General features: G+C 40.6%; 2 long non-coding RNA genes across 3 annotated transcripts; both read right to left on the bottom strand.

The window, feature by feature from the left end:
- Positions 1-54,134: 54,134 nt before the first annotated feature.
- Positions 54,135-123,714, bottom strand: LOC143746943 (uncharacterized). Of its 2 annotated transcripts, XR_013206636.1 has the most exons (6): positions 123,556-123,714; positions 88,632-88,781; positions 78,422-78,484; positions 73,130-73,166; positions 69,446-69,561; positions 54,135-54,418 (listed from the first exon to the last, which is right to left on the bottom strand). It is a non-coding gene; the product is annotated as an uncharacterized LOC143746943 (long non-coding RNA). The 2 variants fall into 2 exon arrangements; XR_013206635.1 differs by lacking the exons at positions 54,135-54,418; positions 69,446-69,561; positions 88,632-88,781 and adding an exon at positions 72,754-72,781.
- LOC143746942 (uncharacterized) lies at positions 70,992-72,750 on the bottom strand. Its single transcript, XR_013206634.1, has 2 exons — positions 72,507-72,750; positions 70,992-72,415 (listed from the first exon to the last, which is right to left on the bottom strand). It is a non-coding gene; the product is annotated as an uncharacterized LOC143746942 (long non-coding RNA).
- Positions 123,715-144,179: the final 20,465 nt, after the last annotated feature.

Here is a 144,179-nt window from a genome sequence, read left to right as displayed (position 1 = left end):
GGTCGCCTTCTCCACTCAGCCATTGCTGACTTGCCTGAGACTATCAAGCGCAAGAGTGCGGTTCCACTGAAGTTTCTTCAGAGGCTCCTGGGGCATATGGCATCTGCAGCCGTGGTTCGCCGCTCAGATTGCTTCATATGAGACCGCTTCAGCTTTGGCTCCGCGACCGAGTCCCGAGGTGGGCATGGCAACACGGCACCCTCCGAGTACCAGTTACTCCGACCTGCCGTCAGACCTTCACCCCGTGGTCGAACCTCAGTTTTCTACGGGCCGAGTGCCCCTGGAACAAGCTTCGCGGCATGTTGTTGTAACGACAGATGCCTCCTCCACGGGCTGGGGTGCCATGTGCAATGGACGTGCTGCCGCGGGCTCCTGGACAGGACCCCGACGCCTCTGGCACGTCAATTGCCTCGAGTTGCTGGCCGTACGTCTTGCTTTGCGCCGCTTCCGGGCCGTGCTCAAGAACCAACACGTACTAGTCCGTTCAGACTATACCGCCTCTGTAGCGTACATCAACCATCAATGTGGTCTACGCTCCCGCCGTATGTCGCAACTCGCCCGCCACCTCCTCATATGGAGTCAGAAGCATCTGAGGTCGCTTCATGCCATTTATATCCCCGGAGCCCTGAACTGTGCAGCCGACGAGCTCTCACGGCTTCAGCCCCTCCCGGGAGATTGGCGACTCCATCCCCGGTCGGTTCAGCTGATTTGGGACCAGTTCGGGGACGCACAGATAGATCTGTTTGCCTCCCACGACTCGACCCATTGCGCCCAGTTTTATTCCCTGACCGAGGGCACGCTCAGCACGGATGCTCTGGCGCACAGTTGGCCGCAGGGCCGCAAGTATGCGTTTCCCCCAGTGAGCCTTCTTGCGCAGACCTTGCGCAAGGTCAGGGAGGACGCGGAGCAGGTCATTCTGGTCGCGCCATACTGGCCCGCCCAGACCTGGTTCTCCGAACTAGTACTCCTCGCGACAGCACCTCCCTGGCCGATCCCTCTGAGGAAGAACCTTCTTCCTCAGGGACGGGGCCACCTATGGCACCCTCGTCCCGATCTCTGGAACCTCCACGTGTGGCTCCTTGATGGGACGAGGCAGGTTTGAGTACCCTACCACCAGCGGTGGTGGCTACCATCACTTCCGCTAGGGCGTCGTCCACGTGACACGTCTATGCGTTGAAGTGGAACCTCTTCGTCAGCTGGTGCTCTTCTCACCGAGAAGACCCCCGGAGTTGCTCGATCAGCGTTGTGCCTTCCTTCCTTCAACAGGGGCTGGAGCGAAGGCTGTCTCCCTCCACCCTGAAGGTCTACGTTGCCGCTATTGCCGCACACCATGACCTCATCGAAGGTAAGTCGGTGGGGAAGCACGACCTGGTCATCAGGTTCCTGAGAGGAGCGAGGAGACTAAATACGCCCCCCTCCTCTCGTTCCCTCTTCGGACCTCTCAGTGGTTCTAACTGCCCTGAAGAGTGCTCCATCTGAGCCCCTGCAATCAGTCGAGCTTAAATTCCTGTCTATGAAGACAGCGCTCCTGGTTGCACTGGCCTCCATCAAGAGGGTAGGGGACCTGCACGCATTCTCCGTTGACGAAGCGTGCCTGGAGTCCGGGCCGGCTTACTCTCACGTGATCCTGAGACCCCGGCCTGGATACGTGCCCAAGGTTCCTACCACTCCCTTCCGGGACCAGGTGGTGAACCTGCAAGCGCTGCCCCTGGAGGAGGCAGACCCAGCCTTGCACTGCTCTGTCCAGTACGCGCTCTCCGCGCCTATGTAGACAGGACGCAGTGTTTCAGGACCTCAGACCAGCTCTTTGTCTGTTATGGTGGGAAGCTGAAGGGAAAGGTTCTCTCAAAGCAAAGGTTGTCTCACTGGATAGTGGACGCCATTGCTTTGGCATACCAGCAGCAAGGTCGACCGTGCCCCCTTGGTGTGACTGCCCACTCCACCCGGAGTGTGGCATCCTCTTGGGCTCTAGTGCATGGCGCCTCGCTAACAGACATAGGCAGAGCTGCAGGCTGGGCGACACCTAACACATTCGCCAGATTCTTTAATCTCCGAGTGGAGCCAGTGTCCTCTCGTGTACTCGCTTCAACCAGCTAGTACCGGACCCGCTCAGGTGTCTTCGCTTGCTCGCCATTCCACTCCACGGACTGGATACGTGCGATATTCTCCTCAGGTGAGCTTCCCCGGAAGCCCTGAGCTCCTCCAGCACTCCTGACGTCGGCGCCAGTGTCTATTGCCTGCGTGTCGGCTAGGTGCCTCCCGTGTGCATGGTCCCTCCTCTGAGCGACCCCCACATGTGTATTTCCACTGTAAGCCTCTTTGAGCATGTGTCTTTCCCTTGGCAAGCCACCTTGCCACCCCTGGGGTTGAAATATTCCACCTGCGGCTGGACACCCCAGTGTTCTCCATATGTCTCATTCGGGTCATATGTGTATTCTCTAAGTCCCCCCCCCCCTCTGGGTTGGCAGTAATTGCATATTTCCCCTAAACTTTGGGATATGCTCCCCAGTGTACCTTGGTATTCCTGTGCTAAATAGGAGTCCTTCGTCCGTGCCAGTCTCACGACAGGGATCTCAGATTTACGCAGGGCACTGGAAGACAGCTGAGAAGGTGGCGTGATTAGACTGGTAACCCCATTCGTCGTCATCCGACGTAACTCGGAGTGACAACGAAAGGGAACCCTCGTTCCCTGAGTAGGGAACGGAGACGTTACGTCTTCCTGCCACTTTCCGCTGTACCGCGGGGATCGCCTGAGCTCAGTCTTGGCTCCTCAGCGAAGAAACATATCTGCCTGTTGCCGGCGTCCTCCTTTTATACCCACGAGGTAAGGCGGAGATACGCTATGCAAATTCCGCAGACCCATGGCATTTCTTTGCCATTGGCTCGTTTTGTAATACTCGAAGTCGATAGGTGTTCTAAGCGAAACCCCATTCGTCGTCATCCGACGTAACGTCTCCGTTCCCTACTCAGGGAACGAGGGTTACATACGTAACCGAGACGTTTTCTAGTTTTCTAGCCTGTTGTGTTCTAGCCAGTTGTGACTGGAAAACTCATATTGATTCAAAATTAATCATTTAGTGAACTGGACTACACAATTCATTAAAAAGATCCAACTCAAATGAATGATTCACTCATGAATCGAAGAAAGATAGTCATATAGGTTTGAAATGACATTTCATTAGTTCATTTAATGGGTCAAAGGTAAGTGGACATTTAGATGTCTTGGGCAAACTCTGCATTGGGGTAAGTTTTCAAAAGTGTATCTTTCTATGAATCATAACCTGCATTTATGTTTGCTACAGACAGCATAAATCATGTGATTGCCTTGATTATGTAAACAGGACAGAGGAAAAAAATAGACCGGAGCTCTGCAGCACTGATGAGCAACAGAACCGGAATCAGCTATTGATGACAACCACCATGAGGACGACGATGATGATGAGGACAGAGAGAGAGAGAGAGAGAGAGAGAGAGAGAGAGAGAGAGAGAGAGAGAGAGAGAGAGAGAGAGAGAGAGAGAGAGAGAGGTGTAAATGGTAGGCATTCTTCTAACATACAAATCACTCTTGCATGAATGTGGAAAAAAGAAATATATTATATTCTTATATGCTTACCAATAACAAGGAAATAAGCTGAATTTAATAGCAGCGTTGAGACTTAATGGTGAAACGCCATTCAAAGGTGACCACCAAAAGTAATTACAGACACATTGGAGACCCAGACAAAGTTCCTCTCTCAGTATTCATGAAACTTTAATTGCAAGGAACAACCAGAGCCCAGTCACCCTGGTTTAGATCAAACACAGGTTTACCCACTACACTGCATCCACACATTAGAATACAAGAAATATAATATTATTAAAAATTGCAATTCCTGCAGTAAACCAATGCTTGCAGTGAGAAAAAGAACAGCTACAGCTTTAGGTTTTATGTTTGCTAATCATCTTAATTTCTATTGGTTTTTAAGAATTAACACATATTGTGAAAATACTTTACAGTGTAAAGATGGCCATAGATTGTTAAACAAATGCAAGAATGACAAGACCAGTCACTCTTTATCATGCATAAACACAATGTAATATGTAATTATCATGTTGACATCATCACTGTTTGTATTCCATAGAAGTCAATGGAAGATTTTCAAACTTTAATATTACATTTCTTAAAACAACATTTATAAAGCATTAAAAATTATATATATATAACACATTTAAGTATAATGTACACACAAATATAACAAAAATAGAAAGAAAAAAAAAGGAAATAAAATGTAGGCTAATACTTTAGGCCAAGTACACTTAACTTTTGAAAAAAATAGTGATACAATTATTTGGAACAAATGGCTATTTGTTGTTGTCCTGCATATATTAATTGCAAAGGTGATAACTGTGAGGCAGAGCTGCCTCTAATTCTCCATTAGCGGATGAATTGCAATCTTTTGTGTAAAGCAGAGGACTTTGATCTCTCGTTCTTGATATAACCAAACCGGTTATTAATCTTCTAAGCATTGATTTAAATAGTCTCTACAGTGGTTAAAAACATTTTCTTGCTAATACAATGTCGCATTTTTTTTGCATGTAAATATAGGCAATACTGTTAAGTTCAGTTTTGCCAAGTCCACTTGTCCCAGCCGGAGAAAATAGCATTGGGCTATTTTGATTGGTCATTGGGCAAGATTTATTGCACAGACCTGGCAGTTCCTCAAACTCACTTATTTTGAGTTGTAAACAGCATCACAACATTAAAAAGGGTAACATTTACGGTTTTAGGATTTGTATGAAAAGTTAACACTAGTTTTATTTTTTTACTAGTTTTATTTAATTTGCCTGTTATTAAATTTTATTCTAAAAAGTCAAACATTTATACCACCGTGTCATTTCCATCACATCTGATTGTTTGTATTTGGTTTAATAGGATTCTGCATTTGAATAACTTTTTAAACGTTAAATTGACAAATCACTTGGTGGGAAATTTTACACAATGAAAATATCCAGTTTTTTTCTTAACTGACACTGTGGTCTCATTAGTAGCCAAGTGCATTAACATTTCATTAATAATAATACAAAATTATAGTAGCCACAAGGCTGCTCATGATGGAACGATGTCATAACTGTGGCACAGTCATAATTTGTGTTAAAAAAAAAGACATAAATCAATAAATGGAACCTAAATAAAATCTATGCATAAAATGCATTTGAAAAGTAGAAAATAAATTAAAGCACTATAAAAAGTTTCCAAAATTTACTCTGATCTTCATACAGCAAAAGTAAAACAGCTGAAATCTGTAAATCAACCGTTGCAACATAAAAGTGCATGTGGTTAAAGAAAAACTCAATAATAAAATGGACTATGAAAGTCAAGTTACAAAAGTACAAGCAAACAATTGAGGACAAAACACTGTTCAGAAATCATTCTTGTTTTTCTGCTGTTAGTTAAGAATATCTCCCACCTCCATCAGTGGAAGCTCTGAGGAGCAGAAGACCCTGCAGGTCCAAAGGAACTGTTTTAGTCAGAGAGAGAGCGAGAGAGAGAGAGGCAGTGTATTCCTGGCTCTGTGTGAGGTGTGAGGTGTTAACCAAGTGAGAAGCGCGGGGACTCGCTGGGCGCCTGGCCCGCCTCCACGCACACCCACCACTTCATATCTTCATCTGATGTGTCAATCCCCAGACTGGCCTGGCAGGAGAGAGTGAGGAAAGGGTCACTAGAGATCACAGATGCCACCCTGTTCCTCTCTCCCTCTCTCTGTGTTATTTTTTCTCTAAGTTTGATAAGGATCAAATGGAGTTGAAAAACAAGCACTTTGAGGAGCATTCGGAAACTGAAACTAAACTCTAATGGAGTGGGTGTGCAAGTTAAATAACTCGTTGATGGAACGTGCCACACAGGTACAGTAGCTTGTTATGCTATGAAATTGGCATACACACATTTTTTTTATTTTCCTTCTCAAGGTTTCAGGTCATGTGAGCTTCCACAGTATTAAGAAACAAGCGGCAGTTTTACGCTCTGGCAATACAATAACTTCTATTATGATACCAATTTCAAGAAAACATATAAATAAAATAATTCAACAGAAAAAAAAAATCTTCCCACCAGCAGTCGAACAAATGCGAGCGTTACGAACCAAGACATCTCTCTGTCCTTTAAAGCAATGATATGAATAATAACAGTAATGATTTCTAACGTGGGAGGAGATGGTTAGCACAGTTGCGGAAAATAATGAGTTTTAATGCCAATGCTAATGGGCAAAAAATAGATCCCTTTCTTTCAAAGGAAGAAGAGCGTTTAAGAGCTCTCATCCAGCGCTACCCTTGTGATAATGGCCACACTACCACATGTCTCTGTGTCCTGAAGAGAAAAAAAAAACTGGAAAAAAAAAACTTGTTAGACTTCTTAACGTGCTTTGCGTGTTTTGAATTTGAAGACGCTGTCGTTCTGTTTTTGCCATCTGTTTGGCTCATTATGGTACATATCAATACTAAAATATTTGAAATTGTCATAATTTTAGGAAACCTCCACCACCTGTGCAGGCGTTGAAGTTTGAATGCCGTGTTATTTCCTCACTGTACTTCCACCTTACAACTCTGCCATGTTCCATAATTTTTGCATTTAAATAGATTAACATAATTGGTTTTCTAAACTTGAAAGAAAGAAAGAAAGAAAGAAAGAAAGAAAGAAAGAAAGAAAGAAAGAAAGAAAGAAAGAAAGAAAGAAAGAAAGAAAAAAAGATTCCATCAAAGCTGAAAAATATATCTATCTATCTATCTATCTATCTATCTATCTATCTATCTATCTATCTATCTATCTATCTATCTATGGAAAGCATTTTGACGTCTTCTCGACTGCTCACTGACCTTCATGATCTGGTCATCGAGGACATATGCTAGGTCATCTTTCAGAAGCTGGTGGCTGGAACTTGAACTTGGTACATTGTTTGGTGTCAGAGAGCCCCTCTGGGAGGCTTGTATCAAACACAGCCTTCCTCCTTTATCCACTAAATGGCCTCCTCATATTCTTACTCCTTCGGAAATGCTTCCTCTTAAACACATTATTCGAGCCAGGTTTTATAAATTATGAATCATTTGATACAGGCTAAATAAGAGTTGTAATGTTCATATAGATAAAAATGCAGTTAGATGACTACAGAATTATAGGCTTTAGAAAAGAAGACAACACTTCTTTGTTTTCTGTACGACAATTACAAAAAATGTATTAGTTAAAAAAAAAGTTGATTTATAAGCCATTTTCCTAATGAGGACCAAAAAAGGTAAAAAAAAATAAATAAAACAAATATTGGTATTACTATCTTTGTGTAATGTAGGATACGTAGAACGTAGGGTTTACCATGCAAACACACTCACACACACACACACACACGCATGCTCATGTTGGGTTTCCATGTTTTTTCGAAATTTCCATAGACGTAATGATTTTTATACTGTGAAAACGATACTCGGTTACCAAACGTAACCTCGGTTCTCTCTAGAGAGGGAACGAGTATTGCGTAAGTTTAGCTTACACTACGGGAAAGATTCATCTTCTCGAGATATTGAAGCCAAAATATTATTCTTAATTTTGTATTCATTGTCAACGCAGTGCAGCAGCTAGCAGACCTAGAGCAGGCCATCTCGCGTGATCATTGGCTGCCCTGCGGGCAACTGCTGCAGCCTACCATTGAGCCCGGCGTGACGTCACGCCCAATGAAGGGCGCCCGCGCCTTCATAGCGTCACAGCCCGCCGGAATGGGCGTGGCTTAGTGTATAAAAGTAGGGGCTGTAGGCTGACTTCCCTGTTTTTCGTCGACTGAAGCGAAGTCGCTCGTGGCTTGAGCGTGGCCGGTTACGCAATACTCGTTCCCTCTCTAGAGAGAACCGAGGTTACGTTTAGTAACCGAGTATCGTTCTCTTATGAGAGGTTCTCTCGTATTGCGTAAGTTTAGCTTACGCTACGGGAACACTTCGTCAAGCCAAGCATCCACCATGAGACCCCAAACATTCAGGGGAACCCGATAAGTGAAAAAAAAAAGGTGGCCAGCCACGCGTGCCATCACTTGTACATAAGCAAACATAGGGAATACAGAGCAGCGCGCCGGTCTGCATAGGCACACGGCAGATACCCTACTAGTCCAGCTCAACCAGGAGAGCTGAGTCACGTGAGAGTGATCTGAGCAGGAAGATCTGGGCAGAATACACCTCTCCTTCAAACTGACAAAAGTTTAGCCTGCAAGGCAGGAACTTCTAGGTTATAAAACCTGACAAAGGTAGACAGAGAGCTCCAGCCTGCCGCTACACATATGTCATGGATAGAAATCCCACTGGACCACGCCCACGATGAGGCCACGCCTCTCGTGGAATGAGCCCTGATGCCCAGAGGGCATTGAAGACCTTTTGACGCGTAAGCAGCTGCTATAGCGTCCACTATCCGTCTGGACAGGCTCTGTTTCGAGGAGGCGAGACCCTTGGTGCGCCCACCAAATGAAACAAAAAGCTGTTCTGAACGCCTGAAGGAGGCGGAGCGCATAATGTAAAATCTCAGCGCCCTGACAGGGCAGAGGAGATTCACCTCACTTTCGCTGTCAGATGCTGGCAGAGCTGACAGCAAAATAATTTGCGCTCTGATTGGAGTGCCCATCACTTTAGGAACATAGCCATGTCTAGGTCTGACGATGACTTTAGAGTCATTCGGCCCGAACTCAAGACACGACGCGCTGACAGACAGCGCATTCAGGTCCCCCACACGTTTTACTGACGACAGTGCAGTCAGAAAGACGGTTTTCAGTGATAGATATTTCAACCCCACGGAGTCAAGTGGTTCAAATGGAAAGGCTTTCAGGGCCTCGAGGACCAATGAAAGATCCCACATAGGAACCGACGGGGGGCGCGGCGGGTTCATCCTTCTTGCTCCTCCAAGGAAGCGGATGACCAAATCATGTCTTCCCAGTGACTGGCCGTGCGTCGATTCTCCGAACGCTGCCACGGCCGCCACGTATACTTTGAGCGTGGATGGGGACCTCCCCTTATCCAACAGCTCTTGTAGGAAGGTGAGCAGATGCGCCACCCCGCATGTCCGTGGGTCCAGACCTCTGTCGGTGCACCATCCGAAGAACACCGACCATTTAGACGCGTAGAGACTTCTCGTGGAAGGAGCTCTAGACTGCGTGATCTTGTCATAACTCCTTCTGGCAGGGCAACGAGTACCCGTTGATCAACGACACGTGCAGAGACCAGCGCTCTGGATGGGGATTCCAGATCCTGCCCTCACCGGAATCGGTCACGGAGCTGTAAGTGACAGCCGTGCTAGTTCCGGGAAACAAATCTGATTCTCCCAACGTGGGGCTATGAGGAGCACCGAGTGGCGCGTTTCCCTGATTCTCTTGATCACCTGTGGTAACAGAGAGACCGGAGGGAAAGCATATAGCAGGAGGCTGGGCCAAACCTGGGCCAGCGCGTCCTCGTCCTTCGAGTGGAACGTCGGGCATTGAGCGTTGTCTTTTGACACAAATAGGTCGACTTCCGATCGTTTGGGGGTGCAGGGACCATTCCCCTGGGGGAACATTGTCCCTGGACAGTTTGTCTGGGCCGTCGTTCAAATGGCCAGGCACATGTGCCGCCCTCAGCGAACGCAGGTGCATTTGAGACCAAATAAGGAGGCGTTCTGTCAGATTGCAGAGATTTCTGGATCTGACACCGCCCTGACGGTTTACATAGGATACCACAGATATGTTGTCCGAGCGGACAAGAACATGTTGGTCCTGTATGAACGGGAGGTAGCGCTTCAGCTCGTTCTCGACCGCTATCATTTCCAGACAGTTTATGTGAAAACACTTCTCTTGGTCTGACTACTGGCCGAAGACCGGTCTGCCCTCGAACAGCGCGCCCCAACCCGAGTTGGACGCGTCTGTCGAAATGACTTTCCGATAAGAGATGGTTCCCATCATCACTCCCTGCTGGTACCAGTCGGCTACTCTCCAGGGCTGTAGAGCCGCTATGCAGGTCTGAGTCACCATGAATTTCTGGCCTGCCAGAAACCCAGGTTCGGCGGGACGCACGAGCATTCAACCAGCGTTGGAGCGGGCACATGCTCAGTAGGCCCAGCTGAAGCATCGCTGCAGCTGATGCCATACAGCCCAACATCCTTTGAAATGTTCTCAAAGGGAGAAAGCTGCCCTTCTGGAAAGATGCGGCTAGGTGGCGAACACGGCGCGCGCGCTATGCCGATAAACGAGCCGTCATGGTTACCGAGTCCAGTTCTATTCCTAAAAAGGAAATTGACTGGCTGGGCAGTAATGAGCTCTTGGTCCAGTTGACCGTGAGACCCAAGCTTTCCAGGTGACTGAGAAGCACTGTTCTGTGAGATAGCAGTTCTGTCTCTGACTGTGCCAATATCAGCCAATCGTCCAGATAGTTCATTATTCGCAGCCCCTGACTTCTCAGGGGGGCGAGCGCCGCGTCCATGCACTTCGTAAATGTACGGGGTGCTAGGGACAGGCCGAACGGCAGGACGTGTATTGATATACCTGACCGTCTAAGGCGAATCTCAAAAATTTCCTGTGACGGGGTATTATCTGAATCTGAAAATAGGCATCCTTCAGATCTAGAGAAATAAACCAGTCCCTCGGGCGAACGTGCGCAAGGATTTTCCTGGTCGTAAGCATTTTGAACGGTCTTTTCGCAAGCACTTTGTTCAAATGTCTCAGATCTAGGATAGGTCTGAAGGCTCCGTCCTTCTTGGGTACGAGAAAATATCGGCTGTAAAAACCTGACTCGCTCAGAGAAGGCGGTACCTTTTCTATAGCCCCTTTGCACAGCAGCTTTGCTATTTCTGCGTGAAGTAGGTGTGCTAATTCCGCATTCACTATCGTCACGGTCCGGGTTCGAAAGCGCGGGGGACGGCGAATTAATTGAAGTGTATAGCCCTGCTTTTTTGTGCTCAGCACCCATTCTGAAATCCCTGGGATAGTTTCCCACGCAGCTATGTGAGCCGCTAGGGGGCGAATGGTCTCCGGGTTCAGATCGCCGCCATGTGCAGGCTTGTGAAACTGAACCGGAGCCGAAAGCGCGGCACGCGCGCTCTCGGTTCTGGGCAATGGCTGCTCGCTTTTTTGTTCGTGTAACAGAGCGGGCAGATAGTGGGCACAGACCTGTGGACACATTTCTTACATTCAACACTCGAGCGGCTTTTCTGCGCTTTATGAGAGTGTGCTCTGTGAGTGACACGAGTTTCGAAGTGCTTCTGTGTAGGGGTGGACACTGGGGCGTGGGCACTTTAACTACACTTAAAACACCGACGGCGTGAGCCGGACCAGACATTATACTCTTTTTGAGATTTCTCTGGGTCGCCGTGAAAACGGCGTTTGTGTGCAGGCGAGAGGGTGAACAAACTGGCTCGTTGGCTGCTAAATGAACCACTGCAGTTGCCTGTTTGAAGGGGACTGACAGGGAAATAAACTTTGACGGCGGTCCGGCCACAGCGGGACACGCGCGTCTTTTCTCTCTCTTTGTTAGGAGGGCTTCGCGTGCTCAGACTTCAGCGTGATCTTCTGCCGAGGCCCTCTGGGGGGGGGGGGGGGGGGGGGTACAGCGGTCTGTGACGGCTGTCTGAGTGTGACCTAGGGTGGCCGCCCTGACATCGCTGCGAAGGCTGAGGCTGTGCTGGACGTTGGATGCTGGCTCACACAGGAGGCTGGCTTTGTCTCTCGCGAGAGCGGCCTGTAGCGTAGCTCGAGCGTCGCGGCAGGAAGAGGTTCATGGCCTGCGTGGTCTTCTGTACCTGAGAAAAAAGGTCAACGATCCCGTTCACCGCTGGGCCGAAGAGACCAGTGGGGGAGAGTGGCGCGTTCAGAAAGGTGGCTCGCTCAGTTTCCCTCATATCCGCGAGCGTCAACCAGAGGTGCCTCTCTGTTACAGTCAACGCGGCCATCGCTCGTCCAATGGCTTGAGCTGCGGTTTTAGTGGCGCGGAGAGAGAGATCCGTCGCACTTCTCAGGTCTGTAACAGATGGATCCCGGCCCTTCCCATCCCATTCACGGAGGAGGTCGGCTTGCAGGATCTGTAGCACATCCATGGAGTGGAGAGCAGACATGGCCTAGCCGGAGGCGGCATATGCGCGGCCGACCAAGGCGGACGTGGCTCTGCAGGCTTTTGACGGGAGGGCTGACCGTGACCGCCATCTCGCTGGGGGCGGGCAAAGGTGTGCTGCGACCACCTTTTCCACAGGGGGAATAGCCGTGTACCCTTTCTCGGCGGCGCCATCCACTTGGGAGAGCGACGCGGAGGCCTGGGACTGAAGTCTCGAGGAGAATGGTGCATTCCATGACTTCGTCAGCTCCGAGTGAAGTTCCGGCAGGAATGGAGCGGGCCTGCTTGCTGAAGCTGCACGGCGGCGGCTTTGAAGGAAACAGCCGTCGAGCCTGTTCGGCGCGGGTTCCTTCGGCAGCAACCACTCGAGCCCGAGACGGTCAACAGCCTGCGTCCGCAGGCGCATCAGTTCCGCATCAGCTCCAGCGCGGGTACGGGTGGATTCCTGGATCGATGAGGAGGCGGAGTGAAGCGACCATTCCTCGCTGTCTGATGCCAGGATGGAGCAGCAGTCCCTCGTGGCGTGTCCCTCGGCTTCATCCTCAGATGCGACGGCAGTGAGGCTCGTGAGCAGCAGCTGCGCGCCGGTGAGGAGGGGCAGGGAAGGCGAAAGCGAGGCTTGAGGGAGGTTCTCCGGCGAGCGCGTCTCTGTGGCCACAGGTTCCGTCTGTCTCAGGGACCGGCGCTTCTTCCTGCGCGGTCCCACAGAGGGCGGAGTGACTGCTGCGGTGTTGAAGGCTTCGAGTCGAGCCTGCAGGGTCGATTGCGGAAGCGCTTCACAGAGCTCGCAGCCCCCGGACGCGAGGGCGAGCTCTGCATGTTTCAGGCCCAGGCAGAGAGCGCAGATCAAGTGGCGGTCTCCGGCGCTGAGCGGGGTTCTACATGAGCCGCAGGAAGCGCGAGGCATCTTTAAAAAGACACTCACACAAGTATACGTCACCGGATAGCGTAGCTCGCACGGATGGCTGAAGGTGGCGAAGACGGCCGGCTTCCTCAGCGCTGTCCTAAGCTGGTTGTTCGCTGTTCGACGGCGGCAGTGGCTTCTCTCAGATCCAGCGATGCGAAGAGCTCGCTGAAGAGACGAAAAATCAGGGAAGTCAGCCTACAGCCCCTAATTTTATACGCTAAGCCACGCCCATTCCGGCGGGCTGTGACGCTATGAAGGCGCGGGCGCCCTTCATTGGGCGTGACGTCACGCCGGGCTCACTGGTAGGCTGCAGCAGTTGCCCGCAGGGCAGCCAATATGCATGCAGGATGGTCTGCTCTAGGTCTGCTAGCTGCTGCACTGCGTTGACAATGAATACAAAATTAAGGATAATTTTTTGGCTTCAATATCTCGAGAAGATGAATCTTTCCCGTAGTGTAAGCTAAACTTGCGCAATACGAGAGAACCTCTCGTAAGAGAACTGTTTCTTCTATTCCATAACCATAACCCTAAACAGCCCTCACAAAATACCTTCTGAATTTTTAGATTTTCAAAAAACATCATATAGTATTATTTATAATCTAATTTCCTCAGTGGGACCCCAAAAATGCCCCCTCAAGGTCAAAAATTTCTGATATTATTTTCTTTGTGGGTTTTTGGTCCCTACAACATAGGGTTTACTAGGACCACACACACAGACTCACAATATGTGTAAAAATATGCACAGATGAGCTAATGAGAAATCGTGAGCTTAGAATTATACGGTTCTATCTCCACTTTTGGTCGAAATTGAGTTTTTGACATAATCTTATCCATTAGGTGTTTATTAATGCCTGTGTGGTGTTATTTTTGTAAAAAAAAAATTTTAGTATAGTTATTAATAAAATAAAAAGGTTCCATCTCACAAAAAAGCAGGGATGTAAAAACTTTGATGCTCAATATCTCAGAACTACCCTAAACGGAGATAGAACTGTATAATTCTAAGCTCACGAAATGCTAAAAGTTTAGTTCCAGAAGGAAGGTACAGTAAATGCTAAAAACATAGTTTCAAGGTCAGATCAAGTTAAATGACAGGACACAGATGCTTTGGAAATGGAAAGTGTCGTTTTGAAAACAGCACAACAGCCTGTCCTTCTTCACCTCATTCCTGAGGTGTTACCCCACGGAAAAAGAAATGTCTTTTTCCGCAATGTCCCCCATGTGGTGTCAATCTCCCTTCTGTGTACCACAGTATGCTAATCGCATTCAAGTCATTATTTCATTATAAACAAGGTTTACATTTACAAGATTGGTGCCCAATGCCACCTATTAACCTTCAATATTTTTGTAAATGAGGTATTACGGGATTCTGGTCCCCCTGTGTCCTCATTATACTTCATCATCCAGCTTATAGTTCATCACTTCACATCAGTGCATTGCTTATGCACCTAGAAGAGGTCCAGGGTAGGAAGTTCAGAAGCCTGTGCACCTTGTTGTTTCGCAATCTTAAATATTTATAATTTACTGTAAATATATTGCAATTGTCCCGAAACTGGCAATATTGAACTTTCCATTTCAAGAATTTCAATTTGTCAAATGTCACTTCGACATTCAGAAGAAAAAAAATCTGTACTAGAATATAGCAGTATGAACTATCACGATGAAGTTAAATAATAATGTTTTTTTTTTACACGACTAACATTTTTATTTTTAAAGAGCTACGGTGAGAGAATTGGTTGCAAAGTACAAATATTGTATACAGTCTTTCGATCAATATTAAACCATAAAGCCATATGTGCAATAATTATAGAAGAAACAGAAACTTTTTAAAATTAGTTTCGGAAGTACTTGCTCTTCTAATTATTAAAGTTAAAACAAACCGAACGGTCACAGACCAGCGAGCCATCTGACACCTCTGCGGCTCTTACTTTTCTGATACTTTTGTTCTAAGAAACACTAGATCATCATTTACATTTTTAAATCTGCATTTTTCATATAGATTGCGTCATTTTCTAATTTTAATATCAGTGTTATTTCCCATGACACCTTTTGTCTTATTATACATTATGAATTTCTCTCTCTCCCTCTGCTCTAATCCCTGTGCCTACACCACGCTTATGAGCTGAAATATTTTATCAGGTGGAGGCCGCAGTCAAAGTTATCATTTTAATCTTATTTCAATAAAAAAAATAATCTCTCTTCTCCTGGGTTTGACAGCAGCTAATGGTTTTTGGTTATCGTAAAGGAAACTTTGAAGACTGTGACTGGGGGGGAAAAAAAAAAGCAAAGTGTGTTGTGTATTTCTCCATAGCCTATTCATAAAACATGAGCCAGAAATGATACAGGTAGGATTTCTGAAGTAAACCTCAGTCACGTGAGCATGACTCTGCAACCCGCGAGGCTTTAAAAAGTAGCATAAAACTACGTTCCGGTAGGAACGGTGTCTGTAACATTTCAAGAAAAGAGGACATTGTAGTATATAAACTATGAGTTAAGTATATAAACTAAGCTAGTTGGAGTAAAACAATTTTTAGTTTTTTATTTAAACAAAACATTCCATAATGTTGATTCAACCTTCCTCTTCATACTGTATGTTAATTAAACAATAACCAATAATACTTTATGCAAAATATCTGTAGAATTCCATTATTTATGTTTAATGGAATAAGCTCTGTTGTGAATAACGAAACTCGGTTACTAACGTAACCTCGGTTCTCTCTAGAGAGGGAACGAGTATTGCGTAAGTTTAGCTTACGCTACGGGAAAGATTCATCTTCTCGAGATACTGAAGCCAAAAAATTATCCTTAATTTTGTATACCTTGTCAACGCAGTGCAGCAGCTAGCAGACCTAGAGCAGGCCATCTCGCGTGCTCATTGGCTGCCCTGCGGGCAACTGCTGCAGCCTACCAGTGAGCCCGGCGTGACGTCACGCCCAATGAAGGGCGCCCGCGCCTTTATAGCTTCACAGCCCGCCAGATAGGCGTGGCTTAGCATATAAAATAGGGGCTGTAGGCTGAATTCTCTGGTTTTTCGACGACTGAAGCGAAGTCGCTCGTGGCGCGAGCACGGCCGGTTACGCAATACTCGTTCCCTCTCTAGAGAGAACCGAGGTTACGTTAGTAACCGAGTATCGTTCTCTTACGAGAGGTTCTCTCGTATTGCGTAAGTTTAGCTTACGCTACGGGAACACTTTGTCAACGCCGTGCGCGCCAAGCATCCACATGAGACCCCGAGCTTGAGGGGAACCCCATAAGTGGAAAAAATAAGGTGGCCAGCCACGCGGGCCATCACTTGTACATAAGCACACATAGGGAATACAGAGCAGCGCGCCGGTCTGTATAGTCATATTGCACATACCCTACTTAGTGCAGCTCAACCAGGAGAGCTGAGTCATGAAAGTGATCTGAGCAGGAGATCTGGGCAGAATACACCTCTTTTTCAGACTGACAACAGTTTAGCCTGCAAGGCAGGAACTTCTAGGTTATAAAACCTGACAAAGGTAGACGGGGAGCTCCAGCCCGCCGCTACACATATGTCATGGATAGAAATTCCACTGGACCATGCCCACGACGAGGCCACGCCTCTCGTGGAATGAGCCCTGATGCCCAGAGGGCATTGCAGACCTTTTGACGCGTAAGCAGCTGCTATAGCGTCCACTATCCATCTGGACAGGCTCTGTTTCGAGGAGGCGAGCCCCTTGGCGCGCCCACCAAACGAAACGAAAAGCTGTTCCGAACGCCTGAAGGAGGCGGAGCGCGTAATGTAAAATCTCAGCGCTCTGACAGGGCAGAGGAGATTCACATCATTTTCACTGTCAGATGCTGGGAGAGCTGACAGCGAAATAACTTGCGCTCTGAATGGAGTGCCCATCACTTTAGGGACATAACCATGTCTAGGTCTGAGGATGACTTTAGAGTCATTTGGTCCGAACTCAAGACACGACGCGCTGACAGACAGCGCGTGCAGATCCCCTACACGTTTTACTGACGACAGTGCAGTCAGAAAAACTTTTTTTAGTGATAGATATTTCAACCCCACGGAGTCTAGTGGTTCAAATGGAAAAGCTTTCAGGGCCTCGAGGACCAATGAAAGATCCCACATGGGAACCGACGGCGGGCGCGGCGGATTCATCCTTCTAGCTCCTCTAAGGAAGCGGATGACCAACTCATGTCTTCCCAGTGACTGGCCGTGCGTCGATTCCGCGAACGCTGCCACGGCCGCCATGTATACTTTGAGCGTGAATGGGGACCTTCCCTTATCCAACAGCTCTTGTAGGAAGGTGAGCAGCTGCGCCACCCCGTATGTCCGCGGGTCCAGACCTCTGTCGGTGCACCATCCAGAGAACACCGACCATTTAGACGCGTAGAGCCTTCTCGTGGAAGGGGCTCTAGACTGCGTGATCGTGTTCATCACTCCTTCTGGCAGGGCAACGAGTACCCGTTGATCAACCATGCATGCAGAGACCAGCGCTCTGGATGGGGATGCCAGATCGTGCCGCGAGCCTGAGAGAGGAGATCTGCCCTCACCGGAATCGGCCACGGAGCTGTATGTGACAGCCGTGCCAGTTCCGGGAACCAAGTCTGATTCTCCCAACGCGGGGCTATGAGGAGCACCGAGTGGCGCGTTTCCCTGATCCTCTTGATCACCTGTGGCAACAGAGAGACCGGAGGGAAAGCATATAGCGGGAGGCTGGGCCAAACCTGGGCCAGCGCGTCCTCGTCCTTCGAGAAGAACGTCGGGCATTGAGCGTTGTCTTTTGACGCAAACAACTTTCGACTTCCGCTCTGCCGAATAGGCGCCACAGTTTCTGGACCGTTTGGGGGTGCAGGGACCATTCCCCTGGGGGAACATTGTCCCTGGACAGTTTGTCTGGGCCGTCGTTCAAATGGCCAGGCACATACGCCGCCCTCAGCGAGCGCAGGTTCATCTGTGACCAAATAAGGAGGCGTTCCGTCAGATTGCAGAGATTTCTGGATCTGACACCGCCCTGACGGTTTACATAGGATACCACAGATGTGTTGTCTGAGCGGACAAGAACATGCTGGTCCTGTATGAACGGGAGGAAGCACTTCAGCGCGTTCTCGACCGCTATCATTTCCAGACAGTTTATGTGAAAACCCTTCTCCTGGTCTGACCACTGGCCAAAGGCCGGTCTGCCCTCGAACAGCGCGCCCCAACCCGAGTTGGACGCGTCTGTCGAGATGACATTCCTATAAGAGATGGCTCCCATCATTACTCCCTGCTGGTACCAGTCGGCCACTAACCAGGGCTGCAGAGCTGTTATGCAGGTCTGAGTCACTCTGATTTTCTGGCCGCCAGACACCCAGGCTCGGCGAGGCGCGCGAGCGTTCAACCAGCGTTGGAGTGGGCGCATGCGCAGTAGGCCCAGCTGGAGCACCGCTGCAGCTGATGCCATACAGCCCAACATCCTTTGAAATGTTTTCAAAGGGAGAAAGCTGCCCTTCTGGAAATTGACTGGCTGGGCAATAATGAGCTCTTGGTCCAGTTGACCGTGAGACCCAAGCTTTCCAGATGACTGAGAAGCACTGTTCTGTGAGATAGTAGTTCTGTCTCTGACTGTGCCAATATCAGCCAATTGTCCAGATAGTTCATTATGCGCAGCCCCTGACTTCTCAGGGGGGCGAGCGCCGCGTCCATGCACTTTGTAAATGTACGGGGTGCCAGGGACAGGCCGAACGGCAGGACGGTGTATTGACATGCCTGACCGTCGAAGGCGAATCTCAAAAATTGCCTGTGACGGGGTATTATCTGAATCTGAAAAATAGGCATCCTTCAGATCCACACGTCCCTCGGGCGAACGTGCGCGAGGATTTTCCTGGTCGTAAGCATTTTGAACGGTCTTTTTGCAAGCACTTTGTTCAAATATCTCAGATCTAGGATAGGTCTGAAGGCTCCGTCCTTCTTGGGTACGAGAAAATATCTGCTGTAAAAGCCTGACTCGCTCAGAGAAGGCGGTACCTTTTCTATAGCCCCTTTGCACAGCAGCTTTGCTATTTCTGCGTGAAGTAGGTGTGCTACTTCCGCATTCACTATCGTCGCGGTCCGGGCTTGAAAGCGCGGGGGACGGCGAATGAATTGAAGTGTATAGCCCTGCTTTATTGTGCTCAACACCCATTCTGAAATCCCTGGGATAGTTTCCCACGCAGCTATGTGAGCCGCTAGGGGGCGAATGGCCTCTGGGTTCAGACCGCCGCCATTTGCGGGCTTGTGAAACTGAACCGGAGCCGAGAGCGTGGCGCGCGCGCTCTCGGTTCTGGGCAATGGCCGCTCGCTGACAGCCGAAACCGGCTGACTTATGTGAGATGTCCCGATCATAAGGGATGGGGAACATACTTTTACCACAGTTTGACGCGCGAGCAGCGCTCTGGGCGGAAGAGCTTTCTGTAAGCGTGAGCGCGGCGCACGCGGGCACGAGACTTACAACTGTATCTGACGCCTCGATCATAATAGATGGGGAGCGCTTTATTAACGCCCTGTGTTTTGTGATAACACTTAAACGCGCAGGCGGGGCCCGGGGGGAGGTTTGTGTTAGCAAGCGTGAGCGCTCTCTGCCGGGCACGAGACTTACGTTCATAACCTGCCTCTTTGATCGTGTAACAGAGCGGGCAGATGGTGGGCCCAGACCTGTGGACACATTTCTTACATTCAACACTCGAGCGGCTTTTCTGCGCTTTATGAGAGTGTGCTCTGTGAGTGAGACGGGATTTGGGGTGCTTATGTGTAGGGGTGAACACTGGGGCGTGGGCACATTCACTACACTTAAAACACTGACGGCGTGAGCCGGACCAGACATTATACTCTTTTTGAGATTTCTCGTGGTCGCCGTGAAAACGGCGTTTGTGTGCAGGCGAGAGGGTGAATAAACCGGCTCGTTGGCTGCTAGTTGAACCACTGCAGTAGCCTGTTCGAAGGGGACTGACAGGGAAATGAACTTTGAAGGCGGTCCGGCCGCAGCGGGACACGCGCGTCTTTTCTCTCTCGCTGTTAGGAGGGCTTCGCGTGCTCGGACTTCAGCGTGATTCTTTGCCGAGGCCCTCTGGGGGGCGGCGGTCTGTGACGGCTGTCTGAGCGCGATCTAGGGCGGCCGCCCTGACGTTGCTGCGAAGGCTGAGGCGAGGCCGTGCTGGACGCTGGGTGCTGGTTCGCACAGGAGGCTGGCTTTGACGAGGAGGCGGAGTGAAGCGACCATTCCTCGCTGTCTGATGCCAGGATAGAGCAGCAGTCTCTTGTGACGTGTCCTTCGGACTCATCCTCTGAAGCGATGGCAGTGAGGCTAGCAAGCGGCAGCTGCGCGTTGGTGAGGAGAGGTGGGGAATGCGAGGGCCACAGGTTCCGGCTGTCTCAGGGAACGGCGCTTCTTTCTGCGCGGTCCCACAGGGGGTGGAGTGACTGCTGTGGTGTTGAAAGCTTCGAGTCGAGCCCGCAGGGTCGACAGCGGAAGCTCCTCACAGAGCTCGCAGCCCCCGGACGCGAGGGCGAGCTCTGCGTGTTCCAGGCCCAGGCAGAGAGCGCAGATCAGGTGGCGGTCTCCGGCGCTGAGCGGGGCTTTACACGAGCCACAGGAAGTGCGAGGCATCTTTAAAAAGACGCTCGCTGCTCTTTTAGAATAATAAGCAAAAAAGGATACGTCGCCGGATAGCGTAGCTCGCACGGATGGCTGAAGGTGGCAAAGACGGCCGGCTTCCTCAGCGCTGTCCTAGGCTGGCTGTTCGCTGTTCGCTGTTCGACGGCGGCGGTGGCTTCTCTCAAATCCAGCGATGCGAAGAGCTCGCTGAAGAGTCGAAAAATCAGAGAATTCAGCCTACAGCCCCTATTTTATACGCTAAGCCACGCCTATCTGGCGGGCTGTGATGCTATAAAGGCGCGGGCGCCCTTCATTGGGCGTGACGTCACGCCGGGCTCACTGGTAGGCTGCAGCAGTTGCCCGCAGGGCAGCCAATGAGCACGCGAGATGGCCTGCTCTAGGTCTGCTAGCTGCTGCACTGCGTTGACAAGGGATACAAAATTAAGGATAATTTTTTGGCTTCAGTATCTCGAGAAGATGAATCTTTCCCGTAGCGTAAGCTAAACTTACGCAATACGAGATTTAATTACAAAATGCCTATGAACAGTCAGGTCTCACAAACCGAATGTACACATTACTATTGGTTCACAGTTCATTTAGAATCAGATATGCCAAAAAATGACTTGTGGTTTACAGAGGGATGATGTGTCGCAAAACCAATATATCCCTACTGTATGGTTTGCTGAATAAAGTAAGCCAGAGCTGAATAGTATTTGAAAAATAGTGGGCTGAAAGTACTTCTTCCACAGGGTAGTGATGAAACAATCATGAGTCTTATCATTTTATGAATATACTAGTTGCTGTTTTTTTTATTTTTTATTTGTTTAAAGGCACAATGTGTAATTTCCGCTGCTAGAGATCGCTTATTCAAATCAAAGGTGTAGCTTGATGGTGCGGATTCATGGAAGTTGACGTCTTTACCTCCACAGCCGACGGAAAGGAATCCAATGGACTCAGGCAGAAATCATGTTCATGGATGACCTAATGTATTGAAGTTTGTTACTGTGGTATAAAGCAGGGCGGGCCGAGAGCTGTGGCAGCGGAACGCGGCAGCTGGAGGGAATGCTAATGAGAGAGACCTGTTTAAACCCACTGCGCTTCACTGTAGCTATACGAGCCATATCATTCGCGATGTAGTAACAAATGGCGGCAGTTATTTCTTTCCATCTTCTTGATTCCTTTTTATATTGTGTAGAATTTGTAAATGCTTCTGTTATCAACACCTGCTTTGTGGAGGCACTTGTTGCTGGGCGCTTGTCGGTCTCTCAATTCTTTTCAGCAATGCACTGTTCTTATTCAGTAACATGACCTTGCTCCAAGTGTTGAAACAGATTGGTGGTATTACCTTTGGTCGCTGAAACTGTTTTTCTGTAGTGTTTACATTTGACTTCATTTTGTTCTGTGTCTTCTTTACTAGAGCTAAAATGTGTACAAACAACGGACACTGTAATTTTCTTTGGTATAAGCTGCTCCTGTTTAAGGTTCCAATGTTGGTTTCAATTTCTTTTCAATTAATCGTCCAGCCCTAATGTGCAGTGTCTTGGCCACACGAGCGCTTCAATGTACGCAAGAGATTCAAATATTAGTCAGTTTGTTTTAAGCAATTTTTCTGGTGATTTGTATTCGTCATCATTGTATGCTTCTGAGTGTGTCCTAAAATATGGCGACCAACCACTACCCAGAATGCAATGCGTAATAACGTAGATTCCCATTAACTATATTTCGAGCATTACGAACAGTGAGAAATGGCTGGTACATTACTTGCTCTGCTGGCACGTCTGTTTCTCTTTTTGTGTCCGTCTTCAGTGTATCCCGTCTCCTGCCTGTGTCAACGTTCTGTTTACAGACTTCGTAATATTTCCACACACATGATATTTTGGGAAATGATTGCAATGCAGTTTGTGCGCAAGTCCGAAATAGAAATCTGCCAAAATAAATTGTCTTGAAAATGCACTGGTCGACGGACCATAAATTGGAAACGTATGGTTTTTGCTCCAAACACACAACGGTTCCGAATTATGCCCGGTCGACCAGTTTCTGAAGTGCGCAATCAATGGATACTTAACTATCCTATGAGGATATAGGAGAGGAGTTGTGAATGGCGAACATGCCGAATGTAGTACGTCAATTTCATTCATACTACACACATTCCTACTATATAGGACGTACTGTACTAACGGTCGCAAAGTAAGCTTCAAACCAACTGTAGTACCTACTATATAGTATGCAAATCTTTTGCAAAACTGACAACATCGCTCGCCTCACGCTGTATTCATTGTTGCGTGCAGCGAACATTGGCGCATGCTCTAACGAGATGATATCGGATTAAACTGCTTAAAGACGCATGTAAAGCTTTATCAAAAATCGATAGATTTTAAAATACTGTCGCACATTTTATTTTTCACACTTATAAGAATTGAAGACTAGAGCCCTGATAATCCAATCAGAAAACGTGACAATTCATTAAATCTTTAAAACATCATGAAATATCAAATTTATGCTAAGTAGGCTATGCTAAAATGGCTTTGGGGTCTTGAGGGTTGAATTAATTAAACTATTATTAAATTTAAGAAAGAATTGTGTAATTCTATTTATCGGTTGGTTTGTTTGTTTGTTCGTTTTGTGATGTTCTTTTGTCTTTTTTTCTCTTTTGAATATGTGTTTTCTGTTTATTATTAGCTGACTCTGTGCTTCATCATTCTGCAAAAATTCATATCTGCTGAACATAAGGGAGAGAAACAGTGGGGAATCAATCTTTTGTGCTTGGCCAGATAAACACAAGACACAATCAGAGGGAGGAAAAGAGACAGAAAGGAGAAGGCCTCATCCTGCCGGTGATGGATAGCTAGAGTAAAAGTGTCAGGATGGTATTATGTAAATTAAGGAGGCATCCGAGCATCGCCTTGATGATTATGGGAGAAGTGAATGATGTTTGCGCTCCCCAGGCACTTTGCTGTGCCTTGTTATTTTTTTCTCTCCCTTCAAGCCACCCCTCGGATGCATTCGGCCTGACCCCCTGGACGGAGGGGAGGGGAATCTCCCGGGAACACACTCCAAAAAATCGGAAAAGACATCTGTTTCATTTACTAAACAAATTATCTGCCAGGATTTCTCACCTAATGGGCATGGGGAATGGAGTGCAGACTCCGAACACACATGAAACAGGAAGCAGAAGGGCGGCCCGCTGCTAATGACGCCTGCTCTCCTGACCTCATCCTGGCCTCTTGCCGCCTTTGCTCGGTGTTACATCTACAACTGACAATGATAACCAGGAATTCTTGAATCGTCCGTCTGGGATTTTGAACACAGCGTCTGAAAATGTAAAGGATGTCTTCTCCAAAGGGAATATTGGGATTAATGCTACATTAGTTATAGCAGGGTCATCTTTTTTAAGTATATGAAAAACCAAATATTATGAAGACCTTTACTTTAAGTTTCTCCACTATTTTGTGAAGGTCTTTAATCATTTTTTTCCTTTTCAATGCATGTAACACAAAAGGTATTTTCTTTTCAGCTAGAATTTAATTTTAAACAAAGCGGTAACGTATTACTTTTTCAAATGTTTTTTTATGAACTTTTGCTATATCACTCCAGTTCCAAAGCCCTTTCAGCTGTATTCATCACCATACAACTTTCACATCATGCTACAAGGACATGAAGCTAAATGCATTTTTTTTTTGAAAATGCCAAGTTCTTGAACCGAAATCTTCTACTCTGAAAATACTAAGAATACTACACTATACTATACTATACTACATATATATAGTTTAATTTATACATGCTTAGCTTTATTCAACCACTTTAAGTGCTTTATTGTCTAAAATATGGATTGGCCTACATATCCATATAGCCTACATTACTTTAGACTTATTGTTAATTCAATAGATGATTATGTATGAACTTCACAGTAGAGTAAATTAGCATTTTAAATAATATTCTGGGTTCAATAAAAGCCCAATCACAAATATATATATATATATATATATATATATATATATATATATATATATATATATATATATATTTTTTTTTTTTTTTTTTTTTTTTCTTTAAAAGAAATGTCTTTCCCTTTAATAAAAAAAGAAGCAACAATCTAGATTACAGTGAAGGTTATTTTACATACATGTTAAAATACTCACGGTTTCATACTTGATTTTAGTTTCTGTGTATATATAGAATATCTACCTTTAGCTTAGCTGCAGTGACAATGAAACACCTAAAGCAACAGTAAAAATTATGAAGACATACCTCACATATCAAATAAAACTGATTTTACGTGATTTTTACACAATTCTAACATGCTTTCTGCTTTTAAATTCTCAAAAACCTTACTGTAACTTTATTTATAGATAACAAAGAATGGATGTAAATTGTTTGTGGTAAATTGAAATAATTGTATTGAACATGCAGAATATTCCTCTACGAACATATGAACATATGTGAGCAGCATAATTTAGATTTTTTTCTGGCTTTTTTAATCCCATTAAAATGTTGCTTACTGAAAATTGTTCCCATTTAAGTGTTTCAACATTGAAGTTCAAGAATGACACCAATATCCTGTTGTGTCCTATGATATTATGGCAACATCTGTCAAGTCGCATTCATTCCCCTGTTTTAGTGTATCTGTCAATTTTGGGCTGACATGAGAACAGAGAAAGAAAGAGAAAGAAAGATAGAGAAAGGAAAGACAGAAAGAGAGAGAAAGCTAGAGAAAGGAAAGACAGAAGAGAGAGAGAGAGAGAGAGAGAGAGAGAGAGAGAGAGAGAGAGAGAGAGAGAGAGAGAGAGAGAGAGAGCCTGCACAAGCGTCCGGTCACATCTAGGATTCTAATAACCCTTTCTCCATAACCCAACTCTGCCCTTCCATGTTAACATACTGTGAACTGAGCCCAAGTGACAAAATCAATCCATCACGGCCATGCTGTCGACACAAAGAGGGACAGAGGAGCTAACAGAAATTGATGACATCCCTGCTCGAATTTTACACCGTTTCGGCCACAGTGGCGATTGAAACAGACAAAGATTTATAGTCCGACCCGTGCCGCTGCTACCCTTGATTGCCTCTTTTTTTCCCTGAAAGGCTTTTCTGCATATTTATTCCCAAGCTCATCAGGACCTCAGAGAGGCATTAGAGTGACAATCTTATTCCACCTATGGCATAGCAGCATCTGGGAATTTGCATCTCTCGCTGCATAAAAGACTAATGCTCTCCTGCCCCTCAGTTGCTTCTGTACCGCTTTTATTCGTTAATTATGACTTTTATCCGTCCGTCGTTTGCTCACAGCTCTTATTTGTGTGTCTCACTGTGTAATTTAGAGAATAATTCACACTGGTGAGAGCTGATCTCACTGTCTGTTTAGCTGGCACTGCGAGTGGGATTATAGCCGGCGGGTGCTGGCTCGATTAGTTCTTGTTGCGTTGTTTTTGTTGGTGAGACAAACCTTTCTCATTGGTATTATTGTGTTTGAAAGATGTTTGTGGTGACAACATGTTTGGCTCTTAAATTGCTCCATTTATCTCTGTGTGTGTGTGTGTGTGTGTGTGTGTGTGTGTGTGTGTGTGTGTGTGTGTGTGTGTGTGTGTGTGTGTGTGTGTGTGTGTGTGTGTGTGTGTGTGTGTGTGTGTGTGTGTGTGTGTGTGTGTGTGCGTGTGTTTCTCCGTTTGCAGACCTGCCCTGCGTCATGCATTGAAGGTTTTACGAGTACTTATGGAAAATATAAATTTCATCGATATTACTGGCTAGAAACAAATGCTTCTCATCACAAGCATCATAAAAACGAACACAGCAGTTAGTGAGACAGGAAACTGATTATAATAATTCAAATGTGATGAATAACTTTCATCAAACATCTAGCGCGAGCGTCTCTAGATGGAGGTTCCACATCTCTGAGTATCCATTACAAATGTGCTGTGAAATGGAAGGAAACGGGACCTTGCGCCTCTTTGTGCATACCATAAACATGTATTACGCCAAAAATGTTCATATTAAACACAGAAATGGCTGATGAACTCTACAGACACTGTCAAGAAAATGTAGTACCACCACACTGTCACACACACCGCCCACGAATAGTCCAAAAAATATCAAACCTGTATGGCTGCATCAGAACATTTCAATAATTCAGAATGTTTTCAGAGAACTCTCCATCATATTTTATGACATGAATTGTGATTTATTAAGTATAGTATGTAATTGCTTCTGCTAAACAAGGTGCAGCCTGTGGAAAGTAGAGAACAATTGTATAATAAAACATGAGCTGAGAAGCACTGAGAGAATAAGATGGTTGCTTTCCATAATCTGTACCTTCAGTGTAATTGTATTCCTTAAGATGTTTCTCGATGAACTTGAAATTCCTTTGGAATGTGAATGTGACCGATTTTACCTTATCTTTTGGGTAATGGTCAGTTTCCAAATTCAATATTAGAGCTCACACAGTACACCTTTATGTCAGCAAAGGTAATTCAAAAATCTCTTTACTTCACTTGAATTGGGTTTCAAGAAATCTTCCTTTCTTTTCAACAACTTGCACAGAATAAAACAAAGGTTGCAGAAATGGGCTTTAAAAAAGTCTTATTGGATATGTACCGTAAAATTGGAGTAACATTACTTAAATTTGTACTCACTAACCATTTTTGAAATGCTATTGTGGCCAAACTTGTATTGCTAAATGTAAAAGTAAATAATTTTACAAGTGGACATTGCACAAAAATGCTTAGATGCACCAGTTCTGAAATGAAATCGCTGAATAGGCAAATTGCACATTTTCATTGCCTTAGTGACATCATCATAGCAATAGTCTTCATGCCGTTGGACATTTCCATTTCCAATGTAAGTATCACTTTACCTTCGCTAAATCTCCCCATTAATACTGCCAAAGTGTGACGTATATCGCACAGTTGATTAGGAAAAAAGAAAAGTAGGTTTTATGTAGCTTTGGGTGCCCGACTGAAGAGCCTATTAGACTGCGGTTAGTGATGTTGGCACAGGAGGCCTGCATTGTGCAGATCAAACCATCCCTCCCCCTTTTGACACAGTCTGTTTCCTGAGGAGCCCCTCTCTCCTCTCTCAGCCACTGCTCCCATGTGGGCGCCAGTCAAACACGCTGGCCCCCCATCACAGCATCTGCATCCTGTGCAATTTGTCATTGGCCCGTCTTTGCATTGCCATTGGCTGTTGCCGAGCAACCTGTCTGTCTCACAGACTATTTCCCATGATAAATTAGCTGGGCTGTTACTATGCCAACCAAATTTGTTACTTAATTAAACTGATTCAGATCACAATTGGCTGGAGGGGGTAAAGAATTGGGGCACACTTTGTAGCAGCACAGCCTGCTCTCACACACCGGGGCCACGGAGCCATGGAAAATGACTTTTACAAAGCAGCAAATATGATTTAATGCAGTTAAGAGTGAGTCTGTATGATCACGAGACTTTTCCTGCACAATGAAATATTACAAGAAACAGAATTGCATAGTGCATACCAATATTAAACAATGGAACAATATGTACTTTATATGCAATTATGTAATGGAATGTGTTAGAAGTAATGCATTTGAAGTAAATTACCTTATAAACACACACATACATACACACACACACACACACACACAAATATATTTATATTGATGATATTATTAATATTAATAACATTAACGAAAAAATTATACATCTAAAGTGTTTCATGGATCAAATAAACTGTGCCGTCTAAACCTAAAAAAAAATAATTCTAATGATGCAAACTGATGTAGTGATTTCGATTCAGTCATATTAAACATTTTTTACTTGACTCAAACCAAATAATTTAGATGGTACCACATGCAACACATTTTCTTTTTTAGGTTACTTGACAAAACATTCTTGCTAAATGCCAAATCTCTGAGTCCAAATGCTGTAGTCGATTCTCAGTGCCAATATTCGGGCCTTGCCATCTTGCCTTTTTATTAGTTTATTGAGAAAGAAACGAAACAGCGAAGCAATTTGGTTATGCGTGCAAGAGGGCAGAGGAAAGAATGGAGGCATGTAATCCCCTTAATTTGGAACATCACACCTTCAGCATTTGCCTGTATTGGAAAGGGGCTCTTATCCAATCCCACCTCTGTTTCTGGCTATTCTTATTTCCATACATCCTGACAAAACCATTTTGTCCCATCTGATTGGGTCTATTTGCATCAGACACCTTTTCTGCATATAGATTGATGGGTTTAATCAGTGAATCAGGGAGACCGTTCAAACATCAATCACTGTCACTGCTGTCTTTCTGTCTCTCTGCAGCCAGGCCTTGATTTTCTGCTCAGATTCTTTCGAAACGCACGCAAATGTAACGAAGACCTAAGGAGAAACGATTTGAGAAGAGACCAATAACTTATCGGCGGCTCACGTAGAGGCCTTTTCTCGCTCTTGGTCCGCCGCCCCTCTCGTTCAAGCCCTTCTAGTTTCACGTCAAGGCTAGTTTCACTCGCCGGTTTATGGAGAAAGCAGAGAAGTGAAGTCTCTCCACCTGTCTGCTCATTTGTAAAGAACACCCTATGGGTAACACCTCACCAAATGAAAATACGGAAATAAATCAAATGCTTCCTAAAATACCCTCTCTGATTATCTTCTTGGGGGAAAACAGATTTGCTTTTCCTCTTCAACAGTTAAAACAAATAACTGACATCATTTACCTTTCCGGGGCAGATCTTGAGAAGAATGGACACTAAATGCAGTGATATGACCTTTGAAAATGTAACATAATTAATTTCTTTATTTAAAAAAAGACTGCTGTACAGCAAACTCTTGGGTAATGTCTGCACCACTACAGCACCACCAAACGAAATAGCAGAAAAAAAACAATTGGTTCCAAACAGATTTCCAACTTTATCCTGTATCCTAAAGATTGAACTAACAAAAATCTCAAGTGAAAATAATTATCATTAGATATATATTCCATATAAATTGTTTTTCTAAAATATGAAAGCCTGTTTCTGCCTCAGGGTAAAACATAATGTAAGGTAGGTCTAAATATTTCAGTGTGATTTTATTTCTCCCAATTTGACTAAATATCTTACAATTTGCAAGGTTTCATTCAAGGTTTAATTTCACATTTTTTCTTTTCTTGTAATTGTAACTTTGTATCTCATAATATGACTTTACTTATCAAAGCTGTGACTCATATGCTCAAAGTGTGACTTTATATCTCAGAAAGTGACTTTATTTTTTTAAGCATTCACACTATTATTTTATGATGCACTCTGGTGCACAAACATGTCTTTTTTACATATCTCCACCATTGGTCTGGCATGCAGCCCCTACAACCCCAACACATCGATGCTCGCCCATTCTCTGCCATTGGTCCAATACTCTCCTCATCCTGAATCAGGTCTTTGGAAGCCCTCAAGAGGCTCAGCGGTTGCACATGACTTTGCATCTTCTGCATCGGCTAGTCAACCGGCTCACCTTTGGCTCTTACCGAATTAATCAAACTGCCCTTGGTCCTCTAATTGGATGACAGTCATTCTCCTGCCCTATGTGCCGAAGCTGTGCGTATTCAAGGGGGAATGTGGGGATTCCTCTGTATCTTCATATTCTTCGCACCTTTCACCTCATCTACGTCTCAGTCTTCACCACCCCCCATTCTGAACCCTCATTTTTTATCCATCTCTTGCATTTGAGGTGAAGCTGTATGAAAAAATGACCGGCATCAGGTCATTAGGGCATCTATTTTCCTCACATGTGATTTTTCGTCTGTCTTAAGCACATGCAGGGATGTATGGGGTCTCTAATGTACAGCATGTTGCAGCAGAGCAGTCAAGGAGGTTATGGTGTACACTGCATCCTGGGAGAAGTGTATGAGCGAGAGAGACAACCTGTCTTCCACACTGACGCCTCCTTACCGACAGCCATTTGCATCCCCTTAGAGGTCACACACTTGTCTGTGGAGGACGAATCGAAGACAAGCAGACAGATCACTTTCACTAACATAATCGTGTTTGTTATGGCTGAACGATTGAGACATATGCTTCCAAGATGCAAAATGGGATGCTCGTGTTTTTATGCAGGGCACAATTGACAGAGTCTCTATCAAAATGAAAAAAGACGCTACAGTCTAGGTTTCAGAACGTGGTATACTCTATGTATGTATATCCAGTGGCCCCAAAAGCCCACTGTGCATTAGCACAGACTATGGAACCACTAAATGAGAATTAGCTCTTACCCTTATCGGAAATGTAGAGTGTGTTTCAAGAACTCTGCTGTATAAAGTCAAAGAAAAAAACGTTTTATCTTTGGAAGGATGACATGCTTTTAGAGAGCTCCTCCTGGTCTTGGTTCACCTGGCGGCCTTGGTACAAGACGCAATGTGACAAAAAGTGACTAAACAAATAAATAAAGCAAGCAAACTGATAATGACTTTGTAGTCAGGAGTCAAGTTTATTATTATTTTATTTTTTTTGCATGCGAAGGGTCCTGGGTTCATTGATAAGACAATTTCATTAAAACAAGCAAAACTGACATCCAGATATCTGTCATCAGTAATCTCAATGCACAATTACTTTTTTAGTGATATTTTAATGTTAATATTTTTCCAATACTAACATATATTAACATACCATATATAATGATTTTTGGGTAAACCTTTAAAGCAAATAATTCACAGAAAATGTGTACTGGCCAAATGTAGAAATTTCTGCTATTTAAACATTTTAGACAAAGGTAAAAAATGTCAAATTCTAAAAAATGTCAAATAAAAATCTAACTAGGTACATGCCTGACTGGGCCTGATGTTTCTGTGCCCACGTATAATCTATTTAATCGTATGATTCTATTCTAACTCACCAGGCTCTTTTTTTTAGGTACAGTATGGGTGTTGCTCAACAGAAGGTGGGAATTACATCTGTCACTGTCACTCAGGACAACCACAACTAATTATACTACGGCCTAGTCCTGGCCACAACGAGCCTGGATCATAACCAGACCTCACTGTGCAGCTTAAGACAAGCTACAAATAGGCAAGCACATACAATTATTGCTTATGTTATGGTTGGTGGGAGCAATTCATTTGTTTCATAGAATACAGACATGTTTCTTGACTTTACCACAGATAAAATACACATTACCGGTCTCGGTTCAAAGAACTCAAGTGAAAGCTGTGTAAAACCTGACCACTACATGACCTGAATATGCATTTAGGATTGATGCCACTATTTGGAGGCTTTGTGGAATAAGAACGTGCCTGAAAGATTTTCCCAGTTCAAGGCACTTACAGGCAAACGTGTCATCTGCCGTTGCATTGTGAGATTGAACATCTGAACAGCTTTCAGTGGCTGAAGCAAGGTGAGAGCATTTTTAAGCACAAGATTGGCCACTTGAGCGACCTATAAATGATACACATCTGTAAATGGATGCAGCTCCTTTCCTTTTTATCTATGGGCCAAAATCTGAATAATTGAAAAGAGACACATCATGTGTAAGTGTCTGGAATTTTAAACATTAATAGCACTGCATTCCCTGGACAGCTCCAGCTACATTGAAACCACTAAATTGATATACAGATATACATAAGAGTTCTGCCATTTAGAGCACAAGAAAGCACATCCCAAATTATTTAAATCACCGGAATGTATGTCACTGACCACATTCATCCATGCAAAAAGACCTCCTTGGTTGAAAGAGTGATTACACAACTCATTATAGATCTACACAGTCATCATGCATCTATTTTCCTGAGGAGCACCAGTGGCAGTCATGATACTCGAAGTGAGAGGAACACAAACACATTTTGATTATTTAGTAGTTCTTCACAAAAATGTGATAGTCTAGTCTAGTGATACATATATATTTATATAAATTGAGCCTTAGTGAGCATAAGAGACTTATATATATATATATATAAAGTCTCTTATGCTCACTAAGGCTCAATTTATTTGATCAAAAATACAATAAAATCAGTAATATTGTGAAATAGTAACCCATCTCGGTTCAAGGTAGTTAATCACGGTGACTTTTCCGCTGTTTTCTGGTCTACACAATATATATATATATATATATATATATATATATATATATATATATATATATATATATATATATAATATGAAACGCTAGTATTAATTTTTATATACAAGTAAACATCACAAAAAAATAATAGTAGTGAATATATTTCTTTTCACTTTGAAATGACATTTCTGGATTAAGACATTTTTAACCTTACATGTCAATGTTAAAATAAAGTGGATATTCTCTTATGAAGCAAGAACAGGGCTGGCTAGGAATTCCCTCCAGCTGTTCTCTGGGCATCCTTTAACCTGCAGGGTTTTTATTGATCGGTGTCCAAAGACACAGATTGTCTGTCAAATGTTCACTTAGATTATCACAAGAAAGCCTGACTCATGTACGACCTCAAGCAAGATATTCATTTTTAAGATCGGTGTCCTTTGCTGCCATTAAACTGCACTGGCCAGACACAGTTAACAATGGACTGCTTTATTCGAAACATTGTTTTTATGACAGCCAAGTGTGACTTTTTTTTATTTTTTTTTTACTATGGACACTTGTTTTGGTTAACTGCCAGCCCCTTACTGCCATAACGTATGGATCTCTGACATAACAGTTTGTTGGGTTTTTTTTCCACCTCACACTCTTATCTTTGTGGCCAGGTCTGTCAAAGAGTTTTATTCAGCGTGATCGATATCACACAAGCAGTACTGGTGTTTAACGTCCTCCTGGTGGTTTGAAGCAGGTGTAACTGTGTTACTAAAAGGTGAGCAACCTTAAGGTTTGTCAGGTTCTCTATGCATTTGATGATCACGGCAAAATGCAACAAATGCTTTTATCTGCAAGTGTCAGTTAGATAATAAAAATGCAAAATAAACTGGAATGAAATGCGGCTTGGCACAAACAACCACAAAGAAAGGTTATGCTCAGTTCCTCGTGTGGGGCTGATCGAGGGGCCTATTTAAGAGCCATTATCAGAATTAGCAGAAAAGCCTTTTTAAGACAAGTACAACAAAAACCACTAAATAAACTGCCTCTTCCCTTGTGTTTAGGCATGCTGGAAGGGTTGAGTTGTGGCTAATCGCTCAAGAACGTGGTATCGGCGCTTTGCATAATGTGTTTACCAGTGGTCTATAACAGGAGGCAATAATGCAGTGTTTTCTGCAAGCTTATCATTTGTGGCTTTGTGGCCAAAGGCACATTCAGCCACCAAGAGCATCATGGTCAGAGGAGGTGACGTGGTGCGTTTCCTGATGTTCAACAGTCACTTCCTCTGTTTAGTTAATAATGAAATACTCCTACGTTCATAACGAAATTACCAAGTCAGATAAAGGTTATTTGATTATTAATAAAAGGTTATCTGATGGAAAGCATATAACGCATATCATAGACACACCTTATGAGCATGTCAGACAACATCCTGTTTTCATTTATGCTTCTGTATGGCTTCTTTAAACCATTGTTTAAACAATACTGCACAAACAATAGCAAAAAATCAGCAGTTAATATCTAGTTTCAGACCAATTTCAACCAGTTATTTTGTATATTTTTCTTCTCTACCAATTAAAATAAGTACTCAATGCCTATCAGTCTGTCTAAACATGACAGGATGTTCATCGTGTTTGCATGACAGAGCTAGCAATAATGGCTGACTTCAACAAAATCCTTCCTAGGATGTTAAAGTCTTTAACACCAGAAAAGTCTCCGTGATTAACTACCTTGAACCGAGATTGGTTGCACATTTTGACCGAGGAAGAGTGTCTCACTTAACTGGCCTTTAGAATAAGAAAATGGACATCTCATAAGACTCATTTTAATTTGCATGGATAATGTGGAGGTGATACAATCTGATGCGCTGAGATCTGAATTATATCGTTCAAACCATAGAGTACATACATGGCAGCGGTTCTCGTCAGTTGAGAACCGTGGCACTGAACACGTCTAATGGCAGAGGGCAAATCACGGGCAGGTCTTTCCCATGGCTTTTCAAATGATCAAGAGGAAGGAGGAACATTCTTCATAAAACTTCAGATACAAAAGACAAACTGTCTCTCACATGCCCCCCGAGACTGGAGAACATCATCTCTTGAATATTTCACGGCTGTATCAATGTCAAAGAACATTTCTTGCTGACTCCCTACTGCTCAGCGTTAATGAATATTAAGCGGGACATTTTCCTTTGGGTGAAAGGTCCCTTTATTTATTCTCTTTATTGTTTGAAAGCCATCCCCGATTCCATATTTCAGAGACGCAGTCTTTCCACTCATTTATTTGAGACCTGCAGATCTTTCGTTCAGGCCAACTCGCACAAAATCCTTCATGTGCTGACACTCATGTTACAGCATGAAAGAAGTTACAAACTCAGAAGAAAGGAGAATAGGCAAGTATCTGATTTGTTCATTGATTAATTAATGCCATGAAAAGACTACAAATGCTTACCAGCTACACAGAGCTGTTCAGTCGTGACGTCAATTTGTAGGCCAGCCTGAAAGGTTGACTCGTCTCTGGAATTTCGAATGGCTTTTCAGAATGGCAGTTAGGCCTATGGTTTTCTGAGTAAAATAAGGTGTGGTTAATAATACTAGAAAAGACGTTCACGTGGTGTTGGTTTACAACATGAATTACAGACATACCTGAAACGTAAATTTTTAAAACTTTTAAAATCTCAAGAGTCTCTTGAGATATGCTCACTAATGCTGCATTTATTTGATCAGAAATACAGTATAAACAGCAACATTGAAAAAAATTGACAATTTAAAATGTCCATTTTTCAGTTTGAAATATTTCTATTTGAATATGTGATTTATTCCTGTGATGACAAAGCTGAATTTTCAGCATCCTTAATCCAGTCTACAGTGTAACATGATTTGTCAGAAATCATTCTAATATGCTGATTTGGTGCTCAAAAAACATTTCTTACTACTATAAATGTTGAAAACAGTTGGGCTGCTTAATATTTTTGTGGAAACCAATTTTTTCCAGGATTCTTCATGAATAGAAAGTTCAAAAGAACCGTATATAAATAAATGTAAAGTCTTTACTGTCACTTTTGATCAATCGATTATTTTTTTTATTATTATTATTTAAACTCACTGGGTCTCATTCATGAAACACAAGCAGAACAAATTTTTGTGTAAATCATGTGTAAAGTGGTTCTGGCGTAAATTTTCGGATTCATTAAAATGTTCGTATTTTCCAGTTGGTACACAAGAAATCTACACCTGCTCCCAGCCACGCGTGAATAGTGCGCTTAACACCCGAACGTTTTGCTCATTAATAAGGCTGCATTTTAATTCACCTTAATCGGGTACATTTTTAAACAGCATTTTGAAAAAATATTATATATAGTAATTACATACGTTTTTTCTTATTATGAGAGCCAGTAATAGCATCTGCGATGGTGGTCCTTCTCCAGTTTGAATACTATTTTTCCGAAGTGAACTAATTCGTTTTTTGCTCTCAAGTTTAATGTCGAACCATTTTCTACGCACTTCTGGGAATGTTCGATTAACAGATGAAACTCCATTAACTACATCTGGAATATGCTGCCAAGCTTCCTTTTTTTTTAGGACCCGATAAGCCACTATGTACGCTTGAAAATAAAATGTGGCCTTTTGAATGAACTTCTGATAATAAAACTTCAATTTCTGCATCTGAGAATTTTTTTTTTTTCATTCGCATTCATGTCATAATATGATGCCCATATATAGTTGTCAGTCGGATTTAATGAGCGGGATTTATGGTAATTGAGAATGAACGTGCACGCGCATCCCATTTACGACTGATTGGAATTCATTAACACACACACACATTTCACTATCACATCTGACGTTTACGAAGTATTTGTGAATCAGGAGAAGAGTTTTCGGGAAGGTCTCTTTACGCACAAATCACACGCATATTTACGCGTATATTTACGAATGTTTCATGAATGAGCCCCACTGACCCCAAACTTTTGAGTAGTATTGAATTTAGCAACTTGTTAGCAAACTTTTAAAACTGTCTTTTTTAATTTGAAAAACTTTAGCAATTCGAAAGATAACCCATGCTAAAAAAAACAACCTCCTGATTAAAGTGATGTCATTTCCTGTCAATGGAAATCACTGGAAGATCAAGTGATGAATATATCTTCTATTCATTTTAAACTGATATCATATTGATGGATTTATTACATAATAAATAAATCCCCACACTGAACTGGTCAAATATTAAATAAGTGCTTATCGATTTTCACTGTATTATTCAGGTACTGGATCTCTTGTCTCTTTGGGAATTCATCCACATATTTAAAGCACGAATGTCTCTGGCTGAAATGCTCTAATGATTTCCAGGCCCTGGGAGCTTATGGAATTTAATTTCTTGACACAAATATCAGCATCAGAAAAGGAAATTAAAGTTATCATTACTGTCAGGACATTATCGCAGGCTCACTTAACCTTCCATTCAGTAAAATGAATTATTTATGTTCCTTCTCTTTTATTTGGAGATGGGAGGGTTCGGAATATTTCTGTCTGCTATATGCGAGTTCCTATTAGGAAAAATTTAACTTTCTGAAACATTTAAACTGTCATGTTTAAATAATACTCTACTAAAATTGACAACTGGCACATTAACACAATTGGTATAGTCACTGTAAATGAATGCCAGTATGGAAGGAAAAAATGCGGAGGACAAAAATAATATATTCTGCATCTAAATGTTCAATGTTACATTCTTAAAAGGATAGTTCTCCCAAAAATGAAAATTCTTTCATCATTTACTGACACATGTTTTTGGAAACCTGCACGACTAACTTTCTTCCATGGAGTAAAGGACAAATTTGTTACAGAATGTAAAAAGCCACTCTCTTTTCCATACAATGAAAGTGAATGGTGACCACGGCTGTCAAGGAAAATGAACAAAGAATAACAACAATGAACGACATGAGGGAGATTAAATGATGAAAGAATTGTCCTTTGGGGGTGAATTAATCCTTTAGCTGCATTATATTGGAAAATGTCATGTTTATGAGTGTACATTGGCGTCTTCTAAGTTAAGGGAAGTGTGAGTTTAAGGCTATACATCATTAAAGCCAAATTCTATTCCGTAAACTACACAAAAATTGTTGCCAACAGTGAGAAGCCATTTACTGTGTTTCAGTCATTTTGTCTTTTATTGTACACGCTCTGTTTTCTGACAGGTCTTATTTTCAGTATTGAGGGGTTCAAGCACAGCAATGTGTGATTACAGCATTTGAGTGTCATTCGACATCTGGAGATTCCAGACATCTGTGTGGATGAGTGACTATATTCCTCTCTGCCTCTGCACACTCACACACATATGGTATCTGAGAAGCTTCGAAAACATGTTACACAGCTCCTCTCTGAATCCAATCACACATCTTTACTTTTCCTGAAGAGCTTCCATGAGAATAAGAAGAAATGAGAATAATAACTAGAACCCCAATAATCTCCAATGTGTCAGAAGTTTCAGAATAAATATTTAAAAAAAAGTGTTGAGACTTGCCCACGATACCAAACCTTGCAATCCGAATTATGTATAGATAGAACAATAAATATAACAACAGATAGGATAGATAGAACCACAGAATGATAGAACAATAGAAAGAATTATAACAGATAAAATAACAGAATGATAGACCAATGACAGAAAGATTGTTTATCCTTTTGAACCTTCTTTTGCCAAGATAACAGCTCTGAGTTTTCTCCTATAATGCCTGATGAGCTTGGAGAACACCTGACAAGAGATCAGAGATCATTCCTCCATACCATAGGCTGTAAAAAAAATATGGACGTAGTGTCCGTGATGTCACCCGTAGGTTATTGAAGAGCATTTTTTAAGCCTAAAGTGTCGGAGCAGACCACGCGTCCATTTTTGAAGCCTAAAGTGTCGGAGCCGACCACGTGTCGGAGCCGACCACGCGTCCATTTTTGAAGCCTAAAGTGTCGGAGCCGGCCGCGCATCACTCCCGGAAATCTGAAAATGGGCAAAGAGGCGGGACGTGGGTGGAGCTGAGGAGTCTGGTTGCTGAAACCACGCCTGCCTAGCTCGACGTGATCGAGTTAGCTGAGGCTAAGGAGCTAATGTTACTGGCAGTACCGTCTCAAGGCCCGTGCCAAAGTGTGCGACCTCACAGCGCCTCGTGCTAAAATGACAGCTGACTTGATGATGTAAAGCCAATAGTTAAAGTTCATGATTGTGCCCTCAGAAATACTATAATAGTTAAATGACATATCTAAAAGTGAGATTTTATGTGTGTCGTGATGCTGTATTATTCTGCTAGTTAAAAATGTATTAAAAAGTAACTTACAATATTGATCTGAGCGCGCGTGCGTGTGTGACAGTGCGCATACATGTCAGTCAGCGCCGCATCGGACGTCAAGTTCGTAGAGAATTTTATTCAGTCCATTTTAAATTCCGATTTTGGCTGCCTCTCAAATTGGTCACACCATAAATTTCACCTAAGAAGTTCAAGTAAATGCGCTGGAAATCCGTGCTCATTCAAGGATGTGCATGTATGGCATGGACGGGAGAAAGCACCGACACCTACAGGATTTCATCTGACGGTACATAAGCATATATAATCTATTCCGTGAGAGTAACGGTACCGCAGAACGAGTGCAGTCTCTATAATAGACGTTTTTAAATCTGAAAGCAACAAAATTGTCAGACATCCATCCATTAGTGCATGTTCACAGAGGAAAACAACTGTAAAAACAGCGCTGGTTGTTCTCTCGATACTCGACGACAACGGAATCCAGTGGCGTGGGCGAAGGTATAATGCATGTACCAAATTGTATGAAATAATCCCGAAAAAGCAAAAACACAGCAGAGATGCCAAGTTAAGCAGCTGGAATTAGCTGAGGTGAAGTTATGCTAACAGCAGACAAACGGCTAGTAGTGACAGCAGCCGCAATCCACCTGTCACTCAAGTGGCCACACCCTTACTTATGTACAACTTTAAGGCGTAATATAATTTAAACTGATGATTTAAAAAAAAAATCACCCCCCTCAGAGTTGCCATTAAGGGCAAAATAATAGCTATATAGACCAAAATACATGTTTGTTCCAGGCTGTAAACATAATTTTGTTTCTGCTGTAAAGTTGAGCATTTTAACATGGGGGGTTAATGGAATTGACTCCCTTTTGGAGCCTGTCTCTAAAGGCCAGTCGATGAATTGCAGTTTAAGTCACTTCCGTTTTGGCTTCACAAAAGAGACTGGAAGGCTGCCGCTCGCTCCATACAGAATCTCTCTGGATCCTTCAGATTCACAAGTTCATGTTGGTGCTTCTCCTCTTCAGTTCAACCCACTCGTTTTCTATAGGGTTCAGGTCAGGGGACTGGGATGGCCATGGCAGAAGCTTCATTTTGTGCTCAGTGACACATTTTAGTGTTGATTTTGATGTGTGTTTTTAATAGTTGTGCTGATGGAAGATCCAAGCACGGCCCATTATAAGATTTCTAGCAGAGGCTGCCAGGTTTTGATTTTGTATCTGTTGGTATCTGCTATAATCCATGATACCCTGTATCTGAACAAGATGTCCTAGGCCTCCAGCAAAAAAAAAAAAAAATACCCACATCAATAAAGATCCAGCGGTATATTTAACCGTGGGCATGGGATACTGTTTATCCCTGTTTGCTCCAAACCCATCTGATGGGTTTGCTGCCAAAAAAATTTTTTTAGTTTCATCTGACCATAGAATCCAGTCCCTTTTGAAGTTCCAGTCATGCCTGACAACTGAATATGCTGGAGTTTGTTTGTTTTTGGATGAGAGAGGATGATTTTTCTTGAATCCCCCCGAAACAACATGTGGGGATTTTTAGGCTTTCTGACCCCAAGACTCAACTAATGTCTGCAATTCACCATCTGTGATCCTTGCAGAGTCTTTGGCCACTCAAACTTTGATCCTCGCTGTGCATTAGGACGATATAGACACACATCCTTTTCACAATCTTTTGCTGCCCATCAGAACTATATTCTTGGTTTTACTCATTGAGATGAATGATTAAGGGAATTTGGCTTTTATTTTTCCTCATATTTAAACTCCTGTGAAACAAGAAGTCACAGCTAGACAGTTTCAAGTTCCTTGTCACCCTGGTGTGCTAAAATTGTAAATATTAATGGGAATATACTTCAGAGATATTTTACTCATAAAAATCCTAGGGGAGCCAATAATAGTGGCGAACATGTTTTGGAGAAAAACATTTATTCCATAATGTGACTTTCAAATTATTTTACCTCAATGGAATTTGAGAATTTGTTGAATGAAAGATCAAAAGGATATACAATGCAGATTCATTTTTACAGCCATCTCTGATCATATTTACCAGGGGTGCCAATAATTCTGACACAATTAGATAGACAGACAGACAGACAGATAGACACATAAATAGATAGATAGATAGATAGATAGATAGATAGATAGATAGATAGATAGATAGATAGATAGACAGATAGACAGATAGATAGATAGATAGATAGATAGATAGATAGATAGATAGATAGATAGATAGATAGATAGATAGATAGATAGATAGACAGATAGACAGATAGATAGATAGATAGATAGATAGATAGATAGATAGATAGATAGATAGATAGATAGATAGATAGATAGATAGATAGAAATGACAATAATAGACAGACAGACAAATAATGAATTAACAGAGATATAAAAGCAATAATCAATTAACACTGGCCAAGAGTGAATCATTATATCACATGCAATAACCTGAATGATAGAATAATAAAGAGCAATTTATTTAGAATTAGGCCAGTGTGATTCCAGCAGGAGAAGATGGATGTGTGGAGATAGACAGATCTAATTAGCCTTGTACTAAGTCCCAGAGCTGTTCTCCTTGTCTTCTCTAGCCGGTCTCTACAGTGGCATGGTGCTGCTAATCCATGTCCACTGCTTAATGACTGCAAATCACTGATATCTGCCACTGATGAAATACTGAGAAGATTAATCTCCCATCCCTTTTCACTACAAAACGGATAACCTTGGAAGAATGAAGTACACTGGATTTTTTACCACTAATGTGGCAGGGAATTGATTTTCATAATACTTAATAATGAGCATTTTTTTGTTTATTTTTCATCATTCCACTCATTTGGCCAGCTATTGGTACATTAAGCTCTACTGTGGTGCAAATCGATATGCCATAGAGTTAATGGTCAAAATTATGATGAAAAATTTAAATGCAGATAAGAATAAAATTAATAAAGGAGGAACAAAGTGTGATGGGAGTTCGAGGAAATGCGAGTGAGGCATAGCTGGCAAATTAATCTCAACCTTTAGAAAGGGGGAAAGGCAAGAGGGGCCGCTGAAGGGAGGGTAAATGCCCCTTTGGATGGCTGCCAACTACTGCCATCTTCGAATTTACATCTGTTTACTTTCCATCTTAAACCCACTCATTTCTACACAGCTGAGGTTTGCTGACCCATGCATCCAGCCTCTTGCCTGAAATGAAGACCAGAGAGAGAGGGGGGGGGGGGGACTGGGGCTCGTTGTCACATGTGTAAGTTATCACAAGGGCTGTAACTATTGTTAATGTAACTATAGTTTCAGTTTTAAATGGATAGTTCCAAATGGTTTGTAATGGCAGGTATCCACTGTGACAACCAATATGCCCCAATATTTAATCAATATGTATTTAATAATCTCCACCTTTCTTTTCTCTACTGGATGGACAGAAAGATGACAATTCTGTCATAATTTATGTACTCACAAAATAAATACATTTGATGGAAGTCATTTTTTTGTATTGAAAAAACAACAACTAATGAATAAATGATGACAGAACTTGTATGTGTATGTATATGTAACATATAAACATACAAAGGGGTCAGCTAGTCGGACAAGTTGTCACAATGTGCAATTTATTAGCTAAATATTTGTTGGCCAAAACAATGATTGAATGTTGTACGTTACCTTTCACATGTATGTTGTTGCATGAATTGTTTTGTTACAGTTTTTTTTTACTTAAATCTAGCTGAAAAGCCCATAAGGTGTTTTCTGGCATTGTGACAACATGCTCACTATTTAATCATGACAAACAAGCATGGAATGAAATCCATTCCTAGGCTATAACAGTGAAAAAGTTCAGCTTTTTGTTAACATATGTTTAAAGTTGTTGTTGTTGTTGTTTTTTAAGAAGTTGATCAAAAATAAAACTTACTTTGAGTCATTGTCACTGGAGAAAAAAGTGACAACTAGCCCTGTTCGCCTCTCTATGAAACTGTGGCCTTCTAAGTCTTCATTTTATTCTTTACTTTTATTTAGCTCAACTCATGAATTGCCTTATATATGTTATTGTATTTATCACCCTCATGTATGCTGATAGTTAAATCATGCAACAACAAATCTGCATCAATTTTTAACATAATTAAGCAGCAGAGGCACATTACCACCAGTTTTCACTTCCTTACATTCATATTAGAACCTTGGATAGGGACTGGACACACAAGCTGTCATGAAAGTGTGTTAGACCACAAGGGGGAGGAAAGGGCCGGCTGTTAGCCATCCTTCTCAGTTCCACCAGCGAGAAGGAGGGAAGTCTCACACATGCTTAAACTTTACTGGAAAGACTCCACAGTGATTGGATTAAAACAAATATAGTAAATTCAGACTTTTTAGTTGCATGCAGCCTCTTTTAAACAGCTGGACTGTCCTTCCAAACAATCATTCCAAAACATTTAAACACCATTTATATAATCTACCATAACAAAGCCTTGCCTAAAAACTGGAATAAATTAAAGAATGTAAGTAAGTAAATAAATAAATAAATAAATAAATATTTACTTTATTTATTTACAGTATTCAGGAAAAATTTGGAAGCTGCTGCCTACAGAAAAATAGAAACTACTTCAAAAACAGCTCTTGAATTGTATAATCTGAGACAAAGTGGAAACAACTGTGGAAACAAACTCGAGCTGTCTTAAAAGCGTTCACCTGATACTCTCTTCTGATTATCTGACCCGATAATCCTCTTTATAGTTAACGAGAATTTGTGTTCAAATTTGCATTTGCCTTAAGCAAGGTTACGTTTCCAAATTGCCAAGACTTGTTTGCCAGGTTTTTAAAGTCATTTTTCCCATGGAGATACTGAACACATTGACAACTATTTTAACTTCTCCAGGTCCTCTAGACTTATTTCATCTCCGTAAGCAACTACATCTGTATATCTCGCTCTCAGAGTCAGTATGACCACCAACAGTGGACACAAAAGAGGGACACAAGTCTGTCATACTCCCCTAATGCCATCATTCTCCACAAGATCACAGTCTGATCTCAGATGATTATTCATTAACTAACTCTTCTTTAATTAACTCCTGATTAGGTATTAATATCAGATGTCGGATTGCATGTTAGCAGTCTATGCTTTAAATAAGTGGATTAGCACTAGAGTCTTACAGGTTTTTTTACCCCCTCTATGTCTTTAGTCAAGCTACGGTCTTCTCTCGCCTGGAGTTCTTGACACTTGGCCAGAAGAAATGTTCTGCTAACAAGTTTCTTCTTGTGGTCACAGGCGTAAGCTATGAGGTGTGAGGAGAGCTGTATACTGTATGTTTTAAAATTAATGGAATAAAAAAGGCTAACTTTTGAGGGTCAGATCACAATAATTAGCCTGTTGGGTATTTAGCCATCTAGGAGACATCATATATTTGAGAGTACTGGTGTCTTGCCAAGCTACAAACTATTCATAATTTAAAGGTAAAAAGTGTCGTTTCTGCTTCCCAAGGGAATTGCGGAAAAATACTGACAGGTATCCTGAAAACTCGTCTCATTTGACCAAGGGATTTGTCAAAACATTACAGAATCGTGATTCAATCAATTCTGCGAATATACTACCATTCGAAAGTAAGAATTTTTAATGTTTTTAAAAGAAGTCTCATGTGCTCATCAATGTTGCATTTATTTGGTCAAAATACACTGAAAACAATATTAATGATTTCAAATTCAATTTATTGCTGAATTTTCAGCATCATTACTCCAGTCTTCAGTGTCACATATATATAAATGTGTCTTATTATTATCATCAATGTTGTGCTCAATCGGTGATACATTTTTTTTTCAGGATTAATTGATGAATTGAAAGTAAAAAAAAAAAAAAAATTCTAAAATGTTTTTTTTCTTCCGTATCATTATAAATGCCAGTTTGATCAATTTAAAGCATCCTTGCTAAATAAAAGGAGTTACTTAAAAAAAAAAAGTAAATTAATAAATCTTACTGATCACAAACATTTAAACGGTAGTGTATTTTCTGAAGCAGTTCATTGAAATGAGTCTGAACAAACTGATCTGTTAAAACAAACCGTCCGAATCAAGCAATATATGCAAATTCACAACAGTACTAGAGAAAGACTAATTGAGTCTAATTGAGATGAATTGACATTAAAAACAGTGTTATAATAACAATTAGCTTCTTTTTAGAAAAAAGTTACTGTCACACTTCTGAAAAAACTAATTAGGCTGGTAGCATCACAACTTTCAGTTAGCTACTCCCCAATACTTGTGTAATGTGACCGAACCTCGTGATATAAAAAGGATCATGGAAAAAAAAAAACACAATATATTTTGACATAGACTGATTTGACAAACCATATCCCAGGGAACAGTTACAAACATTATGCATAATTTGATGCAAATAAGTTCCAAAACAGAAGTTCCCTCATCTAAATTTCTTTTTTCGGAGTTCATTAAACTTCATATTAGCCTTTAACTGACAATCATCAGCATATGCTGAAAAGCTGATTTCTGTTACACAAGATATCGTATCTTCGAATTATACCCATACATGCCTGGAAAATGGTGTTTGTACTTTCCGGGGGAATAACCGGAGATAATAATGCCACTCATTTAAGGCCAACCCTGCAAAACCTCGACCAGTACCTGTCTCCCGAGTGTCATAAAGACCCTTTCTTGTTCTGCCTGCATGTCATAACTGGGGTTTGTCATTTGCACACAGCAGTCCTTAATTACAGGCTTTTAAATTGCACTTCAGGACCACAAGCCTGTGAAAAGTTCTGAATTTCCTCTCTAGAGGGCTGACATCAACTGCCGCTAAATGGGTGTAAAGTGACTAAAAAAATTTCGACTCGGCCGACAAATTAGATGTGTCTGCGCCGGCCACAGATGGGTGCCGTTAACCTGTCGGGACAGTGTCACGACATTAACGCACATTGTCTGTGGCTCTCTGTCACCGCTGCACACCTCAAGCGGTCGGCAGCCTTCATTTAAACTAATGTAATTAGGAGCTCTCTTTGTGCTGAGTGGGTTGAGTCACATGACATTCTAACACATTTGCATAATTTTATTCGAAATCTGCATGAGAAAAAGAAAAGAACGCTTTATTCAGTCTCGTTCAGTGTGGGGGGTCAGTTTAAATCATGTTTTAGGGACATAATGAGGGGTCATACTTCATCATACACTAATATTTGGACATAACCAAATCCAAGACATCAAAAAACAATATGTTTTTCCATTCAACAGCTTTAAAACTTTCCTGTCCCCACATACGAAGACCAAAACTACAACACCTGAGCCAAAAGAATAATTTCAGCGGTAGTAGTTCTTCACCCACTGTCATTCTTTGAAAACAGGAGCTCCGACTGTTAGTGAAACATACATGCCTCAAGGTAGCGCAGCAGGAACAGACAATCTGGTGTTTAGCCCTACACACCCATTCACATGAGAAACTAGATATTTTACGGCACAGGATGAAGTGAAATTCTCAACAAATGTACACTGGAGAAGCAATTTGTGCTGAAACCAAACCTTGAGTGTTTGACCCAGATTTTGCAACAGACAAGTTTAAAATGACCCTGTGACACCCAACATCTTATGAAGTTGTTATCAGACGGTGCTTTTGTGTTTGGGATAACACTCTTTTGAAAGTTCCCTTTCAGGTGCATTGCCTTGAAATCTGAAAAAAAAATGTCATGTAAACTCAACAGTATTGCCTCCTCAATACGGGTTGCATAAGACGAGCATAAAATGCTTTGCATAAAATGTTTTGTAGCATTCTAATAGATAAATAATTCAAGCAGTGTTTTTTTTTTAACCTATACAAAATCCTCTCACAAACTTTAGCCATTGCCAGCTTGTCCTTTCCTTCATATCACGCTTGGTTTTGTTTTGCATAAATGTCAAACTTGCTGCTTGAAAGCATTTGCATTGATTTACATTGAGGTTTTTAGCATGGCTATTATAAATCTATCACCCTCAGGACACCCCTACCCTAGCACTCATCCACCTATGACATATTTGTTAAGAGCATTTTGGACGTAGGCCAGGAAAAGCCACTTCAGGATTATCTTAAGGTTTAGCAGAAGTGATGAGTGAATTCCGGCTTGAGTAGACATATCAGACTGCTCACACTTCTCTGCTTTCTTTTTTATTTCCATTTCAACCTTTTTTTTCTCTGGCCCTTAGAATGTTTTTTGCTACAATCTCTTTAACCATTTATTATGTTCTGTAATTGACCTGTTCCGATTTGCTATACCCTTCATGTGTGGTGTAAAATCCTCCATGTTAAAGCAAAATACAAATAATAAACAAACGTAATCGTTTGGCTAAAGTTTATATTGTTGATGCATTTTCAATGACAATAGTCACTAACTGCAACAGAAGGCAATCCATCTTGTCCAGCAGGTTTCTACTCCTGTGCCACATTCACATCGAGGCTCGGTTTTAATCACTCAGCATGGTGCAAACCTACAAAGGTCAAGCCCATTGATTAAGTGGATAAAAGGGTGACTTGTCATCTCTCATACAAGACACATAGATGCTCTATATATTTGGCAAGGGACAGTCATTTACATGGCCAGTCCCATGGGGTTTAGAATAAAAACAAACCTTCTTTAATTTGCTATTATTTTAAACTATGAATAGAACATTTCCAACAACACTTGTAGTCAATGTTCTCCTTAAAATTGTGGGAAAATCACTGTAATGCACACCCTGTTGTGACATTGCTTTTATAAAACAATGGCACCAGTAATATGATAAAATGTGATATTAAAAAGAAAACTATAATTGGAATAAGCAAGTAATGACAAATTTGCACTGCAAAGGTGACACATGCTGCTTAGAGGTGGCATGAATTCATTTACACAACAAAAACTATACTTTGATACTTTCCCTGTAAAAAAATAATAAATAATATATATATATATATATATATATATATATATATATATATATATATATATATATATATGATCAATCATGATTTTACATTGCTTTAACTCATCTAAATAAGGTAAGCAATTATAAACTTTTTTTATAAGTTATACAAGATTCAACACATTTTTAAAGTCAGTTTAATGTAATTTAAGATGAAATTACTTAAATATCTGATTTGATTGTACTTGATTTAAGCAGCAACTTTTTTGGTTGAGGTGGGTCAAAGCAGACTTACTTTGGTCTGGCATTTATCTGGCATTGCATCTTTACACAGACAAGCCTTAACTCAGCCATGTAAAGATTTAAATATTAAATATAATTAAATATTATTAATTATTATATTAAAAATGATAAATAATAATTATAGAATTTTAGTAAATAATAATTAAAATATCAAGGCCTGGTTTAGCCTTAGATTAAGCCAGGATTAGGCCTTAGTTCAATTAGGACATAGGGCCAGATTTACTAAACAGTGCAAATTAGTGTGAGAGCGCAATTCCAAAAAAGCACTGATGGGAGTGGAAAGTTCTGCATGTTATCTACTGATGACGCGCAAATTAAAGAACACAGATGCATCCAGCTCACTTCCATAATGACAAACACAATCTACCAAGAGCAGCGCAAATTAGTTTAAGTCAAGACATGCTTTAAGATGTTTTTTTTGGGTGGTAAATAATGGTGGCTAAATCTCTCCTCCCAAAAAATTTCCCATAAAACTCCTACAAATGCATATGCAATAAGGTCAGCTGCAAAGATAACAGTTCACGCCTTTTCAGTGCTAATGTTTCACTGCGTGTCTTTAGTAAATCCTGTCAATTGTTTTTAAATGCCAAAAGAGGTTTTGTGCTGGCACAAGCTGTTAGTAAATATGTCCCTATAGTAACTTTTATAAACGTCCCTTAGGAAAAAAAAAAAAAAAACATCACTGGTGTGCATCTTGAGATAAAACAATGACTGATATATTTTAAGATATGTCACTGCAAGTTGCTTTCAGTTAAAACAGCTCAAACAAGCATTTTAGTCTGGGACTAGGCTTAATCCTTGTCTGTGAAACCGGGAGTAAAATACCTAATAATAATAATAATAATAATAATAATAATAATAATAATAATAATAATAATAATAATAATAATAATAACAATAATAATAATAATAATAATAATAATAAAGAGTTATGGTATGGTATTTATTATTATTAATATATATATATATATATATTAATAATAATAAATACCATAATAATAAAAAATTATAATTTAAGTTAGAAATACACATTAACACAAATTAAAATTTTGTCTACTGGCAATAAACATGACAACATTTTCATGAAAAAGTTTGCTTCTCGCAAATCTCAAGCAAAACGTCGCCCTTTTATGCAGGTAATGCTTTTATCCACAGAACTTTTGATTTCTTTTCCCTATTAAATCACAATATTACAGACAATGGCCAAAGTCCACATGAATAGCTGGTAAGGCAACTGCATGAAGACAATTCCAAGATAGTGTTTCAGCATTGTCCATCTCTATTTCTGACCCTGAGGCCCAAGCTACTCAGCCCTGTTCTCATCGATTGGTGTCAGTTGGCCATTGCTATGACAACTGAAATGCCCTCTGGGTTACTATGACATCATACCCCCTTTGACCTTGCCCTCACATAAGTCCGTACAATAGAGAGTGTGTTAAAAGGCATTCAACATTCCTTTTTTTTCACGATTGGTGGCACTGACACAGATATTCCTCAATGAGGAGAGAGAGAGAGAGAGAGAGAGAGAGAGAGAGAGAGAGAGAGAGAGAGAGAGAGAGAGAGAGAGAGAGAGAGAGAGAGAGAGCTCTCCATCTCTCTACAACAGCAAACACTTCATGCGTTTCTCTCAGCCCTGGGGACCCATAATAGAAACCCAGAGGCCTATTTAAAATTTCATCTGATCCTATTAATTATTGTGAAAAGTGTGTGTCAAACTCAGGTTGATGGTAGTCAAGCTCTTCTTGCCATTTTGGGAAGATAAGATGTCAGTTATCTCTTTGGGGGGTTAATAGACCAACCACATAATCCTTTCCCTTCTCTGCAGATTTTGTGGTATTTGCATTTGGTAAGCTGATATGGTCATTCACTTGAGAGTGTGACTGCATTCCTAATGAATTTCCACACCGCCTAAACCCAAACGAGAGGACAGGAAGAATCTCCACTCTCATTCATTATCTGTCTTCAGACATCCTCTCACATTTGCTGCCACTTCTTCTGGAGATCTCTTCTGTTCACTTTTTCCTTTCATTCTCATCACTGCATCACAGGACCAGTTGCTTAACTTTGGAGATTAATTAAATGTGTTCAATGCAGTTAAAGACAAAGCATGTTATTTCCGCACCACTAGCGGCACCAAAAAGAATTAAAAAAATAATGTTTGTTGTCAAACAAGTTTCAAACCCTCCACCGCCTGCCACTGTTTGTAGTTCTGCCCAAAACTATTTTTCCTGTGGCTGATTTGGTAGAGCATGCCAAGGATGCGAGTTTGATTCCCATGGTAGATAGTGATAAAAATGAATGCACCAAGTTGCTTTGGATAAAAGTCTCTGTCAAATGCATAAATGTAAATGTTATGTCATTCCCAGTCAGGTACATACGATGGCCGTGCAAAACAGATTTCCGAAAACAAAACAACAAATAAACGCAATGGAAAGACTAAAAAAAGGTGTCCATGAGACCTTCACAGGGCTGATGAGGCTGGCACTTCAGGGATGCGTTGTCGTCATGTCCATGCAATGGTCCTTCATCAGATCTGGATATGGCCTGGATCCGGCGGTCTGCGGTATTTGAATTATAGAAGTCGATAATGTGTTATGTGTATGCTAGGTCAAAGAGATGTGTTTTTAGTCTAGATCTGAACTGACAGACTGTGTCTGCTTCCCGGACAATGTTAGGAAGACTGTTCCAAAGTTGTGGTGCTAAATAGGAAAAAGATCTACCGTCAGCAGTCGATTTTGATATTCTAGGTATTATCAACTGGCCAGAATTTTGAGATCGCAATAGACGTGAAGGACTATAATGCGTTAGAGCTCGCTCAAGTACTGGGGAGCTAAACCATATAGTGCTTTGAAAGTAAGTAAAACGAAATGAACAAGTTAGAAAACACAATACATTCCGAAAGCAAAATAACGAAAACGCAATGACAAATCTGAAAAAAATTAGCAAGTCAGAAAACCCAACGACAAGTCAGACAAGAAGGAACAGTTAGGTATATGTGGCGAATTGAATACTGAGCGCTGATTTGATGAGACATCTGTCAATCAAGACATTCAGAAAGTACAGCAGACTGCGGCAGGAGTGTCGATTTGCGTGTGCATGTGTAAACAGAGCTGTATCGTCAACGATAATAATTGCTTTTTTTTAATGATGTGCGAGGCTATGAGCTGACATTATCGAGTATGTCTCACATTGCAAAAAACAAACAAAAACACTATTAGAATGCAGTAATGCCCCTAAAATTCCAGATATAGGGGCAATGCCCCTGCATGAGCTATTGTCTTATATAATATGGTATAGTTAAGCACATAAGATTGCTGTTTTTTCCACATGTGATATTAATTTAATACAGATCAATACACAAGAAGTTAATATTGTGAATTATAATTAGTCAATAATGTAAGTTTGTTTTCTCTATTTTGCCAACGAAAATAGTTCCAAACTGAGCCAAAGCAAAACAGTTGTACATATAAAAGCAACACATGCGTAGTTCCTGATTGAATCGGCCGTTTTAACGAATCGTTTGAATGATTCATTAAGCCTGTGACTTGCCGCCACCTACCGGCAGTCTTAGTTTCATATTTAAACGATAATGTAATTTAAAAATAATTTAATATACCCAATAATACAAAACATCACTCTCATAGCATTATAAATGCAGTGTAATTCATTGTGTAGGCTAAATTTCTTTTTCTTGCCAATGGAATTTTTTCTTAGATTTTAAATTGGCAGAGGCTATTATTGCTAGACGCTATTCAGTGCAATTAAAAATAAATAAATAAAAGCCTCTCCGAACTGATAAGAGATAGCACAGAGAAAAGAAAGGGATTCGGAAAGAGACTCGAAACTCATTCGTTCGCGTCAAAAGCTAAATCTGCAGTTCTTACTCAACACGCCACTCTCCCACTTTACCCGATCTGGTTCTATTAACATTTTGTCTGACCAAATCAGATGTTACGTGAATTTTTTTTTTCCTCCATAATAATCACACTAAATTAGCTGGATAAATGGACAGCTTTATGCACACGCAAATCAACTCTCCTGCCGCAGTCTGCTGTTCTGCATGTCTTGATTGACAGATGTCTCGTCCAATCAGCGGTCGGTATTCCATTCGCCACATATACCTAACCTAGCGTCGCCGAACAGACTTGTAGGTGAAAGCGGTGCGTCCAGAAGAACAGACCTATCTTTATCCTTAATCTCTGATATATTTAACCATAAATGACGTTCCGTGGCCACCAGGGCTGCAGATTTGGCCGTCTCCTTGGTGGCCCGGAGAGATAAATCTGTCGTGCGACGCAATTCTCGAATTGCATCAGCACTAACTTCCTCACAATCGTCCATGTCCCTCAGCAGGTCAGCCTGGTATGCTTGAAGAATCGACATAGTATGTAAGCATGCCGCGGCCTGACCTGCTGCCGAATACGCTTTACCCACCAACAAAGATGTATTTTTTAAAGGTCTGGTGGGTAACGTCAGGGTTTTCAGAGAAGAAGATGACTCGGGGGAGAGATAGCTCGCTAGCGTGTCTAAAGCACGAGGCATAGTCAAATAACCATAGTGATCAATCCCTTGAATTTTACTATAATTACTACTCTGCGGATTATGCACTCTGAAAGTCGCCGGTTTAATCCACAATCTCGACACCTCTGGGTGGAGATCGGGAAAAAACGGGAGTTCCCGACGAGGAGGTCGTGATCTAGATGGTAGATAATGTTCATCTAAAAGACTCTTTCTAGATTCAATATCAACATCATCGGCTGGCCACTCAATATTCAATTTAGTAACAGCACAACATAAAACCTCCAAAAGCTCCTCATCAGCAAGGGTATGAGCTGGCGAACACTCAATATCCCCCATATCACCCCATATCCCTCAATATCCCCCACGACATCCAGATCCTCAGAACTGGATAGGCGTAATATTGGTGCCTCAGCCTGGGAAGGAGAAGCCGCCGAGCGGGCTCCTTCCTGGGCAAAGACACCGGATCCAGCAGGTAAGGGCTGAGAAAGGGCGGGGCCCGTCTCAAACCCCGCTACTAGATCCATCTGCGAACCCCAAGATGAAAGCCGACGCTGTGCCTCGGCAGGAGCGGGACCCGCACCTCGGGGAGCGCGAACCGAACCGTCCTCCTCAAAGAACGCCCGGCGAGAGCGGAGAGTTTTCATAGACAAACTCATGCAATGCTCACAGTCAGCCCCCTCGAGGACTGACTGGGCATGCTCCACTCCCAAACAAGCAATACACATACGATGTGTGTCCCCACCCGTGATATAACGAGGGCAGGGAACAACACAACGCTTATAACTTTGCTTGCTCGCCATAGTGATATATATATATATATATATATATATATATATATATGTAAGGGGCTTGACAGACAACAATAAATAGACAAGGACAGATATACAGAGAGCACTTGCTGAAGGTACAGAAGCTGTCGCGGTCTGATTTCAGGGGTGCTTTATAGTTTCCTGGTGTATGACGTCACCCATGTCGTAGCGGGCTCCCATTGGACTGATTTTACACGTGCTTCACGACGTAATCACGCAGAGCGTTCCTAACGGCGTCTCAAACGCAGCTCGAGTTCCCTTGAAAGGGAACTTCATTTATTACTACAATACTTTTACATATAAAAAAAAACGTATCTAGATAAATTATGTTAATGCAAAAAACATGAGTAATAATTAAATATTTGAATATACTGACAAATATTTATTTAATGACACCCTACATATACTACAAACATATATGGATTATACTGTACAATTCACTTTATTCAGCAAAGTCACATTGGGCGGCAGTGGCTCAGTGGTTCATGTAGTTTGTCTACAAACCAAAAGATTGGTGGTTCGATCCTCGGTTCCACCTGACCAAGTGTCGAGGTGTCCATGAGCAAGACACCAAACCCCAGCTGCTCCCGACGAGCTGGATGGCGCTTTGCATGGCTGACACCGCCGTCGGTGTATGAATGAGTGGGTGAATGTGAGGCAACATGTGAAGCGCGTTGGTGGCCATTGGGTCTGTGAAAGCGTTATATAAATGCAGTCCATTTACATTAAATTAATTTAAGAGTCTTTTATAATGTCACAAATGATTTAAATTTCAAATGAAATAGAAGGTTATTTTGAAATCTCGATTAATTGAAAAAAAAACAACATCACAGTTTCCACAAAAATATTGAGCAGGACAAGTGTCTTCAGCTTTAATACGTATAGTACACATACATGTACAGTATGGGAAATGTTTTTTTGTAGCATGCAAGATTGCAGCTAGTAACTGCAGGCGTAGTCAGTTGTTAGAACACTTGAGTTCCCAAACATTGTCAAGGATCCCTGATCAAGGGCTTGCTGTGCTTCTAAATAAACAATGACAAAATGATGGCTATTAACCCCAGCTACCTCATTTGCTGCCCAATTGGTTTAAAAAGACTTGCACACCGGCTGGACTAATTCCTGTGGAAAAAAAGAAGTTGAATCTAGTTGAATTTTCTAACAGTCATTTACAAGTACAATGAGAGCAGACACCGAACATTCTATGCCTGTTTTATAAGAATTATTATTGTAAAAACATTTATAACGTGTGTGGACATGCAAATGCAATTGTGTCTTCCAAAATCTAGATTTTTTTCCCCATTCATTTTCTGCCCATTTTAATGGATTGAGAAAAGGAGTTGTGTAAAAATCAGGCAACAGATATTTTGAATGCTGCGATCATTGAGGTAAGAGTATGTTTGCCCTTCAATCAGACGGTGCCAGAACAACAAAAATCAACATCAACAGTCATTTCATTCTCTCTTCTGACATGTTCAAAGCTAAAAGACATTCCTATAATTCAAGGTGAGCCCCTTATGCATATTCATAAGGGCCATTGCCTTGAAGAGGAATGTCAAAACTCACCAGAAGGAGCATGCTTTGTTTTTCCAAGGATAAATGTGTAGTGTTTGTGTTACCACGATGACACTCTACAAAAACTGCTTGTATATCAGTATATGCTGAACCATCCATTCTCTCTCTCTCTCTCTCTCTCTCTCTCTCTCTCTCTCTCTCTCTCTCTCTCTCTCTCTCTCTCTCTCTCTCTCTCTCTCTCTCTCTCTCATGCACAAATAAGTTTTGTAGCTGCTGAATGTACCTGTCAACTATTCATCAACGATTTATTCTGTAGTTCCCTTTCAGTCGATAACGTCAGACGTAGTCGACGGTCGACTGAATTGGGATCTCACTAGAGAGCCTATCCTCTTCGAGTACTATTAAACGAGCCAATGTAATTGGCGTGCGTGATTCGCATCTCACACTCCGCCCCCGCGGCGCGGGTATAAATACGGAAGTGGATGCACGCACTAGTTGCCTTTCGCTTCGGAGCCGATCGTTTGATGTCTCTGAGAGTGCTGTTGTCTACAACGAGCGAGTGTGTCGGTGTTCTTCAGGAAGACTCTCCCAGTGCTGGTGTTCTACAGCGCGAGTGCAGCGGTGATCACGAGCTTTGAGCTCTCAACTGCTGTTTTAACAGCAACAAATTTCTAAATGTTTGTGTGTGTTGATTGCTGGTTAGAGGGCGGAAAAGTGAGTGCTTCAATGTTTCAGTTCTCTGTTCAGTGTTACCGCGGTCATTCCCCTGTGTGCTCCGGCACTGGTGACGGTCCTATTTTCTGAAAGAGCAACACGGGTGCGTTTGCGTCTTTTTCAAGATGTCATTCCGCCCGTGCGTTTCTGGGTGCGGTTGTTCGCTGTCTCTCTCTGATGATCACAACTGTTGTGTCACGTGTATGGGCTTACAGCACGCTGAGACAACTTTTGTTCTCAGCTCGCCGCCCCAGTGCCTTTCTTTCCCGAAATGCATGGAGAGCTTATCAGGTGGTGAACAGCATCTTTCTCTGCCAGAAACTACCTGAATAGCTTTTCCCCCTCATTACCCTTGATGGAGGAACGGTGAAGGGTTGCGAGGTGTCCCTCCATTGGAGCGGTCTGTCGACACAGGTGCACCTGTGTCCGGCGGCCGCTGCCTTTTGGGGGGATCCTCGTCTCCCCCCTAAGGCCTGTGAGTTTTCGTCCGTTCCGACGGGCAGAGCTTACAAAGCCGTGGGCAAGCCGCTTCCTCTTGCGTGCCATGGCGTTGCTGCAGGCTAGGGCACCCATGGCATGCACGAGGGTAATCCAGACCGTGCGCTCATAGGTGAGCACCGCACTGCATCCGACCTCACCCTCCGGGGCATGAGTGTCGTAGCGTGCGTGATCGGTCTGGCGATGTCCACCTAGGTGGTCCAGTAGCGCCTTCGTCAGCTCAGCCTGGTTGGTATGGCGGATGCGGACAAGGTTCGGTTCATGGTTTCCCCAATTTCCCAGGTTGGGCTGGTCGGCGACGCGGTGGAGAACTGCATCCAACAGTTCTCTGCCGCTCAAGCGCAGACGGAGGTCATCCGGCACATCTTGCCCCGGTGGCCAGCTCCTGCCTCCACCCGCCGCCGGTGGCAGCTCCTCCGCCTGCTCGTCGCCGTGGGCGTTCCCCGGCCCCCGCTCCTGCTGGCCCTCCGCAGCAGCCTCCACCCAGGCCTCAGCATGGAGCCGGCCGCAGTAGAGACGCCCAGCCCACTCCAGGCGCTGCCAAGCCAGGTGGCAAGCGACAGCGAAAGCAATCCTGGAGCGGGCCGCCCAGGAATGGATGAGATGCTCTTGGAGTGGCACGATCACTCCCTCCCCCCGGGTGAGAGCCGGGTGGAGCCTTTGTTTGTGTGTGTGTCTGTTCCGCCGCTGGCTCCCAAAAAAAAAAAAAAAAAAAACGGAGCAAGCGGTACCCACACTTCAAAGAGAGAACAATTTAATCTGCTCCTGGGTCCCAAGAGGGCCAGTCTGGTGGGTGTGACCCTGTATAGCCTTACACCCCTCAGCTCCCCCTTGGTCGCCAGCAGGCAGCTTGGTGCGTTCGAGGACCCGGTCATCCGCCTTCTCACGCGCCCCCTGCCGCTTGTGGAGACAGGTAAGTGTTGCACAGCACACTAACACCACTCTCTCTACTTTGCTGCCCCACCTCAGGCTCGGCTACCCCGCTCAAGTCAGTGATAGTCATCACATTAGGCGTTGAGGAGACGTGCTCCTGAAAATTCAGAGATATTCATCACACCGAGTGTTGAGCAGTGCTCCTGACTCACTGCTGTTCCTACAGGACCACTGGGAAAGCATTCCCCGTACATTGGAAGGAAGGGACGCTGCGGAAGCCACATCCAACCCAGAGGGAGGTAACGTGGAGAATACACATATGAACTGGGCGGAAACCGGGCAGTCTAACATATGGAATGTCACTTGGGTGGCTCCAGCCTAAGACGGGGCGAGACACACCGGACAGTGACAGCAGAGAGACTCTGCCGAGGGAAGACACGGGCTCGCCGCAGGGAGCCGTATCGTGGAAGAATACACATATGGGGTCGCCGTAGGGACCGCAACATATGGACCCAGCCTAACACAGGTTCCACACTGCTTACGAGTGGTAGGCCTAACACCAGACGTTCCGCACGTCCGACGTCGGAGGGGTGTGGAGGAACTCAACAGGGTTCAATTCTAAGGGAACTTGAAAAATGGTGTGTACTGACGTCTTTCCGCGGTTGAAACAACATTCATTCTGATGTTCATTCATGTTTTTTTTCGTGTTTTGCTATAAATGAACTAGAACCATGATCGGTTCATTAGCAGCTTTAAAGGGGCATTCGGCAACTATTTCAACTTAATAAAACCGTTTAGAAATCATTTGGATGGTTTAATAACCTGTTCTGGTGGGAATGGTGACTTTCCCCGCTCCCCCCAGCGTTCCCAGGCGGAAAACCAACCTTGCAACATGAGGATTAACGTCCCGGTAAGTTGGAAATAGGAAGTCTCGTGAGAAGCGAGAACGAGCGAGAAACACAGACGCCTTTACGGCTATTCGACATAAACACACACGCCGCCCTCAATGTGTATGATGTATTACCCACCTCGGTAGACATGGCTCCACACGATAAAGTTAGCCGGCTCCGATAACAACAAATGCACATGAGCAGCGGTAGAAAGCGGGAGGAAGGTGCCGCAAGTGAGTTTTTTTACGACATTGTTGTGAAATATACGTCTCACAGCTGTAGGGGGGAGCTTGCTGAGAAAACATGCGACAACAAAAGTGAAAATCAGCAAAGAAATAGCTAGAGTTGCCTAATGCCCCTTTAACTGAGGTGCTACAGCAATCTGCAAGCACGACATGAGACACAAAAATGTATTTAGTGTTTAAATTTCTTTAAAAAATGAAACCTGCTCTGTCCTGTCTGTCAATCAAAACAGGTCTCTCCTTGTCCTCTCTGATGTATTTTTTACTGCGTGAGAACATGATGTGTGGCGTGAGAGCGCCATGGCTTGTCGGGCGTAGCAACAGTCACTAAAGGGGGCGGGTCTTTGCGAGTGGTCAATTGGGGGGTGTTTTTTCATTTGTTGACCGTATCACAGATAGTGACAAAACTACTGTTACTCACTTGTCTGTTAAACAAGTGTTCATCTGTTAAATGATTGTTTTATGGGGTTTTTGGGATTGTGACGGACATCAGTGTGATTCAAATCTATAAATAAAATCAAACACACCCAGATGATTTGAAAGGGTTTAATAACGATAATGCAGTCTTGCCTTTATCTGGGGGTCAAGGCGCTAGGAATTCTGGGAATGATGCTGTAAACTGCCTGCCTATTGTTCTAGTAAGAACGTCCTGGTTGCGTATGCAACCCACCGTTCCCTGAAGGAGGGAACGGAGGACGTAGTCGACGGTCGACTGAATTGGGATCTCGCTAGAGAGCCTATCCTCTTCGAGTACTATTGAACGAGCCAATGTAATTGGCGTGCATGATTCGCATCACACACTCCGCCCCCGCGGCGCGGGTATAGATACGGAAGTGGATGCACGCACTAGTTGCTTTTCGCTGAGGAGCCGAGAGTAACCCGGGGTCAGCGGTGGTCCAGCGGTAGTGGCAAGGGGACTACGTTGCATACGCAACCAGGACGTTCCCTTTCAGTCGATAACGTCAGACGTAGTCGACGGTCGACTGAATTGGGATAACCTTTGAAAACGCCACTAACGCTGCCACCTTCCAGTGCCTAAACCAAAGCCTCCTGATGCCCCCGCAAATTTAAGGTGGGGAAGGACAGGGCTTAGGCCAGGGAAGTCACTGCTGTTCCTACAGGACCACTGGGAAAGCATTCCCCGTACATTGGAAGGAAGGGACGCTGCGGAAGCCACATCCAACCCAGAGGGAGGTAACGTGGAGAATACACAAATGAACTGGGGGGAAACCGGGCAGTCTAACATATGGAATGTCACTGGGGTGGCTCCAGCCTAAGACGGGGGGAGACACACCGGACAGTGACAGCAGAGAGACTCTGCCGAGGGAAGACACGGGCTCGCCGCAGGGAGCCGTATCGTGGAAAAATACACATATGGGGTCGCCGTAGGGACCGCAACATATGGACCCAGCCTAACACAGGTTCCACACTGCTTACGAGTGGTAGGCCTAACACCAGACGTTCCGCACGTCCGACGTCAGAGGGGTGTGGAGGAACTCAACAGGGTTCAATTTTAAGGGAACTCAACTGGAGTAGAAAGGCGCACGTATCCAGTCCATAGGAGGGGAACGGCGCAGCAAGCCGACACTTGAACCGGGCTCACGGTGAAACTGGCTTCATGGGAAGGGAGCCCACGGGAAGCAGCGGTTTGTGTTTCTCGCTCGTTCCGGGACGTTAATCCTCATGTTGCAAGGTTGGTACACACCATTTCAAGTTCACCGATTTTAATCTACTAACTCTCCTGCTTTTTCTGACAAAATGGTCAGAAAAATGTTTTTTCTGATTCGGCAGCTGGCGAATTATGATTTTCAGATCGCCTGTCAATCAAACTCCTGGCGAAGGGTGAACTAAAGACATTTACACCTTGAGGCCACCCATGAAAACAAATTAACCCTACTATTGTTACGTTTTAGTTCTGTTTTGGTTTAATTTTCATTCCGATCCCTGTTCTGGTTTGCGTTATGTTAACTTGTTTGTTTCCATAGTTACTCATGAGTTCTGCACCCGTTTTATTTTCTGTTGATTACTACAGTTCCCTTGGTTCTTCGCCCGGTCTCGTTTAAGTATGATGTGATTGCATTCTATGAGTTTAATTCCTGTATTCCCCTGCATGTTTCCAAGTAAAGACTTTGTTACTAAATCTCGTGTGCTATGCAATTATTGCCTCTATTGCCACACATCCTGAAAACTTTTTTCTGGTCTTATTGTGAAGAATGCTTATTCCAGATGAAAATAATTAATTAAAGAAGGTTCAATAATATTAAACAATTATATTCAATGTATTAGCATTAGTCAGTGTATTAGCTGAATCACAAATTTACAATAAACAACCATTTTTACAGCATGTATTTATCTAGATTCATGTCAATTTATGTTTGTTCATAATGCATTCACTACTGTTCTAAAGTTTGGGGCCTGTAAGACTTTATGTTTCTGAAAGGAGTCTTATGTTCACCAAGGCTGGATTTTTTTGATAAAAAATACAGTGAAAACAGTAATATTGTGAAATAGTATTACAATTTAAAACAACCGATTTCCATTTTCTATTTTAAAATGTACTTTATTCCTATGATGGAAAAGTAGAATTTTCAATCTTCTGTCACATGATTCTCTAGAAATCATTCTAATATGCTGATTTGGTGTTCAAGAAACATTTCCTATTGTTATCAATGTTGAAAACAGTTGTACTCAGTTCATTGTATCCCATATGAAAAGCCATCTCTATTTGTATGTGTACTCATTTTTAGTGGTATAGTTATGCTATGTTGGATTTTGTGTTATGTCACGTGGCTATTTGGAGATATTGGTGAAATTACTACTGTAGTGTCTAATAAGCCCATGAGGGCTGGGCACCATGGTGTTTGACACTTAAATAAACAAATCAATCAATCAATGTACATTATGTTTTCAAAATCTTGATGAAAGTTCAAAAGAACAGCATTTAAAATATAATTTTAAACATTATAAATGTATTTACTGTCACATTTAATCAATTTAAGCATCCTTCCTGAGTAAGAAAAAAATTATCTTACAGACCTCAGATTTTTAAACAGTAGTACAGTGTGTATATATACATAAACAATAACTAATGACTAATTATACAGCTTGAAATGAAAAAATATATATATTAGTATATGTAGAAATGTACATTAACAAGTATTTATTAATGATAAAGTAGTCAATTTTAGTAAAATGTTAGTACTTGTCACAGTCTAAATTCACAATGCACTTTCTCTCAATGAAAGTTTCACTTATAAATATGTCCCATTATTTTGTGTTGCAAAGCAGCATTTCACTTTTCGGATAGTTAAAGTACAATGTAGATTAGCTTAAAAAAAAACACCTTATGAGGTTTAGAGGATCTAGCCCAGCGTGGAATGAGTCCACATGTGTGAAGCATGCCCAGACTGAACCACACCATATTTTCAGCCCCTGTTCAGCAGCTCAACACTCTGTCTGTCTCGACCCTTCCCCCATTCCTCTCTCAGAAAGAATTACAAGCCATTACACACCTGTCTGGACACCGATGAACTTGAACACTAATCCCAGGTCACAGGCTGGGCCCACTCGAGCACCAGGAACTGGCTTTCCGAAGGAACTTCTAACATTCTTCCATAGTATTGACAGAAAGCCAGATGCATTTACACCAGGACATCTCACTTGAGGCTTTTCTGTGATTATGAGAGGACAACACTATTATATAGTTTGTAGGATATTTCAGATAACATCATCTTGTCGATATTAAAATTATATATATATATATATATATATATATATATATATATATATATATAAACTGAACAAAATTATAAACGCAACACTTTTGTTTTTGCCCCCATTTTTCATGAGCTGAACAGAAAACTTGTGATTGTTGAATTTCCCTCTAAAATAGCAAGTCAACTAAGAAAACTATATAAAAGGATCTTCATATAAAGAGTCTTGATTATATCAGCGAGCTCAGAATTTAAATGTACTTTAATGATCTCAGTTCTGAGTTTTCGTCTAAAATTAATTATCCCTGTATTCCTCATATTAATCCTGACATTTACACATCTAAAACTGTCAATATGCTCAGTCTGCTTGAATAAATGGCATGACACTCTTCAACAATTGAGGCTTTAATTGGGGAGAGGTTAATTTTCTCTTTAAACCCTAAAATGAAACCTCTGCCACCAATGTAACCAGATAACATTTCACCCAGAATGTGACTTTCACATCCTCTCTAACTCCTAATTAAAAGTAAACTCCTCCTATATTCTGGAATTGAAATGCTTGCAACTCAGCAAAGCTGCAGAAAACACCCTACATACTGTAGATGACAGACTCCAAACTGTTAACACTTACCTACAGCGGTAACAACACTGGTATTTTTCCCATATAGCTTTATTTCTTTCTTTATTTTTTAACCTGTACAAAAAGAAAAAGATATGGCTATTCAATTAAAGCACGCACTTCACCAGCAAAAAAATGCTCAAGTTGTGTCACAGACAAAGGAAATAATAAAAAACAGAAAAAAGTTGGCACACCAAGGCTCCAAAAATAATCACCTGTTAGTATTAAGGCATGTTGGAATTTTTTTTTTTTTTTTTTATCGTCTGGCTAAGAAACTGCGTGCTCAAAACATTACCTGTGTGAAAGTCCACCAATACATTTTTGGAGCTTTGGTGTGCTGACTTTTTTTCAGTTTTTTTATTTATTTATTCAATTAATGAATTAATTAATCAATCAGTCAGTCAGTCAGTCAGTCAGTCAATCAATCAATAATCAGATGTGTAACGTATTCCATTTGAGGTTGTCAATCGATTAAATATAAATAGTTTTAATTTATTAAATGCTAGATAAATAATCAAATAAATCATAATTAATCACATAGCCCTTAAATGTAACATTTAAAGCAAAACGTGGACATACCAATAAATTATTTTAACTTTTTATTTGTGTAAGTGTTCTAAATATATTTATTTGGTATAAAAGTATATTATATATTGTGCGTAAACATATATATATACACACATACATGCATATATATATATATATATATATATATATATATACACACACATACACATTTGCATGCACATACATACATATTATATATAACATAGCTGTATCATTAGAGTTTTACGTTTCTAAAGTGACAAACAGCTGTTCTTGCTTTGGACTCTAACAATCAGTCTAACAATCATCAATTTGTCAACTCGATACCCAGCTCATCTCTCTTACTTCTGACGTCAGAGGTCATCACAGATATGTCAGTGTTTCATGTCATTTTCTTGACATCCAACCAGCTGTCCAGACTGCAGTACACATTTTTACAAGAGAGGGCATCTTTATGAGAAAACAGCTTCTTTTACCTAATTTCAGAAATAATACTTTTTTAATTATTTTGCAGAGCAGATAAACCCACAAGGTGTTTATAAATTTTTCCTTTGCATAAATAACTGTTACTTGTGTGTAAGCAGAGGCTTATCTACAACTCATGCATGGTATGGAGCCTCTCCTGTCTGAAGAGGTCAAAGGTTATGTTAACTTTGGGAATATCAGGGCTGCCGTCCCCCTCGGGGAAGTAAACTTGACCCACCTCTGACCCCGACAATACGATTGGGCTCTGGAGATCACGGCCGAGCAGTCTGTCTGCTTATCGTCAGCGGTTTAACACTCCCTCCGTCATCATCAATCAGACACAGCCATTTCTCCAACCCCCTAATCAGCACTGTCATCAATAACCACACCACTGATTTACCATTCAGCGAGTGCCACGTCCACTGCACACCTCACATTAATCATAGACATTATGCCAAAGTATTTGGACTGTCAGGGACGTCTTAAATTATTTGATAAAGCTGTAAAAAATAAAGCTCATACTATTTAGTGCGTCATTTTATCCAAAACCGTACATTCTGTTTTAAAAAGCAGCTTTAGACTGAGAGATTAGTTAATCCTCAATTAAATGAAAAGCGCTAGAAATAAATGGCACGGCTATTCATATCTAAGGCTATTAAAAGCACGCAATCCTATTCTATGATTGTTATTCTAGTTCTCTAAACCTTTCATAACAGAGAATATTCCCGTAGAAAATAGATTTTTTTTAAGATATAAAAAAATAGTATGAGAAGTCCCTTCAGCAAGTGGACGGAAGCTGAGGCCTATCCACAGCAGAGCATTTATCAGCCCCCTAAGTGGCTGTAACAAAAGCAATGCTCCCTGGGAGAGAACCTGACAGCAGTTTTCCCCCTTATCGATCGCCACGCTCGCTCTGAGTGCTCCAGTTTATGACAAAAGAGTTCACGACACCACAGTCAGAAAGTCAATACCGTGATAAATACTCTCCTTCTGTTGGTCCCTTGTCCAGCACTTTACCAGGCATTTGCCATGACAGTTATTACTGCTGCAGTAAATCTGTGGCCAGTAGAGAAGAAAAAGAGAAGGAGACTGAGAGAGAAAGGCAGAGAGGGGGAGGTTGGGAATTCCACCACCAAATTTATGAACCCAGGATACTGTTTACTTAATTTAAAGACTCACCACACAAGGTCAGACAGTCAGACAGTCAGATCTGAGGATTTGATGAGATGTGTAAGTCCATAGTTTAAAGGAATAGTTCACCCAAAAACTATTATAAAATATAAAATATAAATTTTATGTTTAGTATATTTCATATTATTAATATAAATGTAATAGTGCACACAATTTGTTTGGACTTTATATCTTAATAATTTATTATTATTATTATTATTATTATTATATCAAAGTCCCACACAAATTGAGTCCAAATCTTCAAAGTCGGTTGTTTTCAATGAATCTGTTGATTCAGCTCACAAATGGGACTGAATTAATTGTTCACGTATCGGATTGATTCCTTCACTCTGGCTCAACCCACTGACTCAATGACTCGGTCGCAACAGTTTTAAAGTGAACAGCTCTCTGGATGGAAAAAATATCCATGAATGATTTAAAATTTGGTTTGTCCCTTGCAGAAAGCGTCAGAAGACTTGGAATATAAAGAAAATCATACAATTTCTGAATGTCCTTTAAGGAACACATCTTTTTGCCTGTGGGTTTCCTGTGTAGACAAATTTATATCTCAACAATATTATTTTCCATCACTTTCAAAGTATCAACTGTTAGCTCCAATTTTAAATTGAAATTAATGAAAATCTTATTCCATTTTCGCTTGATTTTCTTTCATGGAAATGTGACATTTCAGCCTGTTTGCCTTTTAAGGGAATTAATGTAACACTTCATAATACACGTTTATGGTATTAATATTCCCAGGGACACTTGTTTTATTTGAATATTTTATTTTTATTTAGTACATTTTCAGAGAGACAGCTAAGCCCTAATCCAAAATAAATCCGGTTAATGTTAAAATGGCCATGTCCCTCTGCTTGGAATAACATTAATCAATACGGAAGATTATGCCGATGGAAATTAAGTTGTTATGTAAAATGCCCCATTCCTGTACAAGATTAATATATCCTTGCATATTTATACATCTAATATTTTGAAGAAAATCACATTACACTGTGTAACCTCAAAAACGTGCTAAGTGTCTTGCAAGAGAAACGTATAACATGGAGATTACTACAGAGAACATCGCAAGACACTGCTCATATAACGTAAAGTTAAAACCTTCCTGGAGCTATAGAGAGATCATGGAAACAGGGGCTGTCCAGAAATGACAGGTCTGAGATCAAATCCATCCCTGAGGAGCGAACTATCACACTGGATTTATTCCAGCAGGGTGGTGTGTAAATACCTGGAACAGGTTCCTGTCGTGAACACAGACCTTCCAAATACGAACAGCAGTCAAAACAGAACCATGCTGTTAAAGGGAGGGAGAGTATACCGAGGAAAGAACATTTGCTGACTCATTTCTGTAATTTAACAACCAGGTCTAACCAAACAGCATGTGTCTCTCATCAGGGAGTATATTTATTCCTAAACAGGTTTCAATAGTTTACACTGAAACAAAAATTCTGTCATCGTTTACTCATTTACCCTCATGTCGTTCTACAGCTGTTTTTATTTTTTTATTTTTTTTTTATTCGGGGGTTTCATTTGTAGAAAGATGGATTAATGCATTAATGATTAAAAATCACTATAAAAACATTAAAGTGGTCCATACGACTTGTGCACTATACTCTTCTGAAGTCTTCTGAAACCAGTACAATAGCTTCATGTGAGGAACAGACAAAAAAAAAAGAACAGTGAAGAATTTTGCTGTAGATCTGAAAAGAACAGTAAGTCAAATGGACTGCAAAAAATTGCACTTTGAGGCCATTTGACACCTTTAAAAATCAAACACCATAGGTTATTTTGTGTGTCCAAGAAATCAATGGTGTCATATTTGTGAGCTTCAGTGAATAATGATTTAAATTTTGCATTGCAAAACAAAAAAAACAACAACAACAACAACAACAACAACAACAAAAAAAAAAAAAAAATATATATATATATATATATTTTTTTTCAACATTTTACAATCAGTACCATTATAAAGATGTTAGGAAACCAATAAAATTGAGTGAGGTTTTTGTTAAAACAAAAAAAGCAACTAAACGTGTTCAACTTGAAAAATACACTTTGAAACTCATTTGGGGTTTTTCTTTTTGCTGTTGTAACATAAACCACATAAAATTTTGTTAGATTTTCATTTTGTTCAACAGAAACAAGTCTGAAACAACTTCATGGTGAGTAAAGAATGACAGAACTCCTTCAATCACTTATGAAGAAATATATATATATATATATTCAGTGTGTATAGACTGGCTTAATGTACGGTTAGTTTAAGGTGACCTTTGCCTCTAACAATAGGGAGTTATATGATAATGTTCACCACTGATTACATTTTCAAACCCCACAGGGTATGTTCCCTGCTATAATATTTTCATTTAGAGACTATGCTTAGTATCATAAAAACATTCAAAGGTTCAAGTGTAGTGGCTGTATTTTCAGTAAAACTTTGTTAAATTGTCTCATACCAACAGAACACATGCTAATTATTTGAATGTGTTACTTCCGATGCCTGCATGCACTTACAAGCATTTAAAATCCTCGAAACATCCTGAGGAACTTAAGAGAAACTTAAAATCAGCTCTATGCAGCTGTCACATATTAATTCATGGGACGGGCTATGCCACCAATATGTAAGGGAATCTTCTTTGAAGTAAACAAAACAAATGTTTTCCATCTTAAGAACTGATAAATGTACCTAGATCAAAAGAAACCAAGTCTTAAAAAACAAATTCGGCAGTTCAGCAATAGTAACAGCAAATATCCTGTTACGGTTTTGCATGTTGAGCTAACAAATTGGCACTATCTTATTGAAACCAACAGGATTCATATCCTCACTAAACTGCATAGGGCAGCCGAAGGCAGAGTAAATTGCGAGGACCCGCACACTGAGATACATACTAAACTGTTAAGTGATAATGACCAGAGAGAGGGTGAAGAGGTAGATCAGGAGGTACAGCAAGATTAGGCCCAGTGCGGTTGCGCTGTGCCAGAGTGTAGTCATGCGTCACACCGAGGCTGTTGTTCTGCTTAGTCCCTGGAGTGAACAGGACACTCATGGCTCCCTCTGATAACTTGTCTCACCATGCAGATGAGCCAAGACTTCCTCAGCCCACCAGATTTCCACACACGCACACACACACACACACGCGCACACACACACACACGCACACACACACACACACACACACACACACACACACACACACACACACACACACACACACACACACACACGCACACACACAAACTTCTGCTGTAGATGCGTTGATTTATACCTAGTCAATCACGCACGTTGTTTGCATACTAACACAGTCGCAGACTGCACTACAATCCACAGTACCTAACATGCTTCCTACAGCTTCCTCTACCTCAGATAATTTGGTGCAACATATTCTGGGATTATTTTGGTCAAGAACTAGACAATAAAGGGCAGTCTGATATTTAAAGTAACCATTTATGGGCAGATAAAGTAAAAGATACATTTAGATGAAGTGGATTATTCACGGATACAGAGTCGTTGTCAAAACCAGCTCATTCGATTCTGAGTCAAGACTGGGACAAGAAGAGGATCGAGTTCTACTCTAGACAGAGGGTCAAATCTGGTCAAGACAAAGACCAGAAGAGAATTGAGTCAAATGAATCAATGACAAGACCAAGAAAATATATGATCTTGGACTCCAACACGATGACCAAGACAATAAGAAATATCTTGATATCCTTACCCAGCTGAGTCATAAAAACTTAACTCCTTCATTCCTTAATTAATTACTTAAAATCCAGCCAATCACTTTGGAACCTTTTGTTAAATATGCATTAAAAAAAGTTCAAAAATGTTGTGAGGGGTTATTTATACTAGGACACTTCATCCCTTTTTAGTAATACAACAATGAAAAAACAAATGTAAAATGTCTGAGAGGCAATTGAGATTCAGTCACTCAAATCACCACCTGAGATGGTTTGAAACTTCAGGAGATGGTTTGAGATGCATACAAGACACTATGCATAAAGACCACATAAACTTGCCATATGGGGTATAAAGAGTGTCAATAGAAAATGTAACACATGAGGGGTAGAAGACAGATTTATATACCGGTACGTCTCACATAGATGAGCCAGATCTCATGAAAGTGCGTATCAGTTCAATTAATGTTATTTATCATGCTATTTATACGCCTAAAAGAGTTTTTGTATGTATATGATACGCAGTTTCCGCGTGCATATGATACGCACTTTATGGCGTGTAATACGCACGCACCCCCTCCCCCCCTTCCCCTAATCCTACCCAAGGGGATTTCAGAGTATAGCATATACATGCAAAAAAAACATTTTTGGCGTATAAATGGCACGAGAAATAACATTCGTGGTATAGATACGCACTGTCATGAGACTGTGTTGCATAGATATATGTATGTGGCCAAGTGTAAATGGAGAGTGCATACTTGATCAGATAGCAATCCGAACCCTGAGGCTGGGACTGGGTGAGACTACTGTGTCCTTCTGAAACAGTATTGGGTTTGAAAGCCTTTCATTGGGAACATTCTACCAGCTTGTCTCCTTCGTTTAAAAGGATTCATCCTCTTAGAGATTAGGTGACCCTGTGTCACTTATATAATCTGTTGAATTAAGTCTCATAGAGACATTTGCATTAAATTCCACCTGTCATCCTTATGTGCTTCTTGACAGTTTAAGGTCCCAAATTTAGATTCTGTTTCTGCAGCCGTTGACCAATCTCAACGGTCGGACACGTTGTGTTCTAAGCCTAAATTAAATGTTCTCTTTTTTGGAGGACCAGATTGTCTATCATTATTTTTCCAAAGCCCCCTGTATTTAAAAAAAGTGTTACCTGAAGTGTGGAAGTTGAGCTTATCCCACAAGCTGAGGAACGCTTCTCTAATCCTTACCGTCGCTTTTATTCCGCCGCAGAGCCAGAGAGTGCCAGTCCCAGCAGAGCAGACCTTTTCATGTTCCCCTGCCCTCACTGTTCACTCCGTGCCCTCCGCTGGCATTCCACAATCCCCTGGACAAAGAGAGCAGGAAAGCTCCATTGTATTACAGAGCATCTAGGGTTACTTCCTAAGAGAAGTCTTAAGGAAAAGAAATGGTTTGATAAGAGCAAGGTAGTCATCCTCAATCTGTCTTATGCAGAGTCCTGCGCAAAAAGGTGATAAAGCAGGGTTATCAGAACTTTAGCACTAAATCCAGCAATATTTACCCTTTATCACAGCACTTTGGTGGGTTTTAACATTCTTTACATCTGTCCTACCCATTGTGAAATGTTTAACTCTGAGACGAATAATCAGACGTGACAATTACACTAATGCATTTGGTTGACTGTTTCATCCAAAGCAACTTAATGTGCATTCAATGTAGAAATCTTCATTTTGCGGGAATCACACCCATGACCTTGGTGTTGCTACATTGCATAAAAATAAAGGTTTAGTCTTTTTCTACTTGTTTTCCAGTTAAAATATCTAAAAATACTAACAACAAGATACATTTACTCAAGACTGCATTTGATAAGACTTTTTTCTAAATAATGAAACTTTAATACACGTGTATTGTGTCTTATTGCATTGGCAGGTTTTTGTTATAAGCAAGTTAAAAACATGTTTTAAGGATCTCTTTAGATATTAAGTGTAAAACACGGCAAACAAAAAACAATCAAAAACAATTTGTTGAGTGTAGCAACATGCTTGTCGCGTCATCTTGTCATGTGATTCCCGTCTGTCATGTGATCATGCCATGTGTCTTGTCATTGGTTAATTGTCTGATCATTGTTCACATGTGTCCCTTGTCTTGTAATTAGTCTGTGTATTTAAGCCCTAATTTTTGCCCATCTTTGTCAAGTATTCAAAGTTTCCTGTCTATGTTCTTGTTTTGAGTTTCCAGTTTCATGCCTTTGTTTGATTTTTGATCACGTTTTGTTAATAAATTGCATTTGGGTTCTCAACAACTTGCCTCCAGTGCATATAATCAATACAATGCTCTACCAGTTGAACTATCGAAACTATATAAATAATAATAAATAGGTGACTTTATGATTGTCCACATCACCCACAATGGCTCTCCAATGACCCAATGTTTTGGTGTATGAAGAGAAAGGTAGAGTTTTCATATTTAATTAGTTGGGATCTAGCAAATAACCATGTTCTCATTATTTTGGCCAAGAATTACTTATTTGCATTCTTGGTTGAACATCATTCCATCAACAGTCAGCAGTATAAAGTCAGATTACTCTGTGGAACCCTTTCTCTTTAATTACAGTGTGGACAGATTTTTTTCAAAGGTGAAACTATTCCCCTGCTAGGTGTGGCTTCTGTTTATGAGGAGACTGAGCTCTCTTTTGTGTGGCTTTCATGTGGCAATTAAATCTGTCTCCTAACACTGGGTGGCGAGAGGTGCTAAGACAAGCAAACGTCTGAACGAAGAAAAAAAAACACCTTTGGCTGAAGGCTTTAACAAATATAATTAATTACTCCAGACAGGTATGTATTGAAAACATTCTGATCCAACCCTGTGAGCCATTTAGATCAGTGGAAATATTCAAATAAGCTACCGCAAAGACACAAGAAATTAAGCCAAATGTTTCTTAGAAGTTTTTGAATGTAGGAGGAAAGAAAAATGTTTTCATGTTTTGTCTGAGGATGTTTTGAACCACATTTACATGACTGCTGAATATGGGTTTAGGATTCATTAAAGAAAATCTTCAAGGTTTAGTAGGGTTAAGCTCTATCAGCATTTGTGGTGTAACGTCAATTACCACAAAGTTATTTTGATTGGTCGCTCTGTATGAATGAATGTATGTATGTATGTAGGCATCTATGCGTATGTATGTATGCCTTTATTTCTTTTAAAAAGCTAAATTGTGGTTGCTTATATAATGCACTTACAGTATGATTAAAGAAAATAGCACTAATGTTTTAGACGTTTTAAAAGCATAAAAGTGAATTCAAATAGTTAATTGTTTGAGCAGTAAAGCTGTCCTAACCATCCCTCTGGTGAAATAATCTTCTACAGTATATATACCATTACGTCATTTTCTGTGGTATTTGACATTGTGCCACAAATACTGCTGATAGAGCTTTACCAGTATTGAACGCATTCCTTTTTTTAAGCATATTTGTTTGGACTAAAACAGATATATATATATATATATATATATATATATATATATATATATATATATATATATATATATATATATATAACTAAACAGATTTGAACACCCAAGTTTCTTACTCAAATTACCCACACACAGAGATTTCACTCCTCTACCACATTAGCAATTCAATTGTTCTTCTCAGAGGGTTGGGGTGGGGTGGGTGGGGGAATCCTGGAGTCTTCTGACACTTCCCAAATCAATCACGTTGTTTCTACTCTCTCGACAGAGATAAGGTGCAAAGGGAGCAAAAATTCCACACCATTAGGTCACTGTAAGAGAAAGTGTCTAGACGTTTATTTGTGTCTCGTGTCTCTCAGTCTCGCTTTGAAGGCGCGGGGTGGCCCCTCTGTCAGGTGTGTCCTGACGGGAGGAGGCGTGGGGCGTGGGGTGGGGGGTCTGGATCAAGGTGTGGTGCTTGGGCTTTGATGTGGGGCCTGTCATGCTCCGTTGCCTCCTGATGCTTCTTGGCTGCCGTGGTGTCTACAGCCGCAGACCAGGTAAACTTGGGCCTCTTTCCACACACACACACACACACACACACCGCTGTCCTTTTTGTACGCTGTGACACAGGAGGTGCTGAGCTATTGAAGGGGTTACAATGCACGTCTTGTTGCCCAGCCTCCCACATTTCTCCATTCTGTGGTTACTGAGAAGACAGCTATGCAGTAATTTCAGAGGTATTATGCCCCAGGCAATAGGCCCCTGTAAACTTAAAGGGAAAAAGGTGTCTCGGGTAAGAATCAGGCTGAAGGCTGCATGATGAATTTCCATTATGACATTTTATTCTTCGCATCTCTCACCCTCAAATCGAAGTGCGGTTGCTCCACTTGAGACACGTCAACATGTCCGCGTTTTAGAAGCAGGTTAATTTCTTGCCAGTCTTTATTCTATTATGATAACCCAGATGGCAGCTGGAGAACTTAATTCCTCTTATATTTACCAATTATGAGCAGAGCTGTTATGAAAACCAATGTGCTCTGAAGTTACGGTGTCCATTTTCGCCACATTGCTCCGCAACATCATGCATGAGAGAGTGCGATTGCGGTGTGCTGTGGGCGGCCTGGAAGGTGCATGACTGGTGCACACACACACACAAACACACACACACACACACACACACACACACACACACACACACACACACACACACACACACACACACACTGCTAACTTCAAATACTAAACATGAGAATATGATGAAAACTGCAAAAAAAAAACAGAAAAACTGTGTTATGCCATTGTAAGGTAATTAATTCGATTTGTTTTAGGAATGTTTAGGAATTTAAAAAAAATTCCCTAATGCAAGCAAAATCATCTGCCAATAAAAGAGGACAAAAGAGATACATTCAAGTTAAATTTACAGAAAATTCGTTTTAAAGGGATAGCTAACCAAATAAAGAAAATTCTACCCTTCTTTACTCACCCTTTTGTCGCTTCAAACCCTTAGGATTTTCTTTCATCTGTGGAAGACAAAAGAGGAAAATGTGTGAACTGTCTGAAAAAGAGACAGATATTCAAATCAATAATCACTGAAAATCTTGACGTCCACCCTAGCGTTCATAGGAGCAGTAGCACTGTCTGTTTTGTGAACAAATCATTCTTTTCGGGTTCTCAAGTTCAATTCACTGACTCAAAGGTCTGGTAACATCAGTTAGCAATTCACTGAAAGTGAGATTATCAATGAATAACAATTTCTCACACAAAACAGAAGAAAAGTGAGACCACCACAGTGTTCAGAATGTCTCCTCTATATATGTTTGGAACGACGTGAAGGTTAGTAAATGATGACAGAATTGACTATCTTGTAGATTTTACAATAAATTTTATAAAATAAGTGAAAGATACGGATTAGGAGACAAACAACACACCAACACTTCTAATGACAGTACCTCACATTTTACATTGTTATCCTCTTTCCAGAGGTTGAACCTGTGCCCTTTGGCATTCTCATTGTAACAGAGATCATTTCCCATCAAGTAACTAACTTGAGGTTTTTCACCTATAACCTTTATGTCTGCACACCTGAAACTTCAGAATGACAGTGACACTTCCTTTACACTAACCCACCTTCAGAGCTACATGCACAGTCATTTCAAGTTTTGGGTCTTATTTGCATGCAATTGAACTCAAAACTTTTTTGAAAATCATAAGCCACAGATATGCACTTTTCACACACTCCCATGCACTGTGTAACATCACACATTTTGGCAAACAATAGTAAAACATTTCTGGAAAGTCTTTACTTGGAAGCTGCAAAACAACATGTTTGCTGTTCGATTATGGTACTACATCATTAGTAAAATGTAAATCAAGTGTGTTTTTACATCAATGCCTGAGCCCTATAGTGAGAAAATGCTTTTACTTAAAAGCGATTCTCCAATTCAATAAAAAGTTATTGTTTTACTCCGGTTCTTAACATTTGGCTCAACAAAACTCTCATTGACTCTTACTTGTATGTTTAATGTAAAAGCAGCACATTGAATCAACCTGTGGTTAAAGGCTTGTTTTAACCTGTGATTAAAATGATTGTAAAAGCACATACTTATACTGGAGCACACATGCAATTGAGACTGCAATGTATTTATGCATTAGGCTTAATTCACACATCTGAATTTACAACAAGCACTGTGCCAAATTAAATTATTTTGTTGGTAGACTGAACCTACAACTTTTGTGTAACTGAACAATAAGGTGAAATGTTGTGAACCATTTCGTTTTACAGTAAATATTTTGTTTTCAAGAGTGACAAGGGTTAGTTGTCACACGTCTTACTCTGGTGAGTATTTCTCAATGTAGGTATATAAAAAATTATATATTTCTTTTTGAGCATATACTGTACCTAAAGTCTTGGTGACAAAAAATAACTGTTTCATTATTATTAAGGGATATAGGTCACTGGACATATGTTGAAGTTTGATAGCAAAGCATGTTGTTGTCACACCATAAAGGGTAAGTTCTCACAATAGTATCTGGCCAAAATTACAGACAGCCCATTATAGTCATTCCAGCAAGATATAGACAATACAACAGCAAAAATCTGTTTTTGCCCAACACATATTAAATAAGTAATAAATAAGAGTATACAAATAAATATATAAATAAACAAAATGAATAAATAAAAAAAAATAAAAAAAACACATGTGAAACTTGCTCCACCCTGGTATTATTAAAAAAAATAAAAAAGTATTTACTTTAAGATATAGCCTGAGTTGTAGCTAGTCCTGGATTCCTGTGTAACTGTGCAAGTGGGGTTTCTTAAAGTATTCCTGGAGTGTAGTGAACATTAAAGTTTTATATTATGTGTAACAGTTATTAAAATATCCCCAGTGTGTGATATATGAGTGTGTGTATTTTTTTTTATTTTTTTTAGAAGCATGTGTTCCAGTTTTTTATGTGTGCGAGAAACATGTGTTATAGTATTTTTACAGTGCATTTGAGGCGAGTGTGTTAAAGCATTTTCAGTAAAAGTGTGCGTAAAAGTGTTCAGAGAGAGCATTAAAATATTGTGTGTGATGTGGGCGTGTTAAAGTATAATCTCTCTCTCTCGGCTTTGAATGGTTCAACACTTCCTGTCTTACAAGCCCTGCCTCCACACATTGTGTAAATATTATTTTAGCAAAATAATAGGCAGTTAATAAAGTTTAATTGATCTGTGCAGCTCTGCATAAAATCTGCACCAATCAAACAGAGCCTAAAATCTAGACTGCATCTGCTAATGTTGATTTTCTATTTAGTTTTGGTTTAGAATTAATTTATGCTTAAGGATGTGGGGCTTACTCACTTAAAACTGCAATTTCTGCTGTGAAACAACTGTTGAATTACTGACACATATCAGTCAATCACATCCAAATTATACACACCCAAGTAATTCAAATTAAAAAGGTCTACAAGCATCTAGAAATCCAAAAAAAGCTTCATCACTACAGTTGTTGTCTTTGGGTTAAGGATTAAATCCTATGCGATTCCACCAGGTATGAACAATATTTTACGACCACTAACATTTGCAACTTTCATTTTTCGTCTTGTTTTCCCATCTTCCCATCTTTCCAAAAAGATGTCTGTAAGATGAAAGCACTGCTGCCGTCCCTTATCGCTGTCTTTTGGAGCTCACCAAAATATGAATAAAATGTAAGAAAAAAAAAATATGGCAGTTCCACGTTACAGGAGAAATAGCATTTGGGATTATAGTTCTAAGGACAACCCTGACTATTCACACTTGGCATTAGCAAGACAGCCTCAGTACAAGAAGGATATTTTTTATTCCTTCAATTTAACTTTAATTACTCAAATCTCTGTGAGGGCACACAAGAAAAGCCCAGGCATTTGTGTCAAGAAGATTACCAGACTGCCCTGCCAAGTCCGTGCGTCGCTGCATCGTTAGATAGAATTCAAATTCAAATCCGGGCTAAAGACAGTGCAGCTGTCACCCCCCTGGCCTGCAAAGCACCCCTTGGATCAAAAATTAGCTGTCCTCCTCTGCCTGCCTCTCATCTCCTTCCTCTTCCCCCCTAAGGACCCTAATCCCTCTCTCCCCACTGACTGTGACAGTCAAAATAAAGCCATAAAACCCTCCAAATAATTAGTAATCAAAAATAAAAAATGTTTCCCCCTTCATTTTCAGGTCAGGTATAGGAAGAGCCGCCGCATAGGTGTCAAGGGTGCTGATTCCTGTGCCAAAACGATACCGCCTTTTCTTCTTTCCGACTCACGTCTTCACATGCACGTAGATACATTTGTCCACATTGGAGACACATCAATCATGAAACACGCTTACAGTTTTGAGAAGTTACTTATTCGCACCAGGCTTTTAGTATGACAAAATTTAATCGCAGTGGTGGAATGTGCCGATGTTTCAAAGTGACACAGTCGGGAAGTACTTTGGTCTCATCAGGTTGGTGAGAAACCATTCTACAGTAGTGCTCTCTATCTAAAGCACACTTAAAGTTGTGTGAATAGTTGCTCAGTGTTACACGCGCTTCGAGAGGCACACATGCGCACATTTGTACACACACGCAAGGTCTCTCGCTCTCTCCCTCTCTGTCGTGCGCGCGCTACACGGTTTGGAGCTCGCAAGCTCTAGATTCCGGGAGATTTGAACTACTTTGCGGGCATCAGGGAGCCGCTATCAATATGCGGGAGACTCCCAGAAATTCCGGGAGACTTGGGATGTCTGGTGATGGTTAATTTTCTTCTGATTCCTCATCTGATTTCAGCTCAAACATATAGGGTTGTATCATTGCAAGAGCAATCGGCAGCACCCACTACTAATGTAAACAGTTCCGCAGAATCCGCACATGTTCTGTCTAGGGGGTATTAATAATTTATGTATAAGCACTGACGTTAGCCAATCATAACAGTGGGCGTTAACACTGAAATCTAAAAGGGGAAACACCCCCAAAACAGACTGTTTGAATCAGAGGATGGGAAACAGGGTGGGAAAAGGTCTTAAATCACTCAATTTTAAAAGGTTTTTGTCCAAAAAAACTATAGTAATACTATAATTGCACCTAAGGGAACCTGATAAAAAAAAAAAAAAAAAAAAACATGTCATGACCCCTTTATGTTGGAAAAAGTTATTTATTACTGTGGTGGCAAATTTGAATTTTCAGTAGCCCTTACTTCAGTCTTCAGAGTCACATGAAAATCATTATAATTTGCTGATTTAATCCTCAAGAAACATTTCTTCTAATTATCAATGTTGAAAACATTTGTGCTGCTTAATATGCAGGATTATTTGCTGAATAAAAAGTTTACAAGAACAGCATTTATTTGAAATATATATATTTCGTTACATTATAAATGTTATACCTGTCACTTTTTTATCAATTTAATGCATCCTTGCCAAAAATAATTAATTTCTTTCAAAAATAATTGAACACTTCTGTTTAAAAGGGTCAGCATGTATAATAAGCTAAATATTCAATATTGAATACAGAATGTAAAATATTGCAACAATAATTATGCAGAATATTGAATGCAGAATATACGGCTACTTTTGAATAGCTGTCAATAGAGAAAAGTGCTTTTGAGAACCAGATGTTGTAGTTACAGCACCTACCAGCAGGGGCTAACTAAACCACACTAACTAACCAAACCTTGACACCTTGATAAGTGCAAGTCTATTGGGCCAGCAATTGGTCAAAATGTAGAGCTACTACTGAAATACAGTTAAAGTGAATTTATATATACCAAAAATACATAGATTTTCAAAACAACAGTTCGGTTTCAAAACCTAGTAAGCTGCCTTACTACAGACTGCTTACATCTAAGGCAGCATTTTACCCATTCATACAAATCCGTACGACCTCACTCGGGGTCAGGGGTAGGTCATTCGTACGAATTCCTACAAATTGGGCAACTCATAAAATACGTGCGATTGAGCAAAAATCTAATCTAATTGCAAATGTAATTCATTTAAATTAGCCACCTTGTAAAATACATACGAATTGCTGTGAGATTGGATTGGAACTTCATAAGTGACCAATTTGGAATACTCCAAATAGGTAACAAATAGCATTGCACACTGGTATTGCAACTAGCAACTGATTTCTACAGGACTAAAGAGTTTGACAGTAGCATGTTGCTATGCAAACAATATGATACAGAGCACACTCAAATATCAGGCAAAACAATCTATTTTTAATTACACTGAACTATTTCATAGATACTTTTCAGCACTGAATGAAATATAAATATGTACAAATTTTTCCCTCGCCTCGTCCACCATCTTGATTTATTGTGTCACCCATCGTGCCGCGATATATTCTGTGATTTTCTTCTGTAAAAAGGATACAAGCAAACTTAGAACTTAGCTTTTGGGTCACGATACATCTGTCAGCAACTCACTAGGTTTTTGGAACAGAGCACATGCCTAACTCATGACTATTAAGTTCGAGGGATTAGAAGTAAATGGCACTTATTGGCTCTGCTGTCTTATTATTCACTTTCATTAAAATAGCTCAGCATCATGGCCGTAGTTCCTCGCTGCCTTTTAACGCAGGGGCTCTGGAGTCCCCCACCCCAATCAATCAGGTCTGTTTAACCCCATAAGAGGTTCTGCAAAACCAGATTATAGTGCCATGGTTTGGAATGCTATGGGTATCAGCTTGTTTTTTTTTACTGGAAGAGCACCATACATGTGCTATAATTGATTGGCACACTACAATTACAGGAGCCTTGCAAGCTTATGAACGGACCTGGCATTGGGGTTGATGCATTAAAAGTGTCTGGCATAGCCAAGTAAAGCATCTGATTACAATTTCAAAGCAGAGACCTGGCACTGATTAAAATCAACAGTCCAGATGTATAGTCTGAAGCCCCCTATGTGGCAACGCAAAACAGACTAAAGAGAGCAGCACCATGGGATGAAGCTGTGGCACGCCAAGATTATTACAGAGTTTTGCCTGATGAATAGGCATTCCTAAATCAGTCAATCATTTATGAGAATGAGTGAATGTGGGCGGGGCTAAATCTCTCCATTGATGCACTGAGCTTCACAACATACCCTCCAGAAAGTTTATACTACAGATGAAGAAAGTGTGTATTTCAAACATGTATTTCCTAAAGGAGTTTCCCAACTGATTTCTGCCGACTTCTAACAAGCCGCAAAAGCCGGCTTGGTAACCCTGCCCCCTCTTCCTCGTTCCTCTCTTGGCCCCAGGGAGGGAAGGACGATTAATATCTGCCTACCTTGTTACCTAATTCATTATGGAATAGCAGTTAATTTGATTTGATATTATTTTAATAAAATTCAGTAATATATTAGATTGTTTCAGGCTATCAAAATAATTTTCCAATTATTACGGTTACTCAACCAAGTCTCTTTTTTTTCCCTTTACGAACGGCAGTTGGTCTGACTCTGAATATATTAGCTCCAACAACTCCATCCCGTCTGAGGGAAGAAAAACTATATATGCATGATTACACCAGAAATGTTATTACCGGTAATGTGATGCCTGCAGAACTAAGAAAATGGCCTACAGTTGGATGTGTGATTCGCGCAACGTGGAGCCTTAAATGCTTTTGATTTCCGTCCTGTAGGAAGAAGTTAAATATATGTGTTTTATTTATTATTTATGCACAAACAGAATTTCCTTTAAACACATTTACATTTGTAAAACTGAAATATACTTTTCAGTAGTGGGGTAAAAATCTATGTGCACTCTGTCCTCTATCTCATGCAAACTTTCATATAAATTCATATAATTGCATACGAATTTCATATAAAATTATTTTTATTTTAGTGAACCTATGCAGATATTTTACAACAATCCAGTCCCTTGCAATGGATGCTGGAAACCATTATTAAACTATAAACTATTAAAATATTTTCATTTACTGAAATTAAGCTTTAAAAATAATATATTGTATTATACTATTAGATTAAGTCAAATGAAATAGCAGAAAACATAATAAATACATACAAATATATATTATATATGATAATAACTAGCTTATGTCTCAGAAAAGTACAATTTCAAAGTAGCTTCCAAAATATTGATATTTTGAATAATAAACTGATATGTTGATCATTTGACTAAACAATGCGCAGATAATTTAGATGCATAAGTTAATGCACTTGGCTTGAACTTCTATCTTCTCATGCCACATGGGAATCCATGAAAAAGGGATTTTGACCTCAACCAGACCACACATGCCAGGATTTTGTCTTGGATCCTTTGGTACTTGGATCAGAAACAGAACAATGCACAATAAAGTGACTTCTAATTAACACACTCTCATCGGTGAAGGATTGTTGGATTGCATTTATATAAAAAACATTTTTTGCCAGACTGGGGACCAACATTCCCATAGTCCTCTGAGATCTGGATACTAATCATCTAGGGAGGGTCATGATCTGCCTATCGGATTCTCTCGCCTCAAATTCTGACCGAAGGGCTCCCACAAAGCGATGCTCCCCTCTTCCCTAACAATCACACTGCCAATTCGGGAAGCCTCCTGCTGAAGTGAGGGACGCCTGGCAATGAAGAAATTATTTTTTGATGTATTTTGATCATTCTGTTTGGTGCATGTGTGCACAATTTGACTTTTCCAACAAAACTTCACAGATTATTCTTTGGTAAAAGAAGGAAAATGACAGCACTTAATGACTTTTCCTGTCCTATTGCTTAATTTAAAAAAAGTTTCCAAATTAATTTTGAGCATGTTTTTAATTTTTCACTTGGAAGCATTTTGTTAACTTTACATTTGAATACACCAAACAAACTGATGGACCCATGGAAAATTACTTTATGGTAAAACCGTTACTTCATCCTCTGGAAAGAGCTTCTGAATACTAAACACTTTCAAAAGAGTAGTTTACATTTAATGTTGAAATTCTGCTATGATAAATGATGGAAACCAGTTCCTTTCACAAAGACTTGTCCAAATCAGGTCATAAATGCCTCATTGTCACCAGCCATGTTTTTTTTTTGTGAAACTGCCTGGGACAGTTATACATTGATATGTGCTAAATAAAAGTAGCTACAATACAATTAATTGTGCTCTATGTCAGTGATGAATCACAAACGGTGGCCGAAAGAGCTTAAACTCGCTGCAACTGAAGAAAACACATGCAAATAGAAAAACACTCGCAAATTAAGAAAACATCTTCATCCGTTTTGCAACCCATGGGTGCTCCAAATACTCACAACACAACCAAATACAGAAATGCGCTGCAAATAGAACAGAACACAACGGAAATGTTTCCAGGGGACCCCAATAAGTGACGAACCCGGCTGGGACGTGCTTATACCTCAAAGTCTCCTTTTTTATTTTATTTATTTTTTTACTTTTTTAACTTTTTTTTGCAAGAGATTACATGTGTATGGCATATAACTGTATAGCCTACAATATGTTCAATGTCATCCAAATACAAATGAGAAAAGAAGAGTTAACAATGAGCTGGAAAAAAAAAAGATAGAGAAAAAGAACATGAGGGTAAGATGTTAATCTATACATCAGCTACACACATTGTGTCATGATCTGTTTAAATAAGTTTCATAATAAATGTTTGGTAATGCAGGGTCCAAAGATGAGAGAGCAAGTTTTAAAGTTGAGACACTCACACACAGATATATAACGCATATTTTAAAAACTTTTTTATATAAAATGTAGGCTATATTTATTTGCAACAGTTATGTTAACAGCAATAATAAGAAATTTCTGTCGTAAAAACAGCTATTCAGCTGATGGGCACCATGCTGCGTTGTCATGGGAACATCCCAGGTGAAAATAATGAGGAAATTACATTGTCTCTCGTTTCTCCCTTCACCAAGTGCGTCCAAACGGCTACATAATGGCACACAAGTGCTGTGCTCACTCCAAAGTCCCACTTCAAGGGCTCTGCCCCTCGAAGGGAGTAGGGCATAGGGATGCTTACGAGCAGTAAAGTCCCAGCCGGGCTTTTTCTCTCTCTTTTATATATAGTTTTGTTTTGTTTTTTCATATGTGTTGTTTTCTCCATTGTGGTCAACACTGCACGTCTCCCCTGGATATTTGTGCACAACCTAGGCATCAGTTATGACACTCTTTTTACTTTTTCCACACAGCACTTTTTTCCACACACCAGAAATGTTCTTATCAGAATTTTGTTTGTCTTTTTTTTCCTCTGTCATGATAAAAACACAAGTGGCAAGTTCCTAGAAATCCAGTGTTCTTGTATTTATGTGGGTTTCATGCATTTTTGCAAAATATTATGCCATTTTCCAACAAATATAATAGTTAAATAATTAAGTAATTAAATAAATAAAGTAATAAAATAGTCCCCATACACTCTTATAAAACTCATATTAATTACACACTTACACACTCTTATTGTGTGTGTGTGTGTGTGTGTGTGTGTGTGTGTGTGTGTGTGTGTGTGTGTGTGTGTGTGTGTGTGTGTGTGTGTGTGTGTGTGTGTGTGTGTGTGTGTGTGTGTGTGTGTGTGTGTGTGTGTACACTAAGATTATAGGATTATGCCTTACTTTTAAGCAAGTACACCATCAAGACGTTTTTTTTAACTTGAGAAGAAAAAAATCTAAATAAATTGAATTGGAATAGATCTGGAGGGGAAAAAATCTCATTGGTAATATGTTCTTATTTGTATGCCTAATTGTATCATCTTACACATATTTGCTTCAAGTTAAGTGATCTTGTTTTAAAGAGATAGATATTTTTTCCTGGAAAACAAGACAAAAAAAGATTCTAAGATCAGTTGGGTTAAACACAAGCACATTCTCGCACACTTCTGACTCAACACTCACACACATTCATTCACATTTGCATACACAAACATATGCACATACCCACACGCTGACGCACAAGCACTCAAATGCACATGCACAATCAGTCACACGCACACTTTTAATGGAACCAGTACACAAAGAAAAAAAAATGTAACTATCTGAAAACATGACAAACCACCTTTGTCTACATCAGGTAACAATGCAGAGCCATCTAAAACACAAAGCATTAGGAAAACCATGTTTCTTGTTCCTAAGATTCAGCTGAAGTAGAAAATGAAAACCGGAGAATGACAAGCCATGATTTATACCTCCAGAAGCAAAGATAACAGAACAATAGCGGTGGCCCACCAGTAAGTACACAAAGGGGATTGTTGAGGTTTTTTAAGCTTTAAAGCAGGTTGTCACACTGAATTTTTCTGCTTAATATCGCACTTTCTTTTCGATGGTCAATGTGGCTCGTTAAAACAGTGAGCGAAGACAAAAGGTGATTTTATATCACTGATGTGCCATTCCTTCATTCATTCAATCTGTCATTCATTTTCCCTTTTTTATTCTTGGCTAAGTGATCAAGACCCGGGTATCTTATTAGTTGCGTGTGCAGAAAGTCTTTTGATGCAACCATTCACACTCCTGGTCAATATATCCTACTTCAACCATCTTATTAAGTGGCGTACCAAGAACAGAACAGGCGACTAAGGGCAGCGAGCTGTCTTTCCTGGTATTAGACCAATCCTGTAATGTGCCGCAGACTAGAATATGTCCAGCGTATTATTTAAAAAGTCCCTCTTTTGATGCTTTTGTAGGTTTTTTTTTATTATTCCGAGCCACATTATTTTTGGTGACAACTGTATGCTGGAGGATACGACCCTCTCTGCCAACTCTTCGTCTTTAGCCTGATTCGAATAAAGAGCTTTGAATTAAGTGGACAGCCCCCCTTAGACTAACAGCAGTGTGCCTTTAAGAAAGCGACCATGCCAGAGAAAATAATTTTGATTGACGTTACAAGGAAATTTCCAGCCCGACTGATTTAATTGTGAATGCCAGGGGGCATCATCGGGGGCCAGGTAATAGCTCTTTTGCAGGGTGATTTTTTGATCTGGGCTTCTCCCTATGGTAGCGTCCGCACAGGCTCGGAGGGCCAGAGGGCAGAAGAACAAAGAGAACTTTATGCCTGTGAATTCCACTTCCTTGCCTTTGAAAACAAAGCTTCTGGAATGGGCAGTTAAACTGTGGAAGTAGATTCCCAAGCTCATTTGATGTTAAGTCTTTAGTGTCAAGAGTGGCATATTCATTTATGAAAAGCGAGAAAAAGAGAAAGAGAGCGAGCGAAGGAGAAAGGGAGGCAGCTGCATCTTCTAACAAACAGGCTTGCTGTGTCTTGGACGGAAGAGGTGTGGATGGCTTTTCAAACGGGCCTGGAGGATTAGGGGATGAGAGCTTAATGAGAAACGCATCGGGCGTCAGCTGACTGAGCTGTCAGACGGCGTACTGCGCCGAGCTGGGGGTTAGCGGGAACGGGGCGAGGGCGAAGGACCCCCGAACCTGCTCCTAGAGCCGTCACCGTCTGCTCGACGCATGACCTGTCGTGTGTTCGCAGGTTGTAAGCTCAAATCTCGACACCAATCAACACTGACCCTCAGATCCAATGGCTAGTCAATCAAACCTGCTGAACACTGAACGCCTGTAAAGCATCAAAACACAGCTTGCACGAACAAATGTGTATATGAACATGTAGGAAAGATAAAAACAGGTGAGTCAAAAGCATCTGGACAGTTAAGTAAATGATGATGCCAGGGTGTTTCTGTGCAGTTGCTTAAGTGGTTTGAGTGTCATTAGAGTCCATTCTCAAGTCTACAGTATATGATATTAGCCAGCTTAAAATGCTAGGTGCTCTGCTTACATTAGTTTTAGCAGTCAAAAATAAAATGTAATCAAAAAAATCTTCTTTATGTCTTACATTAAGATAAAATAGTAAGTGTTAAAAAAAACTCTTGACCTTAAATAAAATGTTACAAAATGTGTGCTATGTAAAGGTGTAAACGTAGAACAATCAAGGCAAACTTTGAGGTAGATCAACATCTGTAACAAGAAGCACCAAAAATCACAGTTTGGTTCGATATGACACAGTGGTGTCACGTTAGGTACGTTTTCGATCCACCAAAAAGAAAGAAATACCAGAAAAATGTCCTTGATTTAAATAAAAAAAAATATTTATTAAAAGTGAGTTTTCCTGCATCTTGAAACTTTTAGTTTCATAGATGGGGTAATATTTGAAGGATGAACAAATAATGTTTTGGTCATCACATTAAAAAATAAATATGATAATATTTGAGTTTTGTGTGACCTACTTGAAAGCATTTTACTATTCCTGCCAAACTTTCATGGTTACAGTTAGTGTTACTACATTAAATCCATGGTGAATGTTGCTGATCTGTGGACTTAAAGCCTATAGTTCATTCATGGCACAATGTTTCTCCTGGTTTCCTCGTCAGCGCTGTTTGATCCGTTAATAACGGATAAATTTGAATGCTTCTCACTAGATCTCGCAGTGATGTTATTACTTAAGTGGTGAATTCAAATTGTCAAATGCTTTGTTTACTGGATCTCTTAGCGCTGTGTGGTAACAGTGTCGCTTGATTAAGATCGGCTCGCGCTGCACTGATATTGTTCCAAACTGATAAACGGTCCATGAAACACAAAATAATAAGTAGCACAGTTTCATTCCGCTTTCATTACGTTTGCCATTTGAAGTAGGGCAACTTTGTGGTGCTCGCGTCATCTTTAACTTCGCAGTCCACTTACGGTTGAATGGAACGCACCTTCAGTCAACATGATGTGTGAGTGCGCAGTTTATTGTGGCATAGCAACGACAGACGCCACGAAAGCGCAAGCGCTTTGGAAAGGAGACAGCGGCACAGCCACACTTTCCACGCATTTTTAGACGTGATTAGTGAACGGCCCCTAAGATCTACTGGTGATGCGCACGCATTTTAATGAAAATATTGAGCGCTTTATCGAAAAATGTTTATATCGTTACCGACAATGGTGTACCGTCAATAAATACCGATACCGTTTTATCGCCCAGTCCTAAATAGACTAGTTTATGATAAACATTTTGTAGGCTAAACTTTATATCCTAATCGCTGAACAAATCAGACATACTTTTGGCAGAATTCTAATGTCTTTGCATCATTCAGCCTGAAGGCAGTGCTCTAATGATGACTGACAGTTTAGTAGCCTATACATGACAAAAGCATAGAATGCCATCTTAGAATTGCAATCGAATTTTCACAGATTTTATGGTCTGCAAGTTAGAAATCACAAGTCCACAATTTGAAAAAGTTCCACAATTTGAGTAATTTTTCATACCAGCAGCACAAACAACAAAGAAAGATTTGTCTTAGTACGCAGCACTTATTAATTTGTCAATAACCTGACACTTGATTTGCATGTATGTGGCTAACATAGCCCTCCTTTAGCAATCACTTTCAAATATATATACACATACTTACAAATTAATTTATAGCACAAAACCTTGCATTTCTGGAATTTTACTTATTTAGTACCAATTATGAACTATTCAGGTTTATGATGCAACTGAATACAATTAATGAGATTTTTTTAAACACATTTCCATATGATATTCCACCAAAGTTCTGTGAAACAGGTAACAAAAAATCTGATTAAAAAAAATGAAAACAGAAGCATTTAATAACATACTAAACAGATACAGCAGTCACTGTAATTGAACTGGCTTTCATTTATTGTATGCAGACTCTAACTGTCGTGTTTTTAGTTTATGACAAGTTGCAAGACAATTCAAATGTATTCATATGGTTTTACATTGGCAGTTTGTTGTGAAGTTTCATTATGAATAAATCACAGAATAATAGCTGGCAAAAGTGCATGACAAGCACGCCATTGCTGTCTACTTTAGTTTTAACATTATATCATACATCCAAAACACACATGCATTGCTGGTAATGTATTTCTTACTGTGCACATGTTGTGACATCTCATATTAAGAGACCATCTTCCCACTTGCCAAGTGTTTGTTTTGAAAAAAAGGTTATTTTTTTGTTCTTCATCTCATGTAAAATACTCAATTTCTCGCTTCTAATGTCGCCAATACCTGTGTCCAATAATTTGAGGAAGAATTTGAGATTTGAATGCAGATTTATGCATTGACTTAAAAATGAGCTGCCAGATGCAGCACAGTTGTTTGCGCTGATCGTGATCTCACTGTATGTATCATGTTATCCTAAGGCAGTATTTGCCAGACGCCTTTGCATAAAGGTTATTTGAGGAGGAATTTTGATTTTAAACAATGTCTGTAACATTTTTAACTGCAAAATGATGAAAACAGAACACTGGAGGGAAGCAATTGAGATTGTGTAAACAAACTTTCATCAAATGAAACTTTCTCTAGTCAAAACTTAACCAAAGGATTATTTTGAATGGATTGTAAGCAGAGAGTTTAATGTTAACCTTCCTATTGTCCTAAAAATAAAAGCCACCCACTTTGTACTTGGGTCACACATGATTGCAGTGTATTACAAAAAAAAAAATCTACTGACGTTTTTTTTTTTAATAATAATAAATTTTAAATATTTTAAATAGAATAGCATGCTGCAAACCATTCTAAAAGATCAAAGGTCAAATGTGAAAGGTTCTTCAAATAAGTCAAACAGTGAGTGTTTTACAATAACATACAATTTAATAAATAAAAATTAAATTGATATAATCATTTAGGAGTTACACATAATCTGTTGAGACAACTTTGGCAAAAGATCCCTGTATACCTTCAAACACTTTTGGTTTTTCATAATATCTTATATGACACCTTAAAATAAAGTGTAACCGCATTTTCTAACTTCTGTATTATCTACTATCAGTTACATGATTTGTGTTTGTAATAGATTGACAATTGAATAATAATAATAATATTTAAAAATATTAAATCAGTGCTATTTAAAGCTTCATAACATTCTGAAAGGTCAAAGGTGGATGGCCATAATTGAAAACTGAAACTCTCAAACTCAATGCCTGTTTTCGTTATCAAATGTCCCAAAGGCTTGTTCCAATACTAAAAACAATGTGGCGAATATAGCCTTTTCCTTTCTGAAAATGGATCAGAAATGACCAGAAGACATCAGAACGGTTAATAAAAAATATTAACCGGCAATATTCTTCAGTGAGTAAATTTGCACAAAAAATCTTTTACTCTCCTTTCTGTGTTGATGCAATTTCTGAAATTTTCATAATTCAATTTACAATCATTTTCAGGATTGCTACGTTACACACACAAATGTGTTAATTTGCCATCCTGAACAGTTGGACACCCATCATCTCAATGTAATGATCAAAATCTCAAGTCGTACACCAAGGAGCGGATTTTGATGCTCATAATTACAATAACATTCCAATCACAAGCTATCTACTTAGCGATATTAGCGGGCCTGGTCTGATGGAGATATTATCCCCGGTTATCTCACACTGTTATTTTTGGATAGTACGGATCAAAGCTCCCATGCTGGCACACTGCGTAACCTGCCCAGCGCATTTGGAACGTGTGATTTTAGGCGATGATTATTTAACCAGGGCAGCATTGTTGATTTTATTATATAAGTCAATAATCTTCTCTATTCCCCAGATTTAGTTAATCTTCCTAATTACAAATTAGCATTCTCCAAATACCAGTCCTAGATTTCCAAATTAACACCCCCGCTTCTAGGGGACGGTGAATCAGCCATGCTCTCTAATTCCTCCATGGACTGTCTGACGCACAGCAGATTTCTCTCTCCACCTCCTTCTTCTTCTTCTGTCATTTTCCCCCTCAATTGTCTGCTTCAGAGAGGAGGGTGGTGGGGAAAAGAAAAAAAAACAGAGACTGCAGCATTGGCATCCTTTTTTTTCCATCACACACACACACACACTGCTGGATCAGTATGTTTTGATCAGGAGCATTAATAACAATTAGGAACCTAAATGGTGAGGTGGGGCCTAACCGTTTCCCCCTGTCTCTCTTCATCAGGGAATATTGGCAGCGCTTGAGGATCGTTAGGTGGCGCTGCTTGGAATATGACAGAATATCTAGATGAGGCTTGTCAAAATGTTTTGGATGGAGTGCGGTAAATGAATTTTGATAGCATGTTAATATGAAGCATTGTATCATTAGACTGTAGGATCGTCAGATTTGTTGTGCGGCTTATAATGAAGACAGAATAAGACTCTATCTGGCAGTGAAAATTATATTTTAGCAGGAAATCGGTTTTAGAGATTTAAACTGTTTTAATTTATATCGTTTATGCATTATTTAAGAGTTTGCAGGGCCGTCGAGCATCCTTGCGACTAGATGAAGAACATAAATAAGTAACCAAATAATAAATAACCACACACACATACAAAAAAAAAACTCAAATCTTTTCATACCATTAATTACATCACAACAGAAACGATCGGAAAACTCTTGCAAATGTTGTTGCGCATTATCAAACATCAAGCATTAGCCAGCCGTGTTTACAATGCGGCAGACATTACTCCAGTGGCCAAAATGTTTGATTTCCCCCAGAACCGTTGGTCAAAACATTGAACTTTTCCGTCGCTATCCGCGCCGTCTTTGAGGGTTTAAATCCCCACTCTTACAGCATGAAAGCGAGAGATGAAAACACGCTCTCAAAGTCCCACGTCAAATACAAAGTTAAGGGCAACAAGGGTGGAAATAAACAGATTTGAAAAAGCAATCAACATTTCCCTAAAGCTCAGGAGCTGATTTGCATCAGATTCAGAGATCATGTTTTATTTATCAGTAATCATAACCAATCAGGAAAGAAATTAATCAATGAAAGCGTTAGCAGGAGTGATATCCGGCCATCTGGGGGTCACACTTATCTCGCCTTCAGCCTGACACGCCGACTGACTCCCGGGCACCCGCTTTTGCCCTGATCCACCCCCACCCGCTTTCCACTGGGCTTGTCATGGGCTCATATTTAGGTGACTGATTTTTTTTTCTCCAATGAGCTCTAAGGAACTCCATATGGCCAGGATCAAAGGTGTTGCTGGGTGCATGGTTCTGCTTTATTGCCAGCCGCTGCTGTTAATTAGAAAACAAGATCAGAGGCAGTATTAAAATCCAATTAAATTGATATGAACAGATTGCCAAGTGATGTTCGCTAATGTATAATTGAGCACCATGCAAATTTCAGTGGCTGCCTTTTGTTTTCGCATGTCTCTTCGTCTATCTCTCTCACACAGAATGAGCAATGGAGCTTGAAAGTTTTTTTTTTTTTTGGCTTCTGCTAAAGATAAACAAGTTAATGCTATGAGATGGGGGGCACCGCTTTCATCAGTTAAGCTAAAGCGATACTTTCCCTGGTGCTACGGGGCTGCTTGCTAGGGGGCAGAGGGGCAAGGAGAGAGAGAACCGACCCCACAGGGACAGAGATTTGAGAACGCCTGTTCGAACATGCCCACAGGACAGGCTGAAGTGAGTCAGGGACTTAAAGTGAGTCATAAGGAAAGCCGGCGGCATATCTGTATCCGTTTTTATCATCAGGTGAGATGCCATTTACCTGCATTGATAACCGAAACCAATGTCAGGTGGATTCTGATCAGTCTCGGAGCAATCTGATTGGCTTGTGGTGTTCAAAGCCACACCATCATATTCAGGTCTTTATGACAATGCTTTGATTTTACAATAATTTTGATTGCTGTTCACCTAACAGACCCTGTAAAACTGAAAGGTAAAAAGGTCTTATCTTGGATCATGTATAATAACTTAAAGCACTCTGAGCACACACTAGAATGACACCGGTTTTTGAGTAATAGGACAAAACAGATTCAAAAATGACTAAAACATGCAAGTAATGAAAAATAAGGCAAGTAACTGTTTAGAATTAATCTTTTCAACATGTTCAGAGGTATTCACTTGTGCTTGGGTGGATCCCCTGCTTTATTTTCTCAAGAAAATGCGTTTTCTTTTCACTCAATATTACTCGAAATGGGTCAACAGTCAGACACAATAAAATAATAATAATACAACAATAAAACAAAAATAATATCTCAAACGTTCATCATAATTGTTGACGAATCTAGCATTCACTTCATTGAACGAATGAATAACGATACTACAGGATGGTTTTCAGCTCCATTTATTGAACTGCCACAACACAGAGAAAATCTTAGAAAATAACCATATATTTCAGATCCAATAAGTGGAATATATCATAGATCCAATATGTGCCATACATCATATCAATAATTGCCATAGCTGTTTGATTTTTGAGTTGCTGATAAGAGGTTCTACTTAAGATGATGATCATCAAAAAATTATGTAATTTTTGGTGATGTTATCAAACAGCAGATAAAATTGTAGGTGAAATATAAAAAGACATTAAGCAATCTCTTCTCTCTCTCTCTCTGTATTTCCTCTCTGAAATCTATATATAAAAAGTAGCAAAATATATAACAAATATAGCAAAATGTACTATAAAAATACTGCAAAATACAGTAGCTCACTTACAACATCAGTATTTGAGCACTGCAGTAGTAATTCTAACCGTACCGCATGTGTCGCCTTTGGCTTGCTCACGGGGGGCATTAAGGCGCCCTGTAATTCTGCTTTGAAAAAGACTTTGCATTTAGATGCACCATGAATAGTGTGATACAAATTATATGTGAACTGTATGATTTTGCAATGTCATTAGCGTTACACTTGCGTGCGTCTTGTGTTATTTTTCTGAGCAGGGGTGAAAATCCTTTTGAACTGGGAAATGCTACAAGATTGATTTTGTCGCTAAAAACCTTACAAGAAGGTTTTTTGCCTTTGAAACTTGACGTGTGAACCAACTAAAGTGTTTTCCCAAACAAAGAGAGACGTTGTTAAGTCTGAAAATGGGATCACATGACACATTGTTTCTCACATGCTTTCACACCTTCAATAACAATGTGTTGTCTTCCTGTCCGTGACACATCCTGATTGCGTGTGCGTTTTTTACATGCTAGCATGCTTTTATACATAGATCATGTCTACATGCATACATTAGTATATGGTTTCATTTATATGCAAATTCACTAAGAAAACACACCACAAGACAAACACAACGCATTCCTGACAAACAGCACAATTTCCAGTGCTTGTGCCTAATCAATAGGCATCCTACATCACCACAGTGGTGACAAATCTGTGACGGAGAGAGACTAATAAGGAGCATTGTTCACTTGTGAATGACATGACTGCACTGCCTGGAAACGTGCACTTCAGCGAGCCGGGCTACCGATGCTCCGAGGCCCCGAATCTGACAGGGGGGTACCGGGAGCGCGGAGTGGCTGCAGCTGTTGGTCTTTGTGTATGTGTCCCTCCGCCCCCGACGTCAGCTGAAAGGTCCTTGCAGTCAAGTGAATAGCGGGCGAAAAAAAATTCCTTCATTCCCACAAAATAGCACGCTAATGTCAGGAAATAAAACTTGAGTATCGGAAATTGCGCCAAAAGCTTCACCGTAAATTGCAGATAAAGGGAAATGTGCTTTTTTTATGAATAGCACTAAAAATCCTCAATAATTTGCAATAAAAGGGATATGTGAAATGTGTAAAGGCATTGGTGTGGCACAGGAGCTCGGAGACAGGGCTGGCTTTGGGGTGGGAGGGGCTGAGTTCAGCATTGAGAAAGTCGTCAAGAGCAGGGGTTTGATTGAGGAATCAGTGCTATTCACGTGAGGTTTAAATAAACCCAATATGGCCCAGGAACTGTCTGTAATAAATGAAAAACATGACTGAAGAAACTAAATTTATTCATCTCTTCAGATTGTCCAAGGTACGAACACTAATCAGACAGATTGTTAAGGCTCTTTGTTTTTTTAAAAAACAGGTAGAACATTAGTCTCATGCACTTTCTAAAGCATAGTTTAGGGAATAATTCAACCAGAGAATGAATATTTGGTCATCATTTTACAATCTTTGAATTATGCATCGTTCATAGTGACCACAAATGTAACTCTCCACAAAGAAACAGCATTAAAGAAGTCCATCTGACTTGTGCACTATTTTTCAAGTCTTCTAAAGCCATACAATATCTCTGTGTGCCAATCTCACCAAAATAAATGAAAAATTGTGGCTATGATGCCGGTTGTCTTCAGAACATTTGAAATACGTCACATAACCACTTTAAAAGGTGGTTAATGGTTACTGTTGGGGATTAAAAAACAAAAATATTGTTGTATTGAACATTGCCATTTATTAATGATAATTATAGTGAGAAAAAAAACAGTTATAATTTGAATTCCTTTAAAATCACCAAAAAAAATGACCAGTTTTATGACACAGAATTCGAATACAATAAGTAAAACCACCAAGGAGCCTGATCACCAACAAAATGATGCACTGTAGTCAATGATATCTCAGTGTTTGTGAGATGTCACAGTACATCACCAAAAGCCCTTCCAAACCTCTCTGCCTCCGTCTCAGCGTGCATTTCACACGCATTAATGTATGACTCTAACATAACTGTCCGGCCATTACCATTAAATTATGCACTGGAAAATTCTTTCTTTATTAAAGTCATATTTCGCAGTGGCAGATGGTTCCATGCTGAGCTGAAGCAAGGAGCATAATTAAACGCGACACTTTCCCCTGATCCAGTTTCCAGAGCTGTGGAGCCAGGCATTGAGTCTAGTACCTAGATCTGCCACCTCTGTCACTGACTGTTAACATCCGGAAAGCCACATATATACAGTGTGTGTGTGTGTGTGTGTGTGTGTGTGTGTGTGTGTGTGTGTGTGTGTGTGTGTGTGTGTGTGTGTGTGTGTGTGTGTGTGTGTGTGTGTGTGTGTGTGTGTGTGTGTGTGCCCATTTGTTGGAATAGAAATGCTTATGTGTGTATGCATATGCGCCAGCTGAGAAGAATACCTATGATTGCATATATTTTTGTCAAAATATCTATATCTCAACCCCTGCAGTCATATTTTGATGTATTTACGTACTTGCATGATACTTTCTATGTTGTGTAAAAATAAATCTTGGTAACAATATACAATAAGGCCCCATTCGTAAACGTTAGTGCATTAACTAACAATGAGCAATGCATTTGTTACAGTATATATCTTTTTTTGTTGGTCAGTATCTTTGTTAACGTACTTAATAAAAACACAACGGTTCATTGTTCAGGTCCATTAAATATTAACAGATTCTGATTTAAATAATGTATTAATAAATTTACATTAATTAATAAATGTTTTCGAAGTATGTTTTTGTTAGTTCATGTTAACAAATATAACTATATTGTGAGTTTTACTAAAATATTTATAAATATACAGTGTGTATTTCATGTGTATCTTTCAATCATGCAGCAAAATTTTACAATCAAGGAATTTACTATAAGGTTTTCAAACCTTTGCCTGACCACAGACTCTCTCAGAAATAAGCACAGAAAATGAATCACTTTGTAAACAACACTTGAGTATTTGACTGGCTATATTTCAGAGCTATGACCCTTTTAGCTTACGTCATAAGACAAACTCTTTTGGTCCTTCTAGACTTTGCAAATGTTTAAAAGCCGTCACTTGCACAATTTAAAAAGATCATTTTAGGAGTGTATTTATAATAAAAACACACCTCCTTCAGTAGTAAATTGGAGGTATTTATGCGGCTTTCTAAAATAATTGCTTCTAAATAATGTCAAGCGGCTCCCTGGATTAAATTTCCCACCAGAGGAAAGAACTTCCATAGATGCAACACTTTGAATAATTTGTTTTGATCTGTTAGTACATATCAACGTTACCAGCCTAATGAGCTACTGTTACAGCATGTACAGGAAGCTGATTAACACCACAGCGGTTAAACTGTCTGCACTTCCTTAAAACACGTCAAGACTATATATCAGGTGTTTTTGTTTAAACATACATTTCTTCTAATGCAGGACCATTACATCAGTATAATAACAACAAAGAATGACAATGACTTTTAAAAGCACTTTTTAAAATTGTAAGCTAAAATCAAACAAGGAAATATCAAACTTGCAAATTTATTAAAAATGGTTATTAGGTACACAAAGCTTTATTCCCAGAGCATCCATGTATTTTGGTCTCAAATTTGTGCTTGTTTCATAGTGTTTGATAAAAAAAAATTGCTCAACAATGAATCTGTATTTTACAAAAGCAGAAAAAACACACTGGACAAATAGCTAGTTTAGTTTGTCCAGTTATAAAGTAAACAAAAGTGCTCCATTCTCCAAACCCTTGCTATTATTATATATAGCATGATATAATATTAGCCCCATAAAAAGCATTTACGTAATATATAGAGTTGAGGTACTCGAGCTTGGACTCAAGTCCAACTTTTAATGGACTTGCACTTGTCACAGATTCAGATGCATTTTTATGACTTGACTAAGACTCAGAACAGCGTGGTCGGTGGAATTCGCTCAGCTGATGGAAATGTCTCTGGCCTGATTGTGTCAGTACTGCATCGTCATCATTTGCATTTGTCTAGTTTAAATGTTCAAGTCATTTTAAATTGTTCAAGCGCAATACAACATGAAAGATAACTGAATCCGGTCCTTAAAGGTAATCGGTCTCAATGTATTAGAACTCTGAAACGTCCTGATTTTACAGAGTAAGACGCGTTCCTGGGTCAACAGATCTCAAAGTGACAGCAGCCTAATATAGCCTACCTGCTGCTGTCATTATTGTATAGCTTTATTAAGTAACTTTAATAAGAATCACTGCATATTAACATAGTGTAGTATATACAGCGTTTTTATTTATTTATTTATTTTTTTACTTTTTTTATATTTGATTACTTTGTCTTTCAGAAATATTTCATTTCAAGAAAATGAAACGAGGCTGTATAGGGATAGAAGTACAGTGTGTTCAATGGATTGTACAATGGTTCAGCTAACAAAACATCTTTCTAAAAACCTTTCAGTAGACAATAATTCCATAAAACGCTTTTGAAAGTTCTGAACGCTATTTTAATCTATTATCTTTATACCCAAAAGGTATTGTAAGGACTCCAGGTCTGTCGTTCACAGTCTTGTTCTCATCCAAGTAAAATTCAATATGGCATCTACCTTGACCAAGGTCTAGCAAACCACCTGACATATAAAATCCACACAACAACGCACATCCGAAGAACAGAGAAAACAGAAGCATTTTCATTTTTTTCAGATCCCAATACGCAGTTCCCATTCACCAAAGTAACGTGGTTACCAGTCGGCATTATATCGATGGACAGTCAAGTCCCGCTCTAGCTTGCACATAAGAAAAGGTTCTTCACTCATATATATTGTTAAAAAAAGCCGAAGATATTGACTAAAAGACATACAGTAATATGGACTCGGACTCTGCCCTTTTTGGACTCGGACTCAACTCAGTAGCATTTCACAGGCTTCCTTTATCCCATATTTCCATATATTTATGTGTAACATTAATAATTGTTTTTTGTGACCTGATACCTGACTTCCACCTTACGACGCCACTTCAGCAGCTTGAATTTTCAAGGGAGAGCCCTTTTCCAAGTTCATACCTTTCTATAATGACATCCCAAAATCACCTTAAAACACCCTCTATACAGAGCAGAACATTTTGTGTTATTTTCTGCTCATTTTGTGTTTTTACATACTGAGTGAGACACTTGCCTCTTAAATACAGCTACCGGCAGGCAGAGATGAGAAGAAAATAGAAAAAGATAAAGAACTGTCAGACAGAGGATATGACACCTAATTGGCCCAGATATCACAGCATGAAATATTCATGATTTGATATAAAAAAGGAGGACTTTTAAAGAGAATATGGTTTGTAATGATGAGGTTACAGCATTTTATCTGGCCTTTGACTGCTGGGAGCTCCACTGACACAGTTACTAAGAGCACACACGCAGACTCCACTAGTTGTGTAGGTGTGTGTGTGTGTGTGTGTGTGTGTGTGTGTGTGTGTGTGTGTGTGTGTGTGTGTGTGTGTGTGTGTGTGTGTGTGTGTGTGTGTGTGTGTGTGCGTGCGTGCGTGCGTGCGTGCGTGCGTGCGTGCGTGCGTGCGTGCGTGCGTGCGTGCGTGCGTGCGTGCGTGTAATGCCTGCATTAAACTGCTGTCAGCAATGAACATAACCCACAATAGGTGAACTAGGGCTGATTAGTATATTAACATCATCCATTGCTTTATTATGAGTCATAAGAAAATAAAAAAGCTTTGTTTAAGAGGTTATTACAGATGAGTGAATGCAAAATACGCCCACCGTTTTACATGACTACAGCAAGTGACGTTTCAACAGAAGATGAGACTTGCAACTCATAACCCTTTCTTATCCACTGAGATTTAGAGAATGAAGAATGAATTACAAAACCTGAATTTGACCTACAGTATTTAGGGGTTTCAATTTTGACAAAACCCTGAATGGAATTTATTAACATTATTTCCTATTATTTTTAAAATACTTTGTAAAGAACTTTCCATCAATTAAAAACACTGAATTAATTTCATGTGTCAATTAATTAAAGGGTTAGTTCACCCAAAAATAAAAATGATGTCATCATTTACTCACCCTCATGTTGTTCTAAACAGTGCTTGAAGTGGGGGGGGGAAAGGTGCCGGTACTCTCTTGCACTGGCAAATCATAAAATTTTTCTACTGTGAAAAACAAAACTTGGAGATATTGCTGGTACAACAAAATTTAATGTTATTTATTAACAACATAAATGTATTTAAACAAGGATGTTAACTGATTGTTAACATCCGGAAAGCCACATATATACAGTGTGTTTTTGTGTGTGTGTGTGTGTGTGTGTGTGTGTGTGTGTGTGTGTGTGTGTGTGTGTGTGTGTGTGTGTGTGTGTGTGTGTGTGTGTGTGTGCGTTTTTGTGTGTGCGTGCGCACGCGTGTGTGTCTAAGTGTGTGTGTGCGTGTGTTTCTATGTGTGTGTGTGTGTGTGTGTGTGTGTGTGTGTGTATGTGAGAGAAAATGGAACTCCTCCAAGTCTGCAAGTCCAAAACTACATTTATGGTGAGATACTATACATTTTATTCAATTAAATGCATTTATGGTAAGATTATTATATTTTCATGTCAATCTGTGTTCATTTTGACCACGAACCATGCGCTGTAACTTTAATTCAGCACGTGCAGCACAGCAGAAATAGACTCGGTGTGGAAACGATCTCTGCACTGCTGTATAGGCTACACACCGGTCCTGGAACGGATCGCCGGAGCGCATCCGCGTGCAGTGTGAACGCTCTAACCTGTTAATACGGGTGTGGAAAAAATATGCACCACATACGCACTGCAAACGGAGTATATGTGAAACGGGCTTGACACTGACGCTTTTTCTGTCAGTGGTAGAGTACCGGCTACATGCGAGAAGTAGCAGAACGCAAGAAAAAGTGCAGGTACGCTTAAGAGTAAAATGTAGAAGTGCCGGTACTGCGTACCGGTGAGTACCGCCCCACTTCGAGCACTGATTCTAAACCTGTAAGACTTTCATTCATCTTCAAAACTCAAATGAAGATATTTTAAATGAAATCGGAGAGATTTCTGTCCCTCCATTGACAGTCCACGCAACTATCACTTTGACACTTCATAAAGAGATCGTAAAAATAATCTATATGAATTGAGGTCCCATCCACCCTACTACGTTTTAGTTTAGAAACGGAGACCTTTTGCTACGTTTGCACCTCCCGTCTAGACTAAAACGGCAAAAACGAAGACCTAAAACCTAAATCCCTTTTTGCGTTTTGAATCTCCGGAGGGCGTTTTAGTGAAGAAGGGTCAAAACGGAGGACTTTAGAAACGATGAGGCTCACGCTCGGCTCTCTGATTGGGTGTCATACAGCGGAAGAAAACATACAACAACAGCCTGGACTACCAGTCACGTTAGTGCAAGCAAATTCTGCATTTTACAATGCTATAACTGCCTACATACGCCGGAGGCAAGCTATTATTCGAGCGTTCTGTGACAATTCCCATGTGCAGCGACGGTATTGACCGTACATGGAGCGTCGGTTTTGGGCTAAGCCGGGAAGAACCAGCGCATGGTGGGATAATTTTATCAATGAAGTTGTGGTTCCTGAGGAATGGTGCGAAAACTTTCGAATGTCCAGATCGACACTTATCAACCTCAGTGAAATCTGAGGAATAGTCAATCTGTTTCATGTTTACACTGGCACGTGCATGCCCAGAGTAAGTAAATGGTCAATTGATCCACGTTTTCAGTTGTTTTAATGTGGACGGAGATCAATTCTAAAACGCAGCTAAAACGCTGGTGTGGACAGAGATCGTATTCGTTTTAATTCTCCGTTTCTAAACTAAAACGCAGTAGTGTGGATGGGGCCTGAGTGGATAAGTCAAATTTTCTGTAGACACTTTATATTATGAACAGATATGGAAGCTCAAGCATGTTTGCTTGACGTGTGAGAACCGATGAGGTTCATTTACGTGTGTTACGCAGCACGTTTGAGCTTCCGCAAGAGATTTGTTCTGGCTCATCAAGCAAGTATGGTTTAGCTTCTGTTTATGTTCACTGATCAATGTTTCAGAAAATTTGGACTTAACCGCTCAATTCATATGGATTAGTTTTACGTTCTCTTTATGAACTTTTTGCAGTGACATAGTGATCATTGCATGGACTGTCAATGGAGGAACAGAAATCTCTGACATATCATTTAAAATATCTTCATTTGTTTCGAAGATGAATGGTCTTACGGGTTTGAAACGACCTGAGAAACGACAATGATAACAATTAATTGCATCTGAATATGAAGATAAATAAATACATTCAATTATTTTGGCAGACAAAAGCATTCAATATGCACTACAAATGTGACTTTAAAAGTTTTTTATATAAAAATATAAAGAATAATATAAAATGAATAATAATATAAATATACTGTAATTAAACTAAAAATAAAGATTAATATATATATATATATATATAATGCAAATAATTTTTTTATAATTTAAATCATTGTGGCATTGAGTATGCATTACAAAAATGACTTTAAAAGTCAGGCGACTCAAAACCTTGAATGATGTACTACAAGCTTGAACTCAAATGGTAGCAAAACACAATATTACAAAATGTATGCAGGACAATAATTTAATATTTACTTACGTATTTATTTAATTAATTACTATAAATGAAAGCCTTACATTGACAGCACATATTTTTAAATAAACCCTTAGCATGAGAACACTTTAATTACCAACAAACACTTTTTTTAACGCGATGCAAAAGACTATGCACGCTAACCATTACCATAGTAAACATGGTATGAATGGTTGAAGAAATCAGACAAATCATAAAGGCTATCACAATAATGTTTTTATTTTATCTGTCAGTAGCCTATGTCTTGTCTCTTACCGGACTGTCATAAAACAAAGCAACTTTTTTTTAGGGAGCTTCCCCTGTTTCTCTGACTGAAAATATAACTGTAGTAGCCTACTGGGAGAGAGTGCTAATAAGCTCCTCAGGTCATATTTTTGGTGGCATATTTGTAGAAATTAGCATTCTTTCTAAATGTGATGTAAATATGTCCTGTAACTACCGAATAAACAGAAACAGAGGCGACTGAATAAGTAAGTGTGTCCTCTTTATTTTGTGAAATAGACCTAATGGGCTAAACCACTTTATGTGACTAATGTGCAATTTTGACACGAATTATTTCATTATGATCAATGTATCACTTTTTATTGTAGCCTAAACCTGTGGTAAAAGATTGATGCTTGGGGTTTTAAATATTCAAGAAGGCTAAACAACAAAAATGCCAGCAAACGGTCGCTTTTATCATGTTTGTTTTTGCGATCACGCTGTTTCCAGTGATTTCTTTCTGATTAGTTTTCTGATAAAACTTCCATTTGTTGGTGAAATGATGGGTTTGTGTGACGTTGTTCCAGAGAGGCGGGTTTAAGTGAAGCGCTGTGGAGCTTCTGGCCCAACAGTGAAAACGCAGTGTGTTTTGGGCTCGGTGCTACAGGCCTGGGATTTTTAGCCCAGCAAAGCCCGTTTAAAGCCCTGCTTGCACTGGCCCGACAGTGGAAACGAGGCTATTGGTTACGTCTATCTAGATAGCACAAAGTACATATTTTAGCTGTTCACAAGGCTTTTTTTAGGAAAGGTAAGGAGTACAGAAGTATGGCTGGAGTGGCCTCTTCCTGCCCTTTGCTCAGAAACCCCCATACAGTAGCGAGAATACAGAAACACACACACATATACACCCTCAAACACACACACACACACACACACACACACACACACACACACACACACACACACACACACACACACACAGGAACGCTAACAGGCATCTCAGGAAGCCAATGAGCCAGTGCCAGTGCCAGAGATCCGTGCGGATGCCAGACTGCCCCCTGCTGTAGTAATCTGGAAGAATTACATCGAGAGGAGTGAAAAGAGTGTGTGAAAGTGTGTGTAGCGTTTGTGAGAGTGGGAGAGAGACAAAGAGACAGGCAAAGAGACAAAGCAAGAGAACGGGAGAGAGAGAGATATTTATAAGAATATAAAACTCATATAGGGCTTGTCACTTGTGTGTGGCGTGCTCTCTTGGTTCTGCATCACAATGAATGACATCACACTCGCACAAAAAGGATCTGGCGATGTGCGCATTAGAGTCCTTTGTGAGTGCAGACCTTGGCACATTTCACCTTAATGAGTGGCTTCCAGCTCCGCTCCACTCAATAGTCTTCATGGTTTTTTTCTTTTTTCTAATGGATTGCTTTTATGATTTGCCTGAAACCGTTGGCTCGTGCCTCACGCTCTCTGTGTTACCAGCTTGGCCTTGGTCAGCCGCAGAAACATGCGAGACCAACATTCTCCACAGTCGTGCCACAGAAAAAAAAGACAGGGGGGGCTATTGAAATAAGAGAGAATAAAATGGAAAACCAAAATGGTTTGGTGCTTTGTTTTATCTGTGAGTAATTAAATCCATTTTCCCTTTTTCTTTCTTCCATTTTTTTCTATAAAACCAACACTAAAATTTGGACACATTATTGTTTGCATGGTAGACGCAACTGCAGCCAAACTATACCCAGAGGACTTTGAGCTGCTGACATCCAAACCATTTTGTAATGGAATGTATCTGAATGAGCTCTGAGCTGGATATGACGACGCCAACAATGCATGTAGATTTGAGAGCATGTCCCTGCCTTGTAATCTTTCCCGAACTGTGCTGCGTCCATTTCATTACACCCAAATAATTCTTAAAGCTCAGAATATGACACCGCATATAAATGCAGTACAAAATTCTGACAGTAATTACATAATAATTGAAGAATTAAATAAGAATAACTGAAATTCCTTGCTTTTTTTTTTTTTTTTTTTGCAAGCTAAAAAAAAAAAAGTACTTTTGCATGTAATGAGTATTGTAGTTCCAGTTTATTTATTCAAATACCCACAATTCCTGCAAGAGTCACAAGGGCCATTAACGGCCACTGCGAGAAACTGACAAGGGCAGTCTGGGAAACACAGCCCAGACTGAGTCACTATCCGGACAGCCCCACCATTTCTACCTGACACTGATTTCTTCATCTGACAGTAATTTCAACCCTTACAGTTAATGAATAATGGAGTGAATGTGCTTAAATTCTGAAGACAGAAGTCAGTTTAACATAACCACTACCATCAGCGCTGACATTAATTGCTCCCTAATTCTGGCAGTCGTGGCTCGGAGAGGCCTGGAGGAGAGAGTAAGTGCATGAGTAGAGAATGGATATAAGCCCCTGACATGCATGGAGAGTGACAGTGAGGGCCAGTAACTTGCAGGGCGAGGAAAGACCTACGAGTCCAGTGAAGGGACCCTGTCTGGCAAGCCAGCTTCGGAAAAGTGGGCGGAATTTGCTGTTGACCTCTACACTTTGAAATTAATAGTGAGGTTATTTTTCTTTTCCATAAGTGCTCTTTTGTGATCTCGAGGTGTGGTGGCTCTGGTACGCTCAGAATGTTGAGAGCCATCAGGTGAACTGGACAGGTTGGAGAACTAGAATTATGACTAATGGCACTGCCATCTTGAACATTTAAAGAGCACATAGCATTGCTTGAGAAGCAGAGTTTCCTTTTCGAATGTGGATGCAACGACATATAAAAAGCCTGGCCTTAAAAAAATGTTTAAAAAAATTATAATAATAAATAGCTAGACAAAAGCTTAGGTTAACACCAAAGCCATGGTGATTTGTGCACTACTATTAAAGAGTTTGGGGCCAGTGTGGGATTTTTTTCTTTGCTTCGAAAGAAGTTGATTATTTTATTCAGCAAGAATGGATGAAGAGATTATAAAAACTTCATCATTGCAAAAGATTTCTATTTCAAATAGATGCTGTTATTTTGATCTTTCTACTCATCAAAGAGTTCTGAAAGAATACATAATGGTTTTCACAAATATATATAATAAATATATAATAAAATTAAAAATTGTTACATTAAATTGTAATATTTCACAATATTACAGTTTTATCCAGCATTATATATTTATTTATTTCAAAATATTTTTAAAACGAAATCTTACTGACCCCAACATTTTGAATATAATAATATACAGTAAAATACATAATATTACACATATACATATATATATATATATATATATATATATATATATATATATATATATATAAATGTATAAGTAGAAGAAAATGCATCTTTATATGATACATCTTACATTGTTTCCCAAGAAAAAACAAAGGTGAAGAGAATCATGGCGTTTGTTCATACCTCAACATTGAAAGAATGAATTAATGAACAAAGTCATGAAGCTATACAATACATGCCACTAACTGACTTACAAGCAGTGCTTTTAGGAGAAATACTGTGCCTTATGAAGGATTCAGCGCCCTCAAATGTAAATGAGGTAGCCGTCGCTTTTGTCCTCTTCGGTTGATATACAAGGGAAAAGAGCAGCCACCGTGGCCCCCTTCTTTCATCTCCACCACACAAGAGGTGGCGGGTGACATCGGCTTCCTGTCTAATTACTGGAGAGCACTATGTCTGGCCAGAAAGGACAGTCTTGTGCCATTACACACGTCCTACTCCAGGCCACTTCTCACACTCTTGCTTCCCTTCCGTTTCCCCCTCCCAAGGCTTTCCACTGTCAACTCCTGCTATTTGCTGCTACTTTACCCGGCCATTAAGACTGGCCCCTGTCCAGGCCAGATCTTCAGAGAAAGGTCTGTGACATGGCCATATGCAACCCAGCCAGTAGCTAGAGGGCTGACAAGAGAGAACAGTCTTGCATTTAATGACCCATCGCCATGGTCTGCCTCCTCAAACGTCATTGGCCTTTAATGACTGTACAGGGCAAACCAAGTCAAATTCAAAAGGCGATTTTTTGGATGAGACGGACTTTCACCATAAAAGCATATATCTTTTCATCAGGCATATTCACATCCGCTACATTTGCACTCCATGTGGCATGGCAATTATGCATAATTACACTGAAGGGCCGATGAGACTGGGAGATAACCTCAGAGATACCAAACCCCCTCCCAGCCTGCGGCAATGGGCAGCCCTATTGTTTCACAGCCTGGACTGAGGTAGTATGATGCTGGTGGGATGTAGTATTCATTGTCATGACAGCGGGGTTGAAGAAGTTCAAGGTGTTCAAAGAACGAAGGGTTCACATTGGCCCAGAAGCTTCCAATCTGGTGATCCAAGGCCCTTTTGACCTGATCATCTGGTCCTGGCTGTCCAAGCACGTTCACGCTCTGTTTCCTGATACGGTGAGACAAAAGGGCCAAGATAAAATCTGACTGCTAGTGCGTGCTGAGCAAGCCCAAGTGATTATCAAGCCCCCAGAGCACCTCAAAAACCCTGTTTACACCTGTTATTAAGATCCGTTTCAGGTGATCTAACCGTAAGTGGACAGTGCTAAATACAGTTGAAAACGGGTGTCCAAAACTTTTGTGATCAGATCAATAATGTTGGATTGGATCACCAGAGATGGAATTTAAAGAGAAAAATTAAAGCTGCACAAATAATCTAAAAGACTGTGATTTCGATTCAAACACTGATGCAATCTTATTCCTAAATGATTAAGATTCTGCTCTGTCAAATAAACCTTTGACAAATATGATCACCGCGGAAAAAAATTCACAAACTGTTTTTTTACAGTATCATTATTTCTGTTACAATAATTCAAAATATCACAAAAGTACTGGGATAAAAGTTTATAGATCGGACAAAAACAATATTTTGATCGCCATAGTAGACATCAGAGTAAATAACCTTTCAAAAGTAACTTGAAGTTTCAAATAACGATTGTATTGATTACATTGTTACACCAGTAGTTGGCGACAAGTGACTGTTAAAAATGTATTTGTCATTGAATCATTCATACAAGAGATTCGTTCAAAAATGATTTATCCAGTAATGAAACTCTATAAGCAAATCACTGAATCATTCATTCAGACTGATTTAAAAATGTAATAATAATAATTCAAATCAAATAAACATTTTTAAAATAGACTGCAGCAATTAACATTTTGTCAAAACCTCTAGTAAATTACGTTATTTTGTTTAGTTGTCTATTCAGAATCATGTAAGAGTGATCTCAATTTTAAATTTTAAAAATATACATTATATTTTAAAATATATATAAATAGAAATATTCATTCATTTAAATTCATCAAACAAAAGAGACTTCTTTCAAAAATATTAAAATGCTTACTGTCCACAAAGTTTTGAACGATGTATATTGAAAAATGTCAACACCTTTCTTTTTTTTTGTAGTAGTAGTAGTTTTGGAACTTAGACCCATATGTGGAAAACGTGGACAGAATCGCAGAATCCAGTCATAAAAACAGAATTTACTGTATAACGTGGAATTTCACAGAATTTGTATAAAAAAAATATGAAAATTATGAATAAATACTACACTATTAGACTAGTGCCTGTGAACATTAAACTGCAAACTTAAACTTAATAAAAGTTATTTTAATTTCATATGATTAAAATAAATTAAATTTAATTAAATTGTTGTTTTATGCCTTTATTTGATTGCTAGAAAAATTTAAATACACAACAGAATCTGAAATTAAAAAGAAAGGTTTCTTAGAAATGGAATTGTATTTTTAAACTGTAATTCATGTAATTCATTCAGACAAGCTTTTTGATTATAACATTTTTATTTACCCATTAAAAATTATAACAGAAAAAAAAATGGAAAAAATGGAATTTGGGAAAAAATAAAACCGACTTTATTGGGCCCTATCGACCCCATCCCATTGACTTTCATTGTACAGACAAATGCACACAAATGTATGTAAAAATATCCTCGTAAACAGTCATTTATATCTTAAATGAACGTAAAAAGAAAATGTATGTGTAACAGTATATTGGATCTGTGCATTTGCTAAAATGACAGCAGCCTAATAAACCTGCTGCCGTCTGTCATTAATGTTATAATCAAACAACTAAAGAAAAAGAAAATGACTCGCTGATCTGAAATACTTTTGTAAATGTATTAAAGAATTAATCTATATTTATAAAAAGAAAACTATGCAGTGTTATTTTAAATTTAATAACATTTGATTTTATCAATAACATTAACATTTTACTGTAACTGATCTTTTAGTTGAATTTATTTATGTTATTGCTAATTTGTTTATTTGTTCTTATTTTATTACTGACTGTTTTCTTGTCTTTAATAATGTTTAAAATTTATATTAGTTAGTGTAGTTGTTGTTGCTGGGGTATTTTTGTTAAAACCATAGGCAAAAGTTCCTCTGTAAGTGTTTTTTAGGCTGCTGATTTTTGCTCTGTAAATAGGCTATAATATTTTTGATCTAAATGCTTAACTTTTTTTTACCTTATTGGAAGCGAAATTGGAATCCATAAGATTCAGAATCGATTAGCAGAATCGGAATCGCTAAAAGACAAATGATACCCAATCCTAGTTTGGAGCAACATGAAGGTAAGTAGAAGACAAAGTTTAATTCTTTGGTGAACCATTTCTTTAACACAAAGTAAGCTACTTTTTTTGCTATACTCAAATTCAATGTTTAAGGCAACTAGACAAAGTGTGAAATTAATGCATGGTCATATTACAGTACCTCTTCTTAGTGTAACCTGTCAAACCTGAAGCATTTCACAGCCATTGGAGTAAAAGTAAGACATGTTTACACAAGTATATTTCATATGCAGAAAGAGTAACACAGTGGCAGGGTCATATTAAAGGGCTAAGCTTTTGCTTTCCGCCCAGTCTTCAGGGCTTCCCGAACAGCCTAGTGCCCGGACAAACAGTACGGCTTCAAGGTGGCACTGTGTAGTCTGAATCAGCGCTCTCCTCACGCCCCGCTGGTCCCCAGGGCATCCGCGCCAAGGCTGCTTTCATTTGCACCCACCACCACCACAAAAAAAAAAAAAAAACGATGCAGGGATTTGAATAATTCTGCATCGTAGTCACACAACAAAGGTAGGGAGGCAAAAGGAAAAAAAAACTATGGAAGCTGAAATTTCGTAGGCTTCTCCTCTTTGCTATGCTAAGGCTTAGCGCACAAACAGCGGGCAACATTTCAGGTGCAGCAGAGAAAGGCTGATAAAAGCAAGCGTGGGATTACACTTCATGACCAAAGACATTCATCTCTCCTTTTTCTTCATTTCTCATTCCTTTTTTCCCTACTTTTGTTCAAACGGCATCCTCGGCTTTTCCCTGTCAGCTCATCAGAGCAAAGCCACTCAAGCAGAATGCCTCAGCGCTGCTTGTATAATTAGCTGGACATCTCTTTCACCTTGCTGCACTGATAGTGGAGTGTGAGGCTTATGTCCCCTGAGGCATGTACAATCCCCTCCACCCCCATCCCCGTCAGACCAACCAAAAGTCTGTACTTTACTGTACTGTCCTTTAAGCCCCATGCACACTGTACAATTGGCCATGATTTAGCCCCTGAGGTTCATGTTGAAAATTGTAAAAGAATTTTTCATCTTTTTTTGGGGGGGGGGGGTCAAATTCATGCTCATGACAACCAATAGATCTTAGCATCCAAAAAAGTTCTGACAGTGTCCGAAACTTTTGCTGTGTGACTGCAAAAGCAGATCAGAAATTGATGATGTTTGAGCATGTAAGAAATATGTAGGTAAGGCTGTTTGATTATGGCAAAAATCATAATCGCGATTATTTTGGTCAATATTGAAATCATGATTATTGACACGATTATTGGTGGGTGATATGATCTAAGTCTTTTTTGAGTAATTTTAGATAAAACTTCACAATTATCGATAGGTTACTTCAGCAAAAAACGAATACTAGTTTCACAATTATCAATAGGTTAGTTTCACAATTTCACAATTATCAAAAAACTAATAGTAATTTAACCAATATAGCTAAGTGAAATGTCCTCAAAGTTACAGAAGACAAGTAAAAAGTCAGCAATACAATAAGAACAAAGAAACTGAATAAAGTAACCAAATGTAAAATAACACTGAACACTCTGTATACTTATACATTATAGATTAATATTCATTAAAACTACAAAAGTTATTCATTCAAGAATTTGTGGTTTGAATAACATTAATGACACAGACTGATGGAGTAATATTGGCTGCTGTCACATTAAGACAGAATGCACGGATCTAATATACGGTTACAAACGCGTTTTCTTTCTCAACTGTTTACATTCACTTAAGACATAACCGACTGTGTTTACCTGGACACTAACTAAAACGGCATTTTGACATTTTTGTGTGTAGGCTACTTGACCATTTAGGCATGAATCCGAAGCCCACAGTATACTCTGCTTATGCGCGTTCTGCTCCATCTTTGATTGTGCGCACAGAACGCTTGTTAATTTGTGCTGATTTAACATCATTATATATATATATATATATATATATATATATATATATATATATATATATATATATGTCATGCGAAAGGGTTTTACTGTGCAAACTCTCTAACACTTAAAGTACAGCATGCCCTTAAAGGGTTAGTTCGCCCATTTAAGACATGAAGTTGCATGGAATCTGGAAGCTGGTAAGTATCCATACAACTTCATGTCTTAAATGACCCACTCTGTAGTCCAACACTGACCCACTCTGACCCACTCTGTAGTCACCTCCTGGTCAGAGTTCTGGCCGCTGGAAGTTTTTCAAGAAAGTACTCCCGGTTAGCTTCCGGGGCCTCAAAACTGTGCGTTTTTACGTGAAAAAATTATTTGCGTTTCAAAGTTTGATTAATTTAACACATAAAAAACACGCCGGTCAAAATTCATACCTCAGTTTTAATCTGCACTATTTTCTTTCCATTTCTATCAATCCGCGCTGATGTCAACGTCAACAGTGCGCACGTTTCGATCAGCTGTTCCATAGTGTTTACACAATCGATTACGAAAGACGTGAAAAGTAGAAAATGAATGATGGTGCGAACTTGTAAATTTCCAGGCTGTGACTGCAAGAATGTGCCGGGATCACCTTTCAGATTCCATCGTTTTCCTGTTTCGGATATAGCTACGAGACAGCTTTGGCTGGTTGCCATCGGCTACTCTGCGGGAGCTAAAATATCCAGAATCAAGGATTATCGTGTGTGCAGTGCTCACTTCAACGAAGACGATTACATCCCCAACCAAGGAGGAAAAAGAAAAAAACTGATTTTAAAGAGTTTTGGCAGGGCCGGCCCTGGCCAATTTGCTGCCCTAGGCAAGATTTTACCTGGTGCCCCATGCATCACAGCCCATTTCGCCCTGTCATTGTGTTCATGATTATTTATCCTATATATGTATATATATATATATATATATATATATATATATATATATATATATATATATATATATATATATACACACACACACACATTACAGCCTAAACACAAATAACAAGAGAATTACACCTAGCATTCAAGTCAAGTCCCATTTATTTTTATAGCGCTTTTTACAATATAGATTATTTCAAGGCAGATTTATAGCTTTACAGTTTTGTTGCGTTTATAATTTTGTTCAGTATATATAGCCGCTCTGGATAAAACAGTGATGTCATCGTCCAAATGTCATTCATGCACAAACTATTCATTGAGCGCTAGCAAAAGTGTTTGTTTTGCAGTTGATGGCAGCAATCTTCCACTAAACTTTGGCACGTTTCATGTTTTCACCATGAATGAAACTGCGAAATGTCTTCTTTAATGTTAATTTCACATAAAACGTTGCTACTTTGAATAAACCTGTAGCCTATATAAATATCATTAATAATTTTGGCAATTAAATTAAAAAAATGCCATATAACCCCCTCAAAACTGCACAACTGTAGAGTAAAACATTAATTAATAAAAGCGATAGTGAATGCGTGTGTGAAAAAAATTACGTGATTGTTACAAATCACACTGTCTGGGGCCTCTGGAGAACTCAGAACAATTGTTAGCTTAAAGTTTAAGGTAAAAAATAACTGCCATTAAATTATATAAAACTGTTTTGCTGTACCAGTACCACGGGTAAGCTCTATTTACTAACTTTATGATCCCATGTCTAAACTGTACGGTTAACAAACTGATGTTTAGACTCCAGTGGAAAACACGTGAAAAGATGTCTAATATAAAAACAGTATATAGGGATATAAGTACAATTTGCTAAGAAAACTATTTGATTTAGTTCACTCTCTCTTCCCGTTCTATCTCCATCTGTTGAAGCTCGGCATCGGTATACTCCGGTTCATAAAGGTATCCCTTTGGCGTTGTGCTAAAATTACTTTCATCCTCATCTGTTCCGTCTGACATTGTGCTAAAATTGGTTTCAACATTCAGAAGTTTCGCAGTCAGACATGTTGTCAGCGAGTCGCGCTATCAACAGCTGATCGGAACGTGCACACTGTTGACGTTGACATCAGCGTGGATTAATAGAAATGGAAAGAAAATAGTGCCGATTAAAACTGAGGTATGAATTTTGACCGGTGTGTTTTTTGTGTGTTAAATTAATCAAGCTTTGAAACGCAAATAATTTTTTCACGTAAAAACGCACAGTTTTGAGGCCCCGGAAGCTAACCGGGAGTACTTTCTTGAAAAACTTCCAGCGGCCAGAACTCTGACCAGGGAGGTGACTACAGTGTGTATGCACTATAGTGCTGGTAAGGATTCCATACAACTTCATGTCTTAAATGGGCGAACTAACCCTTTAATGTCGACTTCACAATCAACTGACTAATCAACTATTTTGACCCATACCTACATTTTACTCAATTACCCTGTTTAAACAGAGTCTATCCAAAACAGAGTTTATACTGGTCTCTCAGCCCATCCACCTAACTCCTGAGAAACAATGACACATCTGAAATAAAATAAATGACTCAATTATGACAACGGAGCATGGCAGTACTGCGATTTGGAGGCAGGAGCGGTGTGCGTTAGCTCAGAGGTGTTAACTCAGCAGGGTGTTAATGCAAAATGGGCCAAACTCCCCAGCAGGGGCAGCAGCTGAATGACAACCACCTAACTCTGCTGACGGCCCCGATAAGCCCATGCTGTCCAGGCAGGAAGCTCCCCCTGCAACCACTGACACTACAGGAGTCACACACAGCTGCCTTACCGACAGGACAGGTACTCGGATCCCTCACACCACACATTCTCCCTCTAATGTCTCACTGAATAGTGTTAACTGTGAACTGTGAACACAGATTTGAATCAAATTCTAGGACAATAGAATAACTTTGCTGATAATTTTAGGGCGTTTTCTTTTCACACCTGAAAGTCCGCACCGAGGTCCGAACCAAAGTTCATGTTTTGATACATTTTATACATTCGGTAAGTTTTGGTTTGGTTTCACATTGCAATTATGCAAGCGCACTAAAGAACTGTACATGACATACTTGCGTCCTGTTATCATCATCTATGTGGGCTGCATCTTGACATTGATTGGTTTGTAAACGGATGTGTATCTGACGTCAGCGTGTTGTCAATTCGGCGGGTAACTTTGACAAGAATGAATGAACAGACGCATATCGTTGCCACTATACTATACCAAATACTGTACCAAATATACTCGAGGCTAGTTCAAATTCGCCAAATTAATGTACTCGTTGAGCAAACATTTTATTGTTGCCGGTAGGAAAGGAGGAGAAGACTGCAAGCAATCCTGCGAGAACCACCAGAACTTCCTGTAAATGGTCTGAAAGTCTGAACCAAAGAGAAAATGCTTTCACAGTAGAAACAAACCAAACCTTTTTTCAGTTTGATCCGGACCGAGACTACCTCTTTTCATCGGACCAAATTTCGTCATTATAATGTACAGTATGAAAAAGTACTGTTCATTTTACAATTTTCCAACAATTACATGTAACACTGTTATTAAATTTAAAGTGAGCTTTAGATGGCATCAAAGGTATTCTTAATGTAAAAATAGAAGTAATTAAGCATGCACAAGGAAATATCCAATATACGTAATATCGACTGATACCGATAATAGTTTTAAAAAACTCTAATACTGGGTGATAAATCCCTATATTATAAAACGATACTCGGTTACTAACGTAACCTCGGTTCGCTCTAGAAGAGGGAATGAGTATTGCGTAAGCTAGCTTACGCTACGGGTAAAGTCATCTTTGCTCGAGATATTGAAGCCAAAAAATTATCCTTAATTTTGTATTTATTGTCAACTCAGTGCAGCAGCTAGCAGACCTAGAGCAGGCCATATCGCGTGCTCATTGGTTGCGCTGCGGCAACTGCTGCAACCTACCACTGAGCCTCGCGCGTGACGTCACGTCCAATGAGGGCGCTTTGCGCCCTTACGCGTCATAGCCTGCCAAAATGGGGGTGGCTTAGCTTATAAAAGCCAGGCTCGTAGGTTGTCTCACTGGTTTCATCAGCTGAAGCGATAAGACGCTCGTGGCGCCTGCACGGTCAGGTTACGCAATACTCTTTCGTTCTCTTACGAGAGGTTCTCTTGTATTGCGTAAGCTAGCTAATGCTACGGGAACCCATTGTCCAGCCTCCACTTCATGAGTCCCAGGGATTACCGGGGAACATAGATAAGTGGGAAACAGGTGGCCAGCAATGCGGGCCAGCACATGTTATAAGCACATATAGGGTATACAGAGCGGCGTCGCCGGTCCATAGCTGTTCAACCTATAGTGGAGCTCAACCAGGAGAGCTAACGTCACGTGAGGGAAGTCCGCACATAATAATCTTGGCAGGACAACACACTGCTCACACTGACAGAAGTCTAGCCTGCAAGGCGGGAACTTCCAGGTTATAAAACCTAACAAATGTGGACGGAGAGGCCCAGCCTGCCGCCTCACAAGTTTCATGAATGGAAATTCCGCTGGACCAAGCCCACGACGAGGCCACGCCTCTGGTGGAATGCGCCCTAATGCCCGAAGGGCATTGCAGACCTTTAGACATATACGCAGATGTGATAGCTTCCACTATCCACCTGGACAGGCTCTGTTTCGCGGTGGCAAGACCCTTGGTGCACCCACCAAATGAGACAAAGAGCTGTTCCGAACGCCTGAAAGAGGCGGAGGCGTAATGTAAATCCTGAGTGCCCTGACGGGGCAGAGGAGATTCACATCACCCTCACTGTCGGATGCAGGCAGAGCCGAGAGAGAAATGACCTGCACTCTGAATGGGGTGCCCAATATTTTAGGGACATAACCATTTCTTGGCTTGAGGATGACTTTAGAGTCATTTGGCCCGAACTCAAGACACGCAGCACTAACAGATAGTGCGTGTAAATCCCCCACACGTTTAACTGATGACAGAGCTGTCAGAAAAATGGTTTTGAGCAAGAGACATCAGCTCTGGGAACCAAGTTTGATGGTTGAACCAAGTTTGATCTCCCAGCGCGGGGCTATAAGGAGCACCAAGTGGCGCGTTTTCCTGATTCTCTTGATTACCTGTGGTAACAGAGAGACCGGAGGGCAAGCATAGAGTGGGAGGCTGGGCCAGCGCATCCTCGTTCTTTGAAAAGAACATCGGGCAATGAGCGTTGTCTTTTGACGCAAAAAGGTCGACTTTCGCTTTGCCGAAAAGGCGCCATAGTAACTGGACTGTTTGGAGGTGCAAGGACCATTCCCCCGGGGGGATGTGGTTCCTGGACAGTGTGTCTGGACCGTCGTTCTGATGGCCTGGCACGTGCGCAGCTCTCAGCGAGCGCAGACGGCCCTGAGACCACATAAGAAGGCGTTCCGTCAGATGGCAGAGCTTTCTGGATCTGACGCCGCCCTGACGGTTTATGTAGGACACCACCGACATGTTGTCCGAGCGGACCAGTACATGGTGCTCCTGTATGAATGGGAGCAAGCGTTTGAGCGCGTTCTTGACCGCTATCATTTCCAGACAGTTTATGTGGAAGTGTTTCTCTTGGTCCGACCACAGGCCAAACTCCCCGCTAGTACCAGTCGGCCGCTTACCAGGGCTGCAGAGCCGAAACGCAGCTCTGAGTCACTCTGATTCGCCTGTAGCCTGAAACCCAAGCCCGGTGCGGCACTTGGGAGTTCAGCCAGCGTTGTAGCAGGCGCGTGCGCAGCAGCCCCAGCTGAAGCACACCCGCAGCTGATGCCATACAGCCTAGCATCCTCTGGAATGTCTTCAGAGGTATAATGCTGCCTTTCTGGAAAGACGCGGCTAGCTGTCGAACACGGCGTGCGCGCTGTGTCGATAAGCGGGCCGTCATAGGCACCGAGTCCAGTTCTATTCCTAGGAATGAAACTGACTGACTGGGCAGTAATGAGCTCTTGGTCCAGTTGACCGTGAGACCCAAACTTTCCAGATGGCTGAGAAGCACAGCTCTGTCGATAGCGGAAGCGCTTCACAGTGCTTCACGTATCTAGGGCGAGGGCTGCGTGATCCGGTCCCAGGAAGAAAGCGCAAATCACATGGCGGTCTCCTGCGCTGAGCTGGGCTCTACACGAGGCACAGGAAAGGTGAGGCATTTTAAAACAAACGCTCACGCTCTTTTTGTGAGAGAGAGAGTGAGTGTCGCAGTGTGCGAACACACACAGATAGCAGTATAAAGGATACACGCCGGATGGCGTAGCAGGCACGGATGGCTGAAGGTGGCGAAGACGGCCGGCTTCTTCAGGCACTTTCCTCTGCTGGCTAGTCGCTGGATTGAACCGCGGCGGCTTCTCTCAGAGTCCAGCGATGCTGAGAGCTTCGCTGAAGATGATGAAATCAGTGAGACAACCTACGAGCCTGGCTTTTATAAGCTAAGCCACCCCCATTTGACGCGTAAGGGCGCTAAGCGCCCTCATTGGACGGGACGTCACGCGAGAGGCTCAGTGGTAGGTTGCAGCAGTTGCCGCAGGGCAACCAATGAGCACACGATATGGCCTGCTCTAGGTCTGCTAGCTGCAGCACTGCGTTGACAATAAATACAAAATTTAGGATAATTTTTTGGCTTCAATATCTCGAGCAAAGATGACTTTACCCGTAGCGTAAGCTAGCTTACGCAATACGACAGAACCTCTCGTAAGAGAACTAAAAGTTTGGTGTCTGGAAAAGCATCATGCAAGTCATAAAAAAGAGATCAAGAGAGCATGTAAACAGGTAAAACCACACTTTTCTGATTGGCTGTGGTTTTGTTGTGTAGCATAGCATTTACATTTTCAATGTTGGCGGCCAAATTGCTTGTTATTAGAATCTTGTTACGTCATGTCTGGTAAAGACACAGACAATAATATGAACAGGTTCAGATGCTAGTGTGGTCTCTTGGTTAAGAAATGATTAATGAGACCAAATGAATGTGTGACATTGTGAAAGGTGATTCGGGGGAAATATCAGCTCTTTGCATCATGAATCTGATCTAAAGCGCTTTAACCGTGACACAGGATGCCGTCACTTCCATAGAATGAAGTACTTATTCACTTAAAACTGATTAATATTCAGAAAATGAGATTAAAAGCAAGTTGAAGTATTCAGTGCCTCCTCAACAGCATGAGAGAAAAAACATTTATAGAATAAGCATTTATCAAAAGCAAAGGCAAATTAATGTATACTAGTTAATTTGTGGAAAAAAAATTTAGCTAAATATGAGTAGGTGATATGGGAGGTTACCTATTGTGGTGACACTGACTACCAACATATGTCATATTCAAAACATATAGACAAGATGGACAGATTATGCAACATATTCCAGTGGATGAACAAATAACCAACGAATAAAATGCATTATAGCATGTAGGGCTGCACGATACATCGAAAATTATTGAAATATCGCAAATGTACGATATGTGATATTCACGGGAATGCTCCCGCTCTCGTGAACGTGCGTCAGAGACTGATACAAAAGATAAAATCAAGGTTAAACCACTGTAGTCACATGGACTATTTTAACTATTTTTTTCCTACATTTCTGGGCCTTCAAAGTGTCAATTAAATAGCTGTCAATGGAGCGCCTCCAAAGCAATCGGATTTCATCAAAATATTTTAATTTGTGTTCTGAAGATGAACAAAGGTCTTGCGGGTTTGGAACGACATGAGGGTGAGTAATTAATGACAGAATTTTCATTTATGGCTGAACTAACCCTTTAATATTATTAGGAGCAATAAGCGAAGTACTCACACACACCTTTCAACCCGCAAACTAAAAAAAAAAACCATGGCAACAATGTAAAAGTAGCCCAATTCCGTGGGAAAACCATGGACTTGGCAACACTGCTGCTTCTGTCTGTGCTTAATGTTGATCAAAGAACAAAAGACAAAGAGAAAACCACACACTGCTCTTGACGGAATAACTTTTGTAGCTTTAATAAGAATCGGTAAATATTTTATTTATATATATATTATTTTTTCTGTAGTTAAATAAACCTATTGTAGGGCTACCTGAAACTCCCTGGTTTACACTGACGTTAAAATGACACTTACTTTGTATGTTAGAGTAAAACACTGCTGTTCACTTTCAGAAGTTGTAGGGATGCTTTCTTCTCACAAAAGAATGTGAAACATTTTATATTATATTTCATATTTCAATTTTTAAATATATTTAAACATAATTGAAAATCATTTTACACGCTTAAAGTATTATCGTATCTCACATCGAATATTGAGTTATCACATATCACATTTTTATTCAATATCATGCATCCCTAATATCATGTTTAAATAGCCACAAATTAATGTTTATAGTAGGGGTGGGCAATGTGGCAAAAAATATTATCACAATATGATATTTACCACAATATTCATTTACTATTAATAGGAGAGGATATATGTAAACAATTTGAAAATATCACAATTAATTTACAACAAAGCACATTTCTATTTTTTGTTTTCAAATAATATGCTGCACAACAGAACTGCATAAATGTAAAACATGGATAAAAAAAAGATTTTTTAGTATACAGTAGTGAGATATTTCATAATTTCCCGAAAGTTAAACCAAAGTTTTATTTTGACCGTTTGACGTGAAGATCTTTCAGTTTTAGTTTTAGTTTCAGTGTGAGATGAAGTTCATGTGTTCATGTCCTCATAAATTTAGAGGGGAGATGCTGAAAACACTGTGAGCATCACATGTGTGTGAGTTTGGGTATCAGACCGTGCAGTTCAATCACTTATTAGCGACATGAATTGACTATTGTCGTGTTTATGTCTGCTGTTTGATAGGTTGTTAGATTAATCCATACCGGGTAAAAATGTCCTGAGCTTATCATCGACGTTATCGACGTAAGTTTTATCTCGATCTCAATGGTATAATTTATCGCCCAGCCCTAGTTTATACAGTGTGTCCCATTCATTAATTAGATTGTGGCGGCTGGCCGTAGTCTAATCTGTCCCGCCAGTTTCATAATGAACTGAAAATATATTTTAACGTCTCACATAAAAGGAAGAACATTGTTTTAGTTGTGCATTGTTTTAGTTTTGCTTCGGCTCTGCATGACTTTTGACTAATTAGAAACACTGCTATTTTTTAATTAATGATGTTACAAAAGTTGTTATCATGACGATTGCTAGTTTGATATGGTCAAAAGTTGCATTTTTTTATAACTGATTTTCTGGCCAGAGAGATTATCCTACTGCTAATAACACCTTCACTATAGGCTTAAGAGATATAGCCAGTTTAGATGGAAAGGATCTCAAGTTTACTAACTGAAGATGTTACTGTATCATCTTTCAACTAAACTTTGCAAGTCCAGGTTACTTGAGATAAGTAGTTGGGTCAACTATTTTAACTATGTCAACTAAACTTTTTAAGTTGAAATAAATAGTAGATTAAGTAAAAAAAACTTAACTGAGTCAACGCAAAAACATAACTAAAAAAATTAAGTTGAGTGAACAAATGTTTTTTACATAGCTATAACCATTTATAGACACGGTATTTCCTAGAAAATAAATTACAGGAGCGCTGCAACAACATTAACGGACACTTCCAATAGATAATGTTTGAACTCTGTTAGAGAGCTACATATGGCAATTTCTCTGTTCAATAAAATACTGATGAGTATTTTACTACACCTGGTGAGTAATAAAAACACCATATCCACGTCGAGGGGCCAAGCCAAAGTTGACTAGTTTTATTACAAGCTCAGTCACATCATACATGCCGGTGAAACTTTTCTCTATTTACGAATATGATGTCACACGCACAGGCGAGTGATACAGGTCCTTCTCAAGATATTTGCACATTGTGATAAAGTTCATTATTTTCCATAATGTAATGATAAAAATTAAACTTTCATATATGTTAGATTGATTGCACACCAACTGAAATATTTCAGGTCTTTTATTGTTTTAATACTGATGATTTTGGCATACAGCTCATGAAAACCCAAAATTCCTATCTCAAAAAATTAGCATATCATGAAAAGGGTCTCTAAACGAGCTATTACCCTAATCATCTGAATCAACTAATTAACTTTAAACACCTGCAAAAGATTCCTGAGGCTTTTAAAAACTCCCAGCCTGTTTCATTACTCAAAACCGTAATCATGGGTAAGACTGCCGACCTGACTGCTGTCCAGAAGACCATCATTGACACCCTCAAGCAAGAGAGTAAGACACAGAAAGAAAATTCCGAACAAATAGGCTGTTACTAGAGTGCTGTATCAAGGCCCCTCAGTGGGAAGTCTGTGGGAAGGAAAAAGTGTGGCAACGAGAAGAGGTGACCGGACCCTGAGGAAGATTGTGGAGAAGGACCAATTCCAGACCTTGGTGGACCTGCGGAAGCAGTGGACTGAGTATGGAGTAGAAACATCCAGAGCCACCGTGCACAGGCGTGTGCAGGAAATGGGCTACAGGTGCCGCATTCCCCAGGTCAAGCCAATTTTGAACCAGAAACAACGGCAAAGGCCGCCTGACCTGGGCTAAAGAGAAGCAGCACTGGACTGTTGCTCAGAGGTCCAAAGTACTTTTTTCGGATGAAAGCAAATTTTGCATGTCATTCGGAAATCAAAGTGCCAGAGTCTGGAGGAAGACTGGGGAGAAGGAAATGCCAAAATGCCTGAAGTCCAGTGTCAAGTACCCACAGTCAGTGATGGTCTGGGGTTGCCATGTCAGCTGCTGGTGTTGGTCCACTGTGTTTTATCAAGAGCAGGGTCAATGCAGCTAGCTATCAGGAGATTTTGGAGCACTTCATGCTTCCATCTGCTGAAAAGCTTTATGGAGTGGAAGATTTCATTTATCAGCACGACCTGGCACCTGCTCACAGTGCCAAAACCACTGGTAAATGGTTTACTGACCATGGTATTACTGTGCTCAATTGGCCTGCCAACTCTCCTGACCTGAGGCATTTCAGAAATTTCCTTCTCCCCAGTCTTCCTCCAGACTCTGGCACCTTAATTTCCGAATGACATGCAAAATTTGCTTTCATCCGAAAAAAGTACTTTGGACCACTGAGCAACAGTCCAGTGCTGCTTCTCTGTAGCCCAGGTCAGGCGCTTCTGCCGCTGTTTCTGGTTCAAAAGTGGCTTGACCTGGGGAATGCGGCACCTGTAGCCGATTTCCTCCACACGCCTGTGCACGGTGGCTCTGGATGTTTCTACTCCAGACTCAGTCCACCGCTTCCGCAGGTCCCCCAAGGTCTGGAATCAGTCCTTCACCACAATCTTCCTCAGGGTCCGGTCACCTCTTCTCGTTGTGCAGCGTTTTTTTGCCACACTTTTTCCTTCCCACAGACTTCCCACTGAGGTGCCTTGATACAGCACTCTGGGAACAGCCTATTTGTTCAGAAAGTTCTTTCTGTGTCTTACCCTCTTGCTTGAGGGTGTCAATGATGGCCTTCTGGACAGCAGTCAGGTCGGCAGTCTTACCCATGATTGCGGTTTTGAGTAATGAAACAGGCTGGGAGTTTTTAAAAGCCTCAGGAATCTTTTGCAGGTGTTTAGAGTTAATTAGTTGATTCAGATGATTAGGTTAATAGCTCGTTTAGAGACCCTTTTCATGATATGCTAATTTTTTGAGATAGGAATTTTGGGTTTTCATGAGCTGTATGCCAAAATCATCAGTATTAAAACAATAAAAGACCTGAAATATTTCAGTTGGTGTGCAATGAATCTAACATATATGAAAGTTTAATTTTTATCATTACATTATGGAAAATAATGAACTTTATCACAATATGCAAATTTTTTGAGAAGGACCTGTATAATAGGCTTACCATAGCGAATACAGGGTGATACAAAACATGTTTTTGAAGAAGGATTGATGATCTAATTGACAAATTATTTTAATTGTTAATTTCAAACAAAAAAAAGTTACATAGATTACCTTTAATAAGTAATAAGTATTAGATGACGGCATAGGTAATCTAAATAAAAAAATAGTAAACTCATAATGTTACTAAAATCTATACTCGACATTTAAAAATAGGGGCAAGCCTTTTGATCCGTCCAGACTTCCTGTTTATGTCCAGGCAGAACATAAAATCCATATTTTATGAGATGTATAACATCTGAGATTTGTTCTTGACATTTGTTAGGATAAGTAAAAAAAAAAGAAATGGTGTTTGAATGAAATGGTACTACCACTCAACGGTGTCTGAAGATACAGCTTTCTGCTCTCTGTCTATCTTTCTTCAGTTTTTTCCCTTTCAGGGAGCTCTTTTTCCTCTGGAGGCAATCACTCACAACCCCGCCTCTGTGTGGTTCTCCACTCGAGACTTGAGCAGCTTTTCAACTTCATCTTGTCAATACGGTATAAGGAGTCCGCCTGAAAGTTCATTAATTCCTGAGTAACCTATGCTTCAGTTTTGCTAATACCCAGTTCTATTGATGTTTTCTTTCCCATGGAGTGGGCCAGGTTAACCCCTACACCCCACCCCAGGTCCCTGCCAGAAACAGCACATTGTCAAGCCCCGCATTACGCCACAGAGATGTACGAGGGGCACGAATGGGGTATCATTATGGTGCGACCCAGTGCAAGAGAATGCTGGGATGGTTGCGTACCCAGACCCACCTGCCCTGGGAGACTCTACGCTCAGCCCTCGCCTTACACAGCTTGGGGCCTGGGCAGGATGTATAGGCCCTGACCCCTGAGGTCATGTTCCGTGTGCAAATTCAAAAGCTTGACATCTGTTGCCTGGCTTTTTGATCACGCAGAGAAAGAAAAGCTCAGACCGCTTGTCAGCTAAACACTTGTTCTACGTGAAATAATATCCCTGCAAGCCACCTAGGCCATAATTAAGGGGTTTTGTTGTTTATTTTCTTTTGTTTTGTTTTTGTTTAGACCAATGAAAAGAGAATTGAAAGTAGGATGATTTTAGTTTAGCTGGGAAAGTGGTTTGATCTTTGTTTTACAGGACAATGGTGTCCATAGAGCTTATGCAGGGAGGACTTCTGTCACGCTGGCCTTACCCTTATTCACACTGTATCATATTTGATTTGTGAATTTCTAAGGCCTCTAAATTATTAACATGGTCAAACACAGTTTACTAAATGCCTTATGATCTATGGTTGTTAGATCATACTGTTTTTGCAAGTAAAGTGCCTTTTAGTATAATTTCGAAAAATGTCCACCTTCAGGTGATACATTTTGCTTTGAAATCTTTAATCATTTTAAAGTAAACGCAAGAGTAATATTTATATTGTTGGTTATATTTCTAAGTGAACATTTAGTAGACTGAAGCAACTTAGGTTTACTTGACTATCCATAAATATTTGTTTTAGAAAAAATCATGTTAATATTTAAGTATCATATATGATACATCAGACTTTTGAGGATTCTCTAAATCATCATTTTTGCATTTCATTATACATTTTGGCTTTAATCCTAAAACTAAGCATTATAAGCATAATATAATCTTGCTAAGATATTTTATTGTGAGATATAGAGTGATCATCCTACTTTTGGCCATATAAATAACAATTACCAATTAGAATATTTTTGTGCAGTTTGCTCCTCTGAATAAAAATTAGTTATTGTTGTTGTTGTTGTTGTTTTCTTCTCAAGTGTGAGCTCCATATTCTCCTATATCATAATATATGGGACAAAAAAGCCTGGTGTATTAGAGAACAGCACTTTTTTCAATTTTAAAAAAAAATATTGTTTAAGTTGCAACCAATTGTTCCATTTGAAAAAAAAATAAAGATGTTTCTAACTATTTTACAAGGTTAAGCATTTTCCTCAGGCCCATATTTGCATTTTCACAGGGGATAATGCTTTCAAATCCACAACATTTTATAAGACACCAAACTGCTTCAAACATTAAAATAGTTTGAAACTGTTAAATGCATTTGAATGCTTTTTACATCAAATACAGCATATTCAGATGCTAAACAAATGAGTCGCTTTGAATACCACTGTTCTCACAATTTCATTTAAAACCCACCCAAATGTGGGAGAGACAATATGTATGAAAATGAGTTTTGGATCCTAGCTTTAAAAAAAAAAAGAAATGACCTGTTCGGTGAGGAACTTTCCCAACTGATGAGAGGCTTATTCTGTTTTGGGTGGGATAGACCTGCATTGTGGCTTTTGGAGGTCCTTGTTTTTTGATGCGGAGATGTTTAATAGTTTCCTGGCACAGTTGGCATGGTTACCAGTGTAGAAAAGCAGCGACTTAAACCTTGTGACTGAATATCCGTGAACCTGCGATAATCTCCGGCCAATCTCCGTATTAACACCCAACTTCTACTCGATCTGCCTTCATGCCCCCATCCAGCCTCCCTGCACACGCTTGCTTCCAGGCGTCTCACAAAGGCTTTTGTATCGGGATAAATGGTGTAAAAACGGGCGCCCTTGGAATCATTTCCCATCAAAAGCCCTTTTATTGCCAGACATGTGGCATTTGTCTTTTTAATTTAAAAAAGAAAATATCATGCAGTCTGTGTTGACTGCCGAGGACGTGCCGTGATTGTACGGCACGATGCGAATGATGAAAATATAGATGAGGGGTTTAGCGTTCTTCCGTGGCGAGCTTACTGGCCCAGGAAACTGTACGTAGGGTGAGTATGCCAGCCAAAGCCTTTAACAACCCCTGCCATGATTAAAACACTATATTAAAATGACATGGGTGGTGAAAACGCATTCTTGCCCTCATCTTCTGAACCAAGCCTGCGTTATTTATTATCGTGGCCTATATTGACCGGGTTACATTTGCCATTTTCATTTCTGTATACATACACAATGATTGCTTCAGCCTGACCGACAGTTTAAATTATCTCACTTTCAAAGTGCAACAGCTAAGTGTGTTTGGGCATATTCAGAGTCACATTTATTGAGAATGTGCATGATTTATACCGTCTTTAAATAAATCTGGTCATATTCAAAGTTTGTAACTGGGCACTTACATATGATGCTTGCTGTCGTTTGGATCTTAAATGGCGGGAGCGCGGCAACTCGAAGCCTGTAACTTAGGTCTCCATCAGCGGTGTCAACTGTCAAGACGAGATTTATTTCCCATGTGGGTATATGTGTCTCACAGCATACAGTGGATGGAATCTGCTGTGCTGTGTTCAAGCATTTAATTAAATTTAAAAAAAATCCTCTTCTGTGCCCTAGTGGGATAGTAGCTAAAGTGTCCATCATATGCACACTTTTGATACGCTATAATACAGGGTTCGTGCTGTATATTTGATTCACTAAATAAATGTAAAGCCTATACTGCATCCGAAATCGCATAGGCTACTTCCCTATTATATAGACGGGGGAAAAACAGTATGTGACAAGAAGTATGTCTGAATTCACAGTAGGCCTACTCATAAAAGAGTAGGCAAAAAGATGACCTACTTCTTCCCGCGAGATTCTGAAGTGTGCATACAATGGACACTTTACTATCCTCTGAAGCCACGGGAGAGGATTTATGAATGGCAGTGAAGCGACCTAGGCTATAACTGACACTGGTAGGTCACATGATAATGTGGCAAATGTACTATGCCCATAGTACATTCATTCTACACACACCTTCATACTATATAGACTGTATACTGTTTTAGCGGTCGTGAAGTAATTACTTATTCAAAATAAGTACCTACTCGAGAGTATGCGATTTTGGATGCAGCCATTGTCTCACTAAAACGAACTGAATTGTACGAATCATTAGTTCGGAGAATCAAACTATTCCAGTTGCTTCACGGTTCACTTAAATGAACAGGTGCACAAGGGTTATTTACTTCCTTTTTTATTCACTAAAAGGAAGCTGTGTTTTGTTGTTATCAGCTGTATTTTATAAGAGTAATGAAATTAATATAATAATTGTATTAATTGAATGAAACATAAACTATATTTTTTGAATGCTTAGTATTTGTATTTAAATACAGGCAATTGTTCAGGTCAGTTATTGGACTGCAATTATGCTGTCTCTTAAAAGGTAATTCAAAAGTAATTTAAAGACAACACTTTAATAAGAACTAACATTTATCAGTTTTTTTTAATCTGAAATGATCTCATCATTTGGCAACATACTGCATGCTGAGGGCAATCTATATGCAATATGATCCAAGAATTTATTTTATCCAAATATTTCGTCCTCCAAAAAAAATAAAAAGTTAGTTAAATAATTAAGGAACCAGAATCATTAAGGAATAGGAACCGGAACTGTTAAATTTCCTTACATATCTACTGTCAACAGTGTGCCCAGTGAGGGGTCCAAAAGCTGTGTCTGCGCACTGCAAAAACACATATACACACTAACATAACAGGAAAGCAGCAGTCAGAGCGAAAAACACCAGATAACAAGGACAAGTGGACTCCTGCCGTCAGCTCAGTTCAGAGACAATGGATGTCTGCTGCAAAGACATGTGTCTGTATTTCTTAACAAACAAGCGGACACCCAGAGGTGTGGGCAGGGTCTGATCAGCTGTCAGTAGGCCCTTGAAAAAGTCACAGAAATATGCTTCAAGTATGCATTTCTATACTTGAGCCATAGAAAATTGCGGTCACTTCTTTGACTTTTTGACTGTCATTTCTGTAAATATTCTTTTCTCTTTTCTTGTTGCTTTATTTTTATTTCTTTGGGGGTGGGGGGTAAAGTTCTTCATGATAACGCCTTTCTTTCTCATCTTTGGCTTCACTTTGAATGTCACCAGGATTGACAGAATAATATGCACTCATCATTTTGCAGATGCAAAAAAAAGAACTGTGAACACTGGGTACATTTTTGGGGGTATTTGCTTCTTTTTAATCAATGGAGAAAGACTGACATGTCCAATCATAATAACACATCAACTGCTAAATGGGCCTTTGCAATCACTGTCAGTTCCATTCCATTAGGGAGTCCTGTATGTACGGACATCAATCAGCTTTTTGTGGCGTTATTTATTTATAATTTTATAATTTAACTATTTATCTATTTATTCATTCTAAACAATTGAATTCTAAAATTTGACTATGCCCTTGCCTATTCAAACAATGCTGGTACAACAAATTGCTTGTGTACAGGTTGTCTAATTTTGCAACAATAAAAAGTTGTTTTTTCACTAAGTGTACAGTTATTGTATTTAAAAAAAATCCTAAAATCTTCCTGACTCCTGAAAAAAAAAATCACGTGTAATTAATGATTTAAATTTTATGCAGCATTAAATAAACTGAATTCTGTATATCAAACAAACATAAATAAACAAAAAAGAATTTATGTTCTGCTGTGGAAAAGCCTCTTCAGGACTTGTAACCCTGCATTCAATTGTATATAAAATAAATTATATGTAAAGATCAACTGTGGGAAATCTTGTATTATTATCTCAAATGAAGCAACCATGAAATTATTTGCCTTCATTTAAGACGGCATGCAATCCAATTTAAATATTGCATACTTTAAATCCAGGGCTGATTTATTTTTATCCTCCAGAAAAGAACAACCAGTGGGTCACCCACATATTGGCAATCAGGTAAAGCCTGCATGAAATTTTAGCTAAACCATAACCCAATGTCTGTCCAGAAAGTTCATCAAAACCAGATATTTAGGATCTATGAACTGAGAAACTTTGCATTCACTTGTAAAAGCACTGAAATTTTTCCTCTTACCTCATAGTATTTCCATCACAAAAGTTTTGCGAGCGAACCTAAAAAGTTTATCAGAGTAACTGAGAACGCAAAGCATTGAATATATTTTTTCCCATCTGCTTTTTGTACCATCACCATGTCCCTTTAAGACCTCACATTCAAAATATTGTCTATTGTGTTGTCTATCTAAGAAATGCATACAGGTTTGGAACAATATTAGGTTGGAACAGCATTTTTGAATGAACTATCCCTTTCAGATGATTTGAAAAGCCTAGATCAATAACATTCGATAAACTTAATCTTCATCAAATATTGACACACAGTGTTCAAGTGGATGAAGACATAATGCATAAAGCATTATCCAGATTGTAACGATGCATGATAAGGGAAGAAGGAGGCGGGAACCACAGAACGTTTCACACTTTAATATATAAATAAACACAAAACGAAAGTAAAAGCAGCAGCCGCACACACATAAAGAAAACATAACATAACGTCCAGGCCTGGTCCTCTCTCGTCCTTCACTGTCATCGCTTCTCCTTTTATGCTTCTAAAGCTCCTCCGTGAGAGATACGAGACCGGTACAGCACGCAGGTGGCGCTCATCATCAATCACGCCACCAGCCTCGCACCGCTCTCTCACGGCTCTTGGCCCAGCCCTGCTTGCCACACAGATAACAAATATTGATAAAATGAGAAGCAGACATCATGCCAACCTATGAAGTCTGCACATGGCACACCTTACTCTGATGGCCTTGGCTTTGTGCCCAGCTGGATCACGGGAGGGTCAAAACTCAGAAACCTGTCCAGCCGCTCACGTCCATTAGTCCGATTGCTAGCAGCAACTTGGCATGGCCAAGATCCCCATCTCTCCCTAACTCACCAGACAGGTTGTCAATTTATCACGGAGAGGTCACTATCTCTCATCTCTTCAAAGTGTCGTCTAAACCTGAGCTCTGCAGTGTGGATTCGACGGGCTATTAAGCAAATTACTGGCTGGTCAGTTATTGCACTTTGTGCACTGCTCATCACATAACTCAAAAGGCCTGCTCATCTCCTTTGACCCCCAGGCCCACTCTGCATATCTTGCACTGCTAATTCATTGATTAAGTGCTTGTAGCTCCTGTTGTTGCTAAGGACGGCAGGAAGTGGGAAGGAAAAAAACAAAGCACCGTTATTGAAATGGAAAGCAGCAGGAGGGTTTGTACAGGCACGCTGGCATAGCAGTGCATGGGATCATTTGTTTGTGTTTGTAAAGCATGTAAATAATATAGCAGTAAGTATCACTGTGGCTACACATAGCTTAGAAAAAGAGCAGGAAGATTGAAGGTAAACAGATTAACACCACATGCTGGCTATAGACAAAAAGCAGCAGTATAATACTCATTTGTCCTTTTTCCTCTCCAAATGCAGAAGTACAAGAAAAATAATGAGAATTCAGGTAGGTGTTATTGAACCTAGCTTTGCAGAGCAATGGTTTTGGATGGTGAGGAGATTGACTTGAAAAGTAAATGGTCATAATTGTTTAGTATGTGGCTGGCGACACTACTTCAGAGGTCGATGCCCATTTCAACATGCCTTTAAGACTCATTTCTAGTAGTAAACAGAGAAATAAAACAGCATTCTTGTATTTAAAGATCACACTTGTGTGTAAACTACTTAAAATGCCTCTCTTTTTCCTTTCTTACTAGCTAAGCCTCTATGCCTGTACTCTCACATTGAGCTATACTGTGTTATTTTTTGTGTGTGAACATGTGTGGGTGTATGTTCGTGCATGTTAATGTGTATGGCTTATCTAAACCCACAACTGTTGTAATGTCTGTCTGTGTTCCCCCGGTCTTTGTGCTTTTGGTTCAGTCCTGTTCAGTTTTCCCGCTCCTCGTTTGTGTTCATGTATACCACGCCCCCTTGTTATCTTGTTTAGCTTGTTTGGCCTTGTATTTAAGCCCTGTGTTTCAGTCCAGTCTTTGTGAGTTCTTAATAATGTTGTTGTTGTACCTTGATGTTGGTGGTTCTGTTCCTGAGTCTTGTGCCCTAGCCAGAGTCTTTATGTAGTTTGAGTTTATTAAATAAAGTGTGCTGCAATTGGATCCTGCTTCCTCCTTGCTTCCACCTCAGCGTGACAGAAGAACTCACCGCCAATGGATCCAGCAGTTGTTAGCAACCAGGTACTAAGAAGATTTCTAGCCTCTATGTTTCAGGATGGCCAGCGGATCGAGAAGTATGTGAGGGACTTTTTGAACTGCTGCCATCTGGGATCGCTGAATGACATTGAGCTCATGGACCTGTTCTGGAGCGGGCTGGATGCGGATATCGCGCAACTGATGCCGGATGATTATACCGGTTGGACCCTAGAGGGATATATTGACCTGGCCCTTTACTTGGGGGGTTCGGCATCTACGGTGGGCTTGGCTGATGAAGCACCCTGCCAGTTCACAGTATCCCTGGAGCCTATCCACGTCCCGCCTGTCCAGCCAGAGACCGTCCAGCCAGAGACCGTCCAGCCAGAGACCGTCCAGCCAGAGACCGTCCAGCCAGAGACCGTCCAGCCAGAGACCGTCCAGCCAGAGACCGTCCAGCCAGAGACCGTCCAGCCAGAGACCGTCCAGCCAGAGACCGTCCAGCCAGAGACCGTCCAGCCAGAGACCGTCCAGCCAGAGACCGTCCAGCCAGAGACCGTCCAGCCAGAGACCGTCCAGCCAGAGACCGTCCAGCCAGAGACCGTCCAGCCAGAGACCGTCCAGCCAGAGACCGTCCAGCCAGAGACCGTCCAGCCAGAGACCGTCCAGCCAGAGACCGTCCAGCCAGAGACCGTCCAGCCAGAGACCGTCCAGCCAGAGACCGTCCAGCCAGAGACCGTCCAGCCAGAGACCGTCCAGCCAGAGACCGTCCAGCCAGAGACCGTCCAGCCAGAGACCGTCCAGCCAGAGACCGTCCAGCCAGAGACCGTCCAGCCAGAGACCGTCCAGCCAGAGACCGTCCAGCCAGAGACCGTCCAGCCAGAGACCGTCCAGCCAGAGACCGTCCAGCCAGAGACCGTCCAGCCAGAGACCGTCCAGCCAGAGACCGTCCAGCCAGAGACCGTCCAGCCAGAGACCGTCCAGCCAGAGACCGTCCAGCCAGAGACCGTCCAGCCAGAGACCGTCCAGCCAGAGACCGTCCAGCCAGAGACCGTCCAGCCAGAGACCGTCCAGCCAGAGACCGTCCAGCCAGAGACCGTCCAGCCAGAGACCGTCCAGCCAGAGACCGTCCAGCCAGAGACCGTCCAGCCAGAGACCGTCCAGCCAGAGACCGTCCAGCCAGAGACCGTCCAGCCAGAGACCGTCCAGCCAGAGACCGTCCAGCCAGAGACCGTTCTCGTCACGTCTTCCCAGTCAGAGACTGATCACGCCACGCATGCGCCGCCTGAGCCCTCAGTGACCGCAACACTGGCCATTATGGCCACAGCCATGTGGTGTGTGTGGGCTACGCACACACTTGAGCCGGTGTCCGCTGATCCTGCGCCAGAGCCCGCTGATCCTGCGCCAGAGCCCGCTGATCCTGCGCCAGAGCCCGCTGATCCTGCGCCAGAGCCCGCTGATCCTGCGCCAGAGCCCGCTGATCCTGCGCCAGAGCCCGCTGATCCTGCGCCAGAGCCCGCTGATCCTGCGCCAGAGCCCGCTGATCCTGCGCCAGAGCCCGCTGATCCTGCGCCAGAGCCCGCTGATCCTGCGCCAGAGCCCGCTGATCCTGCGCCAGAGCCCGCTGATCCTGCGCCAGAGCCCGCTGATCCTGCACCAGAGCCCGCTGATCCTGCGCCAGTCCTGTTCAGCCCAGAGTTTCCTTCACCGCTGGTCCTGCCCAGCCTAAAGCCCTCTTCACCGCTGGTTCTGCCTCTTTCTCCTGAGCCGGTGCCTTCTCCAGGCTACGACCCCGTAGCTACCCCCAAGAATTTTTTTGGGGGGGGCAGTAGGCCACCACCATGGCCACCCGAAGGGTCCTCTCCAGCATGGCCGCCCGAAGGGTCCTCTCCAGCATGGCCGCCCGAAGGGTCTTCACCGCCGTGGCCGCCCGAAGGGTCTTCACCGCCGTGGCCGCCCGAAGGGTCTTCACCGCCGTGGCCGCCCGAAGGGTCTTCACCGCCGTGGCCGGCCGAAGGGTCTTCACCGCCGTGGCCGCCCGAAAGGTCTTCACCGCCGTGGCCGCCCGAGGGGTCTTCACCGCCGTGGCCGCCCGAGGGGTCTTCACCGCCGTGGCCGCCCGAAGGGTCTTCACCGCCGTGGCCGCCCGAGGGGTCTTCACCGCCGTGGCCGCCCGAAGGGTCTTCACCGCCCTGGACGCCCGAGGGTCCGACAGCTCCGCCCTGGACGCCCGAAGGGTCTGCTCCGCCCAGGACGCCCGAGGGTCCGACAGCTCCGCCCTGGACGCCCGAGGGTCCGACAGCTCCGCCCTGGACGCCCGAGGGTCCGACAGCTTCGCCCTGGATGCCCGAGGGTCCACAGCCTGCTCCGCCCTGGTCACGCCCTCAGCCTGCTCCGCCGTGGCCTCGCCCTCAGCCTGCTCCGTCGTGGACACGCCCACAGCCTGCTCCGCCCTGGCAGTCTGTTCGTCCAGCTCCGCCCATGTTCCATGGCCCAGGTCCGCCATCGCAAGACCCCGGTCCCGTTCCCTGCACGGACCTGGCCCGCCATCCCTCCCCCGGGACCGCCTCCGCTCCACCACCCTCCCGAACTATGTCTCTAGTTTTGATGGGCGTCGGGAGCCGCCCATAGAGGGGGGGCTATGTTGTAATGTCTGTCTGTGTTCCCCCGGTCTTTGTGCTTTTGGTTCAGTCCTGTTCAGTTTTCCCGCTCCTCGTTTGTGTTCATGTATACCACGCCCCCTTGTTATCTTGTTTAGCTTGTTTGGCCTTGTATTTAAGCCCTGTGTTTCAGTCCAGTCTTTGTGAGTTCTTAATAATGTTGTTGTTGTACCTTGATGTTGGTGGTTCTGTTCCTGAGTCTTGTGCCCTAGCCAGAGTCTTTATGTAGTTTGAGTTTATTAAATAAAGTGTGCTGCAATTGGATCCTGCTTCCTCCTTGCTTCCACCTCAGCGTGACAACAACGGTGTCTACCTTAATGCTGTTATCCAAACTAGGACAGAGGAGAGGGTATCCCTAAATGAGATTAACATTACTTGTATATTGCATAGGTACACAGAGACCTTGATCATCATGGGTGGAGATCAAAGATTTTCAGAACAAATACAAACCTAGATGTAAAGCAACGGCATTTTTAGTGACATATCTCTTGAACTCAGTTTAATCTTGGAAAATATCATAGTCTACACAGATACAAAATATTTTTTTTTTCATTAATTTACTGTATGTGTACAGGTGATAAATAGGCACAGTATGGCTGATTGCAGTTCACTTTGCTCTCATTCAAATTGTGTGAACTCGGATGCGCCCTGCAATTTGTATTAAAGTAATCCATCTTACCTCATGGACCACTGGAAGCATACAATGAAAATAGTTTTGCAAAAATAAAAATGAGGTCTTACAATTCATAAAGGTGTTGATTTCAGCCAATTATATGAGTCACTTACGAGAGTTTCTGCTGGCCTCAAAGATACCCTTATCTTGTCATGATGATTACTGAAATAAGTTCATTTTTCCTCTTTATTTTTGCAAATTACTAACCATCGTTTAAGAGGTCAACACTCCCTGTCTTGATTGACATACTTGAATGTATAATGAACTGCTCGGCTGTTTCCCACAAAAAGCCTCAGCTGGATCTTAAAATTCCAGCAAGCTGCCCTTGATGTGCATGAGACCGGGCTGCCGAACCCCTATCTGCGCTAATCATTACCCGCCAAGGCCTCCTCTTTTTTAATAAACGAGATAATTGGCTATCATTGTCTGGCTGGCTCTGTTTGGTGAGTGGGAATGGAAATGGCAGTGACCAGATGCCTCGCTCCTGCTCTCAAAGCTCTTTAATTAGAGAGGGCCCAGCGAACCTGAGGACCACGCCATTACAAAAGCAGGGAAAAGGGCAATTAACGGCCGAGTGGTCCCCTCTCCGTCCATCTGTCAGAGCGCAGGTGAAAGGATGATGAAGGAGGTCTATCCTCAGAGGCCCATATGGAGATCCTTATGGGCAAAGTCTCTCAGTGCCTTTCCTTTAAGAAACATAGTATTTTTTTCCATCCTTTTGCACTGGCATCAATAACTGCCTGGGAATGCAATGAGACAGCTGCGTGGTCAATAGACAGGCAGTCTACCTGTCTTGTTAGATGGTGTACATGTTAATGGCTTTTCTCCATGCATGGTTCAATGTGATTTTTTTCTTTCTTTCTTTCAAACAATGCAGTCATCAGACAGCACACCCCCTCAGAGTACATATCGGGTGAAATTTCATTCCATTCACCATTGTGATTTTCCCCTTAAATAAATGTACCATACTGTAGTACAATGTTCAGAATGTGTAGCATACTAACATACTACTACTTTTCTTAATTTATTTTGACAATATACTGTATATACTGTATACAGAATGAAAATGATTTTTAACATCACTTTTTAAATTATTATTTGCATGGACTTCCAAAAGTTAAGACATGATTACACAAAATTGAATTAAATGTTTTTTTTTATTATTGTTTATTTATATAGTACTACTCTTTCTAGTATTATAGTTTGAGTAGTATGTTATATGTGGTTCCAAATTCAGCAAATGATCCAGTTCTTTTAAGTAATTTAATAACACTTCTGAAAAAGTTTCACTTACTGAACCTTAAATCATTCTTTTTATCATGTCCGACTACAACCAAGACATGATACTCTGTTAGTGTGTGAGAACTTGCTTCGTATGATTCATCGACTAATCACAGTGAGTAGTTAGAGGTAGACATTATAAGTTTTGATAGTGGTATTTATAAAAAAATATATGGAGGAATTTGCTCATGTTTCATTCATTCGTCCAAATTGTATAGTTGCAAAGGAATGTTTATGTAAACATTACATTTTCACTTCTGAATGGTTGCAGGCAGGTGCGGTTTAGCAAATAATATAAAGAAAGGAGAAAAATCCTGTACATTTCTATTACTTGCAAGAAATCGAATGTCTATTGAGATAGCAATGAAAGCTTCTCTGATTGGCCATTCACAGAGATTCAATGTCCGCCGTTATGTATTGCTATCTCAACAACTTTACCTTGAGCAACATGACATTTTCTTGGCAGAGGTTTAGAGACACCTCACATAGGTGAAGAATAATTCACCTTTTCAACAAATACAACATTATTACATGCTCTTAATTAAGACCAACAGAAATACAAAATTGTGAACATACTGTTGTGAAAAGATTATTCATGTATAAGTGATCATTAAATACTGTAATGACTGTGAACAGTGCCACAGAACGTCTGGGGAATGATTGTTGTTGCGCTGAATTAATCCAAGTTCTCCACGCAATATATTTACTTAAGCCGTTAAAACCCATGACAGAATGCCGTCAGGCAGAATCAGTGGTATTCAGATGACCTGCTTTTTGTCTGAACGTTTCATTGGCCCTGTGCCCATTCAAATGTCTACAGCCATTGCACTTATCAAACGGGATCTAAATGCAAATTCGCATTTACTTACCAGCCGCAAAAGCTCTGGCAGTTTACTATTTAAATAGAACTCTTCAGCAATTAGATGTAATTAGATACTATTATTAGATGCAGCAAATTTCAAGCATTTAAGTTCTAGGTTTTTTCCTCGACAGACATTTGTTTATATTTTACTAATATGACATGGGAGATTATACAATGGCAGAATTTAGATTTTTAGCTGAACGATTTCTTTAAGTCTCGACAGTAGCTCTCTCCCTTGGTGCTGATATCTTCAGGTCAAGTTATTCAGTACCCTAGTAGTGACCAGTGTTAGGGGTAACGCATTAAAAGTAACTAGAGATACGTAATCAGATTACTTTCAAGTAACTAGTAAAGTAAAGCATTACTTTTAAATTTACAACAAAATATCTGAGTTACTTTTCAAATAAGTAAAGCAAATTACTTTGTTTTCCTATTTATTGACTGACAACTCTCTTGTCCTCATGTTGAGTGAAATCGGGAGAATGCAGAGACACTGAGTGTGAATATGATGCTTATTGTAGTTCTAGACTAAATGTGAGCATGCATTCACTTGCACATAAAAAGATTCAGTATTCCTTAAAATTAATAAAATCAGTGAAATGCTCAATCCGAATACTATGCAAACCTCCAATAATTATATGTGTTAAAACAAATGTTTTCATGCATTTTATCTCACTTTTTTGACCAATGTACTTGCTGAGCTTCGATGGTTCAGTTAAACCATAAGCAAAAATGACTTTAATTTTTTGTTTTTATTGGTAAAGTAAGAATTAAACTTTTTAATTAAACGTATTCTTCTGGAATCCAGAATGGCAGAACAGCTGAAAGGTTTGTTTGAGCTGCGCCCTCTACTGTACAGATGTGAATTTGCATTTCCTTCAGCCTTATTATTTCCATTTTAATGTGAAAGGGCCTTTACATTTGCCCCCCCAAAAAAAGCCCAGCCGCGGTAAAAAAAGTAACGCAAATGTAACTTAACACATTACTTTTCTTAAAAAGTAACTAAGTAACATGATTAGTTACTTTTTAAGGGAGTAACGTGCATTACTTTTCAAAATAACTTTCCCAACAAGTAGTGATGCTGTGTGCTATATAGCACTATCAGATCTGTATGTATGGGTTCTCCAAGCAGCTTTTGGGATATCGATCCTCACTTTGTCCGCACTCACTCTGAGACAGCCAAAGATGCGGTTGGATTCACAGATACCCCTTTTCCACCAAAAAAGAACTGGTTCGGAACTGGTGCTGGCTCAAAGTTAGTTCAACTTGCGAACCTTCTCAGAACCTGTTTGTTTTTCCACTGACTAGAGCGCCCAGCGAACGACGTTGTTACGTCACTGTGTACGTCGCTATACGTCTTAGCTAGAAACGCTTACAAGTACAACATTACTTTGGGATTATATCTCGTGTACCAAGAAGGCTTTAAAAACAATTGAAATATGTAAGTCTTTTAATCTTTTCCTTTGATATGTAATCTTTTCTGATTAGTTATGTACCCCTGTCTTGTGTCTTTTTTTTCTTTCCGTTTATTTGTTCTATATTGTGACTGTTTTCTTCTTTGCTTACATAATGTTTTCAATAAAAAATAAAATAAAATAAAAAGCTAGAATAGCTTGCGCCAACTTCAAGCATAACAATTACAATGGCGGACTACGTCGTGTTTCTGAAAATGTTTCTCCTGGCTTTGCGGTCAGAAAAGATGTTTAGAACACATCTAAACCCGCCCCCAGCCCCCGACGTAAGCATGACGTGGTAAAAGAACGGTTCTAGTCCAGCAAATAGTTGGTGCCGCTTTGGAACCAGTTTTCCTGGCCGAGAACCGGTTCTTTGGCTGTCGAAACACAAAGAACTGTTCGCGAGTATAGGCACCGGCTCCGAACCGGCTCTCAAAATGCTTTGGTGGAAAAGGGGTAAGAGTGAAGGGGAGTTTAAACATGTCTGCACCTGACATTAGCAGACTCTTGGTTGTGTTGATTGTATGCGTTTTTTATGACACACCTGCTGAAACACTGGACAAAGATGAATAGGCGTCTCATCACAGCCGTGGTACTGACCCAGAGGAAGGCTTCAACCTTCAAGTAAAAGAGGCCCATGTCGATTTATCATTCTAATTATCTGAGGCAGCTCTGGGGCTGCGCTGCCCAGTGACTGTCTGACTAAGGGAAAATGCACCAGCAATGCACAGCTAAAGTGAATATTAATAGGGCTGGCGGTTGCAGACGTAGGATGCATTTTATTACGAAGACTAATGGTCCACTTGAGCAAACCCTCATTGCAATATCTCAGCTTGTTTGACCCTTTCTGGCCTGCTTTGAATATAATACCAAGATCTGGTCAGGTCACTATCTCAGAACTCAATATCACACAAGGCAATTTCAAAGTTAACCCTGCAGCCGCCAGCGTCTGTCACGTCCTTTCATAAAGACCCTTTATGCCGCTATTCCCTGTTCTCTTTTGGACTAAAAGGCTAAAGTTTGTTTTCACACTGCAAAAAATTATTGTAAATGTAAGGGTACAAGCTTGTTTTGTTTTTTTGTTGTTGTTTTTTTATGTTGCTTTACTGTTTCCTTGTTCTTTACTGTAAAGGTCTGTCAACCACAGCTGCCACTTTTATTTAATTTAATCTACTTTTATTTTTCATTTATTTTTTACAATGCAGCAAAACAGCTTTACATTTCACCCTTTCCGAAACAGTGCAGTAAGTGTGTATTATCAACAGTTTCGCTGCCTATGAGGTGCTTCCTCGCACACTCCCACATGCAATGTCCTGTGAATATTCTCCAGCCTGTCAACAAAATATTTTCTCCCTTAAGAAACACAAGACTGTTAAATCACAGCTCCACTGCCTGGTCTTGTTCGCTAGGAATGCTGTCGCAACCAGAGAAAATGGTATGCAGCGTGTTTGGGGGGCCAGCCAAAGGGAAACTCTGTGTTTTATAGCATGTACAGTACATACAAATACCACGAAGCATTCAAAAACTGCCCTTTTTCTTTTAATCTTACCACATTGGAATATTGCAATAACCGCTCAATCTGATGCCGGCCTGCGATTTCAGAAAGGTCAACTTATCTTTCAGACGCACATATGCATGCAATGGAGGGTGAAAAAAAATGTGTAATGATAATTCACTGCACAGACAATAAAAATGAGAGACAAAAAAGATTTTATCAATAAATAAAATATATAAATGGAAGAAGAGGCTTTGGATTGGACAGGGCGAAGGAGAAGTGTTTTGCTTATCAACTGGAATCGGGAGATTGAAAGACACAATCGCCGGCCCCCGCTTCCGAAACGGTCCCCCTCCCCTCCCATTTCCATTACTGCATCGGGATGCTTTCATCATCTAATTTGGTTGTAAAAACGGAGTCGAAAAGCTTCACACTATTAAAGTGAACTCAGCTAAGGTTAAGAAATGAGGAGCCTTGTTGTACACACACTTCCACAGACCTACATGTACGCCTCTCTCTTTCTCTGTTTCAAAAGTGAGCTGCCTATGAGCATCGTAGGCTGGCTATGTATTTTAATTATGAAATATAATTTATAAAATACCTAATTTAGGCCAAATGCTAAGAAAGCATCACATGTATCATTTGTGGAAAATGTAATCCCAGAATGCAATATGAAGTGCTCAGCAAATATTAATTATAAATAATGTATATATTTCACATTTCATAATGCACTAAAGGCATCAATGAAAAAAAATGTTGAAATGTTGAATGTTGAAAATATGCTGTGTGTTTTTATGCTTTTTAGAGTACAGCAACATTAGCTTAGCAACATGCTATAGTTAATTACTTTTTAAGGTCAGCATAAAATGAAAATTCAACATAACTGTTTTCCAAATGCATGTTATAGATTTTATGGTGAATGATTCATCTATCAAATGACCTTGTACATTTTTATAAAAAAGTCCCAAATGGATCTTCCGTTGAAAATGACAGACTACTCTCTGGTGTCATATGCAGGACCTTTCACATCATCTGGTTCTCATCAACCCCACCCCTGCAATCTCACCTTCATCAGCTTCCATTTTTGAGTGCTATGCACACATTTCAAAACCCGATCAACAGTCGATTGATTTAAGTCTCTGCCCTATTTATTGATTTTTTTTTTTGGTAATTTGTTACACTCGGATGTATATCGCAATATGGAAGAAAAGATGTCGCTACTTCCATATCATCATTGCTGCTTCCAAAATCGCGTACTGTATGAGTAGGTACTACATTTGAATGTACTTTGCAAATGCTCTTTAAAAGTACCCTCTATCTAGTATGAATATGGGTAGTATATGGGTAGCTTTACTTTAGCTCAAACAGTAGAGCATTGGCGCTTGCAACGCCAAGGTCATGGGTTCGATTCCCAGGGAAAGCAAGAAAACTACTTGGAGTAAGTAGTAGCTCATCTGGGGACTTTTCGTCTACTGTTTTTTTTAATACTATGTATTCAAACATACTACTCTTTTGGTATACTATTTTTCGTATACTATACAGTAGGGAAGTATTTGGATGCAGCACATGACTTTAATCAATTGAAGTTGAGTCAAGTTGATCGCTATATGTGCCACGTAGATTCACTGCCTATGTAGAGCATAACAAATCATTCACTTATGAAGTTTAGGATGCTGCCTGAGAAGGTAGCTGCCTATATAGACAGTGAGCCAACTTACTACGTTTTGGAAAAGAGCGTGTGTATCTTCTTTCCTCCATAGAAACCATGTAATATTTAAAGAGAAAAAGGTGCATGTTTTTTTCTGCTAAATGTTCAAACAGGAGGAGGGGCTGGATCTAGGGTTTCACTCGTTCTCTGGCTTGAGGGCTAGCAGGCAGCTATTGAGAGGTATGCAAACCACGGAAACAGGTCAGGGCATTTCAGACACTGAGTGGTTTCTTAACCCCTCACTGTCTTAACCTGAGACTCTTAAATGTTCTTGATGGACCTCAAAGGTGTAGAACTGGCAGCCAAGCGGAAACTGACCCATTTGACATATGACCCTGAGGTCAGTATTGGGAAGAAAATTTAGTAGATGGAATGATGGATCCTGTATGTCTGAAGGGGAAGAAATAATGGGTCCCAGTGGTTTTCTAGAAAACAGCCACAGGTGTTGATCAAGTAAATGATTTACATTTTATGATTAAAAAAGAAGACAGAAAAATAAAATTTGGGGCTTAGAGGTTTGCACATGTAAACTGTATAATGTGCTGTGGTGCTCATTTGAGCAGCATGAGTTTTGTTTCCTGATCCCATCCTTCCTTGTTTCTCTCAGAATTTCCCATTTTCTCTCTATTAGCGGTGCATCCCACAGATCCAGTCAAGAATATGTCCACTTCATTTCACCACAAAATGTAAAAAAAAAATTATATATATATATATATATATATATATATATATATATATATATATATATATATATATAAAGAAAATAGACGGGAAAGATTTTCTGCATTCTGTATTCAAACCTAAGCCAGGGGACAGGGGCTCTCTTGCGGGCCTTGACAAAATTCCAAGGGCTGGGGGACACCAATAAATCTTAACATTATTTAAATTGAGTTAAATACAAATATAATTAAAATGCTAAAAAGGAAACACTCTAAAAAAACAAATTATTTTTGAGTCTGTATATTTTTAAGCACAACAGAAGAACCAGCAATGCATATCAGCCTAGATAGAAGAGACTATGAATATTGTCTTGGACAGACCACTGCACTAGGTAACAATCAGGGACAAAATCAATTAACCAATGAGCATATCATGCACAGGCATCACCCCCACTGGACGGAAACATTCATCGCATACACTACAGCAACAGGTGGAGAGGAATGACAGCTACAAAATACAAGAAAGATTTAAGGGTTCAATAAGGCCAAAAGGTTAGTCTATTTTGAGTGAAAAGATCTACTTTATTTGTAGTAATAGTTGTAGTTTATTTGTAATAATTTAGAGTAGTCATTTATAAATGTTAAGAATATAGTAAATAGAAAAGAACCACCGCTCCGTCAAAAAAGTCTTTTAGAGAGGTGCTGCTACAAATCATTATGGAAAATTGTAAAAATACAGCAGCCGCACACTCAAACACTGTGCGAGATCAATTTATTAGCAAGCTTTCGGTCCAAAAAGCTTGCGGACCGAAAGCTTGCTAATAAATTGATCTTGCACAGTGTTTGAGTGTGCGGCTGCTGTATTTTTACAATTTCCCATAACAATATAGTGAATACAGTCTATACATTCTAAAAAGTGCAGGGTTGTTTTAACCCAAATTTGGGTCAAATGTGGACAAACCCAATCGTTGGGTTAAATATGTCATTTAGAAATGTAACCCAATGGCTGTGTTTGTCCATATTTGACCCAAATCTGGGTTAAAACAACCCTGCACTTTTCATAGTGATATATCCTATAGAAGAAGCTTTCCTCGAAAACCTGCCAAGTGTGAACACACCCTTAAAGGCTGGGCTAACTCACAGAAACAGTAAGTAAAAGTGCTTCTGTTTTACTTACTGTCTCGGCGAGTTAGCCCAGCCTTTAAGGGTATGTTCACACTTGGCAGGTTTTCGAGCAAAGCTTCTTCGTTTGTGTGCGACGGAGGAATTCCTGCCGCTTGTTTGACTACTTTAAACGTTTTATAAACCCTTCACAAGTTCTCAGCTGGTCATAATACCACATACGCACATAAAACAAGCGCATTTCGTCCAGCACTCAGCATCGTATATTGGATGTTCGGTAAGTTCTGTTGCAAAATACGTTTTTTTTATCTTTAGGTTCAGTCTTAAAAATTACAGTATGAATGTTAAGCGAACCAGGACTAAATGTATTGTTTTACCCAGCATTCATTTCACACGCTCTCTCTCTCTCTCTCTCTCTCTCTCTCTCACTTCCGGTGTGACGTGTGACTGTTTGAGTGTGAGCGGAGCGTTTGTGAGTGAATCGGAGCCGATCGGAGCTCGTGAGTGAATCTTTCTTTCTCTTTCTCTCTTTTCTTTCTTGCATGGGTTATTGCTGAAAGAGTGGTGATTTGTCTGTTTGTTTGGGCCGCGTGCTACCGTTCTCTTTATCGGGCAGCATGACGGACCCACGTATGCAAGGTTTGAGTAAACTCACGCGGCGCCATGGAGTTAAAGTGGTGTCTGCGGTGAGCGTGGAAGACTGTTGCCTGGCTGCAGGAGAGGTTGTTGGGCATGAGAATATCATGTCGGCCTCTAGAATGAACAGTGCCACTGTGATCTTTCTTAGCTCTGTTGAAAAGGCAAATGAGTTAGTTGAGACTGGTATAGTTATTGAGAATCTTTTTACTCATGTTCTCCCACTTTCTATGCCATCAAAAAAAGTTTTGTTGTCGAACGTTCCGCCTTTCATAAGTGACGAAACTTTGGTGAGAATTTTATCACGATATGGTAAATTGGTGTCACCTATTAAAAAGATACCAATTGGAAGTGGATCTCCTCTTTTGAAACATGTGGTTTCATTTAGGAGATTTGTTTACATGATCCTAAGGGATGATGAAGATCTAGATCTGTCATTGCATCTCAAAGTTGACGAGTTCGATTACGTTATTTATGCTACTACGGACAAAATGAAATGTTTCAAGTGTGGTGAAGTGGGCCATTTAATTCGTGCTTGCCCTGGTAAAAATCAGGAAAATGTTTCAGCGACGGTTGACATCGTTAATGTTAGTGAGCCGGTCAAGGCTGGACCGTCTAACGAGGCTCGGCCGGCGGCGGTGACGGCTGAAGAGAATCCGCCCGCGGCCGAGAGTGCGGCGATACAGTTAAATGACACCACAAATGTGGTTGAGGAAAATAGACTGGGTGATGCTGAAACATTGATTATTCGTTCTCGCAAATTGAACGTGAAAGAAAGTGGTGGTGCACCTAATGTTTTACTGCCTGATTCGTTTGGTGATGGCATTGAAATGGAGACAGAACAGAGTGATTTCAAAGTTCCAACAAAAAGGAAAACATCTGACGAGTTTCAGAAATTTAGAGCTAAGAAAGCTGACGTGGAGGATTTTTATGGTGAAACTGACAGTGAGTCTTCTGACTCCAGTGTCAGTCTCTCTCAGTGTGACTTCTCTAGTCGAGGAGTTGAAGTAGATGACGTTAAACTTTTTTTAAAAGCTACTAAGAACAAGAGAGGGGTCTGTGTAAATAATTATTTTTCAGACACAAAGCAGTTTGTTGAGAAAACCAGGTTTTTTATGTCGGAAGGTTTGTTTACAAATAAGGAGATATATCGACTAAAAAAGATCGTCAGAAAACTCACTTCTGATAGTGCCAATGAAGGTAGTGGGAAAGTATAGCCTGGCTAGTAATGCGGTGTGTGTCTGTGGAGTGCTGATTTTCTTCTTAGTTTTTTTCATTTCTCCAAGTATGAGTGAAGTGAATATTGCGACTTTGAATGTAAATGGAGCAAGGGAATTGAGGAAAAGAGCAGGAATTTTTGAAATGGTTAAACAAAAAAGAATAGATGTTGTTATGTTGCAAGAAACGCATAGTGATTTGAGGAATGCTGCTGATTGGGCCGAGGAGTGGGATGGGGTCTCTGTGTTGAGTCATAACACCTCACTTAGCGGAGGGGTTGCTATTCTTTTTGCTAAGAGTTTTAGCCCAACTTCTTATCAGGTTGACGAAGTAGTTAAAGGTAGACTATTAAAAGTGAGAGCTATTTTTGAGAATTATATATTTGTTTTTATTTGTGTGTACATTCCAACTGCACAAATAGAAAGAATGTTGTTTTTAAATACTTTGTGTTCAGTTTTACAAAAATGTTGTGTCGAAGAATATTTATTTTTGGGTGGTGACTTTAACTGTACATTGTCAAACTTAGACAGGAATCATATTGAACCTCACTTGCCCTCTCGTAATCGTTTGGTTCAGATTGTTCAAATGCATGAGCTTTGTGATGTTTGGAGGCAGCTTCACGAGACACAAAAACAATATACTTGGACTCATGTTCGTGACAGTGTGATTTCACTGGCAAGATTGGACCGTTTCTATGTTTTAAAGCATCACTTTAACATTGTAAGAAAATGTTTAATTACTCCACTGTGTTTTTCTGATCACAGTATGGTGCAGTGTTCTGTGTTTTTAAACTCCATTAAGCCAAAGAGTGCATACTGGCAGATAAATACCACTTTGTTAAGTGACAGGTACTTTAAAAGTACGTTTAAGCTGTTTTGGGATGAGTTCAGAACCGAAAAGGGGTCTTTTAATTCTCTACGGCAGTGGTGGGATTTTGGGAAAGCCCAAATAAAGCAGTTCTGTTTGCAGTATACTCGAAACATCACTAGAGAGATAAATGTGAGTATGAACACCTTGGAGACCGACATTTTAAAACTTCAAGATTTAGTTGAGTCGACTGGTGGTCAGGGTTATCTAGATTCTTTGTCAAACAAGAGGACACAGTTGGCTGATTTACTGGGCATTAAAACACAGGGGGCTCTGGTCAGGTCGAGGTTCCAGAGTGTGGACCAAATGGATGCTCCATCCAGGTTCTTTTTTAACTTGGAGAAAAAGAACGGTCAGAGCAGAGTCATTCATGCTCTGCGCTCCGAGTCTGGAGGACTATTGACAAACCCTGCAGACATTCGAAAGAGAGCGTTTGGTTTCTATGAAAACCTGTATAAAAATGAGATTGGGGTGGAATACAGGAGTGACAGTGATTTTTTTAACGACTTACCCCAGGTGTCTGAGGAAGTCAATACTGAAATCTCTGGTGCTTTGAGCGTGGGCGAACTGTACAAGGCCCTCCAAGGAATGGAGTCTGGAAAGGCGCCGGGCATTGACGGCCTACCAGTAGATTTTTACAAATCTTTCTGGTCAGAACTAGGAGAGGACCTTCTGGAGGTTTTGAATGAAAGCTTGGCTGAAGGCCAGCTGCCTCTGAGCTGCCGTAGAGCAGTACTAACCCTCCTGCCCAAGAAAGGCGACCTTGCAGATATAAAGTGCTGGAGGCCCGTATCACTACTCTGCAGCGACTATAAACTGCTCTCGAAAACGCTGGCTAACAGGTTAGCAGGAGTGATGGATGGAGTCATTCATCCTGACCAGACCTACTGTGTTCCTGGTAGGTCAATATTTGACAATGTTTCATTGATTCGTGATGTTATAGAGGTCTCCAAGATGTTAAATTTAGATTGTGGGTTAATCTCATTGGACCAGGAGAAGGCATTTGATCGTGTTGAGTTTTGCTATTTGTGGAGAGTTTTAGAGGCTTTTGGGTTTTGTCAAAATTTTATAAATAATATTAAAGTTCTTTACAGTGGCGTTGAGAGTATTCTTAAGGTGAACGGTGGTTTATGTGCTCCTTTTAAAGCTCTTAGAGGTGTAAGGCAGGGGTGCTCAGTGTCTGGTATGCTCTACTCTTTGGCAATAGAGCCACTTT

The sequence above is a fragment of the Siphateles boraxobius genome, unplaced genomic scaffold (assembly GCF_051911475.1).
Source record: "Siphateles boraxobius isolate OS27281-9 unplaced genomic scaffold, OSU_SipBor_1 22, whole genome shotgun sequence".
NCBI lineage: Eukaryota > Metazoa > Chordata > Actinopteri > Cypriniformes > Leuciscidae > Siphateles > Siphateles boraxobius.
This window is presented reverse-complemented; position numbering and strand designations above follow the sequence as displayed.